Source organism: Lactuca serriola, chromosome 7, assembly GCF_051521515.1.
Source record: "Lactuca serriola cultivar US96UC23 chromosome 7, Lser_US96UC23_V15, whole genome shotgun sequence".
NCBI classification, from domain to species: domain Eukaryota; kingdom Viridiplantae; phylum Streptophyta; class Magnoliopsida; order Asterales; family Asteraceae; genus Lactuca; species Lactuca serriola.
In genome coordinates, this window is record NC_136414.1 from 6421108 (window position 1) to 6543361 (window position 122254).

Here is a 122254-nt window from a genome sequence, read left to right on the forward strand (position 1 = left end):
GGAAACCTTCTAAAATGGTGTAATTAAAAGGTCAGTTACGAGTTTAATGGTCTAATGTACCAAAAAAAAACTTTAAGGGCCAAATTAGCCAAATGTTAAAAGTTCCATGTGCTACAGTGACATTATCCCTAATCAAAATCATATTTTATATCGTCATTAAATAATGACACTTGAATTTTAAACTTCAAAATCTACAAGAGACGACACATTTGGAGTTTTACTTGTGAATATTCAAAAATATTATGCAAACCAAACATCTCTTTAATACCAAATGCATTCATCATATTTTAAATTTCATATATAATTACGAAAACCAAATATATAAAATGTAGACGATCTCTATGAAGCAAAAAGATTACAACATATTAGGACTTGGCTTCCTAAAACAGTTTCACAAAAACCAAAATTACATGTTTGTCCCCTTCACTCAAACTTAGTTGTTGAGAAATAGGCTAGTACATTGTTTCACGGTATCATCAGGGCTCGAAACTGAAAAAAGCAAAGAACAAACGGTTGATAAGTTGAATTACTTATTTGCCCATCATTGGTAGTAGAAATAAATTAATTGTATCATTTGAGTTCACCTCACAAGAATCTTTAAGTTTGAAAAACTAAGGGGTGTTTTAGATATTTCACTAGTTAAACACTTTCTTTAAACTGTATGCAACTTTCATGGTGTGAAAATCATATTTTATTTGATATATTAAAAATTGTAAATGAAGCTAACCTGTGTGACCAAGAGTTCGTGCAGATTCATAAATCTCATGATCATTTCCCCCCTAATCAAAAAAGTTAATGAAGATTATACTTGAAATATATAGTATTCTAAAACACCAAAAAAAAAAACAGAGATTTTTTTTTTTTTTTTTTTTAATTTTAGAAGTACCTTGTAAGTCTTATCTCCAAAGAAGTGAATCTCTTCAAATTCATCCAAGTATTTCAAGCAATAAGTTTTGTCCCAACCTTGAGGGAAAGCCTATATCAAAAGCATTTTCCGAAAAAAAAAAAAAAAAAAAACAAACAAACAAAAATATTAAATAAAGAAATAATAAATAATGTTTTCATGTGTAAGAATCTACTTACATCAAAGCTAATTTGGCCACCAATTGAAAAGGTTAAGTTAAGATGAGCAAACTTCTCTCGAAGAATTTCCACCATTTTTTCACGTATATTATGAACCTAAAATACAATATTTGATTTATTATCAAAAGCCTATTAGGGAAATATAGATTATTGTTGGAAAGGAATAACTAACAAGAAGATTTTGTACCTTATCATACTTCTCAAATTCATCACGTTCTTCTTGACTGCAGTTTCGGCCGATTGGTGAAACATTGATCATCCCACTTCGAAACTCAATAAAAGTTCCCCTAAAATTAAGAAGCTCTAATTCTATAAAGATGCTATTAAAAAAATGATAAATTGTTGAAAGAATTTAGGTTTTAACTCTCACCTCTTTATCGGGATATCTAAATCAGCAATGTAATGAAGGGTAAAATTGACAAACTCCTGCATCATATTCATACCATGTAATGTATGCTTAGTTATTACTATATAAAAACTCTATATGAATTGTATTCCATTCCATCAAATAAAACAAACAGTTTTTTTTTCATTCTAATGGAATGAACAATTCCATTCCTTTCTCGGTTCCATCATCCCAAATACTGATTACACTGGTAAAAGTGTTTTTTTTTTTTAATTATTTAAGGTCAAAATATCGTATTTGGAGAGGTAAGTAAGCAGTTTTCATAAGAACACTAAATTATGAAGAAAAAAATGTAAAATTATTCACCTCATGTTATAGCTTCAATCAACTGATGAACTGATTAACTGAACATCTAATTATCTAATTTTTATTTTTCAAAGGCAATAATCCAAACACCCCCTAAATTGCTAAAAACACTTCGTGGATCCATAAAAAAAAATCTTTTTACCTTGATATTGTCATCCCCTAGATGAGTCTTCAAGCTCTGTAAAGAGATAACACATCAGGGAAAATTGATCAATTAAATTACAAAAAGGCACATAAGGAGAACCTCGGTGCACCAAAGCTACTCAGCTTGTGTCTAAATAATGTAATTTGTATAATATTTCAACTGAAATTCTGAAGATTGAATATAATACTACCTGTTTTCCAAGTAGCTTTCCTTCCTTGTAGGCCACAAGCCCATTCTCAGCAAACACATAATCATAGTCATTAATTACTGTATACACATTGGAGCTACATTGTTAATTCATACGTAACAAAAAAAATTATAAAAAATATATGTTACTAAAAGTAGCCATCAAAAGAGTAAACGGATTTTTTCATAATAAAGAAGGAATTGTTGAATAAACATCGTATCAAACATTTTTATAAAGAACTCGAATCTAAGAGCCTCTTTAATCTATCCACCAAATACCCATATTTTTATAAGCTGCCTATATGGAATGTGGGAATATATATATATATATATATATATATATATATATATATATATATATATATATATATATACACAGAAAGATATTGTAGTTGACCTGTTGACCCTAGCTGTTCTGATATCTTAACGAGGTCAGATCCTCCAACAATCCCAACAGTAACAACCTGTACGCAGGAAGAAAAAAAAAAAAAAAAAAAAAAAAAAAAAAAAACTCAAGACATTGAAATAATGTGCCGAAAGAGAAAGAACATATCAATCAAACAATAAAACTCATGTACCTTGCGCAAATCCTGCATGAATTTCAACATATTTGGAGTAATCCCCTGCAATTTTGAAGCAAAAACTGTAAACTAATTGCAAGTAAAACCAAAATGAAACAACAATTCTATAATCTAAACTAATTTCAACAAAGTAACAATCTCCATAAGGAAAAGAAAACTTATTAGAGTCTTTAAATGCAGTTAAGATAGTAAGAAATAGTAAGGTGTACCTTGCGTGCAGCAGTAAGAGTGCCATCAACATCAAACAAAGCAATCAAACCAGGTTTTCTCAAAGTCAAAGCCATCCTCTGTCTATCTCTTACTGCCACCAAACATCATAAAAGAAATACAATAAAATGAAGACAACAACAACCATATATAATGTAATGTACACAGATTATCAAGATCTGTAATATCAATAAAATCAAAGAGTATGCAATGCAACAATCATGAGTTGTATCAAACCTTCTGAATTTTGCCTCTATGGTGCTATGTTTTTAGATCCAACTCAATATATATAATACAAGCACAACCGATAAAAGTGACACAAGAATACAAAACCACCGAAAGCCATCTGTCAACATTGATGGTTTTAAATTTAATACCAGTGGTATGGTATCTACAAAAAGAAGTTAACTTATCTATACTTCTATATCTATCTTTGGATCAGCAAACCAAATGATACAAGTTTCCCTATAGCCTATAGGACATTTGATTTTCATTCATGAGCCCATATGAATGCAAGCCCAATCTCATCTAGATCTTGACATTTCAATTCGTACTAGCCCGAGCTTAGGTGTTTTATAGAGATCTACACCATGAATCCACAATCAAATCAATCGAGAAGACGAACAAAAGCCCTAAACTACATAACTTTACTAGAATTTTCAAATTCCTTACCTAATTAATGATAGAGATCTCTCACTTTTACTACTTATATGGATTAGATAAGTTTCTTATGAAACATAGTTAGTGATTCAAATTTGGTAGCTCACATTTCGATTCATAACCCCCGAAACCATTAGGTATCAATAGATCTATAGCACAATCAAATTGTTCGCAAGAGCCCAAACGATTCAAAATTTTACTCCAACTTCCATGATCTGTTCAAAATGCTAGAAACTTGTCCCTGATTTCACAAACATAAACAGATACATATATACAGGATCGGAACTTAGTTGATAAGATTAATGGTAAAACCCTAATCATGTGTACCAAATACTAGATCAATGCCAGAAAATAGTTCAAAACATAAGCTTACCGCACAAATTGAATTGAATTGAATTGAAGATGAATATGTATCCTGCTGTCGTGCTTCAAATCTCCCAACCCAAATGCAATGCTGGATATTAATCTGCGTGGGGGGTTTGGGGGATATGAAGAGGGGAAAAGTTAGGAGAGATTGGTGAAGTAGCACTCAAAGGTGTAGAGTGATCCACAGATTAATCTCTATTCGATTGTTGAAGCGAGTCTGTGTTTATTGACTTTAAAAAGAATTAGGGTGCTGTTTTTAAGTATGCGACGCGCTTTTTTTGGTGAGGGTGAGTTAACCACCTGCCAATTCTTCCATTCTTCTACTCCATAATTAATAACCCATTTGCTTTTAAAAAAAAATCGTTTTTTAATATTTGCAGATAAATCAGCCCAACATTGCTTTTTGTTAATTTCACATGTCAATTTCTTATAAAACATAAAAGATCATGACGTAAACAGTTTGCTGAAAAATAATAAAAATAACAATATTTACATTTATTATCCTATGGTCCAGATCCGGTAAACCTAAAAATTGGTAGGAATCGTAAGAACTATTCATCATTAATTATTTCGTCAAGGTAACAAACGTCAAACCTAATTATTTCGTCGTGACGCGTTTGCAAACGACACAATCCATGGAACGTAATACGGTCTCGAGTGAACATTCATGTGCGACGAACGTCATTTAAATTAATTTTTCTTTTCTTTTTCTTTTTTTTTTTTGAATTTTTTTTTTAAAGTTTCTTAGGTAATAGTATATTCGGTTTTTAAGTTTTTTTTTTATTTTCTCGTTTTTATTTTTTCATTTTTTAATTATTTTTTTGTTTTTTTAAAAAATTATCAATATATACTTAGTTTTTCAATTTTTTTTGTTTCTCTTTTTCTCTTTTTCAATTTTATTCTTTTTATTTTTTGAATTAAATATCGCTTCGAGTTTGTATTGTTTAACCATTATAAAAAGTTTCAAATCATAACGATATTATATATCATATATTTTTGGATCATATTAATTTGGATTATATCATTCTGAAACATAAAATTTTGCATAATATCATTTTGAATCATAGTAATTTTGATCATATCATTTATGAATCATAAGATTTTGGATCTTTATATATTGAATTAAATAAAGTTTTTTTCAATACAACATTTGGATAATTATATTTTTTTTTTAATAATATAATTTTGAATCATAAAATATTTAATAATTAAGGATCATAAAATATTTGAATCAAAATATTTTTAGATCATAACAAATTAAGGATCATAAACATATTAAATCATAATATTTTTGAATCATAAATATTTTGAATCATCTATATTTTAATCATAATATGTTCAATATTTTTTTAAAAACTTTTAATTTTTTAAAATCGATTTTGGTATCGAAGACACCTTATTTTTTAAAATTTATTATTACAAAGTCATTAGTATAGTGGGTAGAAGTATTCCTAAATTTTTTATAATTTTTTGAGAATTTTTTTCTAGGTTTTTTTATAATCATAAAAAAATAAAAAATAATTTGTTTTCAAATTTTTATGATTATGCTCATTTTGTAGAGAATTAAATTTTAAGAACTTTGATTTTTTCAGATTTTTTTTTTCAAAAAATAAAAATAGTGGAAAAAAATCTAGCTAATAACAAGAGGACATGTGTCATTGGGGGGTGGGGGCATGGTGGGGCGTGGTTGCGACTTTGTTGGGCAAAGTTCCAATGGGGTATTATGTAAAGATTGAGTCTTTGAGACTTTGGAATCTTGATATCACACGAGATTAGTGGATGTTAAGTTGAAATTCCATCACATCTTGGATAATGATAAGAATTTAGAATTGTGAAATGAGCATCATTGGAATAATATTGAATTGATATGCTCACAAAAGAATGACCATAGAGAGGCATAATATGAATGTTCATAACATGACATGACTGATGTTTAATTCAAGTGGTTAGTTGATTACTCGAAACATTATACAATGAAGAAAGTCGTAATTATTATGGAGATTAAATAATATAGATTTATTTATGTTCAATATGTTTGAGACCATAGTCAATTAGTTTATTATTGTGTTTCACTTTGCAGGTTTTACTTCCTAAATGATTTGATTATTCGAAATTCCACAGTCGCTTATGATTTTGGAAGTAAGTAGTGAATTAAGGTTGTCATGAATTGAACTGTAGATTGTCTATGAAGATTAGACATTGCAATGGTTGCTACAATATTCATGAGTACTTAGAAAATGGAGATTTTGAGTACTGGATAAACTCACGCTCAGAGAATTACTTCATGGATTTTATCATGAGTAATTATGAAACGATAATATCTTATATTCTTGAAATGGAGATACATAAGTTGTAATTTACAAGTCGGTTGTGCATTAGTGTTATGTAAACGCATCAGTAATGTGATGTTATAAAATGTAGTGTCATGCATGATTTGGTGAATAAAAGATACAAACATATGAGTCGAAATTCATTTGTTCCATTTGCCATAACGGGAAAGCAATATCTTTGGGCCCCTATATGATTTGTTGTCAACATCTGAAGTGCTTGCCCGAGCCCATACTGAATTGATGTGTTCAGTTAGTAGTCTGAATTCAGTAGTCATAAATCAAGAAATCGAGAAATAGAATCTTGGACTATGAGATTGATTCTAGTCCATGTCTCATGTACATACGATATATTGAAGAACAAAGGAATCTTTGATCACTTATCTTAGGACCTATATTTGATCATATCAAAGTCTGGAGTTGCTTTGGTAAGCACCATTTGATGTTTGATTTAGAAGTTATACTTGCAATTGTAGTTATAGACTTATCTAAGTGGAATACTGTTGGATTAGGTGTCCAAGTCAATAACTAAATTGGTATATACTTAAATTAAAAAGCAAAGTTCTTTTGGGTTGCCCTCATAACCAGAAATATCTAGAAATGATATTTGGAAAGAGAGAAATGTTTTGTTAATATGTTAATTGGGAATAGATAATTGATATCTTAACTTGTCATGTGATCAATAAATTAACATGGGATCCATAGTTAAATAATTGATTTGTTAATTTATATGGTTAATAAATTAATAAGAAATCAATTAGAATTTAATCTGGAATTAATTTGGGATTAATTGGAATTAATTAAAAGTGCAATAGGTGAATTGTAATGGTTCAATATTTGAACAAAATAAGCAATTCTAGAATCATCCAAGGGGTGAACGAAACTGGGAGTCTTTCTAGGGTTTATGAAATCCTCTTGGTTGCATAAAAGGAAATGATTTGAATTAGGATTAAATCTATTATTTAATCAATTCAGATTCTGCTTTTCTTGCAAGTTACATAATGTAACATCCCAAAAATACCGGCAGAAAATTTCATTTTTAAGTTAGGTTAATTCATAAAAACATCATTACAAAACCTTCATAATAATACTCCATGTTTGAAAACCGGTAATAACATAGTATATTTTAGAGTACATCCCAGAAAATCCATAGTGCGGAAAACAAGAGTGTGTGTGATATGCTGCTACCGCGCCGGCTCCTTTCCCCTAGCTGAAGAGGTACCTGAAACAACAACTGAAAAATGTAAGCACAAAGCTTAGTGAGTTCCCCCATTGTACCACATACCATATAACCACATATCATACATGTATTGTCAGGCATATCTGGGTGCCCAACCTACCCCTTTGGTCCTCTCGACCGGATGTTGCCTAGTATATCTGGGTGCTGGCCTCCCCTTCGGTCCTCTCGACCGGATACTGCCTAGCATACCTGGGTGCTGGCCTCCCCTTCAGTCCTCTCAACCGGATACGGGGGACTATCTCCCCCCTACTGTCACTAGCACATAGCATCATATCATATTAGCACATAAACATAACACAGGTAGCAGTAATCCCTAGATGAATATCACAGAGACAGTTATCTACATACAACTCCTACTGGTGGGCCGGCATTGTGGCCGTACACCCACCGCTACTGGAAGGTAACTCACCTCAAAAGTAACTGCGGAAGTCTGCTTGCTAAGCGCCTGACTGCTGAATCAGAAATCCTCCGACTATAAATCATAAACATAGGTTAGCCTCTCATTCACACCCTTAGGTCAGATGACTGGCCCTCCCTTCGACCCAGGTCAACTCCTTAGTCGAGGTCAACTTCCAGTTGACTGGACTCGCCGAGTCATGGCACCGACTCGCCGAGCCCTTCTCCACTAACCCGGTTTCACTCTACAAGCCCCATTCCTCCTACTCACTGAATCGTCCTTAACTCACTACTCGGGACGATGGGACCGACTCGTGATCCGACTCGCCGAGTCCATGCGAGCAGACTTCCCACTTGCTTCTAGATCCTTATCCGAACATCCTTCATGAGGATATGGGGTTTCTGGGACTATCGGAACACGTTAGATTGCTAATCCAACGTGCAAACACGAAGGGTTGGACTTCTGACACTTAAACCTTCGTACACAATACAGTTCATACAACTCGCCGAGTTTGAAGAACAACTCATCGAGTACCAGGCAATCTTCATAGGACTCGCCGAGTTGTTCATCCAACTCGTCGAGTCTAAGGCCATATTCATAGAACTCGCCGAGTTCCACCTTGGGACTCGCCGAGTCCCTTGACCCATTTCCCATATGAGCCAAATCTGAGACATGAAACTCTTCAAAACCACAGATCTAAGATCCTAGGGCATGTTTAACACGTAAAGTTGCAAACTTTACGTGCATGCATGGCCCTATAAGCTCAAAATGCAATTCCAAGCTCTTTAAGAGGTCATGCACTCCATGGGGGTCCTCAATCACTTCAACCACAACAACTTTATGCTTCTAACATGTCCATAAAGTCTAGATCTGAAGTCCTTTCGGATTATTAAGCACAAACACACGGATTTTGGTGTTTTAGGGCTTGAAAACCACCAAATTGGGACAAAATGGGATCTAATGAACTAAAGATTAAGGTAGAGACTTTACTACCTAAATGGAAGCTTTTCCCAAAATAGATTTCGGATCTACTCCCTCTCTTGCACTCTTCAAACTCTTCTTTTCTCCTTCTAAGCTCCAATGTGCCCCAAAAATCCTTCACAAGGCAACAAATCACTCAAACTTACAAATGGAGGCTAGGGTTTCGACAAGGAACGCTCTGAGGAAGATAGAGGCTGAGATGGGGCTATAAGGACATTTAAATAGGGTGCAAACCCTAAGGATTTGGGTCTCCTCCTGATTGGCCTACTCGTCGAGTCCAGGCGTGGACTCGCCGAGTAGATCACTTAAAGCCCGCACCCATCTCGACATCTACTCAACGAGTTACGGCTACAACTCGCCGAGTAGCTCTTCCAAAAAGAACCTTTAATCAAAACAAATACGTACCAAGAACTGGGCGTTACACATAAATTATAAATAGGACCACAAGTCCATCAATTTTTCGTTCATGATATTCCTAAGAGTATTAGGAATTAAATTTCCTTCTCCTACCTCTCTCTCCTCTTCATTCTAAGGTTTCTAGGGTTTTGGGTGTGATCCATCAGAGGCACGAGATTTCTAGTGCTTGCTTTCTAGAGCTTGTTCAAGAAGGATTTTATTGATTATTTACAACAATAATCAAAATATATGTAAACCCTAATCCATTTGTGAATTTCGAAAATAGTAGAGTATTCTTAGGGTTCTTGATGTTCAATTGTTTGTTGCAATCAATAAAGAAAACTTAGATCCAATAGGTTGCATGTGAACTTAAAGTTAAGTTTTCCGCCACAAAATATTTGTAACCTATAAAACTCATCAATTATGTTATCTAAAAAATGCCCCTAACTAATTTCAAAAATATGCCCCCGTGTGTTTTTTTTAACTAGGTATTTACAAAAATACCACAAAGCATCCTAACCTTAAATTATTTTGATCTAACGGTCTTCGTTTGGTTCTCAAGAAACTTTAGAAAATGCATATTAGGCTTACACATTCAGGATCCAATCAACAAGTGACACATGACATTTTATTGATTAATGGATAAAATGGTCCTTATAATTTGAGTTAATATTCGTGTTTAGTCCATAAATAAAAAAATTTAAATCCATTTATTAAAAACCTAACCCCAAACCAAAATCAAATAACCCCACGCCTAGACTTTTCGCATCACCCCTAACATAATCACCCCAAGATATCATCTTCATCCCCAATATTCCCATCCATAACAAAAAATGTCCCCGTCGTTACCCACAACCCATCAAAATCAGAACCATCCTCCCCCCGGCCGTCGCCGGAAAATCATCACCCACGTCGGCGAACACCACACACCATTATATAGTAAAGAAAAGCGATACAAAGAAAGATTTTAGATCCAGTGGTTCTGGTGAATGCGATCTTGTGGGCTAGATCCCGCTCTTCCCTTCAGCTGAAACTAGTTTCCCCTTCCTTTTCATCTCAAACACATAAAGCAACATCGGTAGTCACGGTGGACTAGCAGTTCGGGTCGGGTTTGTTAGAGGAAGTGAATGGTGAAGACGATTTCGAACCCCCTTATAAAGTGCCTAGGAGCGGTTGCTCCCGAGTGACGTTTTTTAGGTAAAAAATAAGGCTCTGTTTATAGTTTCAATAACCAACCTAAAATGTGTCACATATAGCTTCTGGTGTCGCTTTCTCAAAGACCAATCTACATGTTAGAACTCTTCAACGCATCACTTGTTCTTCAACGCATCGCTTGTTCTTCCTGGATGTGTCGCGTTCGACGACGCGCAACACTATTTTCTACTTCTTTTGTTCCAGGGAAGTCTTTCCACTTATAAAAGTAAATTTCAAGCTATTGAGTACCATTTATCTTGTTTTTAACCGCAACATATAGACATGAATTTATTTGTTTACATATAAATTATTTAAATGTTGACATCTACTTATAAGAATGGTATTTTTGTATTTTTCAAACAAAAATGAAATCTTTGATTCAAATAATTATGAATCATCACCTAGTGGAAGGGTTTATGAAATCCCACGTATTTATAAAAATCCTTAAATTTATACCAAGTAGAAATAGGTTTGTAAGTCTAAATGTCTTGAAATTTTTGTAATATTTAATTGCTTAGAGCATGGAAAGAACGAGATACCACAAGTCTAGAACTAGACTAGATAGTCTAAATTTGTCATTGCCAAAAAAATAGTATTTAAGACTTCAAGTTTAGTCTAACCCCGTTGTTCTCGCATTATATCAAACTAGGCGAATACATGTCTGTTGCGTAGGAAAATAATTATATGTTTAAATATTTTGAAATTTACTATTTTACCTATATTTTTTGGTTATTTTCTATCTATAATCCAGTTGAAATTGGAAACGACGGTTCCTAAGATGTTGGAACTTGTTATCGAACTATATCACTTGTTTGGATCAACACTGGTTCAAAAAAATTTCATGTTAAATAGTAGCAGATCCAGAAAGAGAAATCAGGGGTTGCCCAAATTTTTTAGGGGCTGCACTACTAGAAAAAAAATTTGTTTCCAAAGGAAGTTTCCGTCACAAAATCGTCACTAAATCGACGAGTTTACACTAAATTTACAATTATTAGACTTTGTGATGGATTGTCGAAAAAAATCACTAAATTTATATTTGACGGGAAAATTTGAGGGGTAGTCTGGGCTACATAGTAAAAATTTGTGCTGGTCCAAAGATTTTTCATGTCAAACAGTAGCAGATCCAGAAAGAAAAATCAGGAGTTGTCCAAATTTTGTAGGGGTTGCACTACTATAAAACAAATTCATTTCCAAAGGAAGTTTCCGTTACAAAATTATCACTAAACCGACGAGTTTACACTAAATTTACAATTATTAGACTTTGTGATGGATTGTCTAAAAAAATCACTAAATTTATATTTGACGGGAAATTTTGAGGGGTAGTTCGGGCTACATAGTAGCTCCACCCCTGATGTCAAATACTAAAAGTCGCAATAATACCTCGTGTTTATATTGTAATTCGTAATTACCACAAACTTATATTTCTTCCCAACTAAGGTCCATATCAAACCTATATACTATATAATAATATGATTTTTTTTAAAGAAAAACATGCAATAAAATATTTGCTTAAAATACATTCATAAAAACATGTAAACAATTTCTTCATTTTCGTTGTAACAAAAGATAAAGTAAAAAAATGTCTTTAGATTCATGTTGTTGATCAAAACATTTCCTTTACTATTGTTTAAATTCGATTTTATCAAACAATTATCCCAATAATAATATAACTATAACTATTATCATTCATAAAAACATGTAAACAATTTCTTCATTTTCGTTCATAACTATAACTATTATCATTCATAACTATAACTATTATCATTCATAAAATACATTCATAAAAACATGTAAACAATTTCTTCATTTTCGTTGTAACAAAAGATAAAGTAAAAAAAATGTCTTTAGATTCATGTTGTTGATCAAAACATTTCCTTTACTATTGTTTAAATTCGATTTTATCAAACAATTATCCCAATAATAATATAACTATAACTATTATCATTAGTTAAATTTTCAATTTCTTTGTCAATACTATCCGAGATGACTTTTAAATTTTATGCAACATCTCAAAATTTATGATCACAAATTTTATTTTAAATTAAAAAATTATAAAACGGATTATTGAAAATGTCATCAATGTTATCTCATATCATGGAAAACCATAAGCTAACTATCTCAAAAACATATCATAGAAAAATAATGTGAGAGTACAAATTCCAAGAATCTCATGTGCGGAAATCGTGTGTGTGATGCGCTACCATCATGTCGGCTCCTTTTCCTTCAAAGAAGAAGGACCTGAAACAAAAATTGAAAATCATAAGCACAAAACTTAGTGAGTTCCCCCATCATACCACATACCATACAATAAACATACTGCCAGTCATATCTGAGTGTCCGACCTACCCTGCTGAGCATATCAAGGTGCTCAACCTACCCCTGTAGGCATACCGGGGTGCCCAACCTACCCCTGTCAGACATACCGGGGTGTCCAACCTACCCCTGTCAGGCATATCTAGGTGCACGACCTACCCTTCGGTTTATCTCAACCGATTATGGGGACTATTTCACCCCCTACCACTACCACATAATAACATATCATAATCATAATGTTAGGCATACATGGGTACTATCTACCTCTTCGGTCTCTTTCAACCAGTAACGAGGGACTATTTCACCCCTCCTAACATTATCACATAATATCATAGCATCCTAGCACATAAAGCATAACAGATAGTGGCATACCAGACCATTTTACCCCTTAGTCTAATTTGGACCATACCCAAGGCCCAATCCCATATTATCTTTCCCAAACCATTAATGGCCCAATTTTCTAAATTAGGCCCAACTCCTCAAATGGGCCTTATCATAAGCCCAATAAATCCTTAGCCCAAAATAAATAATTTCGAGTGGCCCAATATGGCCCAAAAAACCTGATACTCTAAGTCTTAGTTCTAGGCCCATAAACTCTGCTCCACATTGGGCCATGGGGCCCAACTATCCAGGCCCAAATGTAACGCTCTGTTCCAAATTGACTCCTAGTCTGAGGCGGCAGCTCGAAGGTCAGTCATTATAAGGATTATGGCTCTTGGGAAGGTAAGATCTAGGCCCTTTTGGGTGCGGGTGATGTATTAGAAGTGATCTGGGTGTTTGGTTCGTGTTTTGGAGCTTATGGGTATTTCGTTAAAGTGGCGGTTGGGGCTTTTGTTGAAAATGGAATTTTGTTCGGAATGTCTTAATAAAGTATTGAGTTGTTAGAGGTGTAGGGCTTCTCATCACCTTTTCATGGATATAAGGATCGTCAGAATCAGGCTTATAACGAAGAAGTTATGGCCTTTGGAAGTTTCGTGGTTTTCAGGCTTAGCCGAGTACACAGGGCGTACACAAAGTGTATGCGGAGCGTACTAGCAAAGAAGGTAGTACGTTGGGCGTACTGACCAGGAGGATCGCGAATGTTCCTCGGAGTACGTTGGGCATTCCAGTCAGACCAGAACCCAATTTTAGGGTCTTGGGCCCTATTTAAACTCCTTATCTCATAACCTAACCCTAATATCTTCAACCTCCACCCCTCTAAACCATAGAAATCGTCTTATACCATTCATGGTAGCATTTTAAGCTTATGGAGTCCATTTTTGGAGTGTTTGGCCCATTTTCAAGAAGGCGGAGTTAGATGAGAAGATGGAGATCAAGAAGAAGTTTATAGATCTGGCTTTTGTGACTCATTTTCAGCTTGATGAAGGTATAAAGCTCTGAACTTGACCATTGAATGCTTAGATCTATTATGTTGAGCTTTTGGATCTTTTTGGTCCAAAGAATGGAGCTTTATGGTTCCAAATCCATTTTTAGGCTTAGGGTTGCCAAACTTGGTGCTAACTAAGTCCCTAAGGCAGAAACTTACCATCTTGGAGGTCTTAATGGTTTCATGCAAGAGATATGGTCATTTTCATGGAAGTAGATTGTTATACTTTCATTTTGGGTTCATGTGGGTCATATAAGTCACCAAGACAGTGACTTTATGGATTATGACGTTAGGTAGAACTCATATCTGTAATTTGGTCCCTTGGTTTGAAGCATTAAGCACTTAATGGATTTTGTGCATCAGTCGTTTGTACGTTGGGCGTACAATGTAGTACGCTGTGCGTACAACCCTTTTGCCAATACGCTAAGCGTACAGAAGAGGTACGTTGGGCGTACGCTCTCAGGAGGTCTTGGACCTTTGTAGACTTTGGACCTTTAGGCCCTAATGGTTTTGGGCCTTGATTTGCTGATAGTTGGGCCTAAATGTATCTTTGGGCCAATGAAGGAATAGTTGGGCCCATTGGTCCTTGTGGCCCAATATAGAAATGGACTTCGCATTATGGGCCTCGGTTTGGGCCAATTCTTGGATTAGGTTGTTATGGGCCTTTGTGGGCCAATTGGGTCAGGATTATTGACTAAGGAGAATATTGGGCTTTAGTATAAGGTCCATTAGAAAGGTCCGGGCCCAATTTGGAAAATTAGGCCATTGATGGTTTTATGGAAGGTTGTGTCATATCCTACCCGTTCGGCTAACAACCCTCCTCTACTCAAGAGTGCAGTAGGTAAGAGCGGATACCTAATGGCGGTCATTTTACAGGCCGCTTCCTTAAACATCCTTTACAGACCAGCTTCGTGAATGAGGCATACTAACGGTAAGACTGGCATTTTACTTATATATATAATATTAAACTTTTAATTCTATATAGTATAACGGTGTATTTTACACTTTTAAAATACTAGGTGGTCTAATTTAATAAATTATACTTTTATTTTAATTAAACATAAACCATATCATTATGTATTTATTAACTTTCTTTTAATTATACACTTAATTAATTTAATAAAACCATAAGGGTATAATTTGAACTTTTTCAAAAACTAGGGTCTTAGAATCTAATATTTCAAAATTAAACTTTTAATCAAAGATTTAAATTTCAAAACTTGAGGGCAAGTTTTGAAACTTTTCAAAGCTATCTAGATCAAATTACAAATAATTAAATTAATCAAATAATCGGTAACTATCTAAATTTGACCTAATTCAATTTCTTACAAGATAATTCAGAACAAAATTACAAATAATTAATAGAACAAATTACTGAAATAGTCCATGTGCTGTGGCTAAAGTTGCGCGTTTGGTCCCTATGTTTTGTTTTTCACTCGGACCATCCCCACGTTTTCTTTTTATTACCCGCCTGGTCCCTGGGTCCGTTAGTCGTCAATTCCAAACGTTAAGCCCCCACGTGCTTCGCACATGAGGGGTATTTTCGTCATTTTATATACAAAATCTATTAGAACACCCTTAAACCCTGATTCTCTCTATTTTCAAATACGCACTTTCTTCATCTCTTTCATTTCCTCTTCTGTGAATAGTCGATCAACCCTAATGGAAAAAACCTGCAAGTGTGGTCAAGTTGGTGTGATACGAAGGTCGACCACCAAGAAAAACCCTGGAAGACTTTTCTATTGTTGTACTGGGAAGGTAAGTGCAATTTCTTCTTAAGTATATCTATATATCACATACCTTTAACACACAACAAATTATTCAAAATGCAGGGAACAAAATGTGGTTTCATATATTGGGCTGATGATGACAACTTTAATGGTGAAAAAACTGAAAAAAGTATCTCCCCTGATTTGCAGAAGTCATTGGATGAGCTTCAACTTGAGAATAGGGCCTTGAGGCTGTTATTAGTGTTCAGTTGGGTTTTTTTTGTGTCAATTTTAATTTACAAGCTTTAATTTATGCTATCAATGTACTTATCTTTTGTTTCATCAGGGCAGTAATGTAATTGAATGACAATGTATGAATGACTAGAATTGTCTATTGGAATGCAATTTTCTTTTGGAATGGAATTGATTGTTTTATTATGGAATGGAATTTAGTGGTTTAAAATGGAATGGAATTGAATGGTTTGTACTGGAATGAAATTGACTGTTTTATAATGGAATTTAGTGGTTTGTAATGGAATGGAATTGAGTGGTTTGTACTGGAATGCAATTGATTGTTTTATAATGGAATGGAATGGAATTGACTGTTTTACAATGGAATGGAATTGAGTGGTTTGTAATGGAATGCAATTGACTGGTTTTCTATTGGAATGGAATGGAATTGAATTGAATGGTATTGAATAGAATTGAATGATCTTGAATTAGAATGGAATTGAATTGAATGATTGATGGAATTGAATTGAATGATTGAATAGAATTGGATGATTGATGGAATTGAATTGAATGATTGAATAGAATTCAATTGAATGATTGAATTGAATAGAATTGAATTAAAACAAAAACATAGCAACATATTATAGCACTAATTGTTCATACCATAATTGAAAATAGAGATACATTAAAAGTCATACCATACATAGACAAAAGGTCCCAAAAGTCATACCATAATTTTTCATAACACATACACAAAACATAATCACAAATATAACAAACACAAAAGATCATAACACCATAATTGGTTATAACACAGACACAAAATATGATAACACAATCATAACTTAAGCAATACTTTTCCCTTTCTTCCCATCCTTCCTTGTCCTTCTTGAAATTCCATCACATGCACTTTGAGTTCCACTTTGCCTACCACCACCTACACTTTGAGCTTTCGTCCCAACATTCCCTTTCTTGCTTGAAGTACCATCACCTGCACTTTGATCTTTCTTCCCATCCTTCCCTTTCTTGATTGAAGTACCATCACCTACACTTTTAGCTTTATTCCCAACCTTCCCTTTCTTGCTTGAACTAGCATCACATGCAATTTGACTTTTGAAGCTTCTTTTATTACGACCAAGCTTTTTGCATTTTGAACATGTCACACTCTTGTCTTTCCTTGATGTCATACCACCCTTCACCATATCTTTTAATTCAACAGCTGACTTCCTTCTTTTCTTCCTTGGTCTTCCAATGGGGACATGATGATTGGGAGGAAGCAAAGTGGTTGGACATGGAAACTTTTCCCACATTCTTCTTCCATTAATTGGTTCAATCTTGAAAGAATACATTTCCTTCCAAGTTTTTAACCAATAAGTAGAATGAACCCATTCTTCAGGTACACCAACATTCTGCTTATTTTTTCTCATGTCCCATATAGCAACAAGGGCATGTTTACAGGATATACCAGTGAGTTCCCATCTTCTACAAGAACATGTATGTTGAACCATGTCTACCACACATTGGTCCATCCATGGACCACTCACATGATATTTTCCAATCCCACAGAACTTACCCACACATTGAGCTGCATCATATTTGTTTCTTTCAAGCACACTTGTTGCAGTTGGAGTTAATGGTCCAACAGCCTTATTAATTACCTTTTGGACACTCACAATCCTTAACATAAGGTACTCTCTAATGTACTCAAGGTATGTGATAATTGGTTGGTCGCGTGCTTTCTTAATTTGATTATTTATGGTCTCACACAAGTTATTTAGAAGCCCATCACAATGAGCTCTCCCTACAATATAAATAAAAAATTATGTGAGAAAGTGAATCATTTGGTAACAATTATCCCAAAAAAATAAAACAAACCTGTGAAGTGTGCCCTAGACTAATGTTGAGGTGGAATAGATTTGACCCATTCGTAGCAGTCATTGTTTAGCTTTCTTAACTCTTCCATATCATGGTTGACTTCTTGTATTGTTGTTGTACTTGCACAGTTCCACAACATGTTCTGAAACAGCTTTTCCCTCCGTATTTTCTTCATGTTTTCATGAATGTGTCGCAGACAAAACCTGTGTTTTGCACATGGATACAATGTACCAATTGCTTGCAACAAGCCCTGTACAAAAAGTAAACAACATTAGATGTAATGTATACAATTTACAATAAGAACCAAGTCCATTGAAATTATTTACCTTCTGTCTGTCAGATATAAAGGTAAAGTTGGAATTAGCTTGCAAATCAATGTCATCACCCAGGCACCTTAAAAACCAAGTCCATGAATTTATATTCTCAGCCTCTACGACAGCATATGCCAAAGGATATGTACAATTATTTCCATCAAGACCCTAAACATAGTGAAGGAGTTAGTAATTTAAATAAAATCGCATAAAATGACACAAGATATGTGTTTACATCTTACCATTGTTGTGAGTATCATTCCAGGATAAGGCCCTTTCATAAAAGTCCCATCCAAACCAAGGTAATCTCTTTTACCAGCTACAAAACCTTTCTTTAATAGCCCTAGACAGATGTAGATCCGTTTGAAAGTTCTAGTCTCAGAAGTTGGGTTTGGCTCACTTTCGACCTCTATCTTAACTGTTGTCCCTGGGTTTCGAGTGTGAAGTTCTTGAACATAGTCTCGCAGTGTAGTATATTGCCCTGCATAATCGCCCCTTACTTGATTCAATGCTTCTGTTTTAGCCCTAAATACCTTCATCTTCGAAATATCTACTTGGTATTCACATTGAATTTGTTCTTGTAAAGCTCGTATAGGGAATGTAGGGTTGCTTTCAATTTGTTGCACTATTTTCTCTGCCAAAAACTTGTAGGTACAAGCTTTCACATTTCTTGTTTGTAGACATCTATGCTCTTTTTCATAGGTCTTGATCTCCCAGTCAACATCTTGTTCCCACTTGCTAGTATAAAGTACCCATGGACACTTCTTTTCTTCACTTTCTTTATTGCTTTGACTGGGCCCACATGGATCAAGTTGACCAAGGTCTGGGATAGTACCTTTACAAATAGCTCTCACTCTGTTTTTTTTCTTCATTTTTTATGAAGTCTATTTCCCTCCTTGTCTCAACAGCATGTTGTCTTATTGCATCTTTCAATTCTTCAGATGAGGTGAATTTTTGGTACACATAGAATGGATCACTAACTCTTGCTTCACTATTTTCCATTGCCCTTCGAATTGCCTTAATTGATTTTCTTCTCCTGTTGCTCCCACCTTCATCAGATGATGACTCATATAAGAATACCTCATTGTTTACAACCTCAATATCATCAATTTCCCTTGTTTCTGTTTCCTTGACATTTGACCCTCCAAGATCACCCACCCACTCTAAATCTTCATCAATATTTAACACAAACTCATTCATGTCTATCTCAGGTTCATCTAGTAGGTTATCTAAGTCTACTAACAACTCACTATCATCACTATCACCACTATCACCGCTATCATCAACATCATCTTTATTGTCACTTTCATGAGTATTCCCTCCAGGTTCTTCATTTAGAATTTCATCAAATTCATCAAATATACCTTGTGTTTCACATTGGGCATCAATTTGGTCAGTTTCAGTTTCTTTTTTTGGCACAACATCTGCTTTACTTGATCTAATACAATCCCCTGTTTCAGTTTCCTTCCATTCCAAAAATAGCCTTTTACTACATGAAGGTTGATCAACGATTTCTTCTATCCTAACTTTACTAGGAATAGATGACATTGTATATGTATGCAACACTGTTTTACCATGTTCAACATAAACTTCAATCAGTTTATGTTTACCCATGTATGTACCCAAATGGTTAATGTCACTGTCACTAGCCAATGCAAACAACCCAACGTCCAAATCTGAAAAGGGTCTTTTGAAGTGGTAATAAAGCAACTTACCCTCCTCAACACAGCTTAGGGTCTCCTTCATCTTATCAATATTGTGTACACAGAACTCATCAATGTCCAATAGATCAACGTATCTTTCTTTGCCCTTGACGTACCTCCTTCCAGGAAACTTCGTAAACTCTCCACCATAGAATAATCTGATGGAGAAGATAGTTGGATGACCAACTGTAAAAGAGAAAGCTTCATCTTATTAGCTTGAAATTTGTAAGTGATAAATTTAACTTTTGAAAATAAGGGGTTACCGTAATGTTTTTCAGCGTCTATTTCTTCCATGTTTGCTCTAATTCTCCAACCCACCATTGTTGCTTTGATGATTCTTGCAAAATTTTGAGGAGTTAGGGTTTCTACTCGATTTTGATGAGTTACAGATTAAGTGAGAGAGTGTGTGTGTGTGTGTGTGAGGGATGTGATCGTAAAATGATCAGAATGAAGAAACGATTGGCATTACATTTAAGTGCCATGTATAAAATGATGAAAATACCCCTCATGTGCGAAGCACATGGGGGACTTAACGTTTGGAATTGACGACTAACGGACCCAGGGACCAGGCGGGTAATAAAAAGAAAACGTGGGAATGGTCCGAGTGCAAAACAAAACATAGGGACCAAACGCACAACTTTAGCCAAACCACAGGGACTATTTCAGTAATTTGTTCTAATTAATATTTATCTTATAAAACAAGTAATTATCTTAATTTTGACAATTATCATCTATTTTGGTAAGGATAATCACCAAATATTGATAAAATTCGGATTTTATTAATGAAAAACGTTTTTAGTAATTATCATTCAACAAAATAACAAGAAATCCCAATTTTCCCTCTGTCTGACTCCCCGACTTGTCGAGTCCCCAACTGGACTCGCCGAGTTGGGCTGACTCGCCGAGTCAGGTCGGGCAGAGGGCAAAAAAATGATTTTCAGCAAGATGAACATACAAGGCGTCAATACAATAGAAACCAATCAAGGCTCTAATACCACAGATGGGTTTTATACAAAAGAAGATCCTATGTGCTCTTGCAAAACCTAAAGCTTGGATCTAGGTTTCTTTATTATACATGCAATTCATCTAAGACTTAAGAACCCTAGATCTAGCATACATATTTCGAAATCATCATATAAGAACAGATCTAGATGATTACCTTTACAAGAATGGCTTGAATCTTCTTGTCTTGGAGCTTAGAGTCGCAAATGTAACTCCTCTAATGGCTTATAAACACCACAAGCAAGAGAATGACTTATGAGAGGCAGGAGGAGTACCAAAAACGACTAAGGACCCTTAGGGATTACTTACACACGTTTTTGGGGCCTTAGGGGTTCCTTATATAGTGAGACTATTAGGGTTTTGAACTAGGAAACCCTAATCGGATTCAGTGGCGACAAGCTGTCAGTTTATCTCGATCGGATGGATCAATGGATTGAAGGAGATAGGGCAGTTATGGTTAGACGTGGTATCCGTCGGAGGTCTCAGGGGACTGTTGAGTGTGTTTTGGCTCAGCAATAGGGTATATGTGTGGTGGTCTGGACAGTTGGCAGACAGGTTGGGACTAGGGAGGTCCTCAGGTTTTCTCCACGTTGTCTGGTATGTCGAGGACGGCGATGCATGATTTCGAGGACGAAATCTAATTTGAATGGGGGAGAGTTGTAACGCTTTGTTTCGAATTGACTCCTAGTCTGAGGCGGTGGCTCGAAGGTCAGTCATTATAAGGATTATGGCTCTTGGTAAGGTAAGATCTAGGCCCTTTTGGGTGCAGGTGATGTATTAGAAGTGATCTGGGTGTTCGGTTCGTGTTTTGGAGCCTAGGGGTATTTCGGTAAAGTGGCGGTTCAGGCTTTTGTGGAAAATGGAATTTTGTTCAGAATGTCTTAAGAAAGTATTGAGTTGTTAGAAGTGTAGGGCTTCTCGTCACCTTTCCGTGGATATAAGGATCATCAAAATCGGGCTTATAACGAAGAAGTTATGGCCTTCGGAAGTTTCATGGTTTTCAGGCTTAGCTGAGTACATGGGGCGTACACAAAGTGTACGTGGGGCGTACTAGAAAAGAAGGTAGTACGTTGGGCGTACCTTGGAGTACGCTAGGCGTACTGACCAGGAGGATTGTGAATGTTCCCCGAAGTACGCTGGATGTACTCCAGTCAGATTAGAACCCAATTTTAGGGTCTTGGACCCAATTTGAACTCCTTATCTCATAACCTAACCCTAATATCTTCAGCCTCCACCCCTCTAAACCCAATAAATCGTCTTATACCATTCATGGTAGCATTTTGAGCTTATGGAGTCCATTTTTGGAGTGTTTGGCCCATTTTCAAGAAGGTGGAGTTAGATGCAAAGATGGAGATCAAGAAGAAGCTTATGGATCTGACTGTTGTGAATCATTTTCAGCTTGATGAAGGTATAAAGCTCTGAACATGACCATTGAATGCTTAGATCTATTATGTTGAGTTTTTGGATCTTTTTGGTCCCAATAATGGAGCTTTATGGTTCCAAATCTGTTTTTAGGTTTAGGGTTGCCACCATTGGTGCTAACTAAGTCCCTAAGGCAAAAAGTTGCCATCTTGGAGGTCTTAATGGATTCATGCAAGAGTTATGGTCATTTTCATGGAAGTAGATTGTTATACTTTGATTTTGGGTTCATGTGGATCATATAAGTCACCAAGTCAGTGACTTTACAAATTAAGACGTTAGGTAGAACTCATGTCTGTAATTTGGTCCCTTGGTTTGAAGCATTAAGCACTTAATGGATTTTGTGCATCAGTCGTTTGTACGTTGGGCGTACAATGTAGTACGCTGCACGTACAACCCTTTTGCCCAGTACGCTAAGCATATAGAAGAGGTACGCTTGGCGTACACTCTTAGGAGGTCTTGTGCCTTTGTAGACTTCGGACCTTTAGGCCCTAATGGTTTTGGGCCTGGATTTGTTGATAGTTGGGTCTGAATATATCTTTGGGCCAATGATGGAATATTTGGGCCTATTGGGCCTTGTGGCCCAATATATAAATAGACTTTGAATTATGGGCCTCGGTTTGGGCCAATTCTTGGACTAGGTTGTTGTGGGCCTTCGTGGGCCAATTGGGTCGGGATTATTGACTAAGGAGAATATTGGGATTTAGTATAAGGTCTGTCAGAAAGGTCCAAGCCCAATTTGGAAAATTGGGTCATTGATGGTTTTATGGACATTATAATGTTGGGCTTTAGTTTTGGATTTAGGCCTTAGTTTTGGATCATATTGGGCAGGGGTAAAATGGTCATTTTACCCCATGCATAGATTTAGGATTATGGTATGGGACCCAATTGCTAATTGGGGTATATTGATTGGTAGTGACAGCTCGGGAAGCTGCTAGGGCAGCAGCTAAGGAATTCATGTGGAAAGCTTCTACAGTGCGAGGTGAGTCTTCTCACCATGCCAATGGGTCTAAGGCACCAAGGCCGGCCCATTGTATGTTATGTGGTACACTAGTTGTAATAGAGATATGTGGTATGATAATTAGCTTTATGCTAAGTGGTATGCTAGTGATTATATGATATGTGTTATGCTAGTTGTCTTTGTGATACTTGCATGGAAGACCCCGGGGAACCTGTGACATTTGACGTAAGACCATGTGGGGTAGCCCATGGCATTCCTAGGTATAGACCATTTAGGGTAGCCCATGACATTGGATGTAAGACCATGTGGGTGTTGGGTTTTGAGCAATCTAACACTTCCTAAGTGTGCATGCAACCCTAATAAACCTTGGATCTATGTTTGTCTAAATACATGCAAAATAATAATTTTCCAAGGTTTATAACCTATCTAACATGGCATGGGGAACATTTCAACATAAAAGAGTTAGAAGAGATTACATACCTATTTGATGAGTTTGGTTCTTAAGGAGTTTGAGGGCCAAACACCAATAGTGTGAATGCCTCAAATGGAATCACAAAACACCACAAACTCTTGGAAAACTTTGAGAGAGAATACACACTTGTATTTTCGGCCACACACAAGCACACACACACTAGTTCACTAGTTACACTAGGCCTCCATTTCATGCTCCATAAGCATGCTTATATAGTATGCATGGTTAGGGTGAAACCCTAATAACCCATGTTTTTTCCTTTCCAAGGATCCATGGGTTAAAAGCTCCATGGATCATCCATGGACTTCCATCCAAGCCTAGCCCATTAACAAATGAGTGTTAGCCCACACCATATAAAATCAATAGCCCATAATCTAATTACTCTTCTTTTTAATCTCTAAATTAATTCATAATTAATTTAAGACTAAGACTAATTAAATATCATAACTTGATATTAATATATTATAACTTATAATATATTAATAAACATATGTGTATAACTCTCATAAAATTATCCATAAATAGTTTGGATGAGATGCAACCCAAATGGACCATGCCGGGTCGGGTCAAGTATATACCAAATAAGTTATGGACTTAGACACCTTATCCAACAGACTCCCACTTGGATAAGTCTAATAACTATATTTGTGTATGTTACTTCAAGAACCAACCAGCAATCGTAGCTCTCGAAAACTCCGTTGAACTATGAAGACTCTGTTGAACTATGAAGCGCCATTTTAGATAAGTGATCATATAATCCTCTGTTCTCATGATATCAGCCGGACAAATACATGGAACAACGTTGTACTTATTGTCCAGCAGTTTGTTTCCCGATTTTCGATTTGTTTGACAAAGAACTTAATCGAACACATCAATTTAGTTCTGACCGGCCGGTACATAGGTCACAACAAAATCATCGAGAGGCCCAAATATCGCTTCTATTTCTAGAAGGAACAGATAAACTTCGACTCATATGCTTGTTCTACTACTTGTTGAATTGTACACAAAGGCACGTTTTATAACATCAAGTTACTGATGCGTTTACGTGCAATCAATGCACAACCAACTCATAGGTTACAACTCATATCTCTAGGTTTGAAGATTTATATGATATTACCGTCTCACGATCACTCGAGATAAATTCCATGAAGTGATACAAGTGAGCGTGGGTTTATTCCAATACTCATAACTTATGAGCACTCATGAATGTTGTAGCAACCATTGCTATGACTAAACCCATTTAGCCATCTACAAACTCGATTCATGACAGTCTTGATTCATACCTACTTCCAACATATGAACGACTGTGGAGTGTTTAAATAACTTAGTCATTCGGAAATAACCTAGCTATTTTGGAAGTCAAAACATGCAAAGTGAAACACAATAATAATCGAATCCAATATGGTCTCAGAAGCCTTTTGAATATAAATAGAACCACCTTTTATTTATCACCATATTGATTACACATTATTCATTGTATAATGTTTCAAACAATCAACTTAATACTTGAATAAAACAACAGTTGTCCCATGCTCCTAGCATGTACACTTTGTTTTTCTAAACAATAGTTATGTCATACTCCAAGTATGCACACCATGTTCGTCTATGATCCTTACATTGTGATGTAGATCAATTGAACATGATTCCATTAATACTCATTTCATAATCCCAAATCCTTATTGTAAATGTGAGAATCCCCGATTCCTATCATTTACCAAAAAATCTGTTAGATTTTAAACTTTTATGCAATGTTCCTCTTGTAATGATTATGCACAAAGTCACCAAAACCTTGTCATCAGTCATTATAGAGTATTCCAAAGAAGGTCAACCTCTATGGAACGGAAGTCTCATATTCAAAGTACATTGCTTTGGACATCCTTCTTGCATTAAGGTTTTCTAATCTTACACAGATTGAATAACTTCCACCTATGGAGACTTTTCCATAGTCCCATTTTGACTATCACTTCCGAACAAGAGTTACTTCTTTTCAGAATATGTCAATATGGTCCTTTCCGACAACTTACATCATACTTCCAACTTTCCCTGAGCAACCAACCTTTGGCGAACCTCAGATTGTCCTCGACAGTTGCTTAATCACTTTAGTCATATCTAGTTCTAGACTTTTCCCTTCTCAATGCCTTAAGCATTTGGAAAGTTTAGAAAAGATGAATATTATAGCACATGCAATCGATCCTATATCCGAAGCATATGGGACACGATTCATGATGTTTGACATAAACACATGATACTAGACCAGTCTCTTGCTACAATATTTTTTATTTGCCATGTTTTCAAAATTTAACTATGAAAAGGGATGCCGTAATCATAATCGAATTTTGAAAACGCAATATATATAGAATTTCCTTAAGTCGAACCATTCAGACATAAAATTCATACATATATCCTTGACTAAAGATGATTAAAATCTCAATCTAAGCTTTAGAATTGAAACGAAGTATAATTTCCTCTCCCTTAATTATAGCAAAACGACTTTTTTTCAACCCCTGCAACTTCATGAATTGAAACTTTGTTTTCTATAATTAACATTGCTAACTTGCAACACTAAACGTAATAATCATGCTCCCACTAACATGATGATTATCAGCATAACACTTATGCTCCCACTAGCTCTGACATATTTCCAGAAATCTGCTGGACTTCTGAAATTTAGATTCATACACCCTTTCTTAGATAGCTCACATGTGTGTCTAAACAATTTTCAGAACTATGAAAAGGGATGTCGTAATCATAGTCTCAATTGCTTAGGCATTTGCCATTTCTCACAAGTCCATGTTAGTGTGCCGGTTAACCACACGCGCTCCACTAACGACTTTTGAAAATGCAAATGACACAATTGATATCTACGTAAAATCTACTTAGTGAAAGTGTTTCCTCATCATCATTTTCATGAATTGGAGAGAAACCTTATGACACTTAGATTTTATAGTGTATGATTTCCTATCCATGTGAATTTGTCAAAACCATAATCACAAGATAAGGTTAGTGACAAATTCAGCCTTACATGGATTAAACTTGTTCAGTCTTAGTTTCTTGTCACCTTGGTAGCACAAGGCCCACCAATGCTTCCAAGTTGAACTCTGATAACTCACATGCAAATTCAACTTATTTGGAGTAGGTACAGAAATAAGAATTATGTCAACACGATAGGTTGCAAACCTTAAGTCGTGTGCTAGTGATAAATTACAGGTTTCACTCTTGATTAAATCTTGAAACTCTTTCAGGATCTTTAAGGCTCCCACTGTCCCCTTGACATATAAGTTTCCCCAGTCAAGAACCATTCTTTGACAAAACAAATATTCAAGGCACAGTGCGGATTCTTATCAAGACTAACACTTCACACAATTGGTCTTAGTTGGTCTTTGTCTCGTCCAAGACATCACAACTTACCAATCTCAAATGTACAAGAGTAGAAAACATTTTACTCTTACATTTGACTAGTGTTAATAAATCTTCCTTTATGTCACTCAAGGTTACAATCTTGGAGTATGACTCTAAGAATTGTTTTGGAACGAAGTATGACTCATCTTCTTGATTTTAACCAATCCAACAATTCATGACCTCTCTTCTTAGCCATAACAATGCACTAAGACGTCCTTAGAGTATGAATTTGTGATATGGTTTCATAATCATTAAGATGATCATGAAATACGATACTAAAGTACTCTCCCATCCTTTCAGATTTGAGAAAGTTTTATCTTTCTGCCTAATTTGATTCTTCTCATTTGTTTTGTCATACATTGTAACCTTTTCAATGTTACAGAATTATACTTAACTTCATAAGTATAATCATATTTACTAATCTTTAGTAAATCATGACAAATCAATCTTTGTGGTGGACCTCGACCAGCGCACACCCAGTGTACCTAATTCCTTAGTCCTTCAATTGACTCACATATACATGTGATCAAAGAATTAGTCTTAATTTTCAAAGATGAAAATTCTCATTCATCATATAATACAACTTGTATGATTCCAAGTTTATGTCCAATTGAAACTTGGGTGATGAAAATCTTTCTTCATTTGGTAAATTCAGACACTACCACAAATGAAAGAATCAAATCCACTTTCCAATATTGCTATTACTGGAAACATATAAGCAACAATTTTCCACAGATGCCATTATAAGGATATTTTTAAAATAAATAAAATTAAAACTTTTTTTTCTTCTTTTATTTTAAAACTTTGTAGAAAAACTTATCCTTACAATCCACAAGAAAACCTTGTTGTTATCTATTCCTAAGTAATATATCATAACTCTCAAGCAATAGCTCAAAATTCTGATTACCGAACCATGCGATCGAAACCCACCTTCGCAATCAGAATCAACATATACTTACTTTAAGCTTCCTATCTTTTCTTTGATTCTTAAAACATCAACATGTGACCCATTCACATTATGTAATAAGAATCTCCAAATAGAAACTTAATAGAGTTAGACAGTGGACTTTAACTGAAGTAGAGTCAAACTTTTTGACTTGATCAACCTTATGACCTTTTAGGTGAATAGGGCAGCTTCGCAATCAGTGTCCCATCCTTTGGCAACAAAACACATGGACCCTTTGGTAATGGCACATGAGACTATCTCAGACTTAGCCTTTCTCTTTACCATTTGGTCAACCGAGTTGACTATGGCCGATCCCTTTCCATTGGGAAGAGAAATGCTTTTCTAGATATCCAATGCTACCATTGTCAATGTCCATTTAAGACTTGGGAAGTTGTTCTTTTAATCAAATTTGCTTTACTGGTGTTCCAAATCATTGTTGATTCCACAACACCAAGCAAATAGATAACATCATTAAGGGTCATGTCATAGTCTGTCTCATAGTAGTCCTAAAGAGACTCACTATGTTACTAAGAAAGTGATTGAACATCCAACTTTCACGAGACTTTGACACCCAACTCTCCCGGCTTGTCAATATGTGACTTTATCTCCAAGATGTGAGCACACATAGACTATGCTTGCCAATAGGGATTGAGTGACTTTAAACTTTTCAAGAACTTGTGGGTGAGGGAGAATAATTGGAGGAGGTGGAGGAAGTGAAGCATGATGTTGAGGGACACCATCTTCAAGAGATTTGGGAAGATCATAGTTGTCTGAACCAGACATCTATAATGGGAGAAAATCAAGTTAGTTGATTCAAAATCCTTAATATAACACCCAATATGAAATATTAAGGCTAGGACCCAACACAATATTTTATAATTTGGAAGAGGGATGCCGTAATCCAAGCTACAAAATATTTGAAGGTAGGCGAATGATGATTCACCAATTTCCACCATGAAAAACGAAATAATTTATTAGGTTTTAATTGGATTTGAAATTCCTAGATCTTTTGAGATTCATTGAACTTTTCAATGGCATGTTTCAATCTCGAGTGTGCCCTCTCAAATTTTGTGACTGGGATGCCGAGGATCACAAAACAAGGTGTGAATAACCATACCAATTCACTTGGTACCCTTAATATTATCACCTAATCAACGTGCCGGTTAACCACACACGCTCCATTGATCTATGACAAACATTAAGTCACCCTTCGTGATCCTTACTAGTCCAAGTTAGTGTGCCGGTTAACCACACACGCTCCACCAACGACTTGGTAAGGTACAAAGTGTGAATTCCATGGGCTAGCACCAAATTCACATTTTTCCTAAAGTAACTAAGATTGAGAATTAAATAAAAATTATTTAGTTACTTTATAATAATCATTATACTTTTAATGAGAATTTAAAGTCATTGTCCTACCCGTTCGGCTAACGACCCTCCACCGATCAAGCAAGCGGTGGGTGAGAGTGGACACCCATTAAGTCGTCATTTTATAGGCAACAACCTTATACCCACCTTATAGACCGGCTTCGTGAATGAGGCCTACTAACGGTAAAACGACTTGTTCTTATACATATATATAATAATTGACCATTAATGTTATAAATAGTATAAGGGTTGAATTTTAACTCTTAAAATTCTAAGTATTGGAATTAAAGTTTATTAAAGTGTGTGAAACTTTTCCAAATTCCAAAACTTGAGGGCAAGTTTTGAAACTATTCAAAACTAATTAATTCCATGATTTTTGTGTTTAAAGTAGTTTTAATCCAAAAACTCTTCAAGTTCCATAACTTGAGGACAAGTTATGGAAGACTTTAAACTAATAAAAGAATTACTTTTCTTTATTTTATAACTTATGGAATTAATTAAGGTTACACTTTATTTATATATTTATTAATGAAGTGACTCTTGAACCTCCATAACATAAGGACAAGACTCTTCATCTTTTGTAACCATCCAAAACTTTTCATTTCATAACTTATGAATTAAAGGTTCATAAAAAATGAAGACTCTTCATTTTCATGTAACTTATGTGTTTTAAGTGTGTGTTAAAGAAAAGTGACCTTTGGATATCCATAACTTGAGGACAAATTATGAACTCCATTAAAACACATAAATGATCAAGAATTAATTCTAAACAATTCAGCAAATAACTCCTATCATCTTCTAAATTCATAAGAACATGAACATGATCATCAAAATTTCAAGAATTATATGAACACATAAAAACATGGAATTTTAATATATGCTATTGTAAATGGATTAGAACAACCATTACACCAACTAAAACAAGTTTTAAAACACCAAAACAATTTAGGGTAATGTTTCTAGTCCATTTCCAGCAGCAAAAGTCGAAAATCTGCACTCTGTGGCTCCTACTCGTCGAGTGCATGAACCTACTTGGCGAGTAGGTTGAAGATACACATGGACTCGGCGAGTCCCCCCATGGACTCGGCGAGTTCATCAGGCAGACAACAAGTTTTTCGATTTTTTCAACTATTTTGCATCAAGTATCAAACAAGCAAGCCTAGGCTCTGATACCACTGTTGGGTTTTGAGCAATCTAACACTTCCTAAGTGTGCATGCAACCCTAATAAACCTTGGATCTATGTTTGTCTAAATACATGCAAAATAATAATTTTCCAAGGTTTATAACCTATCTAACATGGCATGGGGAACATTTCAACATAAAAGAGTTAGAAGAGATTACATACCTATTTGATGAGTTTGGTTCTTAAGGAGTTTGAGGGCCAAACACCAATAGTGTGAATGCCTCAAATGGAATCACAAAACACCACAAACTCTTGGAAAACTTTGAGAGAGAATACACACTTGTATTTTCGGCGACACACAAGCACACACACACTAGTTCACTAGTTACACTAGGCCTCCATTTCATGCTCCATAAGCATGCTTATATAGTATGCATGGTTAGGGTGAAACCCTAATAACCCATGTCTTTTCCTTTCCAAGGATCCATGGGTTAAAAGCTCCATGGATCATCCATGGACTTCCATCCAAGCCTAGCCCATTAACAAATGAGTGTTAGCCCACACCATATAAAATCAATAGCCCATAATCTAATTACTCTTCTTTTTAATCTCTAAATTAATTCATAATTAATTTAAGACTAAGACTAATTAAATATCATAACTTGATATTAATATATTATAACTTATAATATATTAATAAACATATGTGTATAACTCTCATAAAATTATCCATAAATAGTTTGGATGAGATGCAACCCAAATGGACCATGCCGGGTCGGGTCAAGTATATACCAAATAAGTTATGGACTTAGACACCTTATCCAACAGTGGGGTAGCCCATGGCAGTCCTAGGTAAAGACTGTCACAACTAGCCTTTTGGCTATGAAATTTCATCCTCAAATAAGCAAGAACTATTGTGAGACTTATGCTAACACACCTAAGTGTACAATATGAGTTCCTAAGGAGCCATGTAGTGTTAGGATGTGAAATCTCTCCAAGTATAGTGAATCTCTCCAAGTATATGAAATCTCTCCCAAATCTCTCTAAGTATGCGAAATCTCTCCAAGTATAGTGAATCTCTCCCAAATCTCTCCAAGTATGTGAAATCTCTCCAAGTATATTGAATCTCCCCCAAATCTCTCCAAGTATGTGAAATCTCTCCCAAATCTCTCCACGTATCTCAAATCTCTCTCAAATCTCCCTAAGTACCTTCCTCAGTTGTCACACCCCCAAACCTGAACGGCGGAAACGTTCGGGGGCGGATGACTTCATGTGGTAACGTAACAAATGAATACATTGTAAAGAAAGCAATACAACCATCATATATATAATTGAAAGTTTACATTTGTCAAAAGTTACATGTTCAAAACCAATTACAATATGATGTCAAAATACGAGATTAAACTGGCGCCGCAGCATCCCTTCATCAAAAGCAAAATGAATACCCGAAATTTACTGAATTCCTGGGACATACAAGTAAATTTTGAAAGAGTAGATCAGCATTTAAGCTGGTGAGTTTCATAAGTATTTAAATGACAATGTTTGAATGAAATGAAATGTTTTGTCTTTGTTTGTTTGTGTTTAGAAAATCCTATATTTTCTACTAGTATAATATTTAGCCTTCACTCAAGACCAATGTTTGTTTCTAAAATGTATGTAAGTGTAAAATAACCAATGAGTTTGAAAACCTTGTAAATCAATGCATTTTTAATACCCCTTGTGAGTTTTATAACCATACTATTGACTCGGAATGCCTATACGCTGTTGGAATAGTGTCTAAGGCTGTAACTATATCCGGTTGTGCATGGTCCTTTTGGGTTGCCTTCACCATAGCAACTTGATAGGATGATTTATTAAGAGAGAATAAATATTATTAATATATTATGGGAATAATATAATGAATAATATATTTGTTATTTGATTAATATAAGTCATAGAATTAATTAGAATTAATTTGGTGACTTAAAGAGATTAATTAAATAAAGGGGTATAAACTGTCAATTGTTTGATAGTTAAGCTTTAAACTGTAAATCCATTTGGATATACTATGGACGAATTCTAAGAGGATTAGGATAGCTAAAATCGTCCATTAGAGTTATCTAGGAATGGATTTGGATAGCCTTAAGAGAAGATTATCTGATAGGGACTTATCTGTAATCCTTAAGGAGTCTACAAGTATAAATAGACCCCATGGCATAGGGAATTCGACACTTCTGAAAAAGCAAGAGAACTCTGGTCGAATTCCTCCCCTCTCCTCTCTCCTAAATCATTCTTATTGCTATTGGTGTTTGTAAGCCATTAGAGGAGTGACACTTGTGACTCTAGAAGCTCCAAGACCTCAAGATCAACAAGGAACTCAAAGGTATGATTCTAGATCTATTTCAATGTTGTTATTTAACCTAATTAGTAATTAGAAGTCTTGGATTCAAAGCATGTTTATTAGAAAGCCTAGATCCGAGCATTAGGGTTTTGCATGCGCACATAGGAAAGTTCTTATGGCTAAAACCCATCAGTGGTATCAGAGACTAGCTTGGTTTTCTGTAAATTGTTGCTTGATTAACTGAAACAAACCTGCAAAATTCGAATTTTTGGTTTCTGAGTCATGGACTCGGCGAGTCTCAAAGTGGACTCGGCGAGTAGGCCTGACTCGGCGAGTCCATTTGTGCACTCGGCGAGTCCAGGCGTCAGGAATGGCCAGATTCGGGATTTCTTTGTGTTTATCTTATCTTAACTTACCATAAACTAATTAGATCAATATTAATTCGTTTTTCTGATAAATATAACTATTATCTTGATCTAGTTAAAGGTAATTATCAACTAATTAAATATTTAATTTCCTTATATGATAATTAATTAATTATTTTGATTATTTTGGTAATTATCTTAAAAAGAAATCTTGAATAAATCAAATATAGATAATTAGGATATTAATTGTTAATTGGAATTATTTGTTATTTGATCCTCCATGTTTTAAATGTTTAAAACCTACCCTCATGTTTTGAAATTTACTTTTGTGATTAAAAGCTTTAATTTAGACAACTTAAATTTCAAGCCCTAGATTTTAAAAGTTTTAAAATACAACCCTATACTAATATGATATTACTAGAATAATATATATATATATATATATATATATATATATATATATATATATATATGTATAACTAAATGCTAGTCTTACCGTTAGTAGGCCTCATTCACGAAGCCGATCTATAAGGTGGGTATAAGGTTGAGGCCTATAAAATGGCGCTTAATGGGTGTACACTCACACCTACCGCTCGCTTGATTGGTGGAGGGTCGTTAGCCGAACGGGTAGGATAGGGCAACCTCATCCTCTCATTAAAAGTATAATAAGAAATACAAAGTAACTACACATATTTTAAAAATTTCCCAATCCTAGTTACTTTAGGAAAAGTGAATTGATGCAATCCCATGAAATTACACTTTGCACCTTGCTAAGATGTTAGTGGAGCGTGTGTGGTTCACCGGCACACTAATTGGTTCTAAGCGAAGGTGGCAAAGGGTGATTCGTTGTTTATCATAGTTCGATGGAGCGTGTGTGGTTTACCGGCACATCGAATAGGTGATCGTTACAATGAAGGCACCATGTAAATTTGCATGGTAGTTCACACCCGCTTTGTGATCCTCGGCATCCCAGTCACAAACAAGAGGGGCATATCGAGATTTAAACATGCCATTGAATAGTTTCAATGAATCTCATCCGAACCTAGGAATTCTCAAAAACACTTAGGACTAATAGTTTAAGTTTCGTGATGGAGAATTAGTGAATCGTCATTCACTTACCTTCAATTTATTTGCATGTTAGATTACGGCATCCCTTTTCTAGTATGTAAATGTTATTGTTGGATCCTAGCCCTAATTTTCTTATTGGGTGATAATTAGGGATTCTTATTCTAATCTATCTTTGTCTTTTTCTAATTGAAGATGTCGAACGCAAACAACGCTGCTGCTAGTTCTTTCACATTGATGAGCCTTTGCCAAAAGGTCACCTTCGATGGAACGAACTTTAGCGAATGGATAAGATACATTCGCACCATTGCTCGCTATGAGGACAAAGAGTATGTCCTTGATGAGAAGCTCGAGAAAATCAACACCGAAATCGCTACTCCAGCCGAAATCACCGCCTTTGAAACTCATGAGCGAGATGCAACGAAGGTACATTGCATCATGATCGCCACCATGAACTCCGAATTCCAAAAGTCCTACGAGGACATGTACCCGTACGAGATGCATCAAGACTTATTGGAGAGGTACCACCAAAACGCGAGACAAGAGAGGTACGAGATTTTCACTAACATGATTTCCGCGAAGATGGGTCATGGAGAATCTCTTACCGTGCACTTGCAAAAGATGCAAAGGTATGTCGACCGCCTTCGCAAGTTAAATGTTGACTTCGGTGAGGATTTGGCAATCGACATGGTGCTTCACTCTTTGCCTCCGATGTACAATCAATTTAGGATGACCTACCACATGAACAAAGAAGAGGTCACCCTAAGCAAGCTCCAAGGTCTCTTGAGGGTTGCTGAGAGCAACTTTAAAGACAAGTCTGTTGCACCTACTCCCAATCCGCCCGCTGCTCCTGTCTTGGCTATTGGACAAGGGAAGGGAAAGAAGAGGAAAGCTTCATCGAAGAACTATCGCAAGGTGAAAGCCCGAGATGGTGCCTCTTCTAGTGGGACCAAAGTTGATCCCGCCAAGCCCTGCTCTAACCCGAAGGAGGCAGAGTGTCACCACTGCCACAAGATAGGACATTGGAAGAGAAGCTGCCCGGATTACCTGCAAGCAATCAAAGAAGGAAAGATCAAGCCATCTTTCGCAGGTATATATACAATCAAATCTAACGATTCTAATCATGCTATTTCTTGGGTTCTTGATACCGGTTGTGGTTATCACATTTGTTCTAATGTGCAGGGACTAAGAAGAAGTAGGGATGTGGAGCAAGGAAGGATCAATCTAATCATGGGGAACAGAAGATCGTCGCCTGTAACCAAGATTGGAGTGTATTCCTTAGTGCTTAGGAATAGTTTAGTTTTAGATTTGAACAATTGTTGCTATTCGCCAGAAATGGCAAGAAACATCATTTCATTTCATGGTTTATTTAGACAAGGATTTAGATTTTCTTTTAATAATGAGAATGGTTCTATTTTGGCTTATCTAAATGGTGTCTTTTACTTTGAAGCTATACCATGTAATGGAATATATGAAACTGTTATGATTGTTGATGACTTTGGAAATGATGTTTTAAATATTGATTCTTCCACTAGTATGGATAAAACTTCCTTGTGGCATTGTCGTCTTGGACATGTCAACAAGAAACGCATAGCCCAACTCCAAAAGGATGGAGTGTTAGAGTCATTCGACCTTAGGGAAGATGACACATGCGAGTCTTGTTTGCTTGGAAAGATGACTAAGTCGCCCTTCACAAGTACTTGTGAAAGGGGCGAGGGTCTATTGGACCTAATACATACCGATGTATGTGGACCGTTTAGATCTACCACGAAGGATGGGAACCGCTTCTATGTGACTTTTACCGATGACTATAGTAGATATGGGTATATCTACTTAATCAAGCAAAAGTCAGACACCTTTGAAAAGTTCAAAGAGTTCAAGACTGAAGTGGAGAATCAATTGGGCAGGAAAATCAAGATGCTTCGATCCGATCGAGGAGGAGAGTACCTAAGTCTTGAATTCCACGATTATCTCAAGGAGTGTGGAATAGTTTCGCAATTGACGCCTCCTAGGACACCGCAGTTAAATGGTGTGGCAGAAAGGCGTAATCGAACCTTATTGGATATGGTTCGCTCTATGATGAGTCGTGCTTCACTACCAATCTCTTTTTGGGGGTATGCCTTAGAGACTGCCGCCCATATCCTTAACCGAGTCCCTACTAAGAAGGTTGCCAAAACACCTCACGAGATGTGGACAGGGAAAGCTCCCTCGTTGGCACATATCAAGGTTTGGGGTTGCGAGGCTTTCGTAAGACGAGATACTCACGACAAGCTTGAACCTCGAAGTGAGCGATGTATTTTCATCGGCTACCCGCAGACATCCTTTGGATATCTCTTCTATAGACCGAAGGACAATGTTGTCTTCGTTCCGAGGAGAGGAGTTTTCCGAGAGCGAGAACTCATAAGCCAAGGAGACAGTGGGAGGCAAATCGAACTTGAAGAGATTCAAGAGTCGATGGATGAAGGAACCTCTACCGCTGGCACTCAACCCGAGGAGGAAACTCCGGTTGAACCAATTGACGAATCCTTACCTCTTAGACGTTCCGATAGAGTTAGAGTTCATCCCCAGTTCTATGGCTTTCATATTACTACCGAAGGGGACACGTATATTAGTGATGGTACACTAGTAAATCTTGATGAACCTAATAGCTACAAGGAAGCCATGGCAGGCCCGGAGTCTGTAAAGTGGAAAGAGGCAATGGATAGCGAGATCCAATCCATGTATGATAACCAAGTTTGGAATTTGGTTGATTACGTGCCCGGACGTAAGACCGTTGGGTGCAAATGGATCTTCAAGAAGAAGAAAGACGTGGATGGGAACGTACACACATATAAAGCGCGATTGGTCGCGAAGGGCTTTACTCAAACTCCCGGAGTTGACTATGATGAGACCTTCTCACCAGTTGCGAAGATTAAATCTATTAGAGTGATGTTAGCAATTGCCGCATTTCATGATTATGAGATTTGGCAAATGGATGTCAAGACCGCTTTCCTTAACGGAAAGTTGGCTGAGGATGTTTACATGGCTCAGCCAGAGGGGTTTGTGGATCCGAAGCATCCGGAAAGAGTGTGTAAGCTTGAGAAGTCCATTTATGGACTTAAGCAAGCATCTCGCAGATGGAATCTTTGTTTCGATGAGAAAGTCAAAGAGTTTGGATTTGTACGAAGCGAAGACGAATCTTGTGTATATGTCAAAGCCAGTGGGAGTATAGTAAGCTTCCTCGTTCTATATGTCGATGACATATTACTCATAGGAAACGACATCCCGACTCTGCAGGAGGTAAAGTCCTGGCTCGGGAAGTGTTTCGCTATGAAGGACCTCGGAGAGGCCTCTTACATTTTGGGAATAAGGATAATAAGAGAAAGAAGTAAGAGACTAATTGGACTTAGTCAGAATACTTACTTAGAGAAGGTACTAAAACGTTTTAGTATGGAAAACTCAAAGAAGGGAGAACTACCGATACAAAGTAATGCCAAATTGAGTAAGACTCAAAGTCCGAGTACCGAAGCTGAGATAGCATAAATGAGCCAAGTACCATATGCTTCCGCAGTTGGCTCAATCATGTACGCTATGACTTGTACTCGCCCTGATGTAGCCTTCGCTTTGAGCATGGTTAGCAGATATCAAGGGAATCCTGGCAAAGCCCATTGGATAGCGGTGAAGAATATCCTTAAGTACCTTCGGAGGACGAAGGAATGGTTCTTAGTCCTCGGAGGAAGTGATGACTTGAAGGTGCGAGGGTATAGTGACGCCAGTTTACAAACCGACAGGGACAACTACCGTTCGCAGTCGGGCTGGGTCTTTACCCTAAATGGAGGAGCAGTGACATGGAAAAGTTCCAAGCAGGAAACCGTAGCTGATTCAACGTGCGAATCAGAGTACATTGCAGCGAGCGAAGCGTCGAAGGAGGCAATATGGCTAAAGAACTTCATCAGTGATCTTGGAGTCGTACCTGCCATAAAGGAGCCAATGGAGATTTTCTGTGATAACGAAGGTGCGGTTGCCTTAACCAAGGAACCGAGGGATCATGGTAGATCAAGACATATCGACAGAAAGTATCACTTCATTAGACATCGTGTAGAAGAAGGACAACTCGTAGTTAAGAGGATATCATCAGAAGATAACCCAGCAGATCCGCTTACGAAGGGACTGAGTAGGGTTAAGCACTTGCAGCATGCTAGGAGTATTGGGCTGAAGGTTGATATTAGCATAGATTAGATAGTATTAGAAACGTGTAATAGATAAATGTAATTGACATTTGATGATTAAATAAAGGAGTTTTATTTATGAGTAATGTTACTATCATATGTTAATTGTTTAGCTATTGTTTCACTTTGCATGTTTTGACTTCCAGAATAATTGAGGTTATTAGGAATAATCGAATTATTCAAATGGTCCACAATCGTTCATATGTTGGAAGTAGATATGAAAGAAGATTGTCATGAATTGGTGTGTAGAATGTCTAAATGATGTTAGACATAGCAAAGGATTGCTGCAACGTTCATGAGTGCTTATGAACTAGTTTTGAGCATTGGAATAAACCCGCGCTTGCTGGAATCACCTTATGGAATAAGATATAAAAGGTGATCGCAAGACGATAATATCATATAGTCTTAAAACCTAGATATATGGTTTATTATTTGTTAATTGATTGTACATTGATAATACGAAAACGCATCAGTAACTTGGTGTTATAAAACGTATTGTTGTGTATAGTTGGTGAATGAATAAGTAAATGCATATAAGTCGAAGTTTATCTGTAACTTTTATCTAAGAAGGTAAAAGCGATATCTCGGCCGCTCGATGATTTGATTTGACTTATGTGCCGGGCCCGGTCAGAACTGAATTGATGTGTTCGATTAAGTTCTATGTCAAATAAATCAGAGATCGAGAAACCTAAATGCTTGACTAACCATTCCATAGGATTGTCAGCATGATATCTAAACAGAGGACTGTACGATCCCTTATCTAAAGGACAAGATTGATTAGATCAGAGTTTGACAGCGTCTTTGAGAGCTACGATTGCAAACCAAATTGTACTTGTATAGTTACTAGACTTATCCAAGTGGGAGACTGTTGGAATAGTGTCTAAGGCTGTAACTATATCCGGTTGTGCATGGTCCTTTTGGGTTGCCTTCACCATAGCAACTTGATAGGATGATTTATTAAGAGAGAATAAATATTATTAATATATTATGGGAATAATATAATGAATAATATATTTGTTATTTGATTAATATAAGTCATAGAATTAATTAGAATTAATTTGGTGACTTAAAGAGATTAATTAAATAAAGGGGTATAAACTGTCAATTGTTTGATAGTTAAGCTTTAAACTGTAAATCCATTTGGATATACTATGGACGAATTCTAAGAGGATTAGGATAGCTAAAATCGTCCATTAGAGTTATCTAGGAATGGATTTGGATAGCCTTAAGAGAAGATTATCTGATAGGGACTTATCTGTAATCCTTAAGGAGTCTACAAGTATAAATAGACCCCATGGCATAGGGAATTCGACACTTCTGAAAAAGCAAGAGAACTCTGGTCGAATTCCTCCCCTCTCCTCTCTCCTAAATCATTCTTATTGCTATTGGTGTTTGTAAGCCATTAGAGGAGTGACACTTGTGACTCTAGAAGCTCCAAGACCTCAAGATCAACAAGGAACTCAAAGGTATGATTCTAGATCTATTTCAATGTTGTTATTTAACCTAATTAGTAATTAGAAGTCTTGGATTCAAAGCATGTTTATTAGAAAGCCTAGATCCGAGCATTAGGGTTTTGCATGCGCACATAGGACAGTTCTTATGGCTAAAACCCATCAGTGGTATCAGAGACTAGCTTGGTTTTCTGTAAATTGTTGCTTGATTAACTGAAACAAACCTGCAAAATTCGAATTTTTGGTTTCTGAGTCATGGACTCGGCGAGTAGGCCTGACTCGGCGAGTCCATTTGTGCACTCGGCGAGTCCAGGCGTCAGGAATGGCCAGATTCGGGATTTCTTTGTGTTTATCTTATCTTAACTTACCATAAACTAATTAGATCAATATTAATTCGTTTTTCTGATAAATATAACTATTATCTTGATCTAGTTAAAGGTAATTATCAACTAATTAAATATTTAATTTCCTTATATGATAATTAATTAATTATTTTGATTATTTTGGTAATTATCTTAAAAAGAAATCTTGAATAAATCAAATATAGATAATTAGGATATTAATTGTTAATTGGAATTATTTGTTATTTGATCCTCCATGTTTTAAATGTTTAAAACCTACCCTCATGTTTTGAAATTTACTTTTGTGATTAAAAGCTTTAATTTAGACAACTTAAATTTCAAGCCCTAGATTTTAAAAGTTTTAAAATACAACCCTATACTAATATGATATTACTAGAATAATATATATATGTATAACTAAATGCTAGTCTTACCGTTAGTAGGCCTCATTCACGAAGCCGATCTATAAGGTGGGTATAAGGTTGCGGCCTATAAAATGGCGCTTAATGGGTGTACACTCACACCCACCGCTTGCTTGATTGGTGGAGGGTCGTTAGCCGAACGGGTAGGATAGGGCAACCTCATCCTCTCATTAAAAGTATAATAAGAAATACAAAGTAACTACACATATTTTAAAATTTCCCAATCCTAGTTACTTTAGGAAAAGTGAATTGATGCAATCCCATGAAATTACACTTTGCACCTTGCTAAGATGTTAGTGGAGCGTGTGTGGTTTACCGGCACACTAATTGGTTCTAAGCGAAGGTGGCAAAGGGTGATTCGTTGTTTATCATAGTTCGATGGAGCGTGTGTGGTTTACCAGCACATCGAATAGGTGATTGTTACAATGAAGGCGCCATGTGAATTTGCATGGTAATTCACACCCGCTTTGTGATCCTCGGCATCCCAGTCACAAACAAGAGGGGCATATCGAGATTTAAACATGCCATTGAATAGTTTCAATGAATCTCATCCGAACCTAGGAATTCTCAAAAACACTTAGGACTAATAGTTTAAGTTTCGTGATGGAGAATTAGTGAATTGTCATTCACTTACCTTCAATTTATTTGCATGTTAGATTACGGCATCCCTTTTCTAGTATGTAAATGTTATTGTTGGATCCTAGCCCTAATTTTCTTATTGGGTGATAATTAGGGATTCTTATTCTAATCTATCTTTGTCCTTTTCTAATTGTAGATGTCGAACGCAAACAACGCTGCTGCTAGTTCTTTCACATTGATGAGCCTTTGCCAAAAGGTCACCTTCGATGGAACGAACTTTAGCGAATGGATAAGATACATTCGCACCATTGCTCGCTATGAGGACAAAGAGTATGTCCTTGATGAGAAGCTCGAGAAAATCAACACCGAAATCGCTACTCCAGCCGAAATCACCGCCTTTGAAACTCATGAGCGAGATGCAACGAAGGTACATTGCATCATGATCGCCACCATGAACTCCGAATTCCAAAAGTCCTACGAGGACATGTACCCGTACGAGATGCACCAAGACCTATTGGAGAGGTACCACCAAAACGCGAGACAAGAGAGGTACGAGATTTTCACTAACATGATTTCCGCGAAGATGGGTCATGGAGAATCTCTTACCGTGCACTTGCAAAAGATGCAAAGGTATGTCGACCGCCTTCGCAAGTTAAATGTTGACTTCGTTGAGGATTTGGCGATCGACATGGTGCTTCACTCTTTGCCTCCGATGTACAATCAATTTAGGATGACCTACCACATGAACAAAGAAGAGGTCACCCTAAGCAAGCTCCAAGGTCTCTTGAGGGTTGCTGAGAGCAACTTCAAAGACGAGTCTGTTGCACCTACTCCCAATCCGCCCGCTGCTCCTGTCTTGGCTATTGGACAAGGGAAGGGAAAGAAGAGGAATTTTGCCGCCCAAAACCAAAGAAAATTCTTGAGTTTGGACCTTTCATGCAAGTTGAAAACTTTTTGGACCGTATCCACATTTTTTTGCAAACCATAAGGACCAATTTTGCAATTTTGTCGATAGAAAATGATTAACGACTTATGTTACTAATTAAACTTTTTAGGGAGACCTTTATTTAAATAATGAAATAGTTTATTAAGTTTTGTATATCATGACGATGTGGGATCAAAGTAGCTTTATCATGTGCATTTTTGTGTTATGTTTAACAAACAAGTATAAGTAAAGAGCCTGACACATTTTTTATCCCACTACACATTTTTTATCCAACTACAATGTTCAACTTAATTGTTTTGAACAATGTTTAGATGTTCATTGTAATAAAAAAAAAAAGCTATATACGTGTATGGTGATGATTGAAAGAAGTATACATGTATCACAACACATTAATATAATCATTTAAAACTTTGAGTGTTTAACTATTTTTTATAATAACTTTTAGGTTTCAATACTCCTAAAAATTGAAACTAAATAATATAATCATTTAAAACTTTGAGATAAAAACATTTTTTATAATAAAAATACCACTAATAAATATTAGTAATAAACTTTAAAAGTCACTTTATGATCAAAAATGAAAAATAAGATAAACAAATTAGTTATATTATATAGGGTAAAGATAAAAGGTTAGATTTCTATACGAAGCAACGTGGAAGAAAAAAAAACCCCTCAAATTAATGTTGTAAAAGATAAATCATTTATATTGAACCACATTGATTTAGATAGTCTATATATATATATATATATATATATATATATATATATATATATATATATATATATATATATATATATATATAACTTTTATAGGTTTAGTAGAATCTGAACAATTTAGTGTTGAAAGATTAAGATGCATGAATATTCAACGACATGATGTTTGGTAATGTTGTTGAACGAAAAAAATTATCATTTTAACCTTTTTACAAAAAAAAAACAAAAAAAAGAAAAAAAAAATCCATAAAGCAGAAATCAAAGTTTATATATGTCTAAAATTAAGTCACCAAATCAAAAACCAAATTCACAACGAAAAAACTTTGTTGCAAACTCAATTTCACAAAGGACTTCAACTTATATTAATCAACATTTAGTGGTCACCAATACTATGAGAAATACATTGATGGAAAATTGGAAATTACAGATTACCACACAAAGACAAAATTTATATATAATTTTAGATAAACAACAAATTACAAACATCAAGATAACACACACAAACAAATTTATACATAATTTCAAAAGCCCATACAAACATTGATTGGAATTGCATAAGAAGACACCGATAGGAATTTTATATAGAACTAATAGGTAAGGAGGAACCTTGACGGAAGTAACCTTCAATTGGAAACCATCGATGGGAGGGTTGGCGAGGGAGCATATAAACGGGAGGAGAGGAGTCAATTTTTGGTTGAGCAATGGTAACTAAGGAGAAAGCTGGATTAGAGCAAAGGGACAAATTAAAGGGGTCAAGTTTTCATTTACCGGTGGTTTTAAATCTGAGTCATTCAGAAGCATAAATATAATGAACCAAATGCTTTAAAATCTAGCCATTCAGAGCTTCTAAGTGGAACTATTTAGAGGTGAAACAAATATCCCCTTGGCTTTTAGCTTTTACGAGGAAAAAAATCAGATTAAAAAAAAAAAGTTATCGTTCGAGAGTATGAGCTTGAAGCTTTTAGTTTAAATAAAAAAAAGTTGGTTCCCGGAGTACGATCTTGTTGCTTTTAAGAGCTTTAAACTTTTAGTTTTTATGTTTTATATCATTTTGCAAATTGTAAAAACTTACTACCTTTGCTATAAAAGACAAGTTTTAGCTTTCCTGGGCTACGAGCTAGTTTTACTAAACATACCCCTAATATAATTATATAGTGAACCCTTTCACTAAGAGAGAAACATAAACAAAGTTGATAATGAAAACAATAAGGTGTCATTCTACATGGATGGCCACAAAAGGCTCATCAAGAATCAAAATTTGTATCGGTTACTTAATCAAAATCAAAAACAGGCACGGGCCTTGTATTTATAGCCTCTAATCATAACCCTCTTTTAATGCAATGAATGTTAACTAAATAATAAAGTTTATGAGTCACCATCTGCACACCCATATTATTTCTCATGAACAAGTGGACTGTAAACCGGATACCACATGTTACGCTTTACATATTCCACAGATTCTTCCTGCATACACGTAACATTACAATTTTTATGAATAATTAAACGGATGATGACAATGAGAATGGCATCTATGTCTTTTTGCATAAACGAGAGGTCGAGAGTGACCCACTTACCTTGTTACACCTTTTTATGTGGGACAAAATCAGTCTCAGTCCTACTAGTCCTAGCCAAACAAGTGTATTGTCATGTCCAATCAAATGACGCCTTAGGGGTCGTTTTTTCCCTATTAAGTCCGTGACTGAATGGGTAATGATGTATGTTTGGATAACATGTTGTATACTACATAAAGTCGGTTTCTTTTTAAGACTAAATAAGCCATAACAAATTGAATGAGATTAAATGACCATTTTGCCCTAGCATCAATTTCAACGTGTAGGAGGAAAAAATGAGGACAGATAGGTCATGTAAGGGAGTTGGTAAGTCGGGGTTTTTTTGGGTGGGTCATTCTGTCTGTCCAGATTAAGTGGTTAGTCCATTAAGCCAAAAAAAGAAACATGAAAGTATGGAGATTTGACAATACTTTTGACATGTGTGCGAGCTCTTTGGGTCCCACTTCACCTCGCCCTTCCGCTAGATCTTCACTGACCGCTGCCCGAAGCACAGCAGCTCCTACTTCAGCAGTTATCTTCCGAATACTACAATTCAATAATGATTGCCATTGCCAGCCACATATATTTAAAAACTCGAAATTGTTTAATGAAAATTTTCTTAGTAATTATAATAAACAGCAGTACCTATTGATAGATGGATACAGTATTCCCTGCTGGATTTCTTCATCTGTAATATACGAGGCAAGACTGGACACACACACACACACAAAGAAAAAAGAAATTATTTTGTTGTGAAAGGTCTGAAGATGATTTTGTTTTGTTTAATTTCATAGTCATACCATGTAGATGCTGCATGCATCATTCCATCTGTTATAAGATGAGCACCAGAAACCAGAGCTCCCAAACCAATCCTAAAATAAGCAAACGTTGTTAAGTAGATGCAAAATGACCAATTTGCCATATAGAAACAAAATAAGCACATACATACCCGGGGAAGAGGTACATGTTATTTGCTTGATTTACATGGCCAGATTTCCCGTTTCCTGTTAACAATAAGTGTCAGACAGTGATTATTAAAAAAGAAAGGAAAATGAAATTTAGGTGAAGAAATGCAACATACCAAGAACAACATTCTGAAAAGGACTCCCACTTCCAAAAACTATGTTGTCACCAGCGTATTTAAATGCATCAGCAGCAGTGCATTCAGCTGTTTCATAAATCATATCATATATATAATTAATAATCCATGAAAAGAAAATTGCATTTCATAAACACAAACAAACCATTATTTGTGGGATTTGACATGGCGAAAATAGCAGGTCTTGGGGAGTCAGAATCTCGCATGGCTTTTAGCACCTGATCATATGAAGGAAAAAAATATCAATTACGAGGAGCTTTCTGTAAGATTTGAAAAGATTAGACTTACAGTTACAGAAGTAAGAGATACATTAAAGTTAAGTCGGGTTAGGATTAAAATACAGTGAAAAGAGTAAGTACACACCTGCTCATTGAAAATACCTCCAACTCCAGATAAACCAACAAGGACATGAGGTTTGACCTTTTTGACCTGTAATGTAAAACATCAAAATCTGTATGAAAGGAACAGCACAAGCACAAGCACAAGTTTATAGAGATGTCTTAATAAGAAAAAGTTTAGCAAGTAGAATGTTGTAACTAAAAGAAATGAAAGTAGGATGTTAATGTAAACAAATAAATGAAGTGCATTCTTATTTCTTGAATTTAGCTTGCTCTTATTTTAAAAACCTACCACTTCAAGGACATGAGTAACAAGACAAAAAAAAATGAAAGTAGAATGTTAAAATAAAGGAACAAAAGAAGGTATGTAACTGAAAAAGAGACGTATCAGTTCAATTCAAGGAGATGGGCATTGATAAGAAAAAAGAAATGAAAGTAGCATTTAGCAGTTAGTATTTTGGAAAAAGAGATGTAATGTACCACTTGAAGGAGATCAGATCCCTCCTGGAGTCCAATACTTTGAACCTCTCCAATGGATTTTGCAAATGGTGAAGCTGCTGGGTCAACACCACTTCTCTCTTTTGTGATCAAACCCTGCAACCAAACCAAAATAAAAACATCAAAACTTGTCAGATTCCAGATTCCATTCCTTCATGGATATAAATTAAAATATAATATAAAACACTACAGTACATACATCTTTATCAATTAAGAAAAACTGAGGGTTTGGTGTTGTTCCTGACATTCTTCCCACAGCTTCATATGCCATTTTAAGAACACCAAGCCCTGCACTGAATTAAAACAACATACAGACTAAGAGCTTCTATTCTATATAATAAACTGCTAAACCCAACAAATACACCATTCTACTTTCATTTATTTCTGCATCCTACACACTGAAATTTGCTTTGTATTTGGGGAGATTTTTCAAGGTAGGATGATGCTGTAATGAGAAGAAATTAAAGTAGAGAGCTATGAAAACATGAAATGAAACTAGAATGAATGCTATCTACAATAAACAAAAGTATATTGCTATTTTCTAGCATTTAAGATTATAATAAATACCTTCCAGCTCCAACAACCACAATCTTTTGGTCAACAAAATCTGACAACGGTCGACTTTGTGCTCTAACAGTTCCAAGTAATCCAGCTAATGCAACACCAGCAGTTCCCTAACATTAATTAAAAAATATATATATTTAGGGTAAATTAATAAATCTGGCACACACTTTTCAGACGAATACTAGCCCAAAATCAAATCTTTCAGTGTTTGATATAACATTGTTGTAGAAGAAGGAAATGAACGTATAATAAACAATCAATGAAAGTACATTTCTGTTTCTTGCATTTAACTCTAAAAAAAATGCTCTAACCTGTATGTCATCATTGAACATGCAGAACTTCTTTCGGTATCTTTGAAGAGTTTCAAAAGCCCACTTGAATTGAAAATCTTCAAACTGATTCACATCACCATTCCAAAAATCAAATCAATAAGGTTACTCTTTTGTGACTGAATTGCCTTTTTAAAATAAAACAAGACAAAACAACATTACAACAGATAAAAGAAGCCAGACTTATGAAAAAAAATTAATGAACCTGGATAACAGCTTTTGGCCAACGTGCATGAAGAGCTTCCATTAACTCATCCACTATTGAAATATATTCTTCTCCTTCCAACCTTTGTTCTCGTAGCCCTAAATCTGTCAATCAAATTTAAATGAAGGGGCAATTTTGTAAATACCGGTGCAAAGTAACGGTTATGTTGTATGCGTAATGTATCTACTTACAAAGAGGATCTTCTAGCAACTTTTGATTGTTGGTTCCAACATCAAGCATAATAGGGAGGACCTACAATCAAAAGGATAGATCATAAAGTTGTGTGTGTAAAGAAAAATAAATTCAAGTTTTGACATACCCTTTGTGGATTAATACCAGCAGCAGCAACATACATATCAAGTTTCCCAATTGGAATACCAATTCCCTGAACTCCAAGATCACCTAAGCCAAGTATACGACTGCCATCTGTCAGCACTACCATGTCCACCTGTATGTATAATTTAATTTGCTTTAAATTTAGTCAACATAAAAAGTACCTATAATGAAAAATGACTTATATTTGAGCAGTTATGTTAAAATGGAATCATGGAACACATATAACCTCTTGAGCTGGCCAGTTATAAATCATTGACATCATCTCTCCTCTATCTTTGGCACTAAAGTACATGCCACGTGGACGCCTAAACAATCCAGAATAGTTTTGGCATACCAAACCTACTGTGGGAGTGTATATCACTGGAGCAAAATCTTTGATGTTATCAATCAGTACCTAGTGATGACAAGTTCAAACATTTTTTACATTATTATCATCTGTTTGATCATTTTCATATAATAATGTATGATATATATATATATATATATATATATATATATATATATATATATATATATACCTTGTAGTATAATGTCTCATTCCTGTCATGTAGTCTATTCAAGATTCTCCATTTTGCCAAGGATACAACACTATCTGGTTGACCTTCTGTATTCTTTTCCAATGATCGATATGACTCCACTAACAATAGGCATATAGACATTAGTGTTACAAACTTAATGCTATTCTTGTAAAGCAAATACAATAAATTGAGTATATGTAATTACTAATAATGTAAAGACTTAAAAACAAAAACAGAATTGGAAGAAATATACAACTTACTGAAACGATCATATTGTTGTTCAAAAGATATGACACGAGGTGGGAGGAGACCACGAAGCCCAAGTCGATCTCTTTCTGTTAAAGGAAATCCAGTATCCTGTTCTTGGATATTCCACAAGCAATGATTAGTTAGACTTAGACACAATGAAAAAACAATTATATTAGGTATCACCATTTATTCTTAGGAAGAAGGTAAAGCAAAATCAAGAATCAAAACTCAATATATGACTAATAATTCTTTTTAAAATATTAGCATTTAGTTTATAGTCATAAAGAGCTTCTATTTGTCTATTAATGAAATATTGTTTAATTTAATCAACCCTCCAACCTGCTTTCTGAAACAGAGATGTGAAAGAATAAGAACAAGAACCTTTTCAGGGTTAGTTTTTGATATCACAATCAATGAACAATGTAGCCCTCTGTTTGGAAGTGAGGAAAAGTTGCACTTATCTCTATATTTTGAACAAAAGGGGTATATATTCCTTTTTAAAAAGATGGGCACAATTCCATATTTTTTAACAACTTGTGTGTTCTTTTTTACTGTGCTTTTCTCTCTATTTTCTGCAAATCTGCAAGAATATTGTTTGTTTACAAACAAAGTTTCATGCAGAATGGTGTAAGAGAGTAATTTATGACAGCCACCAAACTCAATACAAAATTTTTACTGAAGTGTTGTAAACCAGCGTTTTCCCCTTATTTTGTTCACAGCATGTTTATTTTCTTTCGTGTGTGTGGTTGTTTTAAAAATCAAATCTATCACAATTTAACGCCACCCTTTCCTCGGAGCAAGAACATTCAAAACACAAAAGCTCAAATCTAAATACCAATTCAATAACACATATTCATCACAATTACAGCACAAATACTACGAAATTTTGAAGATCTGCAAAACTACAAACTGTTTGTAATATAAAACTAGTGCTACCTTTACCAGAAATAAGTTGTACACCATGCATCAATTTTAGCGAAATTGGTAGAAGAGAAATTAAAAATGCGACACAATTACGTATATCAAAATCAACAAACCTTGTTAAACCAAGGATCGTGAAGAATATCAGCTCCACGCTTATGAACAATGCAAGGACCAGGAATCGAAGACGTCGACGCCGCGATAGAAAAACTCCGTGACTTTCGGAGGTTTTCCACCACCGCTGCCGATCGAGCCACCGTCTTCCTCCACATGTCTCCCTACACCAAACAGAAGCTCCAAAAAATTCGTCTAGTGATGTCAATTTTCACAGGGAATGTATGATTGGCGAGCTGTTCATATATATAGATACAAAAATCTATATAAATATAACATATAGATACATGATAGTCTGTACGTATAGGTCGATATCCCACTGTCGTGTTGCAGTTGAAGGAAGCCTGTTCGAGAGAAGACTGCCCGAGATTTGCGGGCAGGGAATGGGGGACGAATGGGAAAGAATCGAATTCCGGGCAGGTGAGTGAATGGTTGATGGACTGCCCGATATGATACCCTTTGTCCGTTTGTCGCTATCGAGGGCTTTCTGGGGATTTTATAGGATGGAAATAGTCTTTAAAAGGAGGTTCACACGTTTTTTGTTTAGATTGTGGAGGAATGTTTAGGGTTCGCCGCGTATCGGCTATCCTTGCATATTTAATAAAATTAAAATGTTATCTTTATTTTTTATATCTTTTTGAGAATTAAATGTTGTAGGGTATATTGAACTTTTAAGTTTTATAAGATCTCAACCTTAAATAAGACGTCTTAAATTATAGCATCAATCTTCTAACTAAAAATAAAAAATTTAATGGCATGCATTCTAAAAAATAAGTTGATAAATGGTTTCATAGTTTCTTGGGTAACATATGAAGGTATGGCAAAGAGTTTAGTTAGTTTGATGATATCAATCAATATATTCAAAATTACACCATCAACTACTTCGTAACACTCTCTAAAACTTTCTTTTTGTACCTATATTTTGTAACGCTTGTTTCAGATATCAAATCACTTTTTGAATGTTAGGGTTTTAGACTAGAACTCGAAGAGTTGGGAGCTTCAACTTGTCAAGTAAAGATCAATTGTGGGACGCGGAATTCATGACCTACTCAACTAGTTGGAAGGCCAACTCGACGAGCAGGCGTTGTAAAGGAAAACGGGTTTGCACCCTATATAATCTCCTTAAAACCTTGAGGCTGACCTTCCATCAGCCTCCAAACCCTAAGAACGTCTATGTTAAACCCTAATCTCCATTTTCTCTCATATTGTGAGCTAGAGTGACTTTTGGATCTTAAGAAGAAGAAGAGAGTGAGAAGAAAAAGAATAAGAAGAAGAATAGAGTGAGAAGAAGAAGAAGATCCAGCAAACAAAGCCCTCAATCTTGAGCTTAACCATCTTGTGGACTATTGTAAGCATTCAAGATTCGATTTTTATCTTAGAAGATGGCTAGATCTTGAGTTTACTCTTCATTTCTTATTATTCTTGTCGATTGCATGCATGGGGTTCATAACGTTTGCAACTTTATGAATCTTCAGGGCAAAATGGTCCCATAGTGGGCTAGATCTAGCTTTTGGTCAAGCATGGATGCCATACATGGAATTTAGGGTATATTTTTCCCTCTTTGGCCATTTTGACTTCAAGACATGCATTAGACATGCATGTCCATAAAGTCTCCATCTTTGGAACATTTTGAGGACTAGAACCTATTTTGGAAAGGAGGGATTCCAAACCCCTTGAGTCTTGAACCCTATGGCTAAGCTTTTGAGCTTTCTAACCTTTGTTAAGGCTTTTAGAGCATTCAGAGTGGTTCTAGGGGTAAATTTGGAAACTTTATCCTTCTAGACACCTTTAGATTTCAGATCTAAGCCCTAGAGTCCATGTAATCGACGTATCATCCGAATGTGCAAATAGGGAGAAAACTCGACGAGTTGGATCGGGTTTCCCCGTCTACTGGATATGAGTGAACTTGACGAGTTGGCTAGGGTTTGTCCCGGTTTTTTGGACTCTGAAAGAACTCGACGAGTTGTTAGATGCACTCGACGAATTGGGGTGAAGTGGAACCCAAATGGACCATGCTAAATCATAATGTATTAATGAATCATAATATATTAATGAATCATAATGTATTAATGAATCATAAATATCCTATTCTCAAAAGTCCAAATTGTTCGGGTGAAGTGCAACCCAAATGGACCATGCTAAATCGGGTCAAGTACATACCAAATATAGTTATGGACTTAGACACCTTATCCAACAGTCTCCCACCTGGATAAGTCTAATAACTATAGTTGCAAGTATGACTTCAGGAACCGACCAACAATCGTGGCTCTTAAAACCTTGTTGAACTAAGACGCGCCATTTTAGACAGTGATCATATAATCCTCTGTTCTCAAGATATCAGCCAGACAAATACATGGAACAACGTCATACTTATTGTCCAGCTGTTTGTTTCCCGATTTCCGATTTCTTTGACATAGAACTTAATCGAACACATCAATTGAGTTCTGACCGGGCCCGACACATACGTCAAAACAAAATCATCGAGGGGCCCAAGATATCGCTTTTAATCCTCCAAGGAATAAAAGGAACAGATAAACTTCGACTCATATGCTTGTACTAACTATTCGCCAAAGCATACACAACAGTACGTTTTATAACATCAAGTTACTGATGTGTTTTTGTACTATCAATGCACAGCCAACTTATAGTCAACAACTCGTATCTCTTGGTTTGAAGACATGTATGATATTATCGTCTCATGATCACTCGAGATGAATTCCATGAAGTGATACAAGTGAGCGTGGGTTTAATCCAATACTCGGAACTTGTGAGCACTCAAGAATGTCATGGCAATGTCTAACCATTTCAGACAATCTACAATCCAAATTCATGACAGTCTTGATTCAATACCTACTCCCAAAGTCTGATCGACTGTAGATTGTTTGAATAATCTTATTATTCTGGAAGTCAAAACATGCAAAATAGAAATAATAGTAAATAATTGACACAAGATAGTAACTTTACTCATAAATAAACAATAACTTTTATTTAATCATCAAATGTCAATTACATTTTATCTATTACAAGTTTCAGAAATAGCTATCTAATCATTAAAACTAATATCGTCTTTCAGCCCGATGCGCCTCACATGCTGCAAATGCTTAACCCTATTCAGTCCCTTTGTGAGAGGATCTGTTGGGTTCTCTTCTGAGGATACCCTCTTTGCTACGAGGAGTCCTTCTTTTATCTTGTATCTTATAAAGTGATATTTTCTGTCAATGGGCCTGGATCTACCATGATCCATTGGTTCCTTGGCTAAGGCAACCGTATTGTCGCTGTCATAGAAAATCTCCATAGGCTCCTTTATAGATGGTACAACTCTAAGGTCTACAGTGAAGTTCTCCAGCCATATCGCCTCCTTCGCCGCTTCGCTTGCTGCTATGTACTCTGATTCGCACGTTAAATCGCCTACATTCTCCTGCTTGGAACTTTTCCAAGTAACTGCTCCTCCATTCGGGGTAAATACCCAGCCCGACTGAGAGCGGAAATTATCTATGTCGGTCTGAAAGATGGCGTCACTATACCCTGTCACTCTCAGGTAATCTGTGACCACCCGATATTTCAACTCTATGTAATGACCTAAAAAGTCAAGTATTGTAACCACTTTTGATATAATGAAATTAACTTCGATAATAAAATGTCCAAAAAGTTTCTAATTAATTACCTACTATGTTTGATGTCATTAAACCGTAATCGTACGTAAAAAGAACGCCCAAATCCGACTTCGTATATTGAAGTTATGATTTTCCAAGTTCGGCTTAGCGACAGACAGCTAAAAACTCGAATCGGAGATCGAGCGACTTTTGGCCGGAATGACCTAAACAAGAATCGAATGTCTCGGCAATGGTAATACAACGGTAAAAAGTCTGGCGAAAACAGACGTCAGATAAAGAAGTTATGAATTTCTAGCGAAATTTTCTTAACGCGACCTTTTAAAAATGAATAATAAAAATAATTTCAAATTTTGCCAACGGAATCTAAACGAAAGTTGTAGAGCGTAGTCTCACTTACGCGTGGATATAAAGAACGTCGAAAACAAAGTTCGTATGAAGAAGATATGAATTTTTGAAGTTTATTAAATAATTAAAATATAAATTTTAATAATAAACCTTGGTATTATCCGAAGGAGGAGTCATCAGATCGAGCCGAGTTACGCCCAGCGTACTCGAGGCCTAGGCCTCGGATCGTCCACGTCGCGCCCTATGCGAGCCTATGTCTAGTCCCATCTGGAGTCCGAAGCAGTCGAGGATGTGCTCATGCGTGACGTACGCATACGCCCAGCGTATGGAGGCGGTTCCCACCCCCTATAAAGGGATGCGAGGGTTCCGAAGAAAGGGCTCATTTCTCTCTCAACTTTCTTGCGTTTTGCCTCGTTTTCCGTGCAAGTGATATCCCGAAGTCCCGGTTACCTTGCTCAAGCCCCGAATGTCGTTTGTGTTCCCGAGATTCCCGAGAAAATCCGCTTTCTCGAGTCGAAGTTCTGCTCGGTTTTCATCACGCCTTTTTCCGATCTTTCAAGTGAGTTCATACCCTTATAATCCACACTTTTAAATGTTTTATAAATACTTTTATATGCTTTTAAGGGGGAAATACAAGTAAAACACACTATTATTATCGTGTGTTATATGAAGTTTCATTATACACTTTTTATAAACGGAATCATATGTGATTTATAACTATTATAGGGAAACTTTCGTATGCAAAATATATCACGATAACATCATATTTTTGGAAATGAAAAATGTGGTTATATATGTATATGTGTTCATCTTGGCACTATAAAAAATATAACTTTCAATAAAAAGTGAGCATTTTTACTAGGGATTACTATACAAACGAGACACACTTTTAGAAAACTATAATAGGTATAGTTTTACGAGGACATTACGAACTTTTACATACTAGAAACACTATTTCAAGAAGTTTACTTTCACATACAAGAACTAATGAACATTTTCGTACGTAAATCTGTTTTATACTAAATTTTGTGAGACAATAGCTTCACGTACGTTCGTGTACGCATTTCAAGTCCTGTATTATATATCAAAATCCCTTGGAGGGGGAGCATAGCTTCTTTCCATTTTCAACTAAGTTCCAAACTTGATTGTCATACATGGACTGAATCTCGTTGTCTATAGCTTCTTTCCATTTTGCAGGCTCAGGGCCTGCCATGACTTCCTTATAGCTGTTAGGTTCATCCAAATTTACCAGTGTGTTATCACTGATAAATGTATCACCTTATGTAGTAATATGGAAACCATAAAACTCAGGTTTATTCCTAACTCTTGTGGAACGCCTCATAAGTACATATTCCTCAATCGGCTCAACAGGAGTTTCCTCCTCAGGTTGATCGCTAGTGTTTGAGGTTCCTTCACCGCTTGATTCTTAAAGCTCTTGAAGGTCAATTTTCCTCCCACTGTTTCCTTGGCTTATGAATTCTCTCTCACGAAAGACTCCCCTCCTCGCAACGAAGACAACATTGTCACTCGGTCTGTAGAAGATATAACCAAACGATTTATGTAGGTAGCTGATGAAAATACACCGCTCACTATGAGGTTCGAGCTTGTCATGATTCTTGCATACCACGAAAGCCTCGCAACCCAAACCTTGATGTGTGCTAACGAGGGAACCTTCCTTGTCTACATCGCGTAAGGTGTATTGGCAACCTTCTTGGTATGGACTTGATTAAGGATATGGGCGGCAGTCTCTAAGGCATACCCCAAAAATGAGATAGGTAGCGAAGATCGACTCATCATGGAACAAACCATGTCCAACAAGGTTCGATTGTGCCTCTCAGCCACACCATTAAGATGTGGTGTCCTAGGAGGTGTCAATTGTGAAACAATTCCACATTCCTTAAGTTAGTCTTGGAACTCGATACTAAGATACTCTCCGCCTCGATCGGATCGGAGCATCTTTATCTTCCTGTCCAACTGATTCTCCACTTCTTGCTTAAACTCTTAGAATCTTTCAAAGGTATCTAACTTATATTTGATTAAGCAAACATAACCATATCTACTGTAATCATCAGTAAAAGTCACATAGAAGCGGTTAGCATCCCTTGTGGCGGTTCTGAAGGGTCCACACACATCTGTGTATGAGGTCCAAGAAACCTTCATCCCTCCCACAAGAGCCAATGAATGGTGACTTAGTCATCTTTCCAAGCAAACAATATTCGTAACTACTATCTGACTTTAAGTCAAATGACTCAAATACTCCAACCTTTTGGAGTTGGCCTATGCACTTCTTGTTGACATGACCAAGACGACAATGTCACAAGGATGTTTTATCCAAACTAGTGGAAGAATCAATATGCAATACGTTATTTCCTATGTTGTATGCAACCATCACAATTTCATATACACCATTACAAGGCAATGCTTCAAAATAAAATACATCATTATGAAAAGCATTAACTGCACCACTTTCCTTATCAAATGAAAAACTAAAACCTTGTTTGTACTAACCATGAAAAGAAATATTATTTCTCGTCATTTCGGACGAGTAACAACATTTATTCAAATCTAATTTCAACCCACTACAAAGCAATAAAGAACAAACTCCAATCTTGGTGACAGATGAAGCTTTCCTATTCCCCATGATTAAGTTTATCTTCTCGTGCTCCACATCCTCACTTCTTTTTAGTCCCTGCAAATCAGAACAAATGTGAATGCCACAACCTGTATCAAGGAACCAAGAATTAGTATGTGGTGAGTTATTAGACAATATAATGTAAATACATGCTTGGGTGGGTTTTACTTTCCCATCCTTAACATCCTGCAAGTACTTAGTGATGGGTTATGGGCATTCTAACAATCCTAAATGTACATGCAACCCTATACACATTGGATCTATGTTTTCTCCATTATACATGCAAATGTGAATGTTCCAAGGTATTATCCTAACTAGCATACAAAACATTGATTCATATGTAACAAAGCAAGTTAGAAGACATACCTTTTGATGTAGCTTGATTCCATGGAGCTTAATGTTGGATTAGTGTCTAAGTCCATAATTATTTTGGTATGTACTTGACCCGATGGTGCATGGTCCTTTTGGGTTGTCTTCACCAAAGCAACTTGATTGGAGAAATAAATAGAGAGAGAGAGGTTATTATGATTTATTAATATGTTATAAGAATAATATATTAAAGGAGAAATCATATTTGTTTAATTAATATTGGTCAATAATTAATTAAGAATTAATTTTGAGATCAAATGTAATTACTTAAACTAGAGGGGCTGAATTGTAATTATGTGATAGTTACAAAATAAGGTAAGGATTATCTTATTAATAGGTTGGACAAATTTAAGGTGATAAGGCCTTAGAATTCGACTAGGATAAGGGTTTTCAAGGCTTATCTTATGGTTACTTGGTGGGCAAGTAACTAGATAAGGATAAGGACTAAAACCCTAATCTCTACACCTATATAAAGACCCCGAGGCTCATGAATTCGTCTATGCCTTCCCAAGAGGTCCTAGAGACGAATTCTTATACCTCTCCTCTCTCTTTATACCTTCTCCATTTGCTCTTGGTGTTTGTAAGCCATTAGAGGAGTGACACTTGTGACTCTAAGCCTTCCAAAGTCAATTCAAGGAGGAATTGGGATTGTTATTGCTACATAACAATCAAGGTAATATCTTAAACCTAATTATATGTTAATATCGATTTCCATATGCTAGAATTAGGGTTTATAGTTGTAACGACCCAATTTTCACGACCAAAAATTTTGTTTTAAAACATTACTTTAGAAAATATTAATAACTAAAAACATTGTTTGATCAAACCATAACACAACGTGAACCATGTCTAAAAGCCAAATCATACAACCAATCAAAATATCAGAGTACAAATCCCAGTGAAGCTCGTAAATGCGGAAACCAGAGAGTGTGTGTGTGACATGCTGCTACCGCGCCGGCTCCTTTCCCCTAGCCGAGGAGGTACCTGAAACCAAAACTGAAAACCGTAAGCACAGAGCTTAGTGAGTTCCCCCATCGTACCACATACCATACAAACACATAACATACATACTGTCAGGCCATTCTGGGGTGCCTGACTACCCGGTACGGCCATTCTGGGGTGCCGTCCTACCCGTGTCAAGCCATTCTGGGGTGCTGACTACCCGTGTCAAGCCATTCTGGGGTGCTGACTACCCATCGGTCCTAACAACCGATCCTCGGGGACTAGTCCCCTCTTACTACCTTTATCGCATATAACATAACAAGCCAGCATGAAAACATATCATCACGTACTGTCAGACATATCTGGGGTGTCTGACCTACCCTTCGGTCATAACAACCGAACTCTACAACTGTCACATATACATATTATGCCATCATATAACATATCAGGTAGTAGCAAACCTAGATGATATCACAAAGACAATCATCTAACATACAACTCCTACTGGTGGGCCGACATTGTGGCCGTAGACCCACCGCTACTGGAAGGTAACTCACCTCGAAGTAGCTGCTGATCCGATCGGGAACTGACTGTCTACTGCTGCTGCTACTGCTCTGGAAATCCTTCGGTTGCAATTCCCACAACATACCCAATCAAAAACTGCTAACTGTCCTTTGGGTAAAATGACCATTTTACCCCCGATCATGCACTAAGTCACAGACAGAGTCAACTTTCAGTTGACCCGACTCGCCGAGTTGGCTTTCCAACTCGCCGAGTCCCTACCCAAACGATTGTCCTGGATCCCGTTTCTACTCGTCGAGTTAGGCGACGACTCGACGAGTTCTCCTTCTAAACTGATATTCGAGTCCTTCATCCTACTCGTCGAGTTGTATGAAAAACTTGTCGAGTTCATCTTTATCCGATGAACACTTATGCTAAGACTCGCCGAGTTATATGAACAACTCGTCGAGTCCATCTTCATCCGAAGAATACTTATGCTGCGACTCGCCGAGTTGTATGAACAACTCGCCGAGTCTGTTCTTGATCTAAGGAGATTGCCTTGAACTTGCCGAGTCAGGGAATTGACTCGCCGAGTACCTCCAAAGATGAGTTCAGCTTCCGATTCACTGAGTCACACCCCGTGACTCACTGCTCACTTGACACTACGAAAAGGGGACAAACTCGGAGACTCGCGAACAGACTCGCCGAGTCACATGAACGACTCACCGAGTCGTTGCCATGCACCCACTAAATACACGGATTTGCTCGATTCCAGTCCATGCCATTCACAGATCTGGACTTCTAGGACACGAATCACACGTAAAGTTTCCAACTTTACGTGTAGATATTCACCAATATGGATTTTAGGGCTCAAAATGCCTCAAAAGGGTAGATCTAGGGTGGACAAGCAACATGGGGCCATAAAGTTAACAGATCTGAGCTCCTGGAGCTCAATCTTGCCTAGATCTAGAGGCCAATCGACTTATTACAAACCCTCAAGCATGCACAATCTTGGAAATGGCTCAAAAAGGACTTTAATGAAGCTATAAGGGACAATAAGCTTAAAAACAGAGGGGAAACGAGCTATACCTTAGGGGAAACGTTGGAATGACACAGAGATGCTTGACCTCCTTCTCCTCTTCTTGATTCCCTCTTCTTTTCCTTCAAAGAAACTTCAAGAGCACCACAAAACACTTCAAACTCACAAGGAAACAAGGCTAGAGAGAGATACAGGGCTCTGAGGGTGAATGGGGGCGAGGTTGGGGTGGATAAGTCGTTTAAATAGGATGCAAACCCCTGAAACTTAGGGTTTCATCCAACAGCTGTGACTCGCCGAGTCCAGGATATGGACTCGCCGAGTCGCCAACTTAAACGTGTCCCGGGTCCCGCATCCACTCGGCAAGTCGGACCTATGACTCGCCGAGTCCAAGGCTAAAAGAAGGGAAATACTCAAATAAGATTTACGTACCAGGAACCGGGTGCTACAATAGTCTTGGATTCAAAGCATGTACAATAGAGAAACCTAGATCCAAGCATTAGGGTTTGTATGAGCACATAGGATGTCTTATGACCAAAACCCATCAGTGGTATCAGAGCCTAGACTGGTTTCTATTGTATTGATGCTTGATTTTTTTGAAAAATTCGATTTTTTGGTTTTTGGAGGCTGGACTCGCCGAGTCCATAGCTGAACTCGCCGAGTCCATGCAGACTCGACGAGTCCAAGCTTGACTCGACGAGTCAACTCGTCAGATGGGGATATCTTCGCGATTTCTTGCTGTTTTTTCTTATGGATAGTTACCTTATCATATTAGATCAATATTAGTCCGATTTTATGATATATTTGACTATATTCTTGATCTAATTGAAGATATTTATCAATTAATAAGATAATGGTTTCCTTATGTGGTAATTAATTAATTATTTTGACTAAATTGATAAATTGTTTTGCAAGAAATCATTAAATAAATCAAATATGGATAATTATGTGATTAATTGTTAATTTAGATTATTTGTTATTTGATCCTTGTTGTTATGAAAAGTTTCATATTTTCCCCTTAGGTTTTATAGTTTAAATTTGAACCCAAAGGTTTTGTTGTTTTGAAATTTAAATAGTTAAAACCCTAATGTTTTGAAAAAGGTTTCAAAACTTGCCCTCAAGTTTTGGAATTTAAAAGTTGATTAAAAGGTTAATTAGGAATGTTAAATTCTAAAAACCCTAGTATTGTTTGAAAAGTTCAAATTACACCCTTGTGGTTTTATTAATTAATTAAGGAGTATAATTAAAAGAGGTTTAATAAATCAATGGATATAGTTTAGGTTTAAATTTTAATTGAATTAAAAGTATAATTGTTAAATTTGACCATCTAATATTTTAAAAGTGTAAAATACACCCTATACTATATATATAACATTAAAAGTCTAACATTATATATATATATATATATATATATATATATATATATATATATATGTATGAGTAAAAGTCAGTTTTACCGTTAGTAGGCCTCATTCACGAAGCTGGTCTATAAGGGGTGTTTAAGGAAATTGCCTATAAAATGGCGATTGAATGGGTATCCACTCTTACCCACCGCACTCTTGACTAGTGGAGGGTCGTTAGCCGAACGGGTAGGATAGGACGAAACCTTCCATTATAAGTATAATGAATTATTAAAGTAACTAAATGTTTTCATAAAATTCCCAATCTTAGTTACTTAGGCAAAAGTGAATTGATGCAATTCCATGAAATTACACTTTGTGCCCTTGCAAAGACGTTAGTGGAGCGTGTGTGGTTTACCGGCACACTAAATGGTTCTAAGCAAAGGTAGCAAATGGTGACTCAATGTTTGTCATAGTTCGGTGGAGCATGTGTGGTTTACCGGCACATCGAATAGGTGACTGTAACATGTGAGGGCACCATGTAAGTTTGCATGGTTATTCACACCCGCTTTGTGATCCTCGGCATCCCAGTCACAAACAAGAGGGGCATATCGAGATTTAAACATGCCATTGAAAGTTCAATGAATCTCAAAGGATCTAGGAGTTTTCATAGATTTAAAACTTAAATTTCTTTTTCGTTTTTCATGGTGGAAATTAGTGAATCGTCATTCACTTACCTTCAAATGTTCTGCAATTTGGGTTATGGCATCCCTCTCCCGATTTGTAGAATATTGTGTTGGGTCCTAGCCTTAGTATCTCATTTGGGTGATTTACTAAGGACTCAATCAATCAACTAACTTGAATTCGTTTTCTCCCGTTTTGTAGATGTCAAAGTTTGACAACTATGGTCTTCTCAAATCCCGTGGAACAAGCATTCCACATGAAGATGATATTCCACGATTCGATCGAGGAACAAGAGATCATACTTCACTTCCTCCTCCTCCTCCAATTATTCTCTCTAACCCACAAGTTCAAAGGCTTGAAAAGTTCAAGATCACTCAAGCCCTTTTGGCAAGTAAACATAAAGAAGGAAAGTCGGTGTGTGCACACGTCCTAGGGATGAAGTCACATATTGATAGGTTAAGAATGTTGGGATCCGTTGAGATGGCGGTTGATTGGGTTCTTCAGTCACTTCCTAACTCATATAGTGAGTTCGTAAGAGAGTATTATATGATGAACCGCGACGTGACCCTTATAGATCTCACCTATATAATCGAAAACAAGCCTAAATACATTGGATCTATGTTTTTTCTATTGTACATGCCTAGGCTATGATACCACTAAAGGGTTTTGAGCATTCTAACACTCCTAAGGTGTACATACAACCTTAAATACATTGGATCTATGTTTTTTCTATTGCACATGCAAAATTTCAATTTTCAAGGTATTACCCTAACTAGCATACAAAAACTTTGATACTTGGGGTAATAAAACAAGTTAGATAACATACATTTTATTGTAGCTTGTTGCTTGGAGCTTTAAGAGAAAACACCAATAATGTGAATGCCTCAACTGGAATCACAAATCACCACTAACACTTAGAAGAACTTGAGAGGAGATAATATACACTAAAAATCGGCTAGCACTCTTACAAGGACTCTAGGTGCCGATTTATTGAGCCAAAGGGCTTCTTATATAGTATAGCTACATTAGGGTTACACCAAGTAAACCCTAATGTGCATGACTTTCCATATTCCTCATGTTCCATGGGTTTTAATGTCACACCCCAAACTGAAACGACGGAAACGTTCAGGGGTGGAGGATGTCATGTATAGTATCACAACAATTGCATCATATTAATCAAAGTAAACACAACCATTACATTGAATATATATAAAGTATTTACATCAGTTTGATACATAATTTATATACATCAAAAGTATAGCGAGGTATAAAAGACGTGACTCCTTTTAATCAGCTGATCTGCAAACAAATAACCCTCCATGCAAGGTGATGATTATGTTCACCGGTAACAACGTTCAAGTTCCAAAGATTATAAATATTATAATAATTTGCAACCAATTCAAAATGAAAAATTATTTTTTTGTCATTATATTTCTGCTAGATCTATTCACACCTTTATATACGACCACTTAAATCAATAATGAATTTATTTGACTATGAAATAGAAGACAACCAGACAATAAGTTGTGGTGTTAAACATTTTAGACCACAAAAAATACATACTTCGTGTTATATTGTTGTTTATCACCGATATCAACGCCAACTCAAAAAGAAATCAAACTACATCTATGGGAAATATTTATAATGATTTGACGCAAAGTAGTTTGCAAGAACATAGTGAATTTTATTTCGTAACTTGTAGAGATTCACAATCGTAACAAGCCTCTATGAAAAAAATATGAAAATATTAATCTTAATATATAAAACTAGTTAACATCTCTTGTTATTTTTATCTATAATGATGTTGTGGTTTTTGTGATTATTCATCGGGAAATCTCCAAAAAAATTAAGTCATAATACTTGTAAAAGCCCGAAATCCAGGTAAGCTTTATGACCCTTCTATTTTGGAGAGTTGGCAAATTAGTCCCTTAAAGTTGTATGTTGGATTGGTGAGTACGTTGGGCGTACTAAGGTGTACGCCGCGCGTACTCATGTGCTTAAATTGAACGCGGACTCACCCGGGTACCCTGGGCGTACCTAGGGGTTACGCTGGGCGTAGTGAGCCCAAATGCAAACACTAATTTTTGGCTTGTGCACTATAAAAGGAACATGTAGTCCTTTGCCCTAGCCGCCATATCCCCTTGAGTGAGTCCTTAGAGAGCTGAGATCCGTGCTTTAGCTTGTGTGTGTGTGTTTTTGAGCTTGAAGTTATCTTTTAAAGGTGAAGAAGGAGAAGAAGGAGCCATTGTTGGAGCTAGAAGTTGAAGAACAAGTGTAGATCCAAGTTCTACAGTGGTTGGAGATCCCTTCTGAGGTATAAACTCAAAGCTTTCCTTGTTCTTCATAAGTTTCGATTTTGGACCATTTTTAGGGTTTTTGGTTCAAAGTTGGAGACTTTGTGTGCAAAGAGTCTCCATGATCTTAGATCTGACCTTTTCTAGTGTATATTATGTTGAGGATTCATAAAAACCCAGTCTTGGACGTGGATCTTGTGTCATGCATGAGTTATAGTCTCACTATGGAAAGAGGAAAGGTGTTTTGAGAACAAAGTGACATTTACAGCCATGCAAAGGCTTAAAGGTTTCAACTTTATGGATTAAGTCATATTAGAGGAGTTAGATCTGAATTTTGGATGCAAGTCTTAACCGATTAAGACCTGAATGAGATGGGCGTAAGGGGCCGCGTACCTCGATTCTGTGAAGGCTTCGGGTACGCCCATCGTACATGTTTGGTACGTGCAGCGTAACCCGGAGGGTTGACTTTTGTTGACTTTTAGGGTTTGGTCAACTTTAGTGTATTTGAGCCAAGTAAGGGGTAAAATGGTCTTTTACCTTTCCTGGGAGTGATTAGAGGGAATGGTCTAGCCTTGGGAAATATGTTGATGACGAGTGTTTATTTCATATGATTAGGCGGAGGCTAGGTCTTATTTCACTGAGTCCGAGATTTCCGAGTTACCGAGTTATACGAGGCGAGTCTTCTTACTATACGTTACCTAGAGTGGTATTATGTGTTGACCAGAGGGTCTTATGTGTTGTGTATGACATTATGTGCTATGTGATATATGTATGTTGTATGATTTTATAGACCGGACCGGAGGGTCCAACGATACAGACCGGGCCGGAGGGTCTAACGAGCTATGACCGGACCAGAGGGTCCAACGAGCTACGAGACTGGAGGGTCCCGCTGAGACACATCGACCGGAGGGTCATGCTATAGCGTCGAGTGGCGTATGTGTTGTATGCGGTATTTTAGGGAACTCACTAAGCATTTATGCTTACAGTTGTTGTGTTATGTGTTTCAGGTATTAGCGAGGACCGTGGGAAGGCGCCGACATGAACCATACACTGTTAGGTGCAATTTGTGCACCTTTTTGCACACCTTTTAGTCCCATTTCATGCATCTATTTAGCATAATTGTCCTTCATTTGTCTTGAATTTAATCACATTTTATGTTAGTCTCTGGAACAACCTTATTTGCACATTTTCATGTCTTTTTCAGGTAAACCGAAGGTTGGAACGCGCTTTGAGAAGTGTCGGGAAGCATTGGTGAAGATTTCGGGATGATCGAGCGAAGAACGAAAAAGTTGGAAAAATCAAGTTTGGATTCGGAGTCAGAGGGGAACACGGGGCGTGTTGAATTTACACTGAAAAGTGGGCACGGGGCGTGTTTGACCAAAATGGGAGCTGTTGACCATGCTGAACACGGGGCGTGTCAGTTTAGTGCAAATCAACACGGGGCGTGTTGCTGAACACGACCCGTGTCAATTTAGCCTATTTTAACACGGGCCGTGTTCGACCCAAAAACCAACTTTTGGCAGTTTTTCCTATCTTTCATAGTACGGGTTGAGGGTCATTTTTACACACACACAACAAATCAGAGCACCATTGGAGAGGAGAATTCGAAGGTTTTTGCAATGGTTTGTCCGTTAATCATTTGGAAGCATTAATTCTTGTTTTTGTAAGTTGTAATTACACTTAATTTCATCTTTTAGACTTGTGATCTTGTTCTATCCATGTGTGGCTAGAACCCTAACTTCTCCAATTTCATGTTTTGACTTCTTGGTAGTGACTTCAATCATATGACATGATGTTTGTTCTTAATTTCTATCTAATGAATTTGATTTTGCTTCAATCGAATGTTTGATTCTAATTGTGATTCTTATTGGCCATTTGAATCAGGGTTAGGTCATTCAAGTTATCTCTTTTACAAAATACATAATTGTTTTGTGAAATTGAACAAGTAACAAACATTAAATTGATCTCTATTTAATGAATTTAGTGTAAATCTTATTCATACACTTTTACACTCCCGAGCTTATGAGGAGTATTGGGTGTTGTTGGGAACATTCAGATAAAGCTTCATGCAATCTTATAATCTAATTCTAAAAGCTTGTTTAGATTAGGTTTATAAGGTTAGGGTTAATCAAAGATCTTGTTTTGGTTAATTAATGTGGTGAATGGGAAGTGTTAGAGCTTATTAGCACTTTCAAGTACCAACTTAGATAGAATTGAACGAATATTGTGTCACCTTTTGAGTCACATTGCTAAATTGTCATACATGGAGTTGGAGTCCTTACAAAATCTGAACTTAATTCATTCGTTTAGTTGTCTACTCGTGTTTTAAATTTGTTTGTCTAGTCATTGCATTTTAAACCCCCCTTATTACTGTTGGTGACCATAGTATCTTGTGCAAAGAGGTATAGACTAATTATCTCGTGTCTCTGTGGATCGACCCTGCTTGTCTTGTACTACCTTTTAGTGCAATATAGTGAGATTATTTTGGAGTATATCGTACCCCTTTATTTGTTGGGTTTGACACGCCTAACATACACACAGAGTGGATATTTGTCGATGATCTTGGGAATGTGTTTTGATTAATAACAATTGTGAAATACTCCTTTGAGAATGATTTTAAATGTAATTTTGGCTGTTGAAAAAGGAAAATTTTGTTTTGAAAATTTCGTGGTTACAATATTTTAGCATAATTTATGAAAAAGATTCAAATTTTATTTGACAACAAGAAATTTTGATTACCAGATAAAAAATTCAAATCAACTCTTTTTACTGGTAAACTTTTTTTGGCACAATTTATGAAAAAGTTTCGATATTTTACTTGAACTCTTTTTTTTTCACTAAAAATCTGAAAATTTCTTGGTTCAAACTACGAATAGGAATAAACGTCATTAAACTCTTTAAACTAAGGATCAATGTCATCTATAACCAATTATTTGACACAAAACAACGACGTTAGCATCATTTTGAACTCATCATCGTCCATATTATCTATTTCTCACACATTTTTATGTAAGAAGTGTTATAAGATATTCAAATTATGCATTGAACACTTTATTATAATCTATCTAAAAGTAGGTTAAATCATTGATCGATCATAAACCAATCAATACAATAGTATATTAAGTGAGGCTGTACAAATTATAAAAAAGAGCATAAGTTTTATCCTTAAATCTTAAGCATATATCAACAATTATTTCATAAATAAATTACTTCACGTGTCTACAAATTTAAAGTTTGGAGCTTCAAAACACCAAGAATGTAAGAAACACCATGTTCTTTTATCGATTTACTTATATTATCACTTTTGGTTTCACATGAATGTTTAAAGTGAAGTTGTATTTAGACAACATACAAATATATAGCATTGTGATTTTATACTATGTTAAATATTGTGATTTTATACTATGTTAAATGATGTAATGATGGACTTGCTTTCGACATTGTTTGTAAAAAAAACTACAATGTCTTTTTTAGTTTACATCATAAAAAATAGTCTTGAAAGTGTAACAAATGGTAAAAACAATGAATTTTTTTAAAACCAAAAAATTTCTAGATTTTTTATAAAAAAAGTAAAAGAGTTGAAGTAAAATAAAATTTGGAAACTTTTTTAAAAGTTAAACCAAACTAACGAGACTTTGGAGATAATTAGAAAAAAAGTAATTTACCAGTAAAAAAGAGCTGATTTGAATTTTTTATCTGATTATCAGAATTTTTTTGTTAATAAAATATATTTTAAAATGTTTTTATAGATTGTACAAAAATATTAAGAATTGACTGAAGATTTGGTTATTCCTTTCATAAAACTCGTCGTATCTTTACTATATTATTAAGGATATTCTCTATTTTTTGAAATTTAAGAGGTACTACACATGCTGCATAATATACAATCAATTTATTCATACATTTTAATACTCCTATCACATTTCCGTTTTACAAATTAATTGCATTAAATATTCACATTTTCAATTGACAAATTAATGACATTAACATTGACGTTTCATAAATTGAATAGAAAAAGTAAACATATTATTTTTCTCCTCTGTCCTTTACACTCGCATTTTCCCTCAAACAAATAGCAAAAACCCTATTTTGAAAAGCCGACATCGCACCTCATCCGCCTAACTTATCGTCATCATCACCATCGGTAGTGAATCACCACCCACTCTCCAACCTCGCACCTCTCACTGTATATGTATCTGATCGTCGTCGCCGCCACCTACTGTGCTCTCGTAACACTTTTTTGGTGACAGGAAGCCACCACACTCTCTCTTTATATCCTCTAACCTCTACACTCGCACCGCTCGCTTGAGGTTACTTTGAGGATTAGCAAATTTCAGATGAGATCCAAGCACTCTATCAGCCATAAGTTTTTTTTTTTTTTTTTGAATGCAAATTCGAAGTTGAAATTGTCATGTTCAAGAGAAATGAATCTGAAAAAGGGGCTCAATGAAGATTGAATTTGATGTTGGAATTAATGTGCAAATACAGATTCTTTGTTCCAGTTTTGATGTCAAACCTAGCTCTTTCAAATTATTACATGTTCGAGTGTCGTCTGTGTGTCTCTAGCCTCAAAGCCCACGTCTGTATAAGGTCAAAATGCTTAAGGGTATCGATAGTCACCCAAGGCAAAGTTCTGTTTTTGAGGTTTCAGCTTTGCTGGGATATTGGTTCTCTTAGAGTGTTAATTTGGTAATAGTAATGCCGAAAACACGTGTTTTATGAATTGCTGATGAAACAGGTGACTTTTTGAATTTGTTTGCTTGTTGCTCTTCTTGTTGAACCTTAACTTTAATTTTACAATAAGAAACAACCTTTTTGACATCAGAAGCGAAACTTTCTTTGGCATTCCTAGACCCTGGTATACTCTTTTAAATAAAAAGAGTTGATTTTGTTCATGTACATTTCAGTAAACACTTATTTGTACATGTAAAAATGCAAATATATTGAAAGAATGAATCATATGTTGATAAAGTAAAAAGAAATTGGTATTTAAAGTTGCATATTTTCAATTCAAGATGGATAATCAGTACCAGAGAGATGTCATTTCCAGCTTTCTTAATTTGATTGTATAGATATGGTGCTTAGGATTTGAACATTATTGATTATATTGTTATCTGAAATTCATCTATGATTTATCCAAACAAAAACAGTTTTACTGACTTTATCATATTCCTACAGGTGCTCAAAATGTGAGCTCTGAAAGGCCACTTAGGCAATTCGTTATAGGTAAAGACAAGTCAGCAGGTAGAAATTCAAAGGGTCGTATCACAATTTTCCACAGAGGGGGAGGGGCAAAACGGTCACAAAGAACAATTGGCCTAAAACGCAACACTTCATCAGTAGGTGTAGTTGAACGAATCGAATACGAACCAAATCGCACTTCACGGATCGCAGTGGTCAGATGGGTCGAAGGGGCAACCGTTGACCGCCCGAAAAAAGTCAACTCCCTCCAAAAAAACTTCACCCCACCCCCAAGATCCTACCCTCCATCTCCATCAAAGGTCAATTTTCTTTCTCTTCAATTCCCGGAATGGTAGAAGACAAAAAGGTGGAATCTTTAAGGCCTAAAACAGGTCATGTAGTGGTTAGACTTTCAAAAGTTAGTAGGACCTTGAGTAGTCAAAGTCAAAGTCAAACAGGGATCCACATGAGAAATGTTAAGGATATTTTCTTGTCTGCTTTTTCATCTTCAAATGGGAAAAAAAGACATGATGCTCCTTATTCGTTTGTGAACGTGTTGGGTGTTCCAAGAATGGCGGTGGCAGGGGCAAAACCGGAAATTTTTGTTCCAAGAATGAAAGATGATGTGAAAGAGAATGAAAGTTTGTTGCTTAATGAGGTAATAATGTGGGATAAGGATAGTGTTGTGTGGGGGCATAAGATTAAACGAAAAAACAGTTGTTTCTTGGGAGAGTTTGAGACAAAGGGGGATTTTAAGGGTTGTTAATGAGTCCGAGTCAAAGTCAAAGGTGAGAGAAAGTGAAAAGGTGGAAAAATATGGGAAATTTGGAGTGGATCGAGCTCCTGTGACTTATGTATTGGCTACCTAAGTGTCGATTTATCTGTTACCTAAGTGTCGATTTATGTGTTACCTGTTTATTGTGACAAAAAAAACAACATAAATCATAATTATACTAAAAAAAACAAATATTTAATCAGGTTTGTAATCAAGAGTATATATTTATATATTATTATTTTAACATTTGCACAGTTTGACATAATCGGGTTTGTAATCAAGAATGTACATTTATATATTATTATTTTAATTATACTGATAATTGTTTATATGTAGTAAACTATTTGTGCAAAAGAATTAATCGTCCCTACAATTTAATTTTTGAATAAAATATCCGCACCCGACACTTGACACGGATAAACGGCTAGTTAATCTATTATCGAGTCTGAAAAATAAAATTCTTTCAAATGCAACAGGTTACAGTGGGCCAGAAGCCCAGTCTAACTTATCAACTAGGGTGTAGGGTTTCTTTCATTCACAGTTTTACACCATAAACCATACGTTTCCTCTATAAAACCTACCACCGGCGTTTTCATCTTTCATCTCATACAGTGTCTAACGGCAAAGCGTGCTCTACTGTCTACAGGTAATCTGGATGTTTTTAGATAGATGGAGTATTATTCTTGTTCTGTTCGTCAAGTGATGAGAGAAATAACTGCAACAAAATGATCGAACTTTGTGTTCGTGATTACCTATAGTATTTAAGTCTCTGATGTTGAACAATTGATTAGATTTGTGTTTATGATCTTATTTTTATTTACGTTCATCGTTCGTGTTATTGGAGATATGATGATCAATTCATTGGTCCGTGTTTCTGAATTTACCGTGACCGACAACTTATTAACCAAACTCTGATCTCCATTCTCCATATTCGATCTTCTTTCCTTTTCTCGTTACTTTGGGCGTATTTTTATTGTTTTGGCTTTTCAAAATCCAATGTGTTATGTCTGTTTTGTTAAAATTTATCTGCTTTGATGATCTATGAAACCAATCACATGTCAGACTTCAGAGATTCCTTTAAATAAATGAATCAATGAGATTGTAGTTCATAAGTCTGAGCAGTTGTAGTACTTTTAATATTGAAAAGCGAAGTTCAACGTATTCCGAGTTGTATTTTGTTTGTGCAAAGGTTGATTGATAGATAGGGGGCAGTGATGATAAACTAGGAAAGTCATGCACCACTCTGATATTCATTGTGATCGACAAACTTTCTCATTACCCATATTTTGTATCTGAGCCCATTCTTTTATTCTAAACTAAAATTTCATGCCTATTTTTGTTTGATAAATGATATTTTCCTTTTATTTTTTTTTGTTGACTGTGATGGAACAAGAGAGGATCCAGATGATGGGATTTCTCTAAGGAGATATCAAACCATGATGCGGACCGTATGGCTTTAACTAGCATTTGGGGATAAATATTTGGTTTCTGATGGTCCTTCTCTTCATCATCAAACATGACTTAAACCATTCAGTGATGAAACAATCAACCGTTAATGACAGGTTATAAACTTAATTTTTAAGATCTGAAACTTTTAACATATTTGGTTGGAACCTCTTCAAGTATATCAGCTGAATGATAAAAATGACTATTTTACCTTCTGATTAAAAATAATAATAAATATCCAATAAAACTTTCAAAAATTTGAGAAATTGATATTTACATATAAACATTTAAACCACCATATGTTCATAATTTTAAAATATAGGTTGGGCATAACTCTTGTCTTCTTCACTATAGCGTTTATGAAAAAATGTTGACCATTTTTCCAAAAGCTAATGACTCTGATGTGAACCTCCAAAAGAGGCTGAATCTCTAAGAATATGTACATGGTTCCTCTGTAAACAAATAATAATAATTTTACCAAATTTATCATTTCAGATTAAAGAAACACTCCAATTGAGTGTAAGAAAACTGCATATAGTATGCTTATAACTCACTCCCAACATTCTACAATAAGAAATCTGTTGAGTACCCAAAAAAAGTTCACAAAAGCATATTTTCATTAAAATTCAACTCAGTGGAGCACTTTGACAAACACTTGGAACAATAAGAAATCAATCGAGACTTACATGGTTGTTGGGTTAAGATACAAAATGTATGAGACATGTTGACTCTCCCAGCTCTATTAAGAAGGCGAATCATAGAGAAGAAAATGACCTAGAACTAATAAAGCAGATCAAGGTAAGGAAAATGGCCTAGAACTAATAAAGCAGATCAAGGTAAGGGTTTCGTTACAAAATATTTACTTCAGCTCACCAATTACTCAAAAACCGGAAATTCAAATGAAAAGAGTCGTTATAGAAAAATTCGCCTGGTTTCTTCTTTTCCGGCTGTGGTTGGGTTTACTGGGTGTCAGAGCTTGGCGAGGCGACAATGGGGGTGGCGGTGCTGTGCGAGGTCGATGATGGAGGAGGTGGGAGAAGACTAGAAGGATAATCCAGCGAAAGGTGGGTGTGTTTGTTTATGGAAGCGTGAGTACGAGGTCAAAAGAGGAATGATCGTCTCTTCTTTTTATTCAGATACTTTTTCAAGTCTGAAAGTTTAAGGGGTTTTTAATTAGATTAAGAGGTTTTTATTCATAGGTAACTAAACACACTGAATCTAAAAAATTAAGAGGTTGTTTCTTAATTTTACAATTAAGAGGCTACCAAACAGCCCTTAAGTTTCTAATCATTAAACCTTGAAAAATGTAAATATATAAGAGCTAGTTTAAACAAGGGTTAATGTCATAAAAACCCTCAATTTTTCAGGGTTTTATCGGTTTTACCTAAAGTTGGATTTTATGTCCGTTTTTACCCTTACATTTTCCAAAAAAAATTCGATTTTACCATTTTACCAGTGATAACAGGTTTTATAGGTTACCATTATATTAATTTCGCAAAAAACCGTTAAATTTACTGTTTTACGTTTTTACCCTTAAGTTTATATATTTTTTACACTTTTACCCTAAGTATTTTTTTTCATAATATACGTATTCATGCAAAAAAAATCGTGTTTATAAACAAAACAAATGTTTAAATAAATGTTGTATTTAAATATTTTTTTAATATTATATATAAACACGTTTATGATTGAACAAGTTTTGTTATTGATATGTATATTTTTAAATACATAAAAGTATGTATTTGTAGTTCTAAAAACATATTAATTTGTTTTTTATTACATTTTAAACGGTTTATCCAGGAAAAAAATACACACACACACAATATTTAATTAAACTTTTTTTTTCGTATATAAATATGATTTTTTCTGCAGGAATACGTATAATATGAAAAAAATATTTAGGGTAAAGTATAAAAAAATTATAAACTTAAAGGTAAAAATGTAAAAACACTGTAAACTTAAGGGGTTTTTTTGCGAAGATAGTATAACGGTAACCTAAAAAACCTGTTATCACCGGTAAAATGGTAAAACCGAACATTTTTTTGGAACATGTGAGGGTAAAAACGGACATAAAATTTAACTTTTGGCAAAACCGACAAAACTTTAAAAACTTAAGAATTTTTATGACATTAACCCTTTAAACAAACATTAAAAACGTTTCCATTGAGAGATATGGTATCCATGTTTAATAAACGTTCTTATATTTGTTAAATCCATCTATGAATAGACAGTAATGTTAAGTTAGGATATTCTTTTAGTTTTTACCTATCTTGATTTTGATCGAATAAAGAAAATATGCGTCCCTAAAATTTTCATTACTATTTGGAGATAAAAATATTTTAGTTTTTAGGTCTCCTTTGGATATTTGTATAATCCATTATTTTTAGGTACATAATTGTTGGTTATTTTTTAAAACTTAGGGGGTGTTTGGCTAACCTTTTAAAACAATTTATTAGGTTCCACACAACTATAATTAAAAAAAATGTTTGGATAAAAATAACTTATTCCGATGGGAACCTCTAATAATTTATTTTTTCATAAGTTACCCCTTAGTTTATCTTTTAAATTGGCAAAAGAAGTCTTTGTTTGGACTAGCAAGTCGTCTTCGTTGGACATGGAAGTTGTTGAGTAGGATCAATTATTTCTGGTTTGTGTTTATTTTTAGACTGTAACTAAACGTCTTTTGTTTATTGGTCCTTGTGGTTTATGGAAATCTGTGGATAAGGTGCAAAAAGTTTCTGACTTGTATGGAAGGTCCAAAATCGAATAATTTCTGAAGTTTTAGTTCTAAAATTAAGAATTTTTTGTGTTTTTGGTCCTAGAGAAACCTAAAAGGATGATTTTACCCTTCAAATTTCTTTTTTGTATTTTAAGTATTTTAATTTTAATTTTTTATCATATAAAAATAGAAAAGAAAAGAATGGACTCTCTCTCTCTCTCTCTCTCTCTCTCCAATGACCAAGAAGATCACGACTCTATACTCTTTCTTTCCTTTTGTATACTCCGGACCCTAAACCCAATGACACCACCATGATCTTCTAAACCCGTGGTCATTGGCACCATCGTTGGCCACTGTGCAGCCCCATTTGGTTCGCAATTTGTCCCGATTAGCCCTCGAATGCCATAACTCACCAGAATTGATTCAATCCACGACTGTGGGTGTTGGCGTTATTCCATCTTTACGATTTGAAGCTGGCGGCGATTCTAAACCCAGGTATATCTATTCATCTCACGCTCAAATCGATTCAATCTATAAATGCATTATGGATTGGCTAGATTCTAAATCTTTCATTTGATTAATCCAGATGGGTTTCTTGGTCAATAAGAAGATAGGAGAGAAATGGAAGTCTTACCCTCCAATAACAGGTTAAGGTCCAACAGAGCCATATGAATTGATTCAACACGGGTCTTGTAAAATATGGGGTTCAGTGCCATAGATATTGCAAATCTAGGGTTTGTAAAGTTAAGATTCAAACTTGCAAATTGATTGTATAGTGTTTGTGTGTGTATCTAAGCATGTGGGTTCATTAGTGTATATGAGTTTTGAATCAGGAAGATGTCGATAGAGAAATGGAAGATGATGCAGATAAAGTAAGATTTTTCATGTGAAATGCAAAGGGGATGATTTCAGGGGCGATCTTGGAGTTTCGGTGCTTATCGAAGTTCTGGTGTTCGCCGGAGATCTTGGTTTCTAACGAAGTGCACTCGCATTCAAATTTTTTGTTATTAATTTTTTCTTGAGTTACGGCTTTTGTACGAGAGAGAAAGAGAAAATGAAATGGAAGAACGTTGGGTGGTTGTTGCACATTTTTATTTTTAATTTGGAGGATGAGGAGAAGAAGAAGAAGAAGAGACAGAAAGAAAGAGAGAAGGTGGTACGGTGGGTGTATTCGTGGAAAGGCGTATGAACTCACCTGTAGTGAGTGGTATGGATGAGCTGATGAAACAAGATTGCTAGGTGTCAAGTGAAGACTTGAGCACACACAAGGATCCTAGTTAACATATAATGACACATATATGTATCCACTTAGTTTTTAAACAACTAATCAACAAAGTTAAGACATCCTAGGACATGCTAAACACCTTATATAAGTGTTATAAGTCCCAAAGATTGCATCTAAGTGTTGTAGGACATTACTGTTGAGTTTAGGGTTCAAGGAAACCCCCTTAAATGAGTTTATGGTTTTGTGACCATCACTCATTGAGTTTACGGTCGTAAACTCATGAGTTTACGGTCGTAAACTCATGCTCCTTTGACCATGATTTGTTTTGAAGCCCTACAAGTCCTTTAGAAGCATTTCTACTTGATGGTTAAGCCTTTGGAAGAGATTAGGGCACAAGTTCCCTCTGAGGAGTTTACGGCCCTAAGACCATTTCCTTTTGGCTTTACTACCGTAAACCCTTATGGATTATGGTATTTTGATGTTTTCAAGTCCTAAACATATAAAGGAATGAGTCTAGACTAGTTTCCAAAGCTTGTGAAGGGACTAGGGTCACTTTGGCCCCTAAATTAGGGTTTACGGTCCAAGGTGTTCTTGGACCGTAAACACCTTTGATCTTGGGTTTCAATGGTGTTTTCTTGATGTAAATAAGTGTATCAAGCCTTAACATACTCTAGGATAGAAGTACTTACAATATAGAAGCTTGAAAAGGTCCAAAAGTCCAAGAACACTAGTGTGTGTTCTTGGTGAAACTTGAAGAATCAACCTTTTGGAAAGATTTCATGGATAGAAGTGTGTTAAATCACTAGATTAAGTGATATACTAACTTAAAAGGGCTAGAAACACTTACTAGATGAAGATCGTGAAGAATTCTTTGGATGATACTTGAGAGAGTTTGAGTTTTTGTTCTTGAAAGTTGGAAAAATGGTAAAAATAACTAAGTGTCACCTTTATACCACTTTCCTTTAGGGTTTGTGGCCGTAAACTCCTTGTTTAGGCCGTAAACTCTAAACTTTTGATGTGTCGAGACTTTATTGTTGCACAATAATCCTTAGGGCATCATCTTTCCTGATATCTCCTAAGTTGTTAATCCTAAAATACTCAAACTTATTCCAAAAAGCTTGAAAGTTTCCAGAAATTGTTCTGACTTCTATTGAATGGAAATGTTGTACATAATAGAAATTTCGGGTTGTCACACCGCATCATGACCTCGACCTTGGTCGGATCGCCCAGAATACCCTTCTGGTTGACAAGGTTCCCCAAAAACCGCACCTCACGCAACCAGAACTCACACTTGGAGAACTTTGCGAAAAGTCTCTCCTCCCTCAGTGTCTCCAACGCTTCCCTCAAGTGATCCTCATGCTGCTCCTGAGTCTTGGAATAGACCAAGATATCATCGATGAATACTATTACAGACCTATCCAACGTTGTTCTGCATGTGCGGTTGATGAGATCCATGAACGTAGCTGGAGCATTGGTGAGCCCAAAAGGCATCACCACGAACTTATAATGACCATATCGAGTTCGGAAAGCTGTCTTCTGCACATCCTCGTCCCAGACCCGCATTTGATGATAACCCGATCGCAACTCATCAATCCTCGGAAAGGAATAACGGTTCTTCACCATTACCTTATTCAACTCCCGATAGTTGATACACATGTGATGAGACCCGTCCTTCTTCTTCACTAACAGAATCGGGGCTCCCCAAGGTGAACTTCTTGGTAACCTTATGACTTTCCTTGATCCAAGTGCGAGTCCTGTGCTTCTGGTAGTATAGGCCTCTAATACCATTCACACCTACTCATACTCGTCCCAAGTATTGTCTCACAGTTCTCCAGGTTGTAACATCCATAAAAATCATTCCAAATTTAAACTTTTTAAGACATTTCAAAACCATTAAACATTACAAACTTGTTTTGTAAAAATAATAATCCATGGGTTAAACCCTAATCAACCAAATGAAAATTTAGCCAATCATGGCCAAAGTAAAAGAAAAACAATATAGTTTAGTAGTATCAAACATTGTCTTAGATGCAAGATGAAAGGAAATTACACTAATCTTCCAAAAATTCTTCAAATCTTCCAAGGCTCTTTTGAGAGAATATGGTGTGTGTTCTTCAAGTCATCCCCCCACCAAAATGGCTCCAATCTCCAGCAAAAGGGGGTTGATTTCTGGATTCAAAAAGGGTACCAAAAGTCACCCACCAAGCTTCCACAAATAGAGTCAACAAGTCAAACCCGAAATCAGCTCAGAACAATTCACGCGGACCGCGTATGAGTCCACGCGGACCGCATGGGTCATGCTGAATGTGAGACTTGGGCCATTAATCATGCATTTTAGCCCAATATTCACTTCTTCAACTTCAGCCCACAATCATAACTCTTTAGGACCCATTTTCCATTCCAAAGCCTTCTAATGATTGACCCAATACTCCTTAACTTTTCTTGTAGCTCGATTCCGCGTCGCCTCATCATCATCCTTGTCCACAAATTAGATCCAAATTAATCTTCTTTTACGCAAGCACCTAGCCCAATCGCACCACTTCAAGTCCACAAGCAAATCACATTCCTTCATAAGTCCCGCATCCTTCTAAGCCTCCAATAACAAATAGTTTTCGGTAAATCCTGCAATTAAGCTCAAAAGACTAGAAAGCACCCGCTAAAGGAGAAAAATGACAAAAACAGAAAATATGCATGAAGATTGACTAAAATGAGATGGTTTTAACTTAAAATAAACTATGAAAAGAAGTAATAAAAACGAAACTATCAATTACCTGAAAGAATCATACATGATACTTGGGTTTAATAAACGTGGGGTAAGTCATAATTTTCATTCCGAATAAAATGTGGTTATATATAATTTTCCTATTATATATATATATATATATATATATATATATATATATATATATATATATATACACACACACACACACACACACCGTGAACACAATTTTTGTTTTTGCATAGATAGGTTCACTTTTTTCATTCAGTTTCAAAAGAATTTATACACTCTACTGCATTAAGAGAAATAATGCAATTGGGTAGCAGTAAAACTGCTATGTTTTTCAAGATGAGAGTTGTTGTCATCTTGCATGTATTTAAGTTTGAAATTAAACAAGTTTGACCAAATTCCCTAACTGTAGATTTTGGTGTACAAGATTTGTCAAAAGCTCTTGAAGAATGTGAAAAAATTGTAAAGCAAGTGAGTAATTTGGTTTCTTTATTAATAGAGTATATTCCCTATGTTTTGAAATGTTACTAAAGTCATCTTTAAGTTTTCACTTTGTTGCAGATGTAGTCCCTCTGACAACAAAAGAAAACTTAAGACGAGGTAGAGAAGATTTAAAAAAATAGACCAAATTTTCGATTTTGAGTAAAACATAAAGACTGAAATTGAAATTTAGTTTTATTAATATATTGGTAATTTACTTGCTATTTATTTAATATGGTAATTTAGCTCTATCAGAAGAATTAAATGAGAAACAAAAGAAAGAAATGAACATGCAAAAAGAAATGAAGACATTAAAAAAAATATGTGGAGATCAAAAAAGAAAATTGTGAATGAACTATCATATGATTATAATAAGATTAGATATTTATGTGAAGAAAAAGAATATACCCTTCAGGTAATCATGATTAAGTTTAAAAATCATATTTTTAGGATTATATTTTTTGATTTTAATTTTGAGTTATTTTTTTAGGCCGTATTAATTGAGAAGCAAAACATGGAAGCAAGGCTTTCACAACTTAAGTAAAGGGGGTTGGAGAATAATACCAAAAAGGAATTAGCGGGGAACTACTGTTAGAAAGACCCCATACAACTGTTAGATCTAACGTTTTTTTATAATAAGAGGAACTGCTGTTAGGGAGACCCCATACAATTGACTAACTATACTTTAACTTTTGCAATAAAAACCCTATTTGTCTTACTGGACTTGTTTTGCATAGAAAACTACCAAATCAAGTAAAAATGACTAGCCTCTAAAACGAATGAGTGTATGTTGATCGTTACACTCACATAGACTAATCTCTCAAGCCCCCTACCTACACATACATTCTCCAATGATTTTACAAACACCATTCTACACTCTAAGTATGTAAGAGAAGAAAAACAAAGAAGCAACTACAAAAAGTGAATTTGATCAGAGCACTTTGACACCGAATTAACTCCTTTTTATAGGTTTGAGACTACTTAACATTTCAACCTTCTACAAATATGGGACAAAAAACATTCTTCCATATTAGCCATTATCTCAACAAGTTTTTCTTGGTTTTGGGACCCCAATCGTTAGGCCATGAGTTCCTTCTCTTCAAACAAAAGTTGCAACCAATTAAATAATGTTATTTTTTGGGTTTCTTTAATGTGGTTTAGTTAAATTCATTGTATATTTTATTTATTATTTCATTAATTTTATATTACTCCTACTTACTATCCTAATGATAAGATGATGAAAACAATGCATTGTTGATCCAAATAAATTTTGAATTCTTTATTCTCTTTGTTTGTTCCATAAATAGTCTTGAATGTAATCTAGCTTGTTAAATGATATATATTTCATTATTATTTAATTTCATTCGTTTTTTCATGCATAACAAACAATATGTGTTATTACTTAATCCTTCGACACAAAGCATCCACACATTTAAATGGAATAATAATAACGATAAACTTCATCACCTCATCCATTCATTTAATTCTATCTAACTAAAGAGACTCTTAGTCTTACTGTTATGTCATTATGTTATATTTTTTCAAGTGTCGTTGATAGCACCCTAATTGATTTCGTGCATGTGTTAGGTTTCTAAAATTTGGCTTATCTATGTTATGGATTTTTATTAACAGCTTAAACTTTTTTGAAATTAGTCGGTGGCTAAAACAAATTACATAGAATTGGCAAATAAAGGATTTTAGAGCCAATTGCTCCAACTAGCGCTAATGTTAGTATTCCTACTTTTTTTTAAACGACAAATGATTAAACAGAAGCCTACTCGTATATTTCAACGAGCTCCTTTACAGGGCAAACTCGGCCCCCATAGGGGTTTCTAGGGAAAATTTCCCCACATGTGGCACAAGGTTAAGAAGCATCCAAATTGGGTATTCCTACTAACAAACCACAAATTCGAATAATCAATTATACTATCAAACATCACTTGATATATCAGAAGCTTATCTCAAAAATAAAAAATATTCATTCTGAAATCGCCAAAGAACCCACAACCCAACAACTATAATAAATCTTTTAGCCGGTTAAAGTCGACTATCATCAATCCAATCAAAAATTTCCACACATAGGCTGTTCAACATCTACCCACACAATCACCTTGCACCATACGGAGGAAGCCAACCTACAATTCCAAAGATTCGATTTTAGTAATTAAATGACATTAAAAGATTCGATTTTAGTAACTAATTGTATAGACATGTAAAGAGTGAGTAGATGACATTAAAAGATTCGATTTTAGTAACTAATTGTATACACATGTAAAGAGTGAGTAGATGACATTAAAAGATTCGATTTTAGTAAGTGTTATATTATGTATTGTTCAAATTAATTATAATGTTTACATTAACTAAATGTCTAAATTTAATCATAATTATTTTTTAGTTAATATAAGCAAAAAAAAATATATTTTCAAAGGCATATTATCACTAAAAGGTTAAATATATAATTTTATTTTGTGTAACGTGTGGATATTCGCATAGTCTATCATATAACATAGGCAAATTTACTTGTACCAAATTGATTTGAAACTTCCACTACAATTCAATAGTTTTCTACTTTATGTGTACTTATGATTTCAAATTTAAAGTAACTAATTACTACAACTCAATTTTTTTTAGCTTATAGTTATTAACTAGATTATGACCCGCGTTAAACGCGGGGAATACATAAATAAAATGCAAATTTATATAGATATTACAAAATAATTATAAAAAAGTAGGGTTATTGGTATCACTGAAATGTGTAGAAATTACACTAAAATAGGTAAATATATATAACGTTAAAAGACCTCTTTATAGACAACATTTTTTGTTTTATTAGTTCCATGACCTTATTTATCACATATAAGTACCAACCATACATAAGTATAATCCAACATTTAACAATGTACTTTCAAAATACATTGTTATTTTATGGCTATATTGCGAAATATAACTGTTTATTTCAAAAAATAGCAACTTATTTATGTTCCTTCAAAATGAACCACATAACCCCCCCCCCCCCCCCCCCAATATTAAATATAAAGAAACTATAACCAATAAATCTGCAACGAAGCTAATCATCTCCCTCCACTTCATCTCTAATATCAGATCTTTTTTTTCCTTAATCTAACTTATTGTCACTATCATCGACAATGTTAAGATTCATTGATGACTTCTTTTTTATTTTAGGGATAATATGACAGAAATCATTTATCAGGTCCATCATTTATGTTTATATCTTCGTTTTGTTTGTTGATTTTGATATGCCTTCTTCGATTTACCACCATTTTTTTCAGGCTCCTTTGTTTATGAAATAACATTTTTTTTGTGAAATTCTTTCTACGGTTTTGAGTATGTGCAGGTATGTTAATTTTTTTTGAAGTAAAGAAAGTAGGGTTTTTATTCGATGTTGGTTCCTAGGTTTGGTTCTTATTTTTTTGTGATTTCTCATAATCCATTGCGTTTTATTTTCCATCTTTATCTACAATCTTTATGTATAGAACACTTTATCCATATAGTCATTCACTATAGAGTTTAATGAAGGAAAAAAGAAACACCCCTTTAGTTTTATTTACTTTGCAAATTATCAAGCCTCCATGCAAAGCTTACAACATAATGAAAAAAACAAAAAACCCTTATGAGGTAAATGCCAATTACGAATCTACCCATTTTCCTTTTGTAACAATTATCTCACTTCAAAACATCTACTTTTGCGTTTCAGCATATTATTGATAGCATGAAAGATCCAAACATTGTTGCATTTTGGTTAATCACAATGCCTCAAATTATGGGAGGATTTAAATATGGTGATGATGTCAAACATAAAATATGGTGGTAATACAAGGTTCTTCTATTTCTTATTTATTTATTTACTTATTTTTTAATTCAACTTTATTACGAAATTAAATAGCTTCTTTTGTTGATATTAGTGTTTCTTATTTAGAAAAATATGCGATATGATCAACTTTGTGATGCTATAGCAATGAGAAAACTTGGATGAGCAGTAGTGAGATAAATTTATAATTTATTAACTTCAATGAGAAATTAATTAATTACAATTTTGTTATTGAATTTGAAATACAATAGAGATTATATCAATGGATCCTGAACGTGTAAGAAATGATCCAGCAGTAGTAAAGAACATTTCTTACTATAAAGCAAAGAGCAAATTAGGGGCAGAAGTGATGAAGCTCAATCTACTACCATGACCTCAAAATGGGGGGGGGGGGGGGATCAGTATAAACAAAAGTTTTTTCATTTATTTTTAGTGATTTACATATTTGGTCCCTGTGTTTAGTTGATTTTTTTGGTTTTGGTCCCTAAAAGAATCAGGTTGTAGTTTTTGGACCTTGTTTCACTGTTTCATAAAACTTTTATGATTTCCTAAGTTAACAGCCTAGCTATTAGTTTTTATTTTATTCTTATTTTGTTACTACCGGAGACATAAAAAAACTTTCTAATGGGGGCGTTCATGTCTTTTGTACAACCCGTCTGTTATATTATGTCATGTCATCTCTTGTCTTGTCTATTGATTTTTTACAAAGGTATACACACACATGTAACATCATAATTTCATTATATATAACATCCAATTTTAACATTGAGTTTACTGTTTTCGAAAATAGGATCATAGTTACCGATTAAAAAGATGGAACCAAGAACCAAACACAACATCAATTTTTTTTTCAAAAACAACATTATACATCCAAATTATAAATATTTGACAAAGAACCATACGAATGAGTAAAAACATATAATTTCGAAAACAATATCAAACTTACAGATTAAAACGATTTAAGAAAGAAATATATACATTTATTCGACTAATCAGACTGATGGGAAGGTTGAAGTTTTTTTGCATTTGTTTTCTACGTGGGAATTATGACATAATGTTTGTGTAAATCGATTATTAAAAAGGTTTGAAATATATATACAAGTCAATATGATGAAAATTAGCAGGCAATCAATTGAAATCTCATTTAAACTTAAAATAGAAGATATCATGTTTGAAAAGTATATTGGTTCATAAAAATATCCGAAACTTTTGAAATTTGAAATTAATAGTTTCCGAGATTTCAACATATAATGTATTTGGAAAGCAATTTTGAATGGAAATAGAGCCTAAATTTAAGGTTTACATTAATAAGGAACCAATTTTGTAGTTGTAAGGGTTGTTTGATAGCTGCTAACTGGGTTAGAGCTGACTGAGTTAGAAGCTTACTGGGTTAGAAGTTTTGATTGAGTTAACTTCTGACTAAAACTTGTTGTTTGATTTTGAATCTGACTGACTATGTAAAATGACTATATTACCCTCAAAAAATATTTTTTTTAAAACAATTCATTTATGATTTACCATTTAATGTATAACATTACATTTTTTTTTGATAAAAACATTAAACCAACACTAAACCACCAACAAAACCTGTTTAACCACACTATATTATTAATTAACTCCATTTATGTAATAATCTCAAGAATATGAAGATTAAAAGAAAAATATATACACAAATGATACAAATGTTATGAAGATTCAAGTTCTTTTCTACATTCAAACCAGTCATTGTTTACATCAATATTCTCATATGACATACGTGCAACACAAACAGTCCTTTACAATTATCTCAGACCTTATTTCTTCATGTCACACAGAAATTCATGAACACGAGACGTGACGTCATTAACATTAGATGCCATTGTCATGAGATCTTGAATTTTATCCTGGAATTCAAGAATCATATGCTCAATCGCTTCTACTTCTTCTTTATTTCCATTGTATCTGTTTTGTAAGTTTATCAAGATAGCAAAAAAAAATTTAATACTTTCTCTTAACATATCAATCTCACCTTCCTTCTGATTCAATGCTTCAAGAAGACTACACTTTCTTTCAAACAAATAAACAATTTCTTGATCGTTTTTGTTGCAGTCTTGCTGGTGTGTTTCTTACTTTACCAAAGTCTAATTTCTACCATGTCTAAGGAACAAGCATACACACAACTGATTTCTTCCATGTCTATGGACACGATATATAGTAAATCAGATAAAAAAAATCAAATGAAAGATGTGGAGAAATCGATTGAAAGCAAATCATATAACAAAAGCAAGCAAATAAGAAATCAAAATCGATTGAAAGCTGTGGAGAAAAAAAAACAATTGCAACCTGTAAAGGTTGACAAAGAAAAAACGACCAAGAAGTTTGATTTATCGGACCTGAGAGAAAAAAGACTACAGAGAGCGATGAAGGCTGTGCTCTTCCTTGTCTCTCTGCTGCTGTGTCCGCTGCGATGGGTATGGATGGAAGAGGAGGCGACGTCCGCGGTTGTGGGGAAGGAGGATTAGGTGTCAGTGGGTGTCGTCGGCAAAGGATGATGAGGCGTCGTCGGTGTGTTCTGTGGAACAAAGCGCAGATGCAGAGGTGAGAAACGGAACTCAGATGCACTCTTGATTTTGTTGGTGTTTTTTCTTTTAAGGCGCAAGGGCAGCGGTATTTTTCTTTTGGGTCAGCAACAAAAATTTGGTGGACCGAGTCAGGGTGTTGGTCAGCAATAGCTGACCGAGTCAGCCAAATTTTTAGATTATCAAACGGTCTGATTGCTGACCGAGTCAGCAGTCAGCTCTGACCGGACCCGGTAAGAGCAAATCAAACAGCCCCTAAGTTTGGAAAGAATTCAAGTATCATTTTCATTCAATTCCTACATTTAATTTCCTAATATAACGGATTGACTTCTTGTTTGATTAAGGTGACGTAAGCAAATTGATCTAAGGGTGTAAAACATATAAAGAAAACACAATCAACGATCCAGATTGTTTTAGATGATGTCATAAGGTTTCTTTTTTAATAATATTTAGAAATCTTGTTTTCTATGTGGGAATTATGACATAATGTTTGTGTAGATCGATTATTAAAAAGGTTTGAAATATATATACAAGTCAATATGATGAAAATTAGCAGGTAATCAATTGAAATCTCATTTAAACTTAAAATAAAAGATATCATGCTTAAAAGTGTATTGGTTCATAAAAATATCCGAAACTTTTGAAATTTGAAATTAATAGTTTCCGAGATTTCAACATATAATATAATTTGGAAATCAATTTTGAATGGAAATAGAGCCTAAATTTAAGGTTTACATTAATAAGGAACCAATTTTGTAGTTGTAAGTTTGGAAAAAATTCAAGTATCATTTTCATTCAATTTCTATATTTAATTTCCTAATATAACGGGTTGACTTCTTGTTTGATCAAGGTGACGTAAACAAATTGATCTAAGGGTGTAAAACCTATAAAGAAAACACAATCAAGGGTCCAACTTGTTTTAGATGATGTCATAAGGTTTCTCTTTTAATAATATTTAAAGATTGGTGATGACTTTTTATTTTCCTCTAATTTATACCCATTGTAGCTATATTAATAGTAAATAAGTAGGTTTTGCGCACCAAAAAATTTATGTGTTTGATGAGATTTGTGATTTAAGTATGAATAGTTGAAAAAACAAGGTTATTGCAACGTGAATATTTCTTGGAATAATATTGTTTCTATACATTAATTGCATGTTGATATATATATATATATATATATATATATATATATATATATATATATATATATATATATTCCTTTTATATGATTTATAAGTGTTTAATATCACTCAAAAATCTCTTAGTAATGATTAAACACTAAAATGTTCTATAACTTATATATATGTTTAATAAACATTTAATGAATAGTCTACTGTAAAAGTGACAATTTTTTGAGTAGATATAAATACAAAATTCACAAATAAAACAAGCTTAAAGGTTTGTGTTGGTTTGAGGTCTTTTAACCATTTCTCAAGCCATTGTTATCATATTAAAACTTTTAATTTGTAAGTTTGTTATATACTATTTTTTTTTTTATATTTTTATTGGTTTTAATATTTTTTTAATACAATCGTTGTATGTTGTGGTTGAATCGTTAATCAGTGGCGGATGCTCTTAGGGGCCAGAGGGGACATGGCCCCCCTGGGTTTAAGGGTTAGAAGAGGTACATATATGGTTATTTAACAATAAAAATTCATCAAAATAACTAATGGCCCCCTTGATTTTAAGCTTTACATGCGTCTATAGATAAGTTATTATTATTTTTTTTTTGGAAAGTTATCAACCAAATCCGAAGACAATATAACTCATTAACAAAATTACAAATATATCAGAAAATCATAACAAAGCAAAACAATCCTTCTTTCAACTATGTAAATGTTAAACTCTACAAAAAACCATAATCGTATCTAGTTTACAATTAACTCAAGCTTTGAGTTTAAATAAATCAGTAAACCTTAAAAAATAATTGGTACCATCGGAAAAGAATTTCTGAAACCTACCCGAAGAATAACACAGTCATTGGAAAGTTCATCTCTTGACCTTTCTTTCTCCATGCGCTCTCTCTGCTTCCTCTCCACCGGTCGCCATATTTCTTTCTTTCTTCGTGAGCTTTCTCTCATCTAGTGTTCACTAGATTACTAATCTTGAAACTATGCTTGCTGCCGCTTGAATTTCTCTCTCGTCTCCTCTCTATCAGAAGTTGTAAGTTATCTCTTCCCTCTTAATATCTTTCTATCTCTCACAGTTATTAAATAAGATTGTAAAAGTGGGTATATCTCGTATTTCTACATGAAAAGACTAAAAATACAAAAGTCTAGACTTAAAGCTGCAAAACACTTAAAAACAAAAGTCTAGACTTAAAGTTGCAAAACACTTAAAGAGGCATGTATTACTTTATTATAAAAAAAATCAACTCATTCCGGTAATTATTAAGTGTATATAAGATTTCTGTAAACAATAAAAAATCATTAACATCTATTACAATTTATTGGTTAGAAAGTGAAACGGATAAAGTCAAATGTGTATATATACATATGTTGTATTAACAATTGTGTTTTCTTTTTATCATCAAAACTGGTTGTCAATGTACAAAAGCAAATAAATAAAACAATTTGTTATGAAATTATAAATATACGTTTAGAATATATAAAGGTTGAAAACTTTTGTTAATTAATATTGTTATGTATTATTGCGCATCAACATAAATAAACAATATACTCTTGAAGGGTTTGTAAATCGGTACAAAAAATTGTTTATATAAATTTCTTTTTGATGTTTTGGTTTCGGCCCCCCTAATCATAATGGTCATGCTCCACCCCTGTGTTTAATGTAAATTATATTAGGTATATGCAAGTCTCTTTTAAAATGCAAATTGTCTATTTGATCACTTAATTATAGTATATGTGTAACGATTTAATAATAATTAGTGGTTCTTAGAAAGTCTTTTTTAACTTATGATAAATGATTTTAAAATTAATGAACAATAAATGTAAATAATAATTACATCAAATTATAAATTACATAATATTTCCTAAAATAAATGATATTTTAAATAAACATTATAATCGAAATTAAAAGATGACCGCATAAGTAAAAACTTAAATTAATCGATCATAATAATTGTTAAAAATAGAACTAAATCGATAATTGTATTTAATTTTATTTATGAGCAAGTAACAATAGAAACCATTGAATGATATTGTTCAAAATAGTTGAGATTTTATATATAAAATTAGTGGAAAAACTATTATGTTAAAATTAATGTCAATAGCATAATCATTTTAAATATATAAATTTTCAATATTTTAACAACAAAATTCTAACCTGTGCAATGTGTGGGAATTCACCTAGTTAACTAAAAAAGAAGTTGAAAATTTCTGTAGGTTTTAAATGAATATAGTTAAGAGTATTTTGATCTTTATTATATTAGATAGATATAGATATATAGATACACATTCGAGTGAAAAACTTAGATTATTTATAATAGAGATATTTAAAAGTGTAAGCAATTCGATTATGGCTTTGAAGAATGAGTTCTCACAAGCAAAGAAAAATATGATAAATGATTGAGGAATTGAATGAACCGTAAATACATATTTATAAAGAAATAAATTCTGAAAGCATTGATTCAAATAGATCTAATTATAAACCATCTAATTAAATAAAATGTAGAATTATACATCATCAAAGTAAAACAAAGAGACTCCCTTTTTCCCAATAGATCTAATTCTTTTATTTCATTGTAAATGAATCATACATCATCAGGTTTAATTCTACGCTCTACCAACACTTCCAAAAAATCCGAGCCCTTGAATTCACAAGAAACCCGTTTTCTATTTCTCCAATCTTTCGCCTGCCTACCTGCTGCTTTCATAAACATCGGTAGCTTGAGTTTTTTCTACAATCCCCTCCAGTTTCTGGTAATTTAGAGCCAAAAAAAAACCAACAATAACATTACCAAATTTGTTTTTGTTTCAAGTCATTTATTTGTGTACAAATATACTATTTATTATTACTATTTTCTTTAGAAGCGTAAATAAAAAAAAAAAAAAAAAAAAAAAAAAAAAAGGTACCTTGATGGATTTGCTGAGTTGGTCCATTTTGTTTATTATGACATCTGTACGATTCAACCCTCTCTGTTCTTGTAGAGGAGGTCGAGGTGAATTCTTCCAAGTGGCAAAAAAAAAAAAAAAAAATATTAATTGGTTTTTAAAGACTATAAAATTACATAATTAGTGGATTGATTACCTTCCAATTTCTTGATGCTGATCTTAAAACATTTGATCCGTCTGTAAAAGATCTGGATCTCATTTGTGGTTCACTACCATGTCTCCAACTCCTACCAGTACCACCATCTTGTTGTATTTGTATAACCTTTGAAGCTTCTTTTACTATCACCTAAAAACCATGGCATTAATTCAACTTTTAAAATGATATGTAGCGTGAAATTACTTTTTTCAGAAAAGTAAGGGTAAAATGGCCATTTAATCTCTCTCTCTCTCTCTCTCTCTCTCTCTCTCTCTCTCTCTCTCTCTCTTGCCAAGACAGACATCATGCTACCTATTCAGCCACTTAATGAGAAAAAAAGCATTTACCTTTCTTAAAAGTTGAGGATTAGAAACACCTTGAATTTGTAATTCATCAACATAAGCAGCTTTCCCTTGTGCTACACTTTCGAGTCTAAAGGTATGGATTCCAAACATGGCTTGCAAGCAACCTAGTAAGAAATTACATAATTGCCATGTTGAATAAGTCATAAAACAAGTGAGATGAGATGAGAGTTTAGGGTGATGTAATACTAATACATACCTTGTTCAATAATGATATCTATTGCTCGAGCAAGAGGTATACACCTTTCAGAATTTACAACCCCCCAAAAAGGTATAAATGATGGTCTTGACACCTTTAAAAATTAAAACCAAAACTCTCCTTAACATCTATCTATCTACCCTCCATATAAATCAAAGGCTTACGTGCAAAAACAGAGCAACTTACTTTTTTTTGGATATTATAGCATCCGGATTTCATTATTTTCGATCACATCTTTGTACTTTTAATTGCTTTCTTAATAAGACAACGTACTTTGAGAAATCTACTAGGTTATAGTATTGTACTTTCAAAATTTCTTATTGTTAGGATATTATAAATAAATTTATTATACTAAGAAAAGTATACCCAATTGCAGCAGTGAAAATTGCATTGTATTTGGATGAAAGTAGAATTCAATAATAAACAAATCAGCATAATGAAAGTAGGATGTTATACTAAACAAATCAATTAAAACACGTTGTATACTACTTCAAAGTAAAATGCTTAATAGGAATAAATGAAAGTAGGATGCTATAATAAACAAATCCATGAAAGCTCGTTGTAAACTACTTCAAAGTACAATGTTGTAATAGAAAGAAATGAAACAAGGAATGAAAGGGCGTGGTTATTTTTTGCATTAAGATGAAAATCTGAAATTTGGAGTGTAACTTTTCAAAGTACCTTGTAAACTACTTCAGAAGGAGTAACATAGAGTTGTCGTGAAGATATGTCTTTTGAGAGCACATAACATCTCATGGGAAGATAGAGCAGCATGATGACGCCAACTCCCCAAGCTAAAACCAAGATAAGTGATATGGAAATCCATATAATAGTGTCATACATTACAATGCTTGAAGCAAATTCTTCAAAAGAGGCAGAATATAGTATCTCCCATGATACATCATCCCCACCATCCAGTTCAGACACAGGGTCAGCAAGAGGTAATTCCTTTGAAGACCCCACTCTTGGCAGCCCATCTGTATGACCCAAGAACATCCTTCAACCCAAGAATCTAAATATTGTAGATGGTGTTAGCCACCAATTGATACAAACACTTATCACTTATGTTCTTTTATGGATGCTCACAATCCACCAATCATCTATGTAGTAATAATTCAAATCTATGACCATAAACTCATAGAATTTGTAGTAATAAGCAATTACCATATCTCTTCTTATACCAATTAAAAGGGGTGTGAACGTGAAGTTACCATCCCTAATTCTCTCTCGATGATAGGATCCCTAACAGGCCCATCTATTGTCAACATTTCTAATACTTGTATTACTCAATAGTAAGCTAAATACAAATCAAATACCATGCAATTCCACTAATAAAATGATGCCCAACTCAAAACAAGATCAGTATGTTCATCAACGAATCTCATCAATAACAACAGCGACTTTCATCCGATTTATCAGTTAAATGAACAACAAACCGACACCACAGTGTCTAACTATGTGTAAAATCCATATAAAACAGTGAGCAAGAAGGTACCGAATCAATCATTTACCTGAAAAAATTTCGGGTATATCGATAGTTTGCGACGAGACGCTTCGACCATCTACGAAGGTTTTGAATAATTTGAATCAAAGATTTGTGGTAACAGATGTTTATTGTTCATGTGGGGCCTTATATTATAGTATGATTTTTCGATAGAAATGGGTGTTAAACAGTACTTGTTGTTGTTCCGAGTTTTTATGTAAATTCATTAAAGGGAAGGATAGGAAAATTTTGACAGAAATAAAGAAAGGGAGGTGAAGAAAAATATTAATTGTTCTGTGTTCCCTGTTCCCCAGTTCGAAGGAAATGAAAGGAAAGAAAAAGAAAATTTTTAGTTTTTGTGTTCCCGACTTAGGAGGAAAAAAAAAATAAAACTTAAAATTTTCCTTCCCCTCACTTTCTTCCCAAATCCGCCCAATTTGGGAGGAAAATTTGGAAGCAAAATATGACTCTAAAATCCTTCCCCTCCCCTCACTTTCCTTCCATTAATGAAACTCGGGAACACGATTTTCCTTCGACACCCCTCACTTTCCCTCTGTATCCTCCCATTTTTCTGCTAAAGTGGAACTCGGGAACAAGGTTAAAGTAGGCTTCAAAAGAGGTGAAATACTGAGCTTGAGGAATCCATCTTTGAGAAAAGGGGGATGATTCATCCACTGAGTTTTTTTTATCAATCCAAGGAAGGAATAATATGTGGACAATTATATTAAATTTTAGATGTTAAAGATAAATAGCCTATTTTTAGAAATTCTAAACGGATGCATTCCCCACCACAGTTATACATCATTTATTAATTTATAAATATTAAAAAAAACAATTATTTTAATATTTATCTAGAGTTTTATACCATTTATTTTAATATTTAATTTATTTATTTCTTCGTTACCTATTGTTCACGGTTCACATCACTAACTCAATTTTTAATTAAAAGTTTATACATATTAATTATAACACTACTACACAATGAAAAATTTAATATAAAAAAAATATAACATAAAAATAATGCTAGCAAATAACAATCAAATATTCAAACTAATACGTATCAAATATTCAAATTAATACATATCAAATTTTCAAACTACTCATATGTCATATCATCACTTGAAAAGGTTGGATATGCATTTAAATCAAACAAGTTGTTTTCATTATTTATATAACTAATATTATCATATACTTCATTGTTAATTCGAAAGACACCGGTAGAACTCGAAGTTTTTGGTGTTTGAGATGATTCAACAAGCTCAAATCTTGAAGGGTCTCGTGTGGTAGAACTTATTCCTTTTTTCTTTTTTGATTTTGGAGGTCTACCCTTCGGTCGACGGATCATGGGCTCAAACAACGTATCAGATTCAGTCAAAAGCTTATTAATCATGGAAGTAGCAAATTCTTTCTTACTTAAAGGCCACATTTGGTATCTTGAAGACAACTCAATAAGCAACTCATCAAATTTGTTAACACCATCATTATGTGAATCATCTTCTGAATCCAGGCACAATGTATCAATCCTCCAATGTGGATGAATGAGATCTAATGAAAGTTTCATTCCCTTCAAATGTTGTATCTTATGAGCGCAAGGAAGACCCATGTTGCCATAAAATGGCCAGTGTAAGGAGCCATTGTACCTAAAAAACAAAAATAGTTATTAAAGGTTAATGTAAAACTTAATGTCGTGCAATAATGTAAAATTATATATCTTTGTAAACATTATCTTTTTTTTACTTTTTGATATTGTATATGTATCTCCTTTAATGCAAAATGAGATACATTATACAAAAGCTCTCTAAAATCAGGTGTGTCACACTTAAGAAGAACTTTGATTTTCTTATTTGCGAGTTTCACTTTAATCTCATTGAATTCATGTCTGATTGCAAGACAAATCTTTTCTGTAACACCTTGAAACCCACCCATAGATACTTGTAGATACGATTTAAGCTTGGAATGAGCACCTTCGGCCCTTGAAGATGAACGCTTTCCAAAATGAAAATAATTTTCAGTCCAAGCACTAACAAACTTTTCTTTCCAGGGCAACCATGTATTTTTTATATACTCAATTGCAACTTGCTTTGTTTGATAAAGCAACTCAAATTCACCTCAATTCTGCTCAAAAATTGCTGTTGTTGTTGAATATGCTACATTATTTCAATTTGACATAAATATGTCAAACTCTTATGTATTTGTGAAATGTTTCTTGCAATTTGCCAACACATTCTTTTCAATATGCCAAATACACAAAAGGTTTGTCGTGTTCGGAAATACCATCTTTATGGCATTCATTAATGCCAACGATTTTCGAGGGTCTTCTTAAACACGCTTAATGCCCAAATATAACTATCTTCATCCTCTCTCTCCAGAAAAACAAACCCAGAATAAAAAGAGGTATTAAAGCATGAAACCCCAATGATATCAAGGAGAGGCATGTTATATTTGTTTGTTTTGTATGTGCAATCCATTACAAAGATATTTGAGAAGACTTTGGCAAGTTTAATCGACAAAGGATGTGCAATGAACAAATGGATTATATGCCCTAGTGGATTATGTAAATAATCATAAACAAATCCTTCTTTTTCAAACTCTTCAAATAAGGCACTAACCATTAATCGGTTATTCAAGTTGTCCTTGCGGATTTTTGCCTTCAAGTTGTATATGGTTCGAGAGACTGCCGGAAGGTTTTGATTTTTCTGACGTAAAGAAGAAAGAATTTGCCTTGGGGTATGCCAGAAAGCTTCATGTTTTTGACACTTTGTACGTCCTCCGGTGATAATCGACGGAATGATGGATGACCAGAGACATTTATAGCCGGTTCATGATTGTGAGTCAAGTTTTTTGCCTTAAGTACCCAAACACCATCATTTCCCTTTTTACCTGCAATCTGGAAAGGGCATTTAATCAAACGAGATCCAGTGTTCTTCTTTCTTTTATCTCCAATACACAATCTATCTCGATAGGAACCGCCTCAATCACATTGCAACGTGACATATTTGTCTTTGCTTGAATCTCGAATAGATACCCCATATCCTTTACTGTAATAGAAATCTCGTACACTCTTTAATAATTCATCATATGATTCAAATTTAGAGTTAGCTAAAAAGAGTTCTTCATTTTGCATCATAGGACTTGATGAATCCATTCCCACCTGTTAATCAATTTTATCACAACCAACAATTACCTCCAAGAATCAAACATATAACCCTTTTGTTTATTCAAGAATCCATTTATCATTTTAACATATTGGTTTTAACATATAAAAGAATCAATTTATCATTTTAACTTAACTCAACTGATAATTACTCCTATATATGATTATCCTAATTTTCTCAATTAAAATTCTAGATTCTGTTCACACAGGAAGATGTAACATGGTTTGTCATGATAATTAATTAAATATTGCAACATGACTTTATATAAAAATCAAAGTGAATATTAAATTATTAATGTTTCATGCACTCTCATGAACTTACGTAAACTGTGAATGTAATAATGGTTTAATTGCTTTGAGATGAAAGATAACAATTAAAGTCGAGTAAAGATACAATCATAATTCGTTTGTGGCAAAACAAAATCAAAATCAATAGTCATGGTAAATATTTTGACAGAATTAAATCAAACATCAATTTTAGAGTTACCGGTTGAGAATGGGTTGAAGAAGAAGTCGGTGAAGTAACAGCGCCGGATGAAAAAGTTTTGGCTGAAATAACGTTGCCAAGGGAAGGAACGAAAGTTGAAGAAACAACGCCGTCATATGTTTTTTTAGAGTTTCCAAACATATGGGCTTTTTTGTCTCTTAATTAAATACCTAGAAATTAAACTGAGGGTATATTTGTCCATAAACTTTTATTTTCTGTGGATGGATTAGAAAAATCTGTAGATAAATCAGGCGCCTTGAGAAAAATCCAAGCTTTGATGTGAGGGATTAAATCGAAAATATCCATTTCTAATAAAAGTGTATTCAAATACGTACTGGCTCGTATATTATTAAATGAGTTTATTTATAAAAAAATTAAATATAAAATTCTAAATATTTGAGAATTTTGAATTTATAAAAATAATGAGAAAAATATTGAATTATAAAAATTAAAGTTTTTTTCTTTAAACTAAAAAAATAGTTTAGATAAATAAATAAAAGAAATTATTAAAGTTTTAATTTAATAATTTTGAAATTAAAAGGAAAATTCATTAAGGAAATTAATATGCATTTATTACTGCATTTAAATACTATGTGAAATTTAATAAAATAGAAAAACTATAAAATGAGATGTGGAGTAAAAATTAATTCAAAATAACCACGAAATAACATTTGACGAATTAAATGAGTGTGTGACAAATGAGAAAACAAATTTTCATTTATTAAAGTATGATTATTAATTTTATCATACATAGAAAAGAAAAAAAAATATTTAATTTCTCTTTAAATAAAATCTGTCAATCAAAACTAGGCAAATAAATAAGATTTAAATAAAAAATAGGTTAATTTACCAAATATTTTATATTCATTATTTTTGTCGATTTGTAGTTTAAGATTATTAAAGTTTTTTTTATATTTTCTAATATATACCCTAACCATTAGTTATAAGTTAGAACGACATAATTATAAAAAAAATATTAGTATATAAATATGAGATGCATTAATTATGAAAAATATATTTTATAATTAATGTATTTCATAATATTTAATTGTGTCGAGATTTTGGATAGTTAATGTTTTTTTATGAATACTTATATGACACATGTTATAAAATCTTTTTTTTTCTAAAAACAATATTACATATCCCTAAATTTATTAAATGATCAAAGGATTCAATAATCTTCTTTTTTTTCTAAAATATATATATATATATATATATATATCCCCAAATTTATTAAATGATCAAAGGATTCAAAAATCTTTTTTTCTTAGCATTGAATCATTTAATGATCAGAGAGATAAAAAAAAATGGAAGTTGATATTTCTAAATAAATTCATTCATCCACATGAGGTACAATATATTTGCAGTTATCGTCCAGATTAGTAAACATATATTTCAAGTGAAGGAATCAACCTATTAAATAAAAATATCACTTCCTAAATAATACTCCCTCCGTCCCAAAATTATAGTTCATCTTTCCTTTTTGGTTTGTCCCAAAATAATAGTCTACTTCTAAAAATAAATAACATTTTTACCAAAATACCCCCTCATTATTACTTAACAAACTAAGCATTTAATGGAACATTAAATGCAAAGTAAAGACAAAATTGTCATTTTATTATATAAAGTTAGTGGTAATTAATGATTTTCTTAATCTGTGTGTTTTGTGTCTGTGAACAATAATATTGGGACGGAGGGAGTAAATAAAAAAAACTGACCTATATCTACTTTTCGTGTTTATTTTATTACGGATCTTTTTCCAAAAAAACATGTTTACATAAATCACCTAAAGAAAGGTTATGATTGATCTTCTTTTTTGAATGAATCATTGTATTTAAATAAACGTGTAGCTATTATAAATATCATTGAATTTTCAAATTTCTTACTATTTTCTTATGAAATTCAAATTAAAACACCAATATTCAATTTATCAATATATATTCATTTGAAATTCATTTTATAAATATATATATATATATATATATATATATATATATATATATATATCATTTTTGTGGAAAACGGTCTTATAGTATCTTTTCAAAAGATTTATCATTATTAAGTTTAAAAGAAGATAATAAGCATCATATCATAACATAAGCTAAGCATACCGCTAGTCCACTACATAGATGTCACCTTCTTAAATCTCCAAGTTTCTTCGACGTCTCAATCACTAAGTTACATGTATTAGCGATAGCGATAAAATTTAAGTTTAGATAAGATTGTATTTGTATTATTTAAATTCCTTTGTTATAGGGCTAGCTGTTATATATGTACGTGTATATATTGTACCTGATTTACATGAAATACAATCAGAGATTAAATCCTCATATGGTATCAGAGTGGGTTGCGTAAAAACCTAATCTTACCTCAAATCTTGCTTGTCGTCTTCCTCCCTCCATGGCGTCGTCTTCCTCAGAACTTCCCCTTGCCACAATTTTGCATCTGCTCACAATAAAGCTTACCTCTTCCAATTACCTAATTTGGAAGAATCAAATCAAACCCCTTTTATCCTATCAGCGTCTTCTTGAGCATGTCGATGGTGCAAATCCATGCCCACCTGCTACCATTCAAACCAATGGTAAATCTGCCGCAAATCCCGCCCATCAATCTTGGATTGATGCAGATCAACGGACTCTTTTGATTATCCGATCCTCCCTATCTGAGGAGGCCATGACAGAGACGCTAAATCTTTCTACTTCACACGCAATTTGGCAAGCTTTGGAGCAAGCTTATAGTCACGATTCCATGGAGAGGGTTCAAACTCTGCGAGATTTACTTAGGCAAATGCAGAAAGGATCCTCCTCCGTATCAGAGTTTGGCCGAAAATTCAAGGGAGTCTGTGATCAATTGTCTGCTGTGGGCCATCCAGTTGAAGAGACTGATAAGGCCCACTGGTTCCTTTGTGGACTTGGGTCTGGGTTCGAGACTTTCTCCACATCCCAGCGGGCTGTCAAGCCTACCCCCTCCTTCCGCAACCTGTTATCCTATGCAGAGAGCCACGAAATTTTCATGGCTTCAATTCACAGTAATGTTGCCACTACTCTAGTTGCTTTTACAGCCAATACTACTACAGCTCCTCGCAATCCCACCAACTACAACTATAGAGGACGTAGTGGAAAAACTTCTAGAGGTGGAGGTGGCAGAGGGTGTGGTGGCCGCCGCCCTCCTCACTGCCAATTGTGTAGGACCAACGGACACTATGCGTCTTCTTGTCCAGACCTCTCGTCATATGCAAAAGGAGGAACAGTTGATGCTAATTTGGCTCATGAATTCCAGTCAAAGTGCAACACAAATTCTGATTGGTATGTAGACTCTGGGGCTTCGACACGTATGACAAATTCAGCCTCAAATTTGGACAGTTCCTCTTCCTACACAGGCAACGATCATGTTGCTGTTGGCAATGGTAATTTATTAAACATCTCTGGTACTGGTACATCTCATATTTCCCATAACCTTACCCTTTTAGATGTGCTAGTGGTGCCCTATATTACCAAGAATCTGCTTTCCATTAGCAAGTTAACTCATGATTCTCCGGTAGATATCTTATTTTCTAATACATATTTTGCTATTCAGAATCGAAGCACCAAGGATATAATAGCAAGAGGTAGATGTGAAGAGGGGCTTTAGATTCTTGAGCAAGGAAATAAGGTGTTTTTAGCTGTGTTAAAAAATAAGAGGACTAGTGCTTCCTTTGAAATTTGGCATAGTAGATTAGGACATGTAGCTTTTGACATTGTTACGTTATTGGAAAAATTGGGTTCTTAATCTCTTACTACTGTTTCCCTCAAACCGGGCCTTTGCTCACCTTGCCAACTTGCTAAAAGTAAAATATTACCGTTTGATGATAACTTGAAACGTTCATTACATGTGCTTGATCTTGTTCACTGTGACTTATGGGGTCCCCCCCCCCCCCCCCATTGAATCTACAAATGGATATCTCTATTATGCAGCTTTTATTGATGATTTCTCCAGGTTCACTTGGTTCTATCCGTTAAAGAAAAAAAATCCGACTTTGCCCAAATCCTTGACACTTTTCTCACATATGTGCAAACGCAATTTTCTTGCAAAGTTAAAAACTTTCAAACCGACGGGGGCACAGAGTTTCTTAATCATCGTGTCAAAGATATTTTTGCCAAAAAAGGAATACATCAGCGGGTGTCTTGTCCTTATACCCCGCAACAAAACGGTAGAGCCGAACGTAAACACCGCCACATCACAAAAACCGGTCTTGCCATGTTATTTCATGCACACGCCCCAGGTTCTCTTTGGGTTGATGCATTTACATCCGCGGTTTTCATCATCAATCGTCTTCCAACCAAGCTCCTCAACAATCAAAGTCCATTTCAGCTCTTATATCGCACGGTGCCAAACTATGAAATTTTTAAAACTTTCGGTTGTCATGTGTTTCCCTATTTACGCGACTACTCACCACACAAATTGGCTCCGAGAAGTGCACCGTGCATTTTCATTGGTTATAATTCCGCCTACAAAGGGTATCGTTGTCTTAATCCTACAACAAATCGAATTTACACCACCCGCAATGCTCAATTCGACGACCATATTTTTCCTTTTTCATGCTCCATAGTTGCATCGGATCTAGATAAACTTTTCATCTCAACATTTGATGAAGGACTGCCATCACTCTCAACTTCAGCAGCCACAACCGCATCTCCCCAGCCTCCTGCCGAGGTGCTTTCTGCTACAGATCCGGAGCCTTGTAGCTCCTGCTCTATGTCTGCTCCTATCTTAGCCAATTCCACTGCTCAGCCACCGCTGGAGGTTCCCACTTCACCACCCGAGACGCCGCAACAGTCCCCTGCTGTCACACCTCCAGTTACGCCACCAGTCACACCACCGACTACACCTTCTCCGTCACCACCACCCTCACCTCCACCAGCCACTCATCCTATGATTACTCGGGGCAAGGCTGGTATTATTAAACCAAAATATAGAGCAGATTTTGCATCTCTTGGCACAACAACTCTCTTTCAAGCCTTACTCACTACCTCAGTTCCTAAAGGATTCAAGTCTGCGGCCAAGAATCCACAATGGTTAATGGCTATGGAAGAAGAAATGGCTGCATTACATTCTAATGAAACATGGGAGCTCGTTCCTCGTCCTCACAACACCAATATTGTTGGCTCCAAATGGATTTTTCGTACCAAGTTTCATTCTGATGGCACCATTGACAGGTACAAAGCACGCCTCATTGCTCAAGGCTTCACTTAAGTACCCGGCATTGACTATTCACATACCTTCAGTCCGGTGGTCAAGGCTTCCACTGTTCGAATTGTCCTTTCTCTTGCTGTCATGCAAAATTGGCCTCTTCACCAACTTGATGTCAAAAATGCATTCTTGAATGGTCAACTCTCAGATACGGTGTTCATGGAGCAGCCTCTCGGATTTATAGATGAAAAGTTTCCCTTACATGTGTGTCGTCCCCGCAAGGCTCTTTATGGCCTCAAACAGGCACCCCGTGCATGGTTTCACCGCCTTAGCACCTTCCTTCTCAGTCTTGGGTTCAGTTGTAGTCGAGCTGACACCTCATTATTCATCTTTCACAGAGACGCCACTTTGCTTTATCTACTTGTCTATGTTGACGACATCATCCTCACTGGTAACAACCCATCTCTCATTAGCACTTTCATTGCACGCTTAAACAATGAATTTGCCACTAAAGATCTGGGTCAGTTAAATTATTTTCTTGGTCTTGAGGTTACATATACGGATGATGGTCTTTTTCTAACCCAAGCCAAATATGCGCATGATATTCTTATTCGAGCCGGTTACTCGAGGCCAAACCCGTCACCACACCATTGTCCACTACCGACTACTTGGTCACAACCGGCACTCCATTCTCGGATCCCACGCTCTATCGTTCACTAGTTGGAGCCCTTCAATACTTAACTATTACCAAGTCTGACTTGTCTTTTGCAGTAAATCAAGTGAGCCAGTTTCTACACTCACTACTAGAAAACTGGCCTTTGATGACGCGCAAACAATGACACTCGCCGATAGAGGGCGCGCATTTGTGAGTGCCCTAAAAAATAGTGTCAGTTTTACAAAATTTGAAGGATAGAAGACACACATTTGTGCGTGCCCTAAAATTAGTGTTAGAAAAGAAAAAAAAAGAAATGCGGAGGGCGCCTTTTATAAAATGTTCGTCATGTAAGTATGTCGCTTTATAAATTTTTAATGAAACACGCCTTTTAGGCGGGAAATGATCGATCGACAAAAATCCCCAAAATTTTGGAGGACCCGCTCATTCATTCCTCTCCACTTGCCGATGACCTTCATTTTCTCCCCTCCTTCTCTCTGTAATACCTAGCAGCCGCCACCACCGGAAACATGGTTTTATGTTGGCTTCGTTCTGTGTTGTAAGAACGAGAGTCTGATCCTTCATTAATAGCTAAAGGGGGAAAATCCCCCAAAATTTTGAAGTACCCCGCTCACTCCTCTTCACTTCTACCCTACTCCATCTACAACGACTCCCCACGTTTACAAACCCTATAATTCAAAACGATTCCATTCCTCATCGGCAACCTTCATCGTCAGCGAGCTGAGTCGACTAATTGCCTCTCCCTGTCGAGTTCGAAATTGTCACTGGAGGAAGTAAGGGTAGTGCAAGATGATGAAGGGCCTTCAAAGGCGATTTGTTTATTACAGTGTGGTAGCAGAGTCGACGGTGCTACTGATAGCCCTAAACAATAGTTATCTTCAAAAAAGTTACCAAATCAGACATGCCTCCTTTATCTCTCTCTCTCTCTCTCTCTCTCTTTCTCTCTTCTCTCTCTCTCTCTCTCTCTCTCTCTCTCTCTCTCTTCTCTCTCTCTCTCTCTCTCTCTCTCTCTCTCTCTCTCTCTCTCTCTCTCTCTCTTTCTCTCTCTCTCTCTCTCTGTGTTGATCGATCGGTACTTTAATCCCCTTTAATAGCTACAAGAACCCTAACCCTCGTCCCGTCAAACAAGTCATTGAAGTTGGGTCATATACAAATCAGACATGCCTCCTCTAAAGACGGCTATAAGGTGCAAAAAATCTGATAAAATTGATGGCGTATCAACTACATCTCCTGCTGTTTCTTCCGAATCAATGATCAAGGTGGAAGTCGTTTTGGAGAATTTTGTAGTAGGTGATGTGAATAACGCGATAAATTAGGGCGGTGAACCAGACGCAGGTGGAGATAAGGTCACAGAGGATTTACCGCTAGTAAGTGAGGATGTTGGTAAAGGGAAGCAAGGAGAAGGAGATGGAATCGTTTACCTAGAAAATGATGAATCTGACGAGACCATAGTCTAGAAGATAGATGATTTACAGCATGGAAGCGAGAATGTGGATCAAGACAAACAAGGATCAGGCATCAATGGTCCCCAATTAGAGACAGTTTCTCAACAAAGCTCAAGTAAAACGATTCATCTGTGATCCTGTTCATAATCAAACCTAAACATATGTAACATCAATGAAGAATTCTAAACAATATATGTAATGTTTGATCTTTGATTTGAAGGATAAAGTTGTTGCTGGAATTGAATCAAGGATTTCTGCTTGGACATTTCTACCTATTGAAAATGGAGAAGCTATGCAAATATTTCATTATGAAAATGGTCAAACATATGAACCACATTGGGATTATTTATGCTAGGTAATATTTATTCCATTTATTCATATCAAGATTGTTTGACTTTGTTCTTGATATAATAAATTAGTCTTGTTAAATCTGATTACATACCATACAATCTATTTCTTTTAATTTCTAACATGATTGTTTTTGATGGAGTGGGTTGTAAGTTGGAAGTATGTAAGTGATAATAGCTGTCTCATGGTTTCTCTTTATTCAAAATGCATACCAAGTGTTTGATGGATTGCCTCAATTAAACAAATCAACAAAAAAAGAACTGTTTATACCTAATAGATTTGGGACTGTCTCCTTCGTCTCCCTTTCATTCTTTGTTTTTAACTTTTTTTGGTTCTTGTTTCATTTTTAATTGAATATTATCACTTTCTTCTTACTGATATGGTTTATGAAATATGAAGCACGAAATTGAGGCTACCTTGATTTGGTCAAATTGATGAACTGTTTTCCTATGATCAGAATATTAGTACCCTGATTCCAGAAGAATTCAATTGGTTTTCTAATATTTCATATATCTTTGTTGATGTTTTTAATGATTTGTTTCTATGACAACAACAGATGAAATGGGATTCATATCTGAAGATGGTGAACCACAAATACAAACAGATGAAATGGGGCCTAACATGGCGCTTATTTTACTTTCGTATTAATATTCTTCCTCTCTATCTTCCCGTAAATACAAAATTAATCCCACTGTTGAATAAGTGAATTAGGGGTTACGGTTTCGACTGATTTGGGGAGAAGATGGGATTGGGTAGGCTGAGAAGAAAAGTGCAAAAGGTGGAAGAAGGAATCAACTGAAACAAATTGGGAGATCGAGAAACGGAGGAGCAAGGAGAACATGATCGGCGACGTTGCCGCTAATTCACCATCCAATACAGCAAACGAGACAGCGGAGAATCAGCAGCAAGAAAAGCCATGGCATTCCTACATTTACGAGGATCTACCTCGTACGGTTCAGGAATCTGTTGATTCCGCCGTTCGCTCCGCCTGGTCGCTGCAGCAGAATTCGTCCACTCATATTCGAACTCTTTAGGTACTCTATCAATATCTATGTCTCATGTTCGGGTGCGTTTCATTTCTTGTGCAGCTTTCCTTATAGTTAGGGCTTCCGTATATACGATGAATGTTTATCTGCGTGCGTTCTATGATGGATTTTATTAAGGACTGGTATGATAATTTAAATCTGGTATTTTGATATATAGTCTAGCTGTTCGTATGCGTTAATGCGTATCTGTATCTCTTTGCATGCTATTTCAGGTGGCTTTTTCATCTATGGGATGATTGCTTGTCATTGAGATTCTATTGTTTTTAGTATGAAACTTAGCTAAATGTAATCACATACCTCCGTTATATGTAAACAAGAGACAGATTGATACATAAATGATTCAGCGTGATTCAAGTTTGTGTATACATGCTTATATTTCGGGCAGGTTAAGAAGATGGTGCACATTAGAAGCTCTTTTCAGCATACTACTTAAATACTCAACTAGATTATCAGAATTGTCCCCTTAGAATATGAATTTAATGTAAGACACTGGCAATTCTTCTCAAGAATATAAGTTTTATGCAACATAAGTTGGAGCCAAATTAGTTATTTCTCCTTCATTTATGCTCTCTGATTGTTAACTTTATTACCCTTCTAGTTTGTTCTGTGTGATTATCAGTTAACATCGCACCTCAATTTCTTATAAGACACTGGCAAGTCTTACTTTTCATGTTCATTTCCAGGATCATGTAGTTCAATACACAACACAGTATAGGAGTTATGAAGATTTGGTGTTCAGTAAGATCAAAGGTGAATTTTTCTTTTTTACAACTACCAAACATTTATTTTATGATAAAAAATCAACAGTGATGCCTTATTGTAGAGGCTTGATAAGTTGATATTTCTTGGATTAGTTTTCTCTCATACTTTTGTGTCTTAACAGATCAACTTACAATTATAAGAGAACACCCAACTTTATCTGTTGGAATTGCAATTACAGCTGCTCTTCTCCTCATGAGAGCTAAAGAAAGTATTCCACTTTACATCTTTAGAACAACAATATATAACTGCATGCTTTACATTTGTCGTATGCACTTATGATTTTTTATTTGTAACCTGTTGGCTTGAATGAACTCATTGGCTTGCTATGAACGAGGTAATATTGTGTCTGTGGATCCCAACATCAACATTGTTGTTGATGAGGATATAGTTGGTCTTTATACAATGCTTGGATCTTGATATGGTGAGTATATCCACCCAACATTCAGCATTTTTTAGTTCAAACATTATTTATTTCCAAAACTAGGCTTTGTTGTTTTAGGTGGTTCTGTTGTTTCAGAAAATTAAAGGTGTAGAAGTGTGTCTTTTTGGTATGTATGTTCAAGAATTTGGAGTAGAGTGTCCGCAGCCAAACCATCGGCGTGTTTATCTTTCTTATCTGGATTCAGTCAAGTAATTCAGGCCTGAGATTAAGGCTGTGACAGGGGAGGCTCTTCGTACATTTGTATATCATGAAATTCTGGTAAGTAACTTCTCTGTCGTGTTAGATCTTGCATAACAGTTGCCTTAATTCTTGTTAGGCTAGCTGATTAAAAAAAATTACCAATTTTATTTTCCCGCTACTTTCACACAAGGGCATTTTGGTCTTTTCCTTATATCTTTTGTATGTATATTTCAGCAAGCTAGTACAACAAAATCTTTTGTATGTCTATTTCAGCAAGCTAGATAAGTCCATATGTCACTCAATTTTTTTCTTTTTAATTTTTAGTATGTGCAACATAGCGAGACATCATTGTCCTTCAAAACTATGGATGATGGCCAAGTCTTACTCTATGCAGTAAGTATTAAAGAAATAGCAATGCACTTTCATTCATTTGTTTCATATTTTTTTCATAGTTCTCTAGGGATATTTTTCCTTGTGTCATAGAATGATTGGCTCCTATCTTGTTTTTTGACATTTATACGCATTTTTTAAACATATTTCTTTATTGTATTGCATGTTAAGTTACCGAGTATAAAAAGCTTGCTGATCATGTAGGTGTTCAAAACAATAGAAAATTTTTAAACATATTTTTTTTATTGTATTGCATGTTAAGTTACCAAGTATAAAAAAGCTTGCTGGTCATGTAGGTGTTCAAAACAATAGAAAATTTTTAAACATATTTCTTTATTGTATTGCATGTTAAGTTACCGATTTGCCATGTGTAGGTCTTGTTTATGTGCATAATGTCAAGCAAAGTAGCTCGGATGTTGTGAAGGTGGGCAACAAGTTCTTGTAGTTCAACTATTATTAGTTGATGACTTTCATCTTTTTCACATTTGATGTATTACATTTGTCTACTATTAGAATGATTATTTGTATAACATTACCTTTTGTGCAATGTATTGTATTATTTGTATATGGTATTTTATTTTCCATTATGAGACATGAAATGCAAATTTAATATGAAAATAAGTAAATTAATAAATATTTTTTTAAAAAAAAAATTTAAAATTACGATACGCAAAAATATATGTCATCTTCATTTATGACATGACCTTTCTTGACGGGGGCTTTCTTGATACACATTGCGTGTCATTAACACGCGCGTCGTAAGGTTACGACACATGAATGCGTGTCGTCTTCCTTTATGACAGGGCCTTTCTTGATGCGCATTGCGTGTCGTAAACGCGCGTCGTCTCTCTTTATGACAGGGCCTTCCTTGACGCGCATTTGCACGTCGTCTGAGCCTTTTACGACGCGCAATGAGCGTCGTAAAAGGTTGTTTTTCTAGTAGTGACTCTCCAACTAATGCTCACTTTCAAGCTGTAAAACGGATCTTGCGCTATGTTAAAGGTACCATTTCCTACGGGTTGCACTTTCATCGGCCTCATTCCTCCTCCGTGATTGGATATTCTGATGCCGATTGGGCACGGTGCATTGAAACAAGACGGTCAACCTATGGTTACTCCATATTTCTTGGCGGAAATTTAGTGTCTTGGAGTGCCAAAAAGCAACCCACTGTCTCCAGATCCAGCACTGAATCCGAGTATAGGGCTATGGCAAACACCGCTTCAGAAATTATTTGGGTTACTCACCTTCTTCGCGAGTTGCATGCTTTGCCACCATCGGTTCCTACACTTCTTTGTGACAACAAAAGTGCGCTTTTCTTGAGCCAAAATCCTGTCTCCCACAAACGCGCCAAACATATTGATATCGATTATCACTTTATTCGTGAATTAGTGGCCTCTGGTAAACTCGATACACAGTTTATTCCCACTCACTTGCAGCTAGCCGACATCTTCACTAAGAGTCTTCCGCGACCAATCTTTGAACGTTTTCGCACCAAGCTTCGTGTTGGACCTCCACCGTTCCGATTGACGGGGAGTATTAGCGATAGCGATAAAATTTAAGTTTAGATAAGATTGTATTTGTATTTTTTAAATTCCTTTGTTATAGGGCTAGCTGTTATATCTGTATGTGTATATATTATACCTGATTTACATGAAATACAATCAGAGATTAAATCCTCATAACATGAATACATATCAAAATATCAGTTAGGCATTGTGAATGCCTTAAAGTCCAAAGGAATTAACAAAATCCCTTGACCAATGAGAAATTCCCAAAATAGTTTGAAAACTTTTAAATATTTAGACTTTGAAATCGAATAACCTTTAACTCAATCATACTCTTTCAAACGTCATAAATATTTAAAATAATCAAGCTATTTAAAACACCTTATATCTTAAAAATATTTTAAATCTTTAAACGTCCTTTAATCATAAAACATTTTAAATATTTTAAACTATTAAGTAATAATACTGTTAAAACATTTAAAGTATAAATATCTTTTTTTCCATTTAAACGCTTGACCCTAAAATCTTAAACACATCCTTGATTTTAAGTAAAACGTCTTAAACCATAAAATTCTTTATTAAATCTTGTCCAAAACATAGCAGATAACAATCATAAAAATTTCACAAATAGAAGATGCAATGTATTATGCTTCTATCCCTAATCTTTGTCTATCTCTTAGTCATTTTTTCACACGTTATCTTTATTATCTTTGGTTCTCTTTTGCAATGGAGTTGTATGACACACACTAATCTTTCGACCAAATTATATAAACTAGTTGTGAGACCCGTATAATATACGGGTTGATTAAAACAAAATGTTAAGTACGAACGATTAAATAGAAATTTTATTTGAATTTGAAATTGAAATAAGTGAAAATTATGAGAAAAAAATATGCAAAGAATAAATTAATTAAAATTATGAGTTTAGTGTCTACTAAACGGGTTAATTATAACAAATATTAAACATAAATGTTTAAACTGTAAATTTATTTGGAATTGAATTTGAAATTTAAAATTTGATAGTCATTATGGTATGTTTAATTTATGGAAAGTAAATCAATGATATATTGAAAATGAAAATTAAAGTAATGACAAGTGGAAAATAAATATATTTCAAATTATGACAAAATAACATGTGGCTAATCTTATGAGAAAAAGACATGTGGTAAAGTCATTTTTATTTATTAGAGTAGATGCACAATCAAAATAAAGAAAACCTTTCAAATTTTATATCGCTTACTCTTAATCATTATTCTTTTATAAAACACATTTCTATAAATGCATATAAATGTAAATATAATATAAGACATAGCACACAAGGGTAACACATTTAAATAAGTTTAAGTCGTGAAATCATCTTTAGCTTTGTATCAGGGACATGTATTCGGTAATACTCACCTCAATAGATTATGATTCTAATTTATTTTGCTTATATGGTCAAATGATCTCTTAATCATCACCCAATAATATGTTCAAAAGGATAAAAATGACTAAAATATCTTTCACAAACCCCCAACTTTCTTAGTCTTATGTTGCTTATTTTAACCCTAAATAGAAGTTTCGGAAATAATTGGAGGTCAAAGGCTAAGAAATGAAACTTTAAAGATCACTTATGAACATTACAAAATGTTACAGGGGCATGTAACTTTTTTCAAACCTTTTGGTCATTAGGTAAACGTTAGGGGAATATGATGTTTTTTAAGAAAAAAAATGGTTATATATTACAACAAGGTAATCTAGAAAAATGCAAATCCAAGAAAATGAACAATAAAATTAGAAAAATTGTTGTTTTTTATTGGTAAAATATACTTTTGGTTTAAACAGAGAAAACCTAAAAATTGTAGGGATTTTTTAAAAATTAACTCTAAAATATAACTAGTAAATATTAATAAAAAATATATTAGAATCTATTATCGTATCAGTTACTTGTTTATCATTGTATTTATATTCCCTTCATTATAGGGATATGTATTGTATATATATTCATGCTTTGATACCATAAAACAAACTAAATATGGATTGTAATCTTGATTGCCTTTTCATTCATTAGAACATGAGTATATATACAATACATATGGTAATCCCTATAATAAAGGGAAAGATAAATATAATGATAAGCAAGAAAATGATACACGATAATATCTTCTAATAAGATGTATATTGGATAAAACAAACTAGATATGAGACCCATGTATTACATGAATTTAGTTAAAAGAAAACACTAAATATAAATTCTAAACATTTGAGAATTTTGAATTTATAAGAAAAATGAGAAAAATATTGAATTATAAAAATTAAAGTATTTTTTTCTCTAAATTTAAACAAATAATTTAGATAAATAAATAAAGGAAATTAATGAAGCTTTAATTTAGTAATTTTGAAATTAAAAGGAAAGTTCATTAAGGAAATTAATATGAATTTATTATTGCATTTAGATACTATGTGAAATTTAATAAAACAGAGAAAACATAAAATGACATGTGACATAAAAATTAATTCAAAATAACCACAAAATGACATTTGGCAAATTGAATAAGAGTGTGACAAATGATAAAAAAAATCTTCGTTTATTAGAGTATATTAGTTTTTTGTTTGTAAAAACACCTAATCTTTTACTTTAAAAAAGTCCATGTTCATACAATAAAACATGTATATTAAATCCATTAATAATCGTATTATACAGGTCCTCTAAAAACAAGCTAAAAGCATACATTCATTAATCATCGTATTATATAGGCCTCTAAAAACAAGCTAAAAGTTGCAAACTTGCCAAAGCGAATTTCCATAATAAATTTCTTCAAGAAAAATCTCAGTTATCCTATTATATTTTACACTAGGTGTGAGACCTATGTATTACAAATGTTTATTTAAAAGAAAGTTTAAATATAAAATTCAAAATATTTGAAAAGTTTAAATTTATAAGAAAAGTAAGAAAAATATTGAATTATAAAAACTAAAGTGTTTTCTTTTTTCTCTTTTCAATTTAAACAAATAAATTAGATAAATAAATAAAAGAAATTAATGAAACTTTAATTTAGTAAATTTGAAATCAGAAGGAAAATTCATTAATGAAATTGATATGCATTTATTATTAGATTTAAATAATATGTGGAATTTAATAAAATAAAATAAACCATAAAATGACATGTGAAATAAAAATTAATTTAAAATAACAATAAAATTACATGTGACAAAATAAATAAGAATATGACATTTGACAAAAAGATCTTTATTTATTAAGGTAGAAAATTGGATTAAGATTCATTGTAATTGTTATTGTGTATACAACATTTTAATAGACGATGATTTTGAAAAAAAGACCTCTTAAATTTAGTTGTTTAACGCTTTGGCTCGTTTAAAGTCGGATATAATCTTGGGAATATGAGTTATTAAGGTAATTAACTTTTCGGTATGTTTACATCTGGGTAACTATCTTTTTTTGTGCACATGTAGGTAACAAACTTATTGGAAGTGTTCACATATGACCATTATGACCTGCTATAGCAGGTTAAATCCTGGATGTGAATGCTTTCAACAAGTTCGTTACATAGATGTGTACAAAAGAAATAGTTACCCAAATATGAACAAAATGAAAAGTAAATATTAAATTAAACGAATGGTCCTTGTGGTTTCGGGGAATTTGTGTTTTTGGTCCCTAACTTATTTTTTTTACTTGGATGGTCCCTACTGTTTATTTTTGTTGCGCGTTTGGTCCATGTCTTACCTAAAAAGACTATTGTGTCCTTATTAATTTATTTTTTAATTAATTTTCTTATTTATGTATTTATTTTTTACATATTTAAAAAAATTAATAGACCACACATATTTGTATCTCCTCGGTTGATCCCTACTATTTATTTTTTAATTAATATAATTTTTTAACTCGGATGGTCCCTACTGTTTAATTTTGTTACGAACTTGGTCTTTGTCTTACCTAAAATGACTATTGTGCCCTTATTATTATTTTTTTAATTAATTTTCTTGTTTATGTACTTATGCTTTATATATTTAAGAAAAATTAGTAGACCCCTACATATCTGTATCTCCTCATCATCCCATCTTTCATCCTTCTCAACTTCTATTTATTTTCCATCTTTAGTGATATCGACGTCTTCATCATCACTTTTTTTTTTCAGTCCTTCAACTCCGTCGAATCAAAACCACAACCCACTAAAGATGAAGAGACAGTAGGTTATGGTGTTGGTTCGCCAGAATTGAAGTACCAAAATAAGAAGGATGGTGAAGACGTCGATGTTACTAAAGATAGAAAAAAATAGAAGATGGGGAGGATGAGATGGTGACCGGTAAGACCTAAATTAAAATTCTCAAATGTGGTTTTAGGTTTACGGTGAGGAGAAACATATATGTGGGGTATATTAATTTTTTTATAAAAAATAAATACATAAATAAGAAAATTAATTAAAAAAATTAATAAAAAAAAGGAAAAATAGTATTTTTAGGTAAGACAGACCGAACGCGTAACAAAAATAAACAGTATGGATCATTCGAGTTAAAAAAATTAATTAATTAAAATTAAACAGTAGGGATCATCCGAGAAGATACAAATATTTGTGGTCTATTAATTTTTTTAAATATGTAAAAAATAAATACATAAATAAGAAAATTAATTAAAAAATAAATTAATAAGGGCACAATAGTCTTTTTAGGCAAGACAGATACCAAACGTGCAACAAAAATAAACAGTAAAGACCATCTAAGTTAAAAAAAACAAGTTTGTTACTTAGTTACCCTATGGATATACTAAAAAGTTAATTACCTTAATAAGTTATATTCCCTATAATCTTTAACAAAATTAACCATGAACGAGGTCGTGAACATTTTTTCTTTTTTACTTGAATTGACCTCTCCGTGTCATTCAATCACAAACATATTATGGGGGTGTTTGGGGTTGCTTTTTAGGCTAAAAAGTCATTTTATACAAAAGATCTTTTTGACTTTTGGCTTTTTACAAAAGATGGTTTTAAAATGTGTTTGGTTTATCTTTTGAAAAGTTAAAAGCTAAAATCCTAAAAGTCACAAAAAGTCACTAATTTATGACTTTTGAAACAGCTCATTTTTGTTCTTGCCAAAAGTCACAAAAAGTTGATCTAAAAATGATTTCTTAAGTTACCAAACATCTTTTTTTACTTTTAGCTTTTCCAAAAAGTCAAAAGACCATTTCAAAAGCAATCCCTAACACCCTCTATAAGCTATAAAAACTCAAATACTAACACGATTTCTTTTGATTTAAATTTAGCAAATAAATAGATAAATACTTAAATATATAAAATAGCAATATAATTGTATTTATTTATATACTATCTTTTTGTTTATTTAGTATGATATTATACTTTTAATTTTTTATATTAAGGAATGTATTTAAAAAAAATATCTTGTGATGCATCATTGTCAAGTTTTTGATTTTTTGTTATTATAATATTATATTATATAACTCAATAATGTGGAATTGTGGATTCTTGATTTAACCATTTTTTTTTCGATTTTTTGTTATTATAATATTATATTATATAACTCAATAATGTGGAATTATGGATTCTTGATTTAACCAATTTTTTTTCAATAAAAGGAAGGAAATTCTATTTTGAATATTCGCATCTTTTGCTTTAACATCTCATTAAGCGTTGATTGTTCCCGTTTCTTCCTTCGTCTTCTTCATCAAGCTGCGTACAGTTTTCTTGTTTACCAACCATGCCTTGTTTCCCGTAAGAGGTACGTTTTTATCTCACTTGTAACAGACCGTTTCTTTCATGATTGGATCTTCTTTTCCGATTTGATTTCATTTACTCTGCTGTTCTTTATTCCATTTTGTTTATATGGTTGATTGCTTATTCGTGCCCTCATATGTTAGTTCATCATGAAAACAAAGGCAAGAACGAGTTTTTCTGATGCATAAAAACGTTCTTTTTATTTGCATATGGAGTCATTTGTTCGAATATTTGATAGTTTGCAGACTGATAAATTTTCTCCTATTTTAATTTTGGAATTCTATGCTCTTAAATCAGGACTATTGTTCATGGTTCCGGCTTAAGCATAAGTAAACTTCAAATTGAGTCTGTGTTTTGGAATGTTTATATGATGCAAAAACGAAGGGTTTTTAGGGTTTTCCATATGATTCATAAATCTTGAATTTGCTCCCCTCCTGCTTATTATGGAACTTTAGCTTCAGTTCCGTAAAAGGAGAAAACCAGAATACTTTGTTATTTTGGAATCTAGAAATTAGAAAATCCACGTGTGTTTATCATTAGTCTCTTATTAGAAGTTTTTGAGATTAATTGTTGTGTAGACATGAAAAGTTACAGAAACGAGGCTTCTTTTTAAGTGCTATTATTTACACTGCTGTTTTTAATCAGATTTATTGATGCCATCAAATGTTAATTCAAAAGGAGTTATTTCTGACGAAAAAAGCTGGTTCTTTATACTTTATTTCCAATTCATGTCGACTGATTTGTACAAGTTTTTTGATCACATCATTAGTTTTAGTTGCATACAAGAAGGATAACTTTCTCCCTACTTTTGAAATTTGATGTCTGTAAAGTGGGACAATTGTTCATGATTCCAGTTTATCTGTAAGTATTTTTGAAATTTGTGTCTGTATGTGGACTTTTGAATATGCTACAAAAAGTTATAAATGCTTTTGTTTGATTGTTACTCTGTGATGCAGTTCAAATAAGCAATTTATCAGTCTTGGACTTGTTCTACAATCCTATATACAACATCTAGAACCTAAAACCTATTGATAGTATATAAAGTCAATGAATATACATGGATAAAAAAGAGCATATCGCGATATTTACCACAGCAAGTCTTCCATGGATGACTGGAACGTCTGTTAATCCTCTATTCCGTGCTGCATATCTTGCAAAAGATGGACACAGAAAGGTTACTTTGGTCATTCCATGGCTATCTAAGAATGATCAAGAATATCTATACCCTGACAAGATAACTTTTGATACACCCAAAGAACAAGAGAAATATGTCCGTGAATGGATTGAAAAAAGGACTGACCTTTTGTGTACTTTTGATATACGTTTTTATCCAGGGAAGGTAAATTCTGCAAAGAGTTTTTTTTCCATGATAATTCAAAAATAGCCCCTGTGGTTTGCAGTTCTTATTGGTTTTAGTCCAAAAATGTATTTTTTTTTCCTTTCAAAAATGGTCCTTATTAGCATGTTTTATTCTGGTTTTGGTACCTGACTTTAACAACATCTTCAGTTTAAGTCTGTTAAATCCTTGTAAAATGACGGGAAGGGTAAAATAGTCATTTTATACATACTTGATGGATCATAATTAACGGTGTTAACCCCAAGGACCAAAACCAAAACCAGAATGAAACCTGTCAAGAAGAAGTATTTATTAAAAAGATTCCTTTTTTGACCCAACCAAGGAAAATTGCAAACTTCAGGGTACCATGTTCACTGTTTACTCTAATTTTTGAACTAATTTGAGTAAATACTTTTGTGATTTTTGAAGTTTTCTAGAAGTAAAAGAAGCATTCTTGCTCTTGGGGACATAACAGAGAGCATTCCGGATTCAGAATCAGATATTGCTGTTCTTGAGGAACCCGAGCATTTAACATGGTATCACCATGGTAAAAGATGGAAGATTAAATTCCGCCTTGTTATAGGAATTGTTCATACGAATTATTTGGAGTATGTGAAAAGAGAGAAAAATGGACGTGCCTATGCATTTCTTCTCAAGTACATGAATAGATGGGTGGTCGATATATATTGTCACAAGGTAATTATTACTGGAAAAAACATAGTTTCTCATGTTCTTGCATAGATTGATTGCCTTTGGGCCTCTTTCTTTTTTACTTAATGTATTTTCCCTTCTTTTTTCCTCCCAACTCCTCTCACATTGAAAATTGTTTGTTGGAAGAAAAGAAACAAAGCTTTATGTATATACAATGACTGTTTCTTGATGACATATCACAAATCTTTGTGGCAGGTGATACGGTTATCTGGTGCTACACAGGATCTCCCAAGATCAATTATCTGCAATGTTCATGGTGTTAACCCTAAGTTTCTTGAAATTGGGATGAAAAAGAGAGAAGAACAGAAGGCGTTTTCAAAAGGTGCATATTTTATTGGGAAAATGGTGTGGAGTAAAGGCTACAAGGAGCTGCTTGAGCTTCTTGGTGATCATCAAAAGGAACTTGATGGACTTGAAGTTGATTTATTTGGCACTGGTGAAGACTCTGTTCAGATTCAAGAAGCTGCTGAGAAATTGAATTTAACCATTAGGGTTAATCCCGGACGTGATCATGCAGACCCTTTGTTTCACGAGTAAGTAAAATGACCATTTTACCCTCTTTGTTTACAATTCTTTAAATTATTGAATCTGATTGGTATGACAGCTACAAAGTGTTCATGAACCCAAGCACAACCGACGTGGTCTGCACAACAACAGCAGAAGCATTGGCCATGGGCAAAATCGTCATTTGCGCAGATCACGTCTCGAACGAATTCTTCAAGCAGTTTCCCAATTGCCGAACCTTCAAGGACGGGGACAGTTTCGTCAAAGGGACACGCCAGGCGCTGACCGAACAACCTGCCCCACTGACCGATTCACAAATGCATGAGCTCTCATGGGATGCTGCCACCACAAGGTTTCTGAATTGTGCAGAGCTAAACAAGGCGCCCGAAAAGAAACCCAAAAAATCAGATTCCAAAACCAGTTTTATGACATCATCATTGAGTTTTAATAGGAATCTTGAAGACGCATCTGCTTTTATGCATTTTGTAGGGACCGGGTTCGTGAGCCCCGTCCCGAATGAAGAACAACGTAAAGAGCTCGGGTTGACCACTCCGAGTAAAAAAGACGGATTTACCCTTTGGAAAGGTGCATAATGAAGTTGTTTATGTATGTCTTGCTCGTTTGTTCTTGACTTGCATCTCTTTATTCGTTTTCGTTGAATTGTTATTTATTAGTGATCTTGTAATTTACAATTCTTTGTGTGATAACTTGTATTTATCTTTTTGACCTTTTGATTGTAATGTGATTAGCAATTTAGGATGTAATTTGAAAATTAAGGCCCGTTAATAGACTTTAACATGACATGACAGAACATGACTATCTTGTCTTGTACTAGGTTTGGCATTGGACTTACAAAATTGGAAATGAAAAAACTGTTATTTTTTATCCCACTCAAAAAAGGTGTAGCAAAGTGCGGCAATTTCTTATTTGAGCAAAATACATTATACATGAATACCTTTTTTTTATCATTTTAGTTGGGTGAGAAGATAAATTGCAATTTGTGTGTCATTGGTTTTAGTCTTGATCCGATGCACGCCTTAGACTGGAGGGAGTGGTGCCACACTCCCTCCTTTTACTACAGTTTGTTACAACACCCAAGGAGTGGAAGAGGGAGAGAAAGAAGAGAGAGACAGAGAGATAAAGGAAGAGAGAGAGAGACAGAGAGATAAAGGAAGAGAGAGAGAGAGAGAGAGAGAGAGAGAGAGAAAGGGAGCGCTCCCAATTCTTACCGCAGTCTCAAAACCGCACTTTGAAACCGCAGGGAGGGGGTGGTGTTTCAATGCCACATCAGCTGAAACCGCACCCCACACCCTCTAGTCTTAGAGTTTAGAGGATCAATATAAGGTGCATTTGAACTCCTCTTTCCTTTCCAACTTTCAAGACAACAACACTTTGCTAAAGTCAATAGGCTGTATAGACTTGTCTTTAACATAATAATATACAAGTTACATAAAATTCAAGAGCAAAATGTCTTACATGATGGTTTTTGTATTGTACCTATATATACTTACATATGGTTTTTAACATTGAATTAATGAAACAAATTACATTTCTGATGGAAGATCACAACCACAATCACAATTTTATGCATGCTCAATCATGGCTTGATTGCTTCCAACCACCCATATTCCCATCTGTTGGATCAAAACCTCGACTTCTCTGAAACATTTAAAAAAAAAAATCGTTCATTATTGCTCATGTGAATGCTACAATATCTGCAAGTAATGAACAACATGAACCTGGGCTGTAAAGTTAAGGCCAACTCTAATCTCTCCACAGTATGCATCGTCCTTCATTACATTATATGATTTTGCTGGGATGTCTCCATCATGAAACAATGCATCCAACGAGATACTAAACAAGTTCACAACATCACACATTCAATCCGGTTTTTCATGTCCAATTTGTAACACAAGACATAACATGTCTTTAACATTCATTGAACTGACTTATGTTAATAGGACAAAAATTCGCCAAAAAAATAGAACAGGGCCTTGCACTCGCCCTCAAACCCCTAGGAGTGTGCAGAAAACCCAAACTTTAAATTTTATACTTATTATTATTATTATCATTATTATTATTATTATATGTAAATAAATGAAAGAATATATGCAACTTACCTAGCATGGCCAACAAGATCATCTGCATTACCGGTATCGCTATCCATTATTTTGATCTTTAAATCCGCTGTCTCTTTACTCGAAACATCAAACAAAAATGTCTCGTTCCATTCAGGGTTAGATCCTTTACCTACATATTATTAACATATACGTATGTTTTTTATATATTTTTTAAACATTCGTTCTGGTATATCACAAAAACCTATAAAAAAAAAATACGTGCCTGATGCAACATTGCTTTTCTTTTCCTGACTCCTGTACGTTATAATAACATATGGGTCCATGTTGCCTGCAACAAATTAATCAACTTATATATACTCTTCTTTTATAATTAAACGATCCCTATAAATTAACATGCAAATTTAAATTAATCTGTTATTTGAAAGGGCTTACATAGGACATCCGCGTTCTCCAGGCCTTTGGCGCTTACGACAAGAACTTCAAGCGTTCCTTCTGGCATGATTAATGGTAAGATAACAAGATTTCGATTTTTTTTTTTTGGGAGTTTTTCTCCTCTATGAAAGAAAAGACTGCTTCAAAATTCAAATATATATATTTATGTGTGTTGTATTATTGAAGGTCGTGAGACATATTCGGTGGTTTTAGAAGTGAAAAAAAGAGAGGATAAATTTATTTCAATTTACTATTTGAAATGGAAAACCTCATAAAATCTAGGAGTGTAGCTAGGGTCAGATTTTAGAAATTTATTGAAATAAAATGATAAATTTTCTTTGGCTGTGTCTGGTTTTGCAAAAAACAGAGCTTTATTCTGGTTTTGATTATATTGAGATTAAAATGACTAATTTAACCACTGTATTTTTCATTTAATTTAATTAATTATAATTATTAAAAATGATATAGGAGCCATCTTCTTCTTAACTTCACCACCATTACAGAATCATATTTTATCCATATTTTTATTGTATCCATCATCAACGCCTAGTAACAACGATATGAAAATGTATAATTATCGAAGTAGAACTTCCTCGTATTAATTCAATAACACATATAAAATCAATGCGGCAACAATGCAGACGAGTTGTTAGCAGTGGGGGTAACCCTAATCGCTAATTTCTGATGGGAATTGCAATGTGGGCCTATTGTGCAGATGTAAAAATGGTTGCCAAGGCTGTTAATGGTGAATCTAGCGGGGCTGGTGGTATGGAGCGAGATGGGGTTTCCGGCGTCGCAGTTCCGATACGCCTCCTTCGTCACTTCTGCAACAGTATGAGATCCGTTGGCGAAATTAAAGATAAGCGCGTCATTGAATTTGAAGACATTGTGCAGTGACCAAATAATGTAGAAGTCATCATTTGGTGGCACGATCCACCCGAAGGAATCGCCGACGACATGCTCTCTTGCCGCCGATTGATAGAACTCCATTGATGCAACCACCATCGCCATAAGCAGAAGCAAGATTGACTTTAGTTTACCCATTTTTGATCGTTTTTGTGTTCGTATTCTCAGGTTGCCCCAAAATGTTGGACTATTTTGTAGATTAAAGCTTGTCTGATGGCATGGGAAAGTAAGTTTTGGGTATATTTATAGGAATGTAAAAGTTGTAGGTATTTATTACAAAATTTAATGCTGGTGTTATTAATGTTTGATTTTCGAGATGAAAAAAATACTTACTATTTTTAAAATACGATTACATGTGTAAAGATATTATACGATACTCTTACCAAGATAATCACTAAATTACCATCCATCTCTATATATATTTAAAATACGATTACATGTGTAAAGATATTATACAATACTCTTACCAAGATAATCACTAAATTACCATCCATCTCTATATATATTTAAAATACGATTACATGTGTAAAGATATTATACAATACTCTTACCAAGATAATCACTAAATTACCATCCATCTCTATATATATTTAAAATACGATTACATGTGTAAAGATATTATACGATACTCTTATCAAGATAATCACTAAATTACCATCCATCTATATATATATATTAGTTTATAACCCGTGAGAACCACGGTTATAAAATTAATCAAACTTTTATAGTAAAAACTCAAAATTATTAATAAGTTATTTTAAATAAAATATTAATTTAAGAGATATTTTTATTAGTTATGTGAAATTGTAATCATTGATTCAATTAAATATATAAAATTAATTTTTAATATATATTAGATATTTTTTATTTGTGAATTAATGAAAATAATAATTTAAAATTTAAAATTTAAAATAAAATCACATTAATGAGGAGGTCTAATAAATTTAAAATGGAAAACTAATAAATTGACAAGTGGCAACATTAATTAAAATGTCTAATATGATGACACATGACAAAAGAGGTATTTTTTATTAGTATATATATATATATATATATATATATATATATATATATATATATATATATATATATATATATATATATATATATATATATATATATATATATATATATATATATATATATATATATAGGTTCAGGTTCATTTGAGACCATTCTAATTTTGTAAGACCGTGAGACCAAATCTAAAAATAATTTTAAAATGCAAAATAAATAGAAAAATCCAAAAATTCTTTTTTTAAATATTATTTTCGGAACTTCAATTAACTAAAAAAATAAATAAATAAAAAAAATCCTATTTTTTTTTTTGAAAAATACGTGAAATATTCTAATAGAATATTACACTAACATATTCTAAAAAATAATTTTAAAATGCAAAATAAATGGAAAAATCTAAAAATTCTTTTTTTAAATATTATTTTCGGAACTTGAATTAACTAAAAAAAATGAAAAAAATTCAAAAAAAATTCCATTTTTTCTGAAAAGTATGTGAAATTTTCTAATAGAATATTACACTGTACATATTCTAAAAAATAATTTTGAAATGCAAAATAAATGGTAAAATCCAAATATTATTTTTTTAAATATTATTTTCGGAACTTGAATTAACTAAAAAAAAATAAAAAAAATGCATCTCACGGTCTCACAAAATTAGGTCGTCTCACATGAACTTAACCCTATATATATATATATATATATATATATATATATATATATATATATATATATATATATATATATATATATATATATATATATATTCAAGCCAATGGGTGTGGCCACAATTTGATACACAACACAAGTTTTTCGTTTATGAGTTTTGGAAATTCATGTTTTGTGTCTAATTGTGTGGATATGAATTTTAAATTTGTGTTTCGTGTCTTACGCGTTTTAAACATGAGTTTACTTGTTTAAATATGAACAAGCGACACATATAAACATGTATAAACACACGACACAACATATATACATGAATTAAATCCGCATAATGTAATGATTATCTGTGTTTTTGTATAACACGGTTAAAATGTGTTTATCCGTGCGTATCGTGTAAATTTGTGTTTGACACATATACATGGTACACACACAAATTGTCATTTATGCCTCACACTTTATTGTTTAGGCCATTCAATATATTTTGCAACGCCGCATGGGTTGCGATGAGGTGACAAGATGCACACCACCTCTGTCTTGACGTGGCACCGCACACTGTGGTGAAATGTGGTTTACACCACATAAAGGAACACTCGTTTGCCCTGTTATGTGTCTTTCTTTCTATTATTTTTTATATCTATTTCTTGTCTTTATATCAATTAAAAAATGTTTTTTTTAAATAATTAATAAATAAATAAATATGGTGATATAGAGTGGTGAATATTTTATAATGGTATTGTGTGAATGTAATGATGACGTGACAACAAATTTGATGTGATGATGTTGTGAGTATACCTAAGAATCCTTTGAAATAACCTTATATAAAGTGTGTTTGCTCGATGACCCTTGAAAGTGGACCACTTAAGAGTGTTTTCCTTTCCTTTTCCCCCTGAATTCAATTTTATAAATACCAAACACAATCAATTTTTCAACATCATAATGTGACGAAATGGATTTATCTAAAAACCGGTTCAATCAGACTAGTTAAACCGTTAAAAAAACATTTTTTATAAGCATATATATTGAATCTTTAAAAAAAACATACAACAACCAATTTAAAATTAAAATGCACTCCGACTAATCACTTTTAATTCATTAGTTGAGTTATAAAACCGTCAACCACAAAATTATTTCAAAGGATTCTCTCATTTTACTATTTATAAGACATCATCTCCTATTTATTTCATTTATTTAGTAAAGTACAACGGATTATGCATATCAATGTTATATTCCTTATATCTATGGATGCAGTAGAGTTTCTTAGTAGAGTACAATAGATCATGTATAGCAATGTTATATCTCCTAGATCTATGGATGTAATCTTCAAAAAAATTGGTTTTACCATACAAAAAGGCTTAGGGGTTGTTTCGCAGGATTTGAATTTTTAAGATCTGGATTTTTAAGAGGTCTGAATTTCTAAGAGGGTCTGAAACTTTAAGATCTGAATTTTTAACATGTTGTTTGGTTGGAACCTCTGAATTTCTGTGATGAATTATAAAATGACCATTTTACCCTTCAGTGTATTTTTTTTTTGTTGAATTCAAAGTTTATGTTTATAAAATAACCAAACCAACTTCTTACATAATTATAAAAAAATATAAACACAATACAAAATCCAAATTAAATAAAAATCAAATCAAACATAAATACTTGACAAAAATCAAATCAAACAATGCTCTAATATAAAGAGATGAAAGTATGATGTTATAATAAATAAATCAATAAAAGTACATTGCTAGTTCATGTATTTAATCCTTACAAAAACAATCTTACAATAGCTATGAAAACAACTTGAACTCTATGCTTATATGGATCACATTACATGTATACAACCCCATTCATTCTTTGTGTTCCAAATCAATGATATGTTGTTAGCTACTGGTGATTGTCTTGAACCCTTCTTCACCAACAGTATCCTACTGTATAAGCATCCTTTAAAGAACAACATATTTTTCAAACTTGATTTTTTAAAGTTCACAGATCAAATATACAATTTCATTCACCAAACATATGTATCTTTGTGGTCTATTTCAGATTCCCCAAACAATTAGCTGTTTTATCATCTTCTATCTTAAGATTTCAAACAATAATCATATTTTCTTGAACCTTGATACTAGTAATTACAGGTTTTATCAAATTTTATCATCTTCTATGTAATATAAACAATTTGAGAGACAAATCTTGAAACAAATACATGTATCCTATGACGACCCAATGTATCCTATGACGACCCAGTATAGGATCGGGCATGAAATACAAAGAAAATCAAAACAATTGTGCATGAAATACAGATAAAATCAAACAGAGGATTGGTAATCGAGTTCTAGGGCAAAAAAAAAAAAAAAAGAAGAAGAAGAAAACTATATATTTCTAAGAATCGGTTTTCATGTACCTGCCAAAGAGAAACAAGTTTGTGTCTTTGTGATAGTCGATTATCAGAATCTGTAATTTTAACCAATAGATTATCACCCCATATCAATCAATAAGAAACTTGCATAATCAATCAATCGATTATCGGAAG

The 122254-nt window shown here is 34.3% G+C and overlaps 5 protein-coding genes, 2 long non-coding RNA genes, 4 other non-coding genes and 2 pseudogenes across 14 annotated transcripts; 8 read left to right on the plus strand and 5 right to left on the minus strand.

Moving 5' to 3' along the window:
• Nucleotides 1-256: 256 nt before the first annotated feature.
• Nucleotides 257-4143, minus strand: PMM (phosphomannomutase). 2 transcript variants are annotated; one of them, XM_079008968.1, is made up of 13 exons: nt 3948-4088; nt 3682-3815; nt 2917-3008; nt 2705-2749; nt 2524-2590; nt 2131-2207; nt 1938-1973; nt 1454-1509; nt 1271-1370; nt 1084-1179; nt 887-976; nt 728-779; nt 257-489 (listed from the first exon to the last, which is right to left on the minus strand). In XM_079008968.1, the coding sequence occupies exons 3-13, from the start codon at nt 2989-2991 to the stop codon at nt 434-436; spliced, it is 750 nt and encodes a 249-aa protein (XP_078865094.1). In that variant the 5' UTR covers nt 2992-3008; nt 3682-3815; nt 3948-4088; the 3' UTR covers nt 257-433. The 2 variants fall into 2 exon arrangements, with proteins under 2 accessions (XP_078865094.1, XP_078865093.1); XM_079008967.1 differs by lacking the exon at nt 3682-3815 and having other exon boundaries at nt 3948-4143.
• Nucleotides 4144-44253: 40110 nt separating this feature from the next.
• Nucleotides 44254-50293, minus strand: LOC145061790 (NAD-dependent malic enzyme 59 kDa isoform, mitochondrial-like). Its single transcript, XM_079009357.1, has 19 exons — nt 49809-50293; nt 48783-48879; nt 48523-48641; nt 48231-48398; nt 47988-48116; nt 47860-47920; nt 47669-47772; nt 47446-47529; nt 47138-47244; nt 46770-46863; nt 46553-46666; nt 46098-46163; nt 45880-45952; nt 45717-45803; nt 45585-45639; nt 45436-45507; nt 45281-45343; nt 45067-45181; nt 44254-44549 (listed from the first exon to the last, which is right to left on the minus strand). Exons 1-19 carry the CDS (start codon nt 49962-49964, stop codon nt 44478-44480), a joined length of 1836 nt encoding a protein of 611 aa, XP_078865483.1. The 5' UTR covers nt 49965-50293; the 3' UTR covers nt 44254-44477.
• A 17460-nt stretch (nt 50294-67753) lies between these two features.
• On the plus strand, nt 67754-69613 carry LOC145063696 (large ribosomal subunit protein uL2mz, N-terminal part pseudogene; annotated as a pseudogene).
• Nucleotides 69614-70018: 405 nt separating this feature from the next.
• Nucleotides 70019-71119, plus strand: LOC145063033 (uncharacterized). Its single transcript, XR_013687810.1, has 2 exons — nt 70019-70165; nt 70913-71119. It is a non-coding gene; the product is annotated as an uncharacterized LOC145063033 (long non-coding RNA).
• LOC145065239 (small nucleolar RNA Z199) lies at nt 70213-70297 on the plus strand. Its single transcript, XR_013688383.1, has one exon. It is a non-coding gene; the product is annotated as a small nucleolar RNA Z199 (small nucleolar RNA).
• Nucleotides 70361-70438, plus strand: LOC145065079 (small nucleolar RNA SNORD18). The gene has a single exon (XR_013688231.1). It is a non-coding gene; the product is annotated as a small nucleolar RNA SNORD18 (small nucleolar RNA).
• LOC145065240 (small nucleolar RNA R64/Z200 family) lies at nt 70543-70644 on the plus strand. Its single transcript, XR_013688384.1, has one exon. It is a non-coding gene; the product is annotated as a small nucleolar RNA R64/Z200 family (small nucleolar RNA).
• LOC145065241 (small nucleolar RNA Z221/R21b) lies at nt 70726-70819 on the plus strand. The gene has a single exon (XR_013688385.1). It is a non-coding gene; the product is annotated as a small nucleolar RNA Z221/R21b (small nucleolar RNA).
• Nucleotides 71120-72768: 1649 nt separating the features above from the next.
• LOC145063479 (uncharacterized) lies at nt 72769-75074 on the plus strand. Its single transcript, XR_013687971.1, has 2 exons — nt 72769-74179; nt 74271-75074. It is a non-coding gene; the product is annotated as an uncharacterized LOC145063479 (long non-coding RNA).
• Nucleotides 75075-88093: 13019 nt separating this feature from the next.
• LOC145063171 (uncharacterized) lies at nt 88094-90939 on the minus strand. 2 transcript variants are annotated; one of them, XM_079010755.1, is made up of 7 exons: nt 90791-90939; nt 89961-90291; nt 89280-89373; nt 89066-89187; nt 88719-88868; nt 88544-88636; nt 88094-88387 (listed from the first exon to the last, which is right to left on the minus strand). In XM_079010755.1, the coding sequence occupies exons 2-7, from the start codon at nt 90273-90275 to the stop codon at nt 88328-88330; spliced, it is 834 nt and encodes a 277-aa protein (XP_078866881.1). In that variant the 5' UTR covers nt 90276-90291; nt 90791-90939; the 3' UTR covers nt 88094-88327. The 2 variants fall into 2 exon arrangements, with proteins under 2 accessions (XP_078866881.1, XP_078866882.1); XM_079010756.1 differs by having other exon boundaries at nt 89961-90256; nt 90791-90917.
• Nucleotides 90940-111934: 20995 nt separating this feature from the next.
• DGD2 (digalactosyl diacylglycerol deficient 2) lies at nt 111935-115368 on the plus strand. Of its 2 annotated transcripts, XM_079009014.1 has the most exons (6): nt 111943-112093; nt 112859-112950; nt 113046-113428; nt 113855-114121; nt 114332-114669; nt 114741-115368. In XM_079009014.1, the coding sequence occupies exons 3-6, from the start codon at nt 113147-113149 to the stop codon at nt 115231-115233; spliced, it is 1380 nt and encodes a 459-aa protein (XP_078865140.1). In that variant the 5' UTR covers nt 111943-112093; nt 112859-112950; nt 113046-113146; the 3' UTR covers nt 115234-115368. The 2 variants fall into 2 exon arrangements, with proteins under 2 accessions (XP_078865139.1, XP_078865140.1); XM_079009013.1 differs by lacking the exon at nt 112859-112950 and having other exon boundaries at nt 111935-112093.
• Nucleotides 115369-116046: 678 nt separating this feature from the next.
• Nucleotides 116047-117291, minus strand: LOC145062637 (elicitor-responsive protein 3-like). The gene is made up of 5 exons (XM_079010216.1): nt 117154-117291; nt 116984-117049; nt 116761-116890; nt 116380-116494; nt 116047-116299 (listed from the first exon to the last, which is right to left on the minus strand). The coding sequence occupies exons 1-5, from the start codon at nt 117218-117220 to the stop codon at nt 116234-116236; spliced, it is 444 nt and encodes a 147-aa protein (XP_078866342.1). The 5' UTR covers nt 117221-117291; the 3' UTR covers nt 116047-116233.
• Nucleotides 117292-117774: 483 nt separating this feature from the next.
• LOC145063697 (umecyanin pseudogene) lies at nt 117775-118197 on the minus strand (annotated as a pseudogene).
• Between the last annotated feature and the right edge of the window lie 4057 nt (nt 118198-122254).

What these genes read in the sequence shown, in the direction of transcription:
- PMM (XM_079008967.1), bottom strand. Translation starts at nt 2,991, where the DNA reads ATGGCTTTGACTTTGAGAAAACCTGGTTTGATTGCTTTGTTTGATGTT. An exon ending in GAAAGCTACTTGGAAAACAG is followed by an intron (nt 1,974 to 2,130) that starts GTAGTATTATAT and finishes ATCTCTTTACAG; the next exon opens with AGCTTGAAGACTCATCTAGG. An exon ending in TTGGAGATAAGACTTACAAG is followed by an intron (nt 780 to 886) that starts GTACTTCTAAAA and finishes TTTTTTGATTAG; the next exon opens with GGGGGAAATGATCATGAGAT.
- LOC145061790 (XM_079009357.1), bottom strand. Translation starts at nt 49,964, where the DNA reads ATGTGGAGGAAGACGGTGGCTCGATCGGCAGCGGTGGTGGAAAACCTC. An exon ending in GTTGCTAGAAGATCCTCTTT is followed by an intron (nt 47,773 to 47,859) that starts GTAAGTAGATAC and finishes TTTGATTGACAG; the next exon opens with ATTTAGGGCTACGAGAACAA. An exon ending in TTTTCTTAATTGATAAAGAT is followed by an intron (nt 46,667 to 46,769) that starts GTATGTACTGTA and finishes GTTTGGTTGCAG; the next exon opens with GGTTTGATCACAAAAGAGAG.
- LOC145063171 (XM_079010755.1), bottom strand. Translation starts at nt 90,275, where the DNA reads ATGTTCTTGGGTCATACAGATGGGCTGCCAAGAGTGGGGTCTTCAAAG. An exon ending in CTTCTGAAGTAGTTTACAAG is followed by an intron (nt 89,374 to 89,960) that starts GTACTTTGAAAA and finishes TAATTTTTAAAG; the next exon opens with GTGTCAAGACCATCATTTAT. An exon ending in AGATATCATTATTGAACAAG is followed by an intron (nt 89,188 to 89,279) that starts GTATGTATTAGT and finishes ATTTCTTACTAG; the next exon opens with GTTGCTTGCAAGCCATGTTT.
- DGD2 (XM_079009013.1), top strand. Translation starts at nt 113,147, where the DNA reads ATGGATAAAAAAGAGCATATCGCGATATTTACCACAGCAAGTCTTCCA. An exon ending in TACGTTTTTATCCAGGGAAG is followed by an intron (nt 113,429 to 113,854) that starts GTAAATTCTGCA and finishes TGATTTTTGAAG; the next exon opens with TTTTCTAGAAGTAAAAGAAG. An exon ending in GCAGACCCTTTGTTTCACGA is followed by an intron (nt 114,670 to 114,740) that starts GTAAGTAAAATG and finishes TTGGTATGACAG; the next exon opens with CTACAAAGTGTTCATGAACC.
- LOC145062637 (XM_079010216.1), bottom strand. Translation starts at nt 117,220, where the DNA reads ATGCCAGAAGGAACGCTTGAAGTTCTTGTCGTAAGCGCCAAAGGCCTG. An exon ending in GGAGAACGCGGATGTCCTAT is followed by an intron (nt 117,050 to 117,153) that starts GTAAGCCCTTTC and finishes AATTTGTTGCAG; the next exon opens with GCAACATGGACCCATATGTT. An exon ending in GATCTTGTTGGCCATGCTAG is followed by an intron (nt 116,495 to 116,760) that starts GTAAGTTGCATA and finishes GAACTTGTTTAG; the next exon opens with TATCTCGTTGGATGCATTGT.